Raw genomic sequence first — 144,179 nt, 5'->3', positions numbered from 1 at the left:
ATCCCACTAAGCGCATTTCAAAGGGCCGGGTGCAAGGTTGCCAGTGTGGTGGCAGGCTCCTCCGTGTTGGGGGAGGAGTAGGAGTGAATGACAAGGAGGCGGCTCGCTTCTCCAGTGATATATGAAGAACAACGGGGCAGAAGTCTTATGATAGGGATTTATTTTCTCTGAGAAAGAACTGATGCCTTGGCTTTTCCAGCAACATACATCAGGGCCTGACGTTTATTGGACGTTCTCTCATCAGATATTCATGAACAGATACCCTGAGCTGGGCCCTGGACGTGGACTAGCATGGCCAGCATGATGGATGAGGCCCCTCCCTCCGGACAGCTTGCCGGCTCCTGGGTGGTGCCCAAGGGAAAGAAGCAGTGACACAGGGTACGGTGGCGGCCATCGTGAGGGTAAACACAGATGCCTGGCATACCTAGGAGGGACACTTAGGGGGTCAGGAAGGGTATCTTGGAAGAAGAGGCAATTGGCTCAGGTAAAATGTGAACTAGCAAGGAAGACATGTATTGGTCTCTGCCTCCAGTTCTTGGCACAGAGAGAGGGCCTAAAACTCTTGTTGATTTCCTCATGGTCAGAACAACAGGAGCATCTTTTGTTTTAACAGTTGCTCTTTGACCCTGGTTCCTGGTGCCCTTGGAATTCCCTGGGTGACTGGAGTGTCTTGTGTCTTAATGACATGATTCTGAGCAGGCTCCTGGATGACTCAGGATGGGGACTGGTCATCAAGAAGATCAAGTCTTGATTAGAAGCTGGGAACTTTCAGTCCCATTGCTATCCTCCAGGAAAAGGTAGAGGGGCTGGAAATTGAGTTAAGGGTCAATAATGAAGCTTCCATACCAAAAGCTCAGTGTTCAGAGAACTTCTGGGCTGGTGAACACATCTGCATGTTGGGGTGGTACACCCCAACTCCACAGGGGGGAAGCCTCTACCACCAGGACCCTTCCAAATCTTGCCCTGTTCTCCCTCTGCTGACCATCTGTAGCCTCTATCACATCCTTTATTATATAATAAAGTGGTAAACGGGTGCTTACCTGAGTCCTGGGAGCTGTTCTAGCAAATAACTGAAGCCAAGGGGGAGTCCTGGGCTCACCAATTTGCAGCCAGGTCAGACAGAAATTGGTGGGTAAGCCCCTAAATTCAACTGACATCTGAAATGGGGGGCATGCTGTGGGGCTGAGCCCTTCAACTGTGGGGTTTAATTCCAGTCAGCGTGAGACTTGAATTGTAGGACACGGAGCCGGCGCTGCAGAGAATTGCTTGGTGTGAGAGGAAACCCACTCACTGACGTCAGAAGTGCCGTGAAGCTGCCCCAAGTGCGAGAGTAACGGAGAGGGCGGGATGAGTACAGCTTTTTCTTTACTCAAAACAAAGGGCAGAGGCCCAGGTGGAGAAAGCTGGGTGGGCAAGTCCAGCAGCAAAAGAGAACCGAGGCCCAGAGAACCTGGCCTTCCCAAGAGCACAGTTTTCCTTTCTCGAATGCCATTCTGCTGAGTTTTGGCCTTTCTGCCCTTCAGAAGCAATCCAGCCATGGCATACCTCAGCCGCCTACAGCAGATGCCCCACACAGGCAGCCCAGAGCCCCCCAGATGCTGCACCCCCATGCCCAGCACCATCCCTGGCTCAGGCCTGGTCTCCAGCTGGGCTACTACTACTACTATTACTACTACTACTACTACTACTACTACTATGCAAAGCAAAGCTCTGCTAGCTCCTCTCACTCCAGCTCCCCCTTCACTCTCTCAATGAAGAAGAATGTGAGGGACAAGTAAATTGAAAGAGAGTAGATGAAATGGAATCCGTGAATGGCTGAACCTAGCAACAAAAACAAACAAAGCTTAAAAAAAAATCCTTAAATTAAAATGAGTCCCTCACAGAGAAGCTGGAATGCAATTCCCTCTGGCCTTACACCACCTCAGGCCCTTAGGGTGAGACCAAGGAGCTGATAGAAAAGGAGAAAATTCAATCTGACAACTAATTTTTCTACATGCTGTCAAATGTCCCGTTTGAATGCATTTCATTAGATTGTCCAAACATTTTTGTTTTCCATTATAGATCCGTGGACACCTGATATGTTCCACAGAACCCTAATAGGCTTCCATAATGGGTTTATACCACACTATCTCTTTATCCCCACAGTGGCCAGTGTACTCAATAGATTACTTTCCAGTGAATGAATGACTTAAATTGTCCTAGGGTGAATTTGCAAGGCAAAACCAAGAAAAGAGAACCCTCGCATCTAGGCAAGGTTAATGTACTTTGTAGAACTCACAAACGGCTCCGGTTGCTCAGGAGATGGAAGAAGGGTGAGCTGCAACTTCTCTAACTCACGGCTAATCAGATCAATACCCCGCTGCTCCTGATGAACAGAATGCAGCCAAATAATATCAGCAAAGCAAACTCTGCCCAAAGGTATTTCATCTGTTTAAACTTTGCAAGGTCTTGTTTATATGTCAGAAAACAGAACTGTGGGAGAGGACAAGAAAAATATTTTCAGGAGCAAATGTCTCAGCTAACAATGTTGAATCATCTCAAGGCTCACTCTTGGGACATGCCCCCCCTTTCTCTGCCTCCTAAGAGGCCCATCACTTTCTGTAGCCCAATCTGCTAGATCCTCCTACAGCCTGATTCCCCATAATATGCATTTAATGGAATTTAGATCTGGGACCTCATTCGAAATCATTACCAGAAGGACCGGCACCATCCCTCAGAGCTGTCGCACCCGTAGTCAAAGCCCATGATTTCTAGTGTTTCTCATCTGAGAAGTCTCTTCTGTTTGGAGCTGGGGGTGAAAGGATATACTTGTTTGGTTTCTTGTTTTTTCCTTTCCATGCTTTTTACAGAGAAACAATGCAAAAAACTTGTGTGTTGTGAGATTCTTGGGAATCGCCCCCATTCACAATCTCCCCTCAGAAGCCCAGCAAGGAGAGCACAATGAAGCAGGCCCATGACATGGAGGTGGGGTGACCAGGGGTCTCATACCCACCAGGGCCTTGGGGACCTTTGTTTTCACACTCGGCAAAATGGCAAGCTCTACAGGCAATGGGTTTGGGGGGAAATAAGCCAATCAACCCCGCAATATGTTAATTCTGTGGCTGCCGACGCTGCCATAAAGTAACCTCAGAGATCTAGGTACTTCACAACTGAAAACAACTTCACATCCTTTTCCCTGATGATAGTGGATGGAGACTGAGAAAAACATCTTGACAAGTCTGAAAGGAGCAAAGGTCTTTCACTGCATGAACAGTCACAGAAAAAGACCAAACCATCAGGGAGAGACATACCAGGCACATTCTGTCTTTTCCTGAATTTTCTGAGGAAAACTAAAGATACCCAGGAAGGGACAGGGCACCACACACCACTACAGATGCAGCACCCACCAGAAGTGCCTGTCACCTTGGCTGGAAACAGCTATTGGAGGTGCTTTCTGACCGGAGGCGACAGCTGAGTACAGCATGAGAAGAAAGTAATAAACCAATGTTACATCAGTAAAAATAAATAAATGGATGGGGTGGAGAGATGAATGGATGGATAGACAGACAGACAGATATAGACAGACAAGCAAAAGAACAAATAAATGAGTTCAATGTGAAGAGATCGGCACTGGAGAGCAACTGCCATTTCATCACCATATGTCCTTTTATTCCCAGAAATTCTCAATATTGACGATGCCAAATATCACCTGATGCTGTAAATGAGGTAAGAACTGAGGGGTGTGGGGCCTCTCTGGTGGTGCACGGGTTAAAGACAAAGCTATCAAGCTATCACCAACCACTGCAGCATGAATTTGATCCCCAGCCAGGGAGCTACCCACATGGTGCAGCAGACCTCTCCTGTCCCACCTGCTGCTCCCCTCAGCAATGTATTTCAGTAGATCTGCCTGTTCTGCTCCCCAACTCTGTCTCTGGTGAATCCTCTCACCCCCTGCACCTCTGGCCTGTACCCCAGATCTTATATGCATAAATAAATAAATCTTTAAAAAAAAAAGAATTGAGGGGTGTGGAAAGAAGGAAGAAATGTGGCTCCTTTTGAGCTTGTCATCAAGGTCCCACCATACAGGCCCCTAAGAGCCTGTCTCCTCCAGGGCCTGAGATGTTCCCACCAACATGGCCTGTTGGCATCTCACCAGAACACTGTCTCCTCAAAGGACCCTTTGTGTCCCTCACAGAACAGGGCTCAGGTGAACTGGCATCTGGATCAATTCACCCTGGGCCTGGGCAAGCCGGGAACCCTCCAGGCCCTGTGCAAGGTGAAGGTCAGGCCAGCTTCCAAGAAGCCAGCATCCTGGCTACGAGGAGACAGCGCAGATGTGTCTTCTGCACAGCTCCCTCCTCAGCTCACGAGCAGCACTTCTCACAGACACCAACTTCAGCAGAGGCGGCGTCTCCCCAGCTCTGAACCCAGAGGGAGTCACTCATCCGCTAGTGGCCCCTGGACTCTGCCCCCGAACTTGTAAATAAGAATCACTCTAGGGGCAGCGCCTGTCCTTGCCACCCTGTGCCTGGAGCTGGATCTGTCTTCAGAAGTGGCCAGTGCTCTCCAGGGGCTGCTGCTAAGCAATCTAGAATCCAGCCCCCGGCCTCCACCTCAGCTGCTGTCCAATCTCCTGAGACCATCTCTCCCGTCCCTTTTTTATTTGTGTATTAAATATTTAGGGATCTAGGGCCACACATTCCTACTTTTCTTCCTGAGTGGGGGAGAACAATGCAATGACCCCCTGTTCCCCTGACCACGTGTAAGTTGAGGTCCCAGGGGCCATCAGCTTCAAATGTGTCCATGGTGCCCCGTGTCGTGCTGGGGCAAGGTGCCTGCAGAGCTTTTCTAAGAGGGGGTTTTCTTCTCACCCCTGTGCCAGCTCACATCCCAGGGAGCTGTGACCAGCGTGAGGGCCAGCACCATCGCGGGAAGGAGAACAAAGAAACGGGGCAGTAAAAGAAAACTAAGGAAGAAAGACACTTATGATGGAACTGTGCACAAGTGTGTGTGGAGTTTTCATGTACGCAGATGCAAGACCAAAAGGCAAGCAGTCTGTTTGGCACATTCATTCCTTTCTTCAATGATATTTATTGAGACTCATTATGCGTCAGACCCAGCGCTGATTGTCCCTGATGCCAAAGGTGGAGGCCAGGGCTCCGTGGGCATCTGCAGGACACTTGTGGGGATTGTGGGTCCCGGAGCAACCACCCACCCCTGCCCTAAGACCTTCAGAGGAGAGAGCACCCTGGGACCCCACGCAGAGACTTAGTGTCGCCAGCCAAGGACATGCTGGTCACGACCGGACAGTAGCGGGACTAGGGCCCGACCAGAGGACAAGTCACGAAAGTGCCCTCGGTCCATCCCGGCTCTGGGTCACCTGCTCACACCTCATTATGGCTCAGCAGAACCCTCAGCACCCGTAAGGTCAGAGACCAAGAATTTGCTCCAAGATACAGCCTTTAGAAGAGGGAAACGTACCATGGTGTTGGGAAGACAGTTGAGGTATGTGAGATGCTCTGTAAATGAAAACGAAAGAATTTCATCATTTAATAACATTTTCGGCTATGTGAAGGTATTTTTATGCAGCAGTCAGTACTGTAAGCTGTAAAATACATTAGCTGATTTTATAGATATTTGAAAAGTATGTGTAAAACAACCATTAACTACCATTTTCTTTTATTAACAAAAATAAGCTTGTGTGTGCAGTGCATTCTGCTTTCAAGGCTGCACCGGCCTCTGTGGTTGCGGACCAGCCCACGTAGCTACACAGACCTCACAGCTCGACCTCACAGGTGTTCCCTAGGGTGATCTCAGGCAGAAGACACCTTTAGCAAAGAGGGTGAGGGTGAGGATGGTGGCAGAAGTGGTGATGGTGGGGACAGTAGTGGTGGGAGGTGATGATGGAGGTGGTGGAAGCAGTGGTGGTTGGGATGGTGTAACGGAAGGCAGGAGGGTAGGTCACATTCAACAACTGGCTGTTTTAATACTTTAAATATCCTAGAGATCATTTTAAGCATTCAGTGAAAGATTCAATTTCACTAGCTGGCCTCTGCCCTTCCAAGTTTTTCTCTCTGCTGTACCTAAAGGAAATCCAGTCTCTCAAAGGTCACATCATAAATGTGAATTATTTTATATCTCCAGGTGCCAGAGTCATTTCAGAATTTAAACTAAAACTCACTCTGCTCCAGGCAGTGGAGATGGGTCCCTTGTTCTGGGAGGTTTCTCCAAGGAAATCAACTTCTAGCTTAATCATAAGCCTCCTTTATACTTGTTAAAGACGTTGTCTTAATGATCCTTACATTTGTCCTCTCTCTTCTGGCCTCCAAGATACTAAGTCACCAAGACCCAAAGCAAGCCAACTCAATGCAAAAGGGGAAGTCAAAGAATTGTATCTTTGTTCCTTTGTGCTTTTGATAAGAGAGCTCCACAACATTCTTTTATTCATTCACTCATTCATCCACGAAGTTTTTACTCTCAGCACCATAGGTGGGTCATGGGGAAAAAATGGAAAACCAAAGATTCCCATCTTCCCCACAGGAACTTAGACCCCAGCAGACATACCAAGAGAACATTGCAATCTGAAATAACATTGAGGTGTGGAAAGATTTCAACGCAGTCTGGAATATGACTTTCTGAATGCCCTGTGGCAATCTTTTAAAGATCCTTCTTGAGGACTCCAGGAGTTCATAGCAACTAAGAGGCTAGAAAGAGGTTTCGCAGTGTCAGCCCATGGACTCGTGGCATTACAACCACTGAGCCCTTGCTAACCTCACCATGCTTGCTAACCTCCCCCTGCAGACCTACTAAATGATAACTTCCGGGGGCGGGGTCAGGGAGCCCGCTCTAAGAACACACCCCATCGTGATTCTGAAACAAGCAACATAGAAGGAAAAGGACTGAAAATTGAAGACTAGGATTGATTTTTTTATGGATACAGTATGAGAATGACAATGCCATGGAACATTTGAATGGAGATTGCTTTTGAATAGCAGAGCATTCGACTCTTTGGACTGGTAGCCAAGAGACCATGTTTCCAGCTAAATAGTTTCACCATTTCATTTCTTTCCCTCTAGGACTCAGCTCCTTCATCTGAAAGCTGAAGGGCATGGTTTAGATCCGCACTTTCCAGTAAAGCAGCCACTGGCCACTTGAGAGCCAGGAGCCTTGAAAAGTGACCCTTCTGAACTAGAAGCCAGCAAGCATGAAAGGCACAAGTTTGAAAAACACGCTGTGAGATAAAGAATGAAATGCCCCAATATTTTTCATATTGACTGCATGCTGAAATGATCATTTGGATCTATTGGATTAAGTCCAATTAAGTCAAATTAAAATTGTACTTTTCAGGGCCTCCCCGGTGGCGCAGCGGTTGAGCGCTGGGTTGCGAAGCTACCCGCAGCCTCTGCAGCGCCGGTTCGATCCCCGGCTGCTCCCTGGCCACCGGAGGAGGGTCCCACATGGCGCGCAGACCTCTCCTGCCGCCCGCTGCTCCCCTCAGCAGTGTGCTTCGGTCCTTCTGCCTGCTCTGCTCCCCGCTCTGGCTCTGGTGATTCTCTCACCCTCCCGTGATTCTGACTGTACCCAGTGCATGTATAAAGAAAACAAACAAACAAACCAATAAATAAATAAATAAAACATGCCTCTAAAAAAAAAAAAGATTAAAAAAAAAGATTAAAATTGTACTTTTCAAACTTTTTTTAAATGGGGCTTCTAGAAAAGTTAGATTGCATAGGTGACTTCTGTATGTGGATATTCAGAAATGATCGATGCTGAGATGCTGGATGGTGCTGGTGAGAGGATCTCTAATCTGGCATTGATACTGAGCAGTTTTTAGGTAAAATATGAAGAAGTGGCAGGAGGAGCCACCTGAATTGGCCCTGGTGACGTCAGGGCATTGGTCCTTTGCAAGCCAGACAACTTCTGGGACTCAGAAGAAGAGCAAGCTCAGACAAACAAAGTAAGTGCTGAATAACTGGGCCATTACATGGCCTCAGACACTTTCTAGAACAAATTTTCGCAATGATCAGTTATATTTCAGCCTTCTCTGGAGCTTCCGCCATATCTCCTCTCCTCTCTGGCCAGCACATGTGAACAGAAGGCTTTCTGGGCGATTCTACATTTCTGGAATGATCCTTTTAAAATGAGTTTTCACTTCTCTGGGCAGGCTTTATCTTGGAGACCATATTGAATATTAGGACTTGTCTTCTTATTTGCCAATAATGAAAATAAATTTTACTTTCTTCCTCTTTTGCCTGTCTGGCTAAGTCCTCCTGTTCTTTAAGACTAGGGTCTGCTTTGTCATTCCTCTTGCTTCCTGTCCCAGGCCCCTAAACAGAAGGTGTATCTCTGCCCTGCCCTCTTTATTTAAAAAATGAAACGTTTTAAAGCTCAACTCTATCTTTTCTAATTGTATCGTGCTAACTGTGCCGAAACGAGTGGGTCAGCTTCCTGGAAAGTTCTCAAACACTCCTAAGTCTCTGTGTTTTGCCTTTTATTTACTATACCGACACTTATGAAGGCCCTTCTTCTACATCTTGGCTTCTCTCTCCTCCTGCTAGTCCCTGGTCAGTACCAGGCTCAGTTCTGCCACCTCGGTTGCTGCTCCTTCTCAGTCTCCTTTGTTGGGTCCTCACTCCCTCTATACCCCACCACTGGAGGAATGCCCTGAGGCTCAGGACAGGCCAAGAAGAGCTCCTGGTCGTCCCCACTATCTGCTCTCCCAGAGTCCTCCTTTTCCCAGTCCATAGCTCCACCCTCCCCTCGCTCAAGCCCAAATCCCTGAAGTCATCTTCGACTCCTTTCTCTCACACACACTATCTCCTGCTCACAAGCAAAGCCTACACGCTGTCCCTCCAAAATAGACCACGAGTCCCCGCTGCCCTGCCTCCACAGCTCCATCCTGGCATAAGAGGCCTCCTCTCACACCTGGAGGCAGTAGACTCCTGATTCCAGCCTTGCCCCTTACCAGCTGTGCCAGCATGAGCCTTTCCACCTGTGACAACTGCCACTCTCCCACTCACTGGCAAATGCCTTCCAGTGACCCAAGACGCCACAAGGAATCTGATCTCCGGCCTGGCTATATTATCCTTCAAAAAAAAAATCAAAATTAGATCAAGTATTTATTGTCTGTGTCTTCCCACTAGAATATGTTTCTTTTCTTCTTATTATTATTATTTATGCATACTATTTATTATGTATTGTATGTTATTACATACAGTACATATATATTATATGTGTTATATATAATATATATATTGCTTTTTGTCTTCTATTTCTTTTTTTATTTTATATATTTCTTATATCATTTTCCGTTTTTGCACAATGTGTGCATTTTCATCTTGGTTATATTCCCCATACAATTGCACTACATTGAGATACCATCTTATACCAGTGAGAATGGCACATATTAAAAAAACTAGCAACAACAAATGTTGGCGAGGATGTGGAGAAAAAGGAACTCTCCTGCACTGGTGGTGGGAGTGCAAACTGGTCCAACCACTCTGGAGAGCTGTGTGGAGATTTCTTGACCTACTAAAGATAGAGCTTCTATATGATGCAGCAATTCCACTCCTAGGTATTTACCCAAAGGACACAGAATATAAGGTTCTTGAAGGCAGGGGCTTTGTTCTGTTCAGGCTGAATTGTCAGCAAATGACATACTGAAGATAGTTTTAAATCAGTGAATGAGAAGAAGGTGTATAAAGTGAATAAAAAGATGAATCAAAAAGTGAATCAAAGGATGAGCAAATGATGAAATTAGCACGTGAGTGCTTAGGAACCCAGAACGTAACCTCTGCTTGGGATAATACAGAGAGGAAGGCACATTTATGGAAATACAGTGTAATAACTCTCCTCCTTTTCTCCCATAAAAAAAATTCCACGTTTTACTCTGTTGGGAACATCCACCAGTGCCCCTCCAGGGTCCCTCAAGAGGCTGGAGCCAGCGGAACATGCCCCTTCACCTTGAAGACCCCTGTGGGGCAAAACAAGGGTGAGCCCCAGGAAAAGTTCATAGACTAAGCCCTGGTTGGGGTTTTTACTTGCAAAGAGAAGGAGCATGAGGTAACAGCCTCCATGTCTGTGCCCCACATCTATGGGGTACTTTTAGGATAAGAAATTCAAATAACCATGGGTCCAGACAGCTTCCCAAACACAGATAACTCTGGCTAAATTAGTTCTGTAAGATCAAAGGATTACTTTGAAGTTATATACATTTTGTCTCCTTTATCAATTAAGTTTGTTAGAAACCAATTGCCTTTAGTTAACTGAAATTGTTAGAAATTAACTAAATGTCTTTGTTCTTTTGTTGAGAAAAAATAATTCTGTATTGTTCCCTCTGCCTGTATAACGCAGCCTACGTGAGCCAAGGCCAAAACCCTAAGGGCAATCTGATACCTACTGGATTTCTGAGCCCAGTCCTCACTGTGATTCTGAATAACCTCCTTTATAAATTCCTCTTTAACTAAACTTTAAATTTGCTTCCAGGGGTGATTATTTCCACCGAGGCTCTCATGTCATCAGGCATTCACTCAACTGGCAACTGGCACATCGATGTGGCTGATGTCTCGCTACACCTGAGTTCATACTTATGGTCTTCTAAGGCTGCTGCTTACCCAGGAGACAAGCAAGCACATGACCTTGGAAATGAGGTAGGGGGTGAAATACAGTGTTTCTGAGGAGCATCGACCACCGACCCCCTACACACACACACACGGGAGACCAGAGCAGGCCAGGGATGTCTTCTCCACAGGAGGCAACTGAGCCAAGTTTTGAAGGAGAAAGAGGAATTCTTCACATGGACACAGAGCAAAGATAGAAGCATCCCGGGTAATGACTCACAGTAACAAAAGACAGGAGACAGAAGAGCACTTTCAAGGGACTACAAGCCATCAAGGGCACCCAGAGAGCAGACCAGTTCTGAGATGGAAAGCAAGAGAGGTCGCAAGAGCATATCATAAAGGGCTGGTTTGCATGCTCAGACTTCATTCATGAGACCATGGACAGCTTGGCAAGTGGAAGATTCACACAAGGCAAGAAAACAGTAAAACAACATAGCCCAAGAGTGCAAAATTTCAGCTACGGCTATGGGTGTTCGGGGCAGGCAGGAGCAGAGTCACATCTGCTATTTAGGGGGCCGGGGCACAGCCCAAAGGGACCGTGGGACAGCTCCCCGAGAACAGGGCGGCATGAGCATGGAGGCAGGAAGGATGAGGGCTTTCCTAGGAGAGGAACAGGAGGGATGAGGCCAGGCCATGAGAGCACAGGGCATGGCCTAATGCCCACACCATTACCCACTCCGCCTGAAACCTAAAAGGGTTGCCTGAATCCTTTTATAGTTCACGTATTGCTTAATCCTCCTCCTTGATCTCCATCGTAAAACCAGAGCAACATAATCCTAAAGAGCTGGAAGGCATCTTAGAACACATCTAACCCAGGGCTGCTCAGCCTTCCCCCCACTCCCACCCCAGTACCCTAAATAAAGAACATGAACCAATTTTTTTGACATCGCCTATTACATCTTTTTTAAGTGTAAATTTCACATTCTGAACCAAAATACCTGCATTTGTTTAAAGATAAAAATAACATTTTTCCCTCAAAAATCGAATACAGTTGACTCTCCTTCATAGCAAGTGGCATCATCTTTATTCTCAGGCCCCCTCCCCACCACACGCCCCGACTTGGACGAAGCCTCATTCACTGATGAGGAGACAGGGTCTGCCCTCTGTCTAAGGTCGCACAGCTGGTCGGGTGCAGAGTGGAGCCTGGAGCCAGCTCCTGAGCTCCCCAAGACCTGCGTTTCTCACAACCCTACACTTGACAGTAAGACTCCCCTGACCCTTCCTCTTCCCCTGTTACACTGACTACACCTTCTTTGTCCCACCCTGGGCCTTCTTCTAACCTACTTAGGGTTCCAGAGGGCTCAGAGAGGAGGGGAGAAGAGCCCCCACCTTCCTCAGGGGAAGCAGTCACAGAAAAAGGCCGTAAGCTGTCCCGGCTGCCCCACGAAAGCCACAGCACCCATCCTCCAGGAGCGAGGCTGATGTGGGCTCTTTGTGCTGTTCTTGATTAATTATACCTTTGCTTCCTGGAGGCACTTGGGACATACTTCTGAGGATGAGGCCACAGGAGGGAAGCTGGCTTTGCCATTGCCCATCCCAGAAAACCTCGGGCCAATATTCTCGCTTGTATTGAAGGTTTAAGATCATCTCCAGCAGAGCCTCTCCAGGGGGCCGTGCCCAGACTTCCCTCCCACAAAGATGAAGAGTTGCATTTTAAAAAGAGCCAGTCACACCGCAATCCCCTGAGCCACCAGCACCGGAGGAAAAGCCAGGAAGCTTTGCTTTCTTTCCACAATACACATCAGAGCTGGTTGCTCCCTCTGCCTAAATGTCAGCAGCTCCTCTTGTTCCCAAGACCTAGGACACCTCCCTAGGTCCGGCCTGTCAGGGCCTGAGTTTGTCCCCTCCTGTTGTTGCAGAGCTCTGCTGCCATGCCTCTCCTTCCTCACTCTGCTCCAGCCACACTGCTGTTCTTTACCTCTACGCCATGTCCCTCTCCCTTCCACAAAGCCTGGCTACTTCCTCTGCTCTTTCACCCAGTCTGTGCCTCGTTTGCTGCTCATCACCCTTTAGCTCTCAATTAAAATTTCCTTCCTCTGCCTACTCTGATCTCCCACCATCAAGCCTTTCATTGCAGGTTCTCAGTGTGCCAGGGGCCTTTCTTCACAGCACTTAACACAATCACAAACTCACATTTATGTGTGTGATTCGTTTCTTGGTTGCTATTTGTTTTCCTACCAGACCATATGATCCTCCAAGGTAGAGTCCACGGAAGTATTTGTTCATATTGATATCCTGATCATCTAACGTTATGTCTAACACATAGTAGGTGCTTCAAAAAGCTATTTAAATAACAAAATAAATAATGAATAAGTAAATGAGTAGTAGATTTAGGTAAGTTCAAAAATTGAATTGGTGAATGAATACCAAAAATAGTTTATGAAGGTTTGGGGGGCCCAGGATTTAATTTTTGGACATGCATGTCTATGGGGGGCATTTATTGTGGTTACAACGCTGTCCCCCATTGCCTCCCACTGTGACATCTCTAAGGGTCTTTTATGGGCCTATTTTGGGGGAGTGCTCAGAAATCCTGCCAAATCCATTCCAAGGTATTTCAATTTCCACCAGACACAGAAGAACTGAGAGTTTATCACCAACAACCAATTATGAAAGGAACTTTAAAAGATATACGTTTGGAAGAAAGAAAATTGTCACTGAGGGAAGATCTAAAATGTTAGAGGAAATGTAAGCCAAGTATAGGCAAACATGCAAATAAATCCAAATGATAATTACCGTGTGGAGCTACAATAACAATGCACAATTTAGAACTTTCAAAAAAGCGGTCAATAATGCACAAGATGTGAGAGAGTGGTCAGATTCAAATGCACTAAAAGTTTTTAGAAAATGTAAGAGATTTTAAGAAACAGGCTTTGTTAAGTACAGTTAAACTTTTAAGAGTAACCCTTGAAAAATAAAGTTCATGTTTTCCAAAAGGTAATGGGAAAAATGCTTTCTGAAAAAAATTCAATCAAAAAAGCACAAAATAAAGGGGAAAAATATTCTAAAAATCAATTAAATAATATAAGATGGCATAAATAAGTTTAAATATATCAACAATTATAATAAATGTAAATGAGCTAAAGTTGCCAATTAAAGATAAAGATTGCCAAATAATATTTTTAATATTGAGCTATATGCTATTTATAAAGGATATATCTAAAATACAAGGGATGGAAAGGTTGAAAATAACTTATTCAAAAAAGATTATTATATAAATATTACCCAAAAGAAATCATAGTTATATTAATAAGATAAAGTGGATTTAAAGGCTTTAAATATTAGTCACTTCATAATGATAAAATGTTAACACAGATCAACTCTTCTAATCACGTTTGATAGAATTGCAAGGCAAGTTTGCCAAATCCACAAGCATAGTGGGAGATTCTAGCATACATCCTTCTGAAATCGAGATAGCAAACAGATAAAAAATTAATAAAGATATAAAGATTTTCCAACACAATTAACAGCTTGGCTTAATGGACATATAGAAAACTCTGGATTGAAAATTGGAAAACATGTATGAAATTTATGTTAGAAGATGTGTGGAATGGTACGTGTATAAAACTGACTTCATAACAGAGGTCAACCTATTCCAAAGAAGCTGTATATATTTGCAGACCATATTTATATCTAAATGCAATTAAAAATAAATCAAAAGATTATCATTTTAGGCATTCATTTTAAAATTAAAAATTTATCTCTAGGTTATTTGTGTATAAAAAAATGAAATAATAAAGAAACCATGATAAAATCATTAGGAGTTATAATGATTCTACTACATGTTAAAACTTATTGAACGTGGACGGTGCTACTTAGAGGGACTTTTGTAGCCTCGGGGCTCATTGAAGCTTTCCTTCATTTCTCCAATTACACACTTCATTGATTTACATATTCACTCAATAAATGCCTAATCTGGCACCATGGAAGTCATAGGGATGGAGACTGTGGAGCCCTCTGTGCCTGTGAATAGCGGTCGTTAATATGAATGGCTTCAAAATGGAAATCTCAAGCTAGCCTGGTCCCTTCCCCACCATTGATCAGCAAGCACTGCCTGGAACTTAGATTTTCTTGTGATGGGAATGTCACAGGCTATAAATTTCTCATACTGTTCTGCTAATAGCAAGAAGCATTAGTCTTATGCTCAGAGGGACAACAGCTACTGGAATTCTTCAACTTTCCAAAAGGCAACATGGGGCACCCTGGGATAATTTCCTGTCTTCTTCCTCCTTTCTACTCATGTCTCTGTCTCCTGCTCTCTTTTGATGGGCAAGGTTGCACCATATTACCTCCACTCCCAAGTGAAAAGTCTGACAGGGTGAAAGGATGTGTATTTTTTCCTTGTCTGGGACCTATTTCAAAGATTGTGTAGCCCGAAGAGGAGACCAAAAACATCTATAGATTTCCAGGAAAAATTTTCAAGTAAAAATGTAAAGACAACGGCCCCCAAAGTTTCCTCAGAATTCCAGTCACAGATCAATGTGATACATTTAGCAAGGCCTCGAAGTAAGCGCTAAGGAACCAAGCAGTCCAGTTTTTACTGTTGCTACATCATTATCTTCTTAGAAACCATTATCAGATTCACAGTAGAACCAGGCTAGGCTCAATCTCCACTCCATTTCTTTGCACTACTTGGGGTTGTCAGTTACCAGTTCTTGTCAAGTCAATTGTGTTCTGTATTTCTCACCATCCATTGTCTAAATCCCACATTGCTGCGAAGGTTCTCCCTAATCTTGTTTTCTCTCATATCAAAGACTGTGACTCATTTCTGAACTGTAGGAACAAGTTTGGGGGAGATGCAGTAGTAGCTGGAGGTTAAGGCTACCTGCATCTCAGCATTTGTTTGTTCTGAAACATAATGCTTGCTGGACTTTATTTATTAGGTTTCCTCATTACATAAGACATTTTAATTACAGCGCCATCATAGGGTACACTAGCTAGAGCTCCTCTTCTTATGGTTAAAAATAGTGTGTACAGCACAGCTGACTTTCTAGCTGCTGTATCTATCTGGGTGGAGAACTCTGAGTGTGTCACTGTAAATGCAAACTAGGCAAGATAAATACCCTGCTAATCATTGGAGCCCGCTGTGCGGCTATTATAGCTTGACTGTTCAAGTTAAAACAGTGCCTATGACTCAGACTATTTCTCCCTTAGGCTTTTGAAAATTCGTGTCTTTAACCAACATGGATTTACACAAGCGGTTGTGCATGCCAAGCTTTCTCCAAATTCTTATCTGAGACCAAGTTCCAAGATAGGGTGTGGAAAACAGGAGGGTCTAGCAGAAAGCAGGGACTTCAAGTTCTGCTCCTTGAGAACCAACTCTCCATCAAGGTTTTCTGCTGTTTATTTAAAGCTGAGAATTCGCAGGTTGAGTCCATCCCTAGGCAAACTTGATAGATGATTGGCCTCGAGCAAGGCACAATTTATGAATATGGAAAACACAAGTGCTGCCTGCACATGTAGGTCCTTTATAGATGGGCTTTCGGGCAAGTTCAAGATGCCTGGATAATGTATAAACCAGCCTTTAATAAATCTCTGCAGAGCAGACACCACCTACCTCTTCTTTTTGAGATTAAATTAAAAGCAACCTATTAAATGCCTACTTGAAAGACCACGATTGCACACTTTATACTTTCCCTTTGGTTGTCTTTAATAGCTGATGCCCTGAGCTAGTCTTTAATATCAGCTTCAGACACAAAGTTCCAACTGGAAGAAACCAAATGTACCATTCTTGGAAATAGCATTTTGCCAGAAAAGTAAGAAATGTGTATTGCAGAAATTTTGTTAAAAGCAGAAAAGCAGGAAGGGGGAAATTCACCCAGGATATTGATAAATTCCTACATCCTTTCAGTCTTTTTCTCCTAGGAGTACAAAATTTTATAAGATTATTATATATATCACATCGGACAATAGACTCTGTTTTCATTCACTATATCATAACAATTTTTATATAAAGTATTGTCCTAAAATAAACTTCTTGATGGCTATATGGTAGTATAGCATATGAATATTCCATAAGAGATTGTTTGCAATTATGCCACATTGCAAAAAATCCTTGTACTTAAGAACCATCTTTGCATTCTTGGCTATGTGAATTAATTATTTAATATAGCAGTAAATTAAATTTTTCCCCACTATTTTATTTATAGGTTTTACATCTATTTATGGGCTGTTGCTAGAACCTGTGAGAAATGCACACACAAAAAAATCACCATGTCTCATGTTTCTGAGAGAATTGTTTGGAAGGGGGTCAGCACCAGCGGCAGCTGAGGCTGTATTGAAGAGCTCAGGGCTCTAGCACTGTATTTGCTGCAGGTCCTCTGAAGAATGCAAAGCCAAAGTTATTCAATTGGCATTAGAATTAGAGCAACTGTTCTATTATTGTGTGCAAACTCCTGCTATAAATAACCTGACAGTATCCATCTGCAGGGGACACAGAAAAACAAGAAACATGCAAAGTAAAAACCAAAATAGACCTGGGGTCCATCTGGTTTGCCCTCTCCATGGGGGCCCCAACAGATGGTGCAGATTCCCAAGATATACCTGCCCCAATGGCATTGTCCTGGCTCATGGGCTGGGGGATTCCTTCCAGCAAATGGCCCAGCCAAAGAGGAAAGGGCAATGAGTGTCTGAGATTCAGTCTCTTCAACAAATAATTCTCTCAGCACCTCACACATTCTAAGATTGTTGTGGACCCTCGGAAATGACAATGAGCAAGAGAGACAGTCCCTGAGCTCATGGTCTGGCCATCAGCACTGTTTCCCAGCTCCATTTTGCCAGCTTTCCCCTCTCCTACCTGGCCTTCCTCTGTTCTCCCAGTAAGGTTATCTGGGCCGAGGGTCTCACTGAAGGTTTTCTATAGACCAGTTTGCAACAGCTGCTACAAGTCCAGTAATAGCTATGTCTGCAGCTTGATTTCTCATCTACCAGATTTCTTGGGGGGTCTTGGAGGTCAGAGGCTATCACTGCTCATCGTTGAACCTCTGACCTAGCACAGTGCTTGGTACCTAAATAATGCTCAATAAGTAATGAGCTTTGGAAGATTTTAACCTTTCAAAAGAGACCCACCATCTCTAAAGAAGCCCTCCAGAAAATGGCATTGTCTCCTCTTCCTGACCTCTTCTCAGAGGAATAGGAAAGATAGTCATTCTCTCCTGGGGACAGGTGGTGGACAATAGAATATATGCCATTTCAGGTATACACTGAAGATATTTGCTGTACTTTACATTTGGAGGGACTCTATCTTTATGGGTCTCACCAGCATTTGTCAACTTGGAGCATAAAGGTGAAGCTATATATGGACAGACTGGTAGATATATATAGACAGACCAGTAGACAGAGCTAGATGGATGATATAGGAAGTGGAAACTGGCAGGAAACAACATGTGTCACAGGCAGGAAAGAGATGAAACATGAAAAGGAAGACTGATTATAGTCCAACGCACCAAAGCCCCGGGAGATCTACAAAGAGGTGGGAATCATCAGGAGACTCAGGAATTAGCCCTTCCAGTCGACAGCGGCATGGCTTGAACGGTTTCTAAAAATCTAGGGCTCCTCTCTTTTACTGCTCCTCTATTTTACTGCTTGCAGCTAAAGAAGAAAGGAGGACCTGTGTGCACACCTTCAGCAAAGGGAAATGAAGATGTGAACCCTAGTACCTGGGGCTTGGGGTCACGTGTACTAAAAAGTGACAGTTTGATTTCAGGAAATGCTCCTTACAGCAAAGATGCCTCCGTTCCTGCAAAAGAAGGAGAAAATGTGGGGTCCTTCTGGAGGCTGGGACCTGAGGATCCCTCTGTCAGTAAGGACTGGAGCATGATGACTTTGAAAGCAGGGGGCTCTGCCCTTACTTAGCCACTGTCTGAGCCCTGCATAGTTTTCCACTAAGAGCCCTGCAATGGAGGGCGGGGAGGAAAATGTGCTCCCAATGGGGGCAATGTTCCTGCTATGGCTTCCTCTTAGGTAAGCTGATGGGATCAGAAGGCAGACCCCAAGTCCTTGCACTCTGCCTGGCATCTCAGTGCCTCCTGGCAAGGCAATGACTCAGGAGAAATCAGACCAAGAGACTGAAGGTGGGCTCAAGTCTGAGTGTGTTCAGCATCCAGCCTGACCATCAAGCCAAGGGGAATGAAATCAAGCAGCACAACTTCCCACCTGCCCCCTACCCTCCCACCCCCAGAAATATTAAACCACCGGCCGTAGGACAGGTCTAGCTAGCTTGCCCTTAAGAAAAGGCTGGGCCTGAGCGTGGCCTAGACCATCCTCCATTTTCAAAGTCTACCTCAGACTTTGCTGGGGGATTGGGGCCAGGGAAATATGGCATTCAATCCATTTCAAAAGCCTTTCTGTTCCTAGCAAACTCTCTGACCTACCCCTGGGTGCTCAAAAACTCGAGCCAAGGGGAAAACACCCTTGGAGACTGAGTTCCCCCTAACTCCCTCCTCACTCTCCTGAGATTAATAGGAGCATGTCCTGATATCAAGAAGTGAAGAACCCCTAAGAACCCCCAGAGGCACAGGCACAGGACGGTTATGAAATGGGACCCCCCCCCTTCTCCTGCCAGGACGCCAGAACCATTCCCCATCACCCTTCACGCGCTCTCAACAGCCTTATTGGGGGGAATCACCGCAAGTGTCAATCCTGCTAGTTCACCCTGCCGTTAACAAGGTTTCCTGGAGGCTACCTCCCCTCACCTGTCAAAACCGTAACTCCCCTGAACACGAGCCAAGAGGGGGGCCGTGGAGGATGCGCTTTCGCTGGGGTGGGGGTGCTGGGGGTAGATTTTCCTAAGCCAGACCAGGCCCTTCTCTCCCAGCAGGCCGGATCTGCTGTCAAGTCTAAATATATCGTTTTAAGAAAACAGCTTAGTCCTTTCCCTGCAAGTGGGTGCTGGCCTATATTTTTACTCCATGCGGGGGTGTGTAGAGGATATTCGAGCCATCGTTTTCTCGCTCAAGGAGGAAGCTGCTCGCGGTGTGAAGAGCCCGCCCGCCTCTTGGTGCGGCCCGCAGGGGCTTGCTGAGCTGGTGGGCTCTGGGCGCAGGTGGCCCCTCTCTGGACTCCCTGGCTCCAATTAACAACCTGCAGTAGCTCAGCTGCTTGTGGGGGGTGGGGGGCATCGTGTCATTGCTGTGGGGTTAAAGCAGCATGGCTTCCCTGATGGGGAGTCCTGTCCTGCAGCACTCCTGACTGTGGCTAAAGACTTGGGGACGGTGTCTGAGCCGGATGCACGCACAGCAGCTCAGATAAGGCCTGAACAGTTGCCCGTGAGGTGGGGCTTCGCCATCTCTGTCCTCATAGTGGGAAAATGCAAGCTGGGAGAGGCTCGGAGTCCCCAGAGGCTGGGTGGCACCGCTGGGACGTAAACCGAGGATTCTGGGACCCCGGCCCCGTCCTCACCACCACTGCCAGGCTCCGGCAGCAGGGGCTGGAGGACAAGAGCTGGGCAGTGGGGAGTGAAACGCGGCCCCCCACTGAGGACAGACTGGGTCCCCACAATTCCAAAATAGTTGACACAAAGCCCAGGGTGGGAGGTGGCTCTCCGTGAATAGGGGAGTCCGGGTCACCTGCCATGGGGTACAGGGGGGTTCTGTCCTTTGAACACAAGGGATAGCAGAAGCCGGGGCAGCCGTGGGGAACGCAGGCTCGGGAACGAGGCCAGGGGCTGCGTCTCCGTCCTGGGCTGGGCCACACTGGCTCAGCTCCCCACGGAAGGTGGAGGGAAGACAAGACGCCATGAATTAAGCCCCAGGGTCCTGCGCATCCTTTCCCAGCCTTACCCAGTGCGGCAGTTGCACCTAAAGTTGCAGCCGACAACAGTGTCAGCTCCAGAGCCTGCTCTCCCCACACCCCCGGAGCATCTCCCGGGCTGCTGCCCGCATCGTCCTCCTGGAGCGACACCCCAGCAGCTTCCTCAGGCGCCTTTGACTCAGAACCCACTGATCTCCCCTCTTCTGCTTTTGGACCTTAGATTCCGGGCCGACTTCTTGTTCTGCTACAACCGCTGACCGACCTCAGTCTCCTGCTGCGACATCCACTTTGAGCCAGAGTCGTCGGGAGCCACAGAGAGAGCCATTTTATGGTCAATGTGTGGCTCCCACGATGTAAGACAACATCCGACTCAAGAAGAAGCCAAGTGCTTCCTCATGCACTAACAGCAGGGCTGAAGCTACGGAAAGTGTGAGGACAAAGCGGTCCCGGGAGAGCAATGGTACTGCTTTTAGACAGGGAAGCTTGTGTATCTTCAAGACCCCTTAAACTGTGCTAGGTGGGGTGCCTTGACCTCGCGGAGGTGAGGACCAAGTCACTGCGGCCCAAGTGAATCAGCAGCGACACACTCGCGTTCACCTGTGCTGCGGAGGGCAGGTGTGGTGAGCCAGTGAGGCTGGGGAAGGGGTGGGGCCGGGTCTCTTGCTCCTGTGAGGAAGCACGGGGTCCCCCAGGAGAGAGGGCAGAGGAGGGAGACCAAGGAACTTAAAAGAGGGGATTTCGTGGAAAAGGAGGTATCGGTGAGAGGCGGCTGGGCTGGGAAGGAATAGCACTTCTCCTAGGACGCTGGTCTGGCCCTTCCCTTCTGTGGATCAAGATAGTGAAGCTTCCACCCCAGGGCCCCACACAGGAGTCAGAACTCCCTGACAGCTCAGGAAGGACTGCTTCTCCCTCCCTGCTGCTCCTGCCTGTCTGGCCTGGGCATGGGGCAGCAGGGGACCCAAGGTGGCATGGGCTTCCCCTGCAGCCCTGTCTCTGAGGAGCAAAAGGCAGACTCAACGCTGGGATTAGACACGCACTCAGACTGCGCCGTGCGTTACTTGGCGCCCTCCTTTGAGACAGAGAATGAGGGGCCGGGCCATATTTGTTACATGAGTCATAAACATGTTAGAAAAGTAAAAGGCAGACTGCAGGAGCAAGCCTCCAAATCACCTGGAGAAGTGGCCAAGGCCAGCCATAGGTCTGGGGAACAATCCAGCACACATTCTATTGTGTGTAGGGACCCAACTCTCTGGCCTCCTGGGACTATATGGGAAACATGCCTACCAACCCCTCCTCTGCAGAAGGTGGCCAGCCCAAATCAGTTCTCTCTCCTGCTAATACTCTATGACAGAAAGGTTTGGAACTAACACATATTATTCATTTCTTTGAATCCTTACAATAGGGTTAATAATATAAATATTGATGGCCCCTGTTTTACCAATGAAGAAACAGGTTCAAAGAGATAATAGCAGATAGTATTCACTTGCCAACCCAAGACACATTCATCCCTTGTCCCCTTTCTACCAGGACCCTGGCTTTACTTAGGTTTCTAGATTTCTCTGCATGGCCATACACTTCAGGGGTTCCATCACCAGCCCGGGAGGGAAGAGGAAGAGACTGGTTTATCTGAGCCAGTCATGATGATTCCATTCCTTGGGCCATGATTGTTTTAGAAATGGGCACATGACACACTTCTGGCCAATAGGGTAGCTCCTGGAGAGCTTCCAGAAGGTGCTTTCATGCTGATAAGAGGCAGTGGCTCTCCAGCTGCACCTTGTTGGGAGTGCTGGAGCTAAGCAGCCGTCTTGTAATCAGAGGGCAAGGTTAGCAGACCAGGCCAATCCACGGAGGATGACAGAGGAAAATGGCCTCTTCATTTACTCTGCTCAGTGACCGCATTCAACATCCCTGGAGTTACCTTCAATCAGAACTCCCTATTATAGGATGGAAAACACTTTCTTAATTACTCAGCCACTGGACTGTGGGGTAGGATTTTTCTTAAATGCAGCTGGAAGCAGCCTGACAGGTATGAAAGGTGAGTGACTTGCTTGAGGTCGCACAGCTACTAAACCACAGATCTTAGATAAAAGCCTGGGTCCGTGGAGTTACAAATAGCATATTCTTTGCACTCTGCTGGGATGAACAACAAAGTGAAGAGTAATTTCACAGGATTCATTAGAATCCTTCCTCACAGAAGGATCTCTGGGTTAGTCAAGCATCTGTCAACTATCTTGGACTAAAAAAAGACTCTATGAAAATGAATTTTTCTTAAATACAAAACAAATCTCTCTCCTCACAGTGTTTTTTCTCTCCGAAGCATCACAAATGCTTCTTATTCTGCTCCTAATGTCAAGATAACAGGATTTAATTACCGAATTTATACCCCACCAGCATAGCATAAATGCATTGGCCTGGACAAAAATAAATGCAGTTATTAAAAAAAGAAAAGAAATGCTGCATCACTGGGGTGACAGCAGACGCAGAGACGACAGTTTTATTTACTTTATCTCCTTGCAGGAAGCAGTTAAGCCATTTCAAAGAGATTATTGGGTTTTAATGATCCAGGACGTTAAAAGACATTTCTCCCAGCGACACTGACAATGTACCGCAGGTGAAGGAGGCTATAAATTCAAGACGTAATGGCCTCTTGTTGACAGCCCCTCCCTGCTTGTTCATGATGGACCCTCCATGACCATCGCCCAGTTAGTGCCCATCACCGGTTGAAAATGTCATTGAAGAATGTGGTTTAGTCTCCCCTGAAGGCCTTCTGCTTAGACCTCAGTCTCTCCAGATTAAGATTTAGCAACAGCTTGTAGGCCCCACAATGAAAACCACAAGGAGTACCCAGCTGGGCCTACCCAATGCCAGCGGGAGAAAGAAAAGAAGAATGGGTAACGGAGAGGCAAGAAGAAAGCAAAGAGAGACACCAAAGTTGGTGCCACAGATGTCTACCAGCCACACCCTCCTGCTGCCTCACCTCTCCCGCCATGGTGGCCTCACCCTGCACCACACCCACAGGCCAAGCACCGGAGCCTCTGCCTCCCGATCCAGATGTCAGAGAGGGAGTGGCTCCCCATGCCCCTGCCAGAGATGCTGGGCTTTGGGGGACCATCCCCAGAGTTTGGCCAAAGCAACTTCTCTTTATTGATCTACTTTGAACTGCCGCGAAAGATTTTTTTTTTAAGAGATGAGAATATGATTTAAAATGCTCAGGAACCAAGGATCTGACCATTCTCTATTTTGCAGAGATAGAGGGCCAGAGAGGGAAGTTCAAATCGGGAGGCAGCTGAGGAGCAACTGGAGCCAGGACCTGGGCCTCACCATCCCCTGGTGCTCCAGGGCTCCTCCCCTGGCCCAGCACATGCTGCAAGGGGTGAATTTCGAAACTCTAACCTCCCCAACAATAGCACCCACATAGCTATGTCCTGTGCAGATACATAAGAAAATGGATAAGTGACCTCCTCTTCCCAGGGGCTCCTGCTTGGATTTACGAAGGATTCCATCGTATCCCCAGAGTATTCCCCCAGTCCCACCTCTGCAGCACGAGTTTGCAGCCTCTGCAGAATGAGTTCAATCCCCGGCTGGCCAAGGAGCAACCCACATGGTGCAGCAGACCTCTCCTGTCTCACCCACTGCTCCCCTCAGCAGTGTATTTCAGTCAGTCTGCCTGTTCTGTTCCCCGCTCTGTCTCTGGTGAATCCCCTCACCCCCCCACACCTCTGGCCTGTACCACAGCTCTTGTATGCATAAATAAAGAAATCTTTAAAAAAAATAAATAAAGCCATTGCTCACTACATACCTAAATGTGCTTCTAACACAGCGTGGAGGCGAGCAGGTCCTGGGGCTCATAAGTCGCGCCATCCTGCCTATTACAGAAGAAACAGTGATGAGAAAAATACATTCAGAGAAGTTTCCAGCAGCAGATGGTAGTCAGTGGCTTCAGCCAGTCTGTCTGGGCCCAGCCAGTCTCCCAGCATAAAAAGCAAGTCATTGGGGCAAATTCCTTAGCATCCCTCAGCCTCAGCGCCCACCACTGTGAAATGAGGGATGATAACATCACTTCCCTCGAGCACCGAGGAGTGAGAGGGAGCCTGTATTTAAAGCGCTTAGCACAGTGTGGCTCTTGCAGGAGTGGGCATGCCAGGAGGCCTCTGTAGACCAGATCCACAGAGAACCCCAAAGGAGGGGGCCTCCCTGGTGGTGCAAGGGGTTAAGCACTGCACTATGAAGCAATCCACAGCCTCTGCGGCATGAGTTCGATCCCTGGCCGGCCAGGGAGCTACCCACATGGCAAGAAGACCTCTCCTGTCTCGCCCGCTGCTCTCCTCAGCAGTGTATTTCAGTAGATCTGCCTGTTCTGTTCTCTGCTCTGTCTCTGGTGAATCCTCTCACCCCCTGCACCTCCGGCTTGCACCCCAGTTCTTAAAAAATACAAAAACAACCCCAAAGGGGAGCTTTCCACCTTGGTGGCTAAGGAGACCCCTCTGGAGGCCCCACCCTGCTGTGGGGCAGGAGTGAGGTGCCTGGTACAGGCATCTTGGGAAGAGCAGGCACAGGAGGGGAGACATCAGAAGGCCCTGTGGGTCCTCAGAGTGAAGAAGCTGCGGGACCCCAGAGGCCTTGTGGCGGGAGCTGGGGGCAGCCCACAAAGCCCGCTCTGCTGCCACAGCCCTTGGGAACTCAGGTGGGCCTGGGCAAGCTCCGGCTCCTCCCAGACCCTCTCAAGTGTTATCACGCTGTGCCCTTGCCTTGGGACCTGGTGAGTATGGGGCAGGGTAACCCCAATGGATATGCCTCACCCTGCCCCACCCAAGCCTGGGACCGGGTAGCCCAGAGCCAGAGTGTGAATATCTCCTCCTCACCACACCAGCAGGAGGCGGGCAGGGCGGGTAAGTGGGTTTTACAGAAGAGGACACTGAGGCATGCAGGAGGTAAGTCACCTGCCCCAGGTGGTAGTGGGTAGCGTACAGAGCGGGGACCAAATCCAGGCAGAGTCGGCCTCAGAGCTGTGAGCTCCCCTGCTCGGTGTGTGCCTGGCCAGGCAGGGGTCCTTTCCTGTCCTCGCATTGCTAGTCCGGCAGCCTCTGGTGACAGGAGGGTGGGAGCACACAGATCTGGGGAGCAGATGGGCCAGGCAGACTGTTGCTGGCATCACCCCTCTGTCCTGGGATGGGGTGGTGGCCACAGCTCCCCACTTCACTCTATGAGAGAGGATCCTGATTGGGTTCCAGAGGATTCTAGAAAATTTCTCTAGCCGTGCTGGCTGGTTCCTTACTTTATATGCCAATCACTTTCCTTATGCAATAAATATACTGATCCCCCACACCTGCCAGCTCCCCCTCTGTGTTTTCCTCCCTGCACACCCAGCCCTGCAGCCACCCCTCACCTGGTGGAGGTGTGCGCCTGTGATTGGGGGCTGCTCTTTGCCCTCCCCTGGCAGCTCCCTTCCCTCCCATCCACTCAGAGTCATTGACAGCGAGTGGGTGAGAGTAACAGAGAAAGCAGAATCAAGAAATAAAAACCCTAAGGGCAGCAACAATTAATATTTAACTTGAAAATTGCCTGGGAACAGAAAGCGCAGGCCATTCATGTGCAAATCAGATGCAAATCAGATGCAAACAGTCTCCACATCAGCCCAGGTAATTATTCCATACACCTGCCTGGCCAACTCTAAGGGGCACCTGGAGGACCTCATCCAAATCAGGTCAAGATTGGTGCCCGGGTGCCTCCCCACTGGGCACACCAGCCTGCCTGGAACTCCTCAGGTCAAAGCCACCCCTCCAGGGAGAGTTCAGCTCTGTCCTCTGGTCTCCTCACCAACCCCCAAAGGTGGAGCCCCAGGCTCCCTGATAGGAAATTGCCACCCCAAGACTGCATCCTCCTGGTCACAGCTGGCTCCTCTGCCACACTGTCCCTCCTCTCTGACTGCCCTTTTCTGACCCTGTGGGTGCAGGTACGGCCAAGCAGGCCCATAGGTATGGGCTAGAAGGAGGGTGGGTCCCTTCTAAAAAGGTGAGAAGACCCAGCCTGGCCTTCTGAGTGCTCTGCACATAGTAGGACAACCATTCAGCCCCCTCCCTCTCCCCAGGACCAGCGAGCTAGAGTAGCTGCAGGGCTGGGTGACCTGAGCCTTCCAGGTCTGAGACCCCAGGCCGAAGCGCGGTGGAGTGAGAAAACGGGAAAGGAGAGGCTCGGACAAAGGCCCAGGGCCCACGGCAGGGTCGGCAGGTGGGAGGGGGCTCCACTTTCACTCGCTGCCCCTGCCTCCCTGTGCCTGGTCTGGAAGGACATGAGGCTGGAGTGGAGATGCCGCCACCTGGCCCGTGCCAGCGCCTCACCAGTGGGGCCCGCCCACCACAGTGAGTGTCCTCGTGCCCACTGGATTCCCAGAGGCTGCTCTGGGCCACCATCACCCCATCATACACGCCCAGACATGATGGGAAAGGCTGGTGGTGAGGCAAGGAGCCTCCAGCCCGTGTGCCCTGGGGGCCCCGGAGAAAAGGCATGCTACTGCTCCAAGGGAACCCGTGGTCCAGTGGGCGAGGTGCCCACGACTGACCGCCGCTGAGGGCGACAGGCCAGGGGTGAGGTGGTGGTGAGGTGGATGCTTTGAAGCGTCGATTCTCTAAGGAAAGCTTCAGGGCAGGGAGAGCAGGAGCAAAGACTCAAAGTTGGAGCGGTTGGGACGTGAGGTTCTCGGGCTGGAAGGTCCCAGCTCCAGCAAACCCCAGCTCTTAGCCGTCACGGTGTGAGAGACTGTCGGGCTGCAGAGCTGGACTGTGGGAGCTGACGCCTGGGCCCAGTTCTCACCTACAGATCAGAGACACCCAAGGCAGACCGGCCTCTGAGCACCCAGCACCGTCCAACCCTAAAACAGACCCCGCTTCTCCCCGCGTGGGGAGTGTCCTCTCTAATGAAAGATGGTGGTGAGAAGACCAAGTCCTGATGGGCCGACAGCTTTGAGAGGAAAGGATGGAAGCTTTGCCACCTCAGACTTAAATAATGAGGTAAAGATGAGCTAAAAAGTGCATCCCGGGCCTCCCCGGTGGCTCAGCGGTTGAGCGCTGGGTTTCGAAGCTGCCCGCGGCCTCTGCGGCGCCAGTTCGATCCCCGGCTGCTCCCCGGCCACCGGAGGAGGGTCCCACATGGCGCGCAGACCTCTCCTGCCGCCCGCTGCTCCCCTCAGCAGTGTACTTCGGTCCTTCTGCCTGCTCTGCTCCCCGCTCTGGCTCTGGTGGATTCTCTCACCCTCCCGTGCTTCTGACTGTGCCCAGTGCTTGTATAAACAAAACAAACAAACAAACAAATAAATAAATAAATAAATAACATGCCTCTATTAAAAAAAAAAAAGTGCATCCCATTTTCAGAAATATGAATGAGCGCCTGAGGTCTGGAGAGCTGCTACAACAACACAGTAACAGCAGCGACGGATAGTCGTGTGTGGTGCAGGATAATAGCAAAAGGCATTTTATTTTCATTACAACCCACCTGGTGGCAGGAAGGGCACCTCGGTCACAGCGGCTCAGAGAGGCGAACACGGGACGTTTGGCCTCACTCAGCAGCTATTGCGCCTCTGTGGCCCCGGGGCCGCTGGGGACGGGCCTGCGGGAGTCTGGGGCGTCCGCGCTGCAGAAGAGCCTTCTCTGCTTCTGCCCACCACACGCCTCTCTCTAAGGACGCGTCCGCCCCACTTCCTCGGGGTCTCTGCATGGGTGGGCCGGGCTCCATGGCCACCACGACTGTTGGGCCCTTATAGCCAGTTCCCAGGTGTAAATCCCAAATTCCTGGTGTGAACATGAATATATAGAAACCCACTTTAGATGAGACGGAGGGGCTAGAAAGAAGAGGTCCAGCTCCAGCAAACCCCAGGACACAACAGGTGCCGGGTACCCACAGGAGGTGCCCCTTGTGGGAACGGAGAGAGACGTTCTCCAAGGCTCAGCGCGTTTGTCAGTCCAGGGAAGCACCTGGGCTCACCATGCACGCACTTTCCAATCACCCCCTTTCTGTTCCTTTCCAATTAAATTCTTCCTGTGGTTGGGATAACTGATGGCTTCTGTTTGGGGTCAGCACTGGGAAAGAACTCTGATGGTCTGGGTGCCCATCACCAGGTTTCACCCAGGCAGTAAGAAGACCCCAAACCCCAGTTGGCTGAAATCAGGGCACTTGATTCTGTCCTGAAAGCCTGTCCTCTGCAAAGCCAGGGGGACTGGGCTCCTGCCCTTCATGGCTCTGTCACCCGAGGGCACCAATCTGGCCCGGTGTCCAAGGAGGCTCACCATCACAGCCCCACGTCAGACAGGGTGAAGAGAAGGCAGGCCCCGAAACTGTATCACCTCCACCCCTAGGGCCAGATTTTTTTGACATGACTAAGTGTGGCTTCTCGGGAACCCTTCACTAGGCCTTACCCCGGGGCAAGCGACAGGTCACTTAGAGCCGGGAGGGGTCCAGGAAGGAAATCTGGGTCTCCCGGGAGCAGATACCAGTGAGGAAGGCTGGGGGTCTGCACCCACCCAGCACAGCTGCACAAGCTGAATCGTGCTCCACCCTCCATCCCCCACCGAACCCCAACCCCTGCGAACAGCTGTGCAGCCAGACCTCTTGCTGGGAAAAGCATCGAGGGCAAACATTTCTTGAAGGGGCGTAGGAGAGAGGGCACCCACGGGTGAGCTGTGTGGCAGAGTCTTGGGAGCCTGACCTCAGAGCAAACTGCTTTTCCTGTCGGCCAAGGGAAGTGTATCAGGAGAGAAGAGAGCAGCAGAGAGAGCAGAGTGGGACAGGGAACCTTTGCAGTGGTCGTGTTCCTTTGAGCTGCAGTTCACTGAGTATGGAACTCCAAGAAAGTTCCAGTAAATTCTCTTGCTTGGTAAGTACTCTTACTCCTAGGAGGGTGATAGAGGATTATTTGAGATGACAGACGTGACCTGCCCAGGACAGTCTCTCCTGCAGGCCGCTGTGCTCGCTGGAGTTCAGGGAGCCGAGCGCCCGGTTCAAGTGCTGCGCCCCTTGAGACACTACTCCACCCAGCCTCTCTCTCTTCCCCTTCCCAGCTTTTGGGAAGTGGTTCTCCAGTTCTAGGGTGCACAGAATGACCTCTCACACCCAGAGATTCTGATTTTGACAGACCCAGGAATTTCATTTTCATGCCAGGAACTTGGGGTGCCATCTCTCAGGCTGGCTTTGTCTATGGACACACTCAAATTCTTACACAATGATCCACGCTGTGCTCCAGGGTGTTCCTTGGGCTGGGGGATGGGGTGGGGGTTGTGAGAGAGACATCGAGGTGGGGGCTCACTTGGCTGTAAAAGCTTATGTGGAATAGCCACAAGCCTAATAAAGGCCCCTCAAACACACACCTCCACCTCCCATCAGGAATGGAACACCCACATGGAGACCACGGTGGGCATGTCCAGGGCCAGAATGAGCAGACCCATTGGAGACACCGGGCACTATGAATAGCAGGGCTGGGTGAGGCCAAGCGCAGCAGAGAGCATGAAATGCTTCTTCAGGGAGCTGACAAATCCTTTGAAAGCCCAGGTTATCTCAGACTTGAACTTAGTCATCTTGGCAGACACCTCAAAAGTGGCCTCTGGTGCCCCAAGAGAGGTGGGGACTTGGCCACAGATGACCCCAGGATGTTCCTTCCTGTTAAGTCCCTGGACATGGAGGAGGTGTCTGTTTCTGGGCATGTAACATCTATTAACTTTTCTTTTTTTAATTTATTTTTAAATTTTTAAATTTATTTTTTACATCCTTGTTCATTTTTAAACAATATTTGCTTCCCCCCTCTCCCAGGTGTAGTTCTTCTGATTATGTTATGGAAAAAATATATAAGCATCATAAAAATATATAATCATATTTTTGAAGATATAGAAATGCATAAAAGAAAATTAATAGCCACCTGTAATGCTACCATCCAGAAATAACAATTAACATTTTTGAGTAACACACTACTAGTTTTTCCTATGCATATGTTTGCATAAAAATTTCATGTATCAAATTTGGATTTTACCAAATCCCCTGCTCTGTCACCTGCTTGCTTCACTTAACAATATGTAACAATTTCTCACATCCTCAAATGCTCTCCGACCATCTCGGTTTTAATAACTCATCATAGTGCAGCATTTGGATGTAGTACAATTTAGACATTTAGGTTATTTCTGCTTGGGGTGGGGGTTGCTATATAAATCATAGGACATGTCATTTAAGGTTTTTCTTAGGACTGATTATGAGAAACTGAATTCCTATATCAAAGTTTTTTTTTTTTAACATTTTAGCTATCATGACCACTTTGTAGATATTCTATAGCTTAAAGCAGACTTGATGAAGATCAGGTACCTACTCGAGCTTCAGGCCGTGGAGAAGGCAGTGTAGACTGAGCACTGACTAACCACAAAGTTTGGACATTGGTCACGCTTGCAATGTCTGGAGGACCCTCCCCAGCTGAACCCTGCTCCCCTCCCCCCAGGCCTACAGAAGAGTCCTCTTCTGTGACGATATTCAACCCATTTCAGGGATTGTGTGCAAATCTCTATCTGGCCTAGAGCAATTATTTCTCAAAACCAGACTTTTGACAGAAGTACATTTTAACTTTTTTAAAAATAGCATTTTTAGTGCATGCTATTATCATTGTTACTTACTCGAACGTGTTGATGGAGGAGTAGGTGGAAGGGTGATGTTTGCATTGGCATGGCAACCAGTGACTAATTGAATTTCCTTCACAGCCCATGATGGCTTCTTTGACTTACAGGACCAGAAATGGATTATTTTCCCTCCGTGTGTCATGGGCTCATGGTAGAAAAAAGGTTACCCACTCATGATCTAACCCTTTTCTTTTCTATTTATATTTTCTGTTTTGTGCCTTCTTTGGGGCTGGTAAGTGTAGGGAGCTTATTCCCACCCTGTGAAGTTAGCTTTCTTCTGATCTGCAGTTGCGCCTTCTCGCAGCACAGCCTGCTCCCTAATTACTTTAATAGCGAATATTTATTGACTCCTGACTAAGGCACCAGGAGCTCTACAGGCTGCTTTATATCTGTAATTTCTTTTAATCCTTAAGGAGACCCTGTGATGTGGGTACTCTCATTACCATCTTTTCTTAAACAGATGAGGAAACTAAGGAGGAGTTGAAATGGCTGGCCGAGGGCACAGCGTTCCCAAGGTGAGGATTTGAATCTGACAGTTGGATCTAGAGACAGTGGGTCTGGCCACTCCCCCTCTCCCATACCCTCAAGGGTGCCACTGTTGTGGGCATCTGGGGTTCAGTGAGCCAGGCCAGAGTCAAGCCCAGGCTTCCATTCCATGTGATGCTCCTTGAACACATCCTTTCTCAGAACTTCCGGACTGGAAAGTGTGAGGACTTCAGTCTGTCCTGTTTAGAAGTTCATTCCTGGTTTAACAAGTCCTGGAAAGTAAACAAGATTCTCCCCTCCTACCTCTCAGTCATACCAGTAGTACCTGAACTTCATCGGCTCCCATCAGTCCCCAGCTCCTCCAGCTGGAAGATGTAAAATCTAAAAGCTGGCTCACATGAGGACTATGATGATGACACAGAAAGACCCCAGGAAAAGCCCAGACCACAGGGCCTAGCACACAGTAGGTGCTCGACAAAGCTTACTGCCCTCCCTGTTGGGCTTCCAATGGCGTCCTGTACCTGTTGGTGAGCCTCTGGACTGCGGTCCTCTGCGGCACCTCCGCGCCCCTCCTCATGGTGGATCTGACACTGCTGTTTTGAGGACTCCCACCAGGTCCCAGGGCGGAGGGAAGGTCTGGTTCTCGGTGAGTCACGGTGCCAGAAGGTGCAGGGGAGGGAAGGGAGCTCAGGGCCAGGGGCAGTGGAAGAGAGACACGCCCTGCATGGTTCGCCCTGGGGTGCTTTGAAAGAGCAACTCCCTCCCTCCCTCACAGGTAAGGGTCTTTAGTTACTTGCTGCTTTTTTTCAGGGTGAAAACAAAGAAGCTTTGTGAGAGCGCCTGGTCCGAATCCAAGATAGGAAATAGCCAGGGAGAACAGTCATGACGAAAGGGAAGCAAGAGGCCTGAAGGAAGCACAGCTGAGCGTGGGCTGCTACTGTGGGGTTCGGACAAACCCGGGGCCCCGGAGAACAGGAAGGTTGTCCCACATTTCACAGGATCCTCCTTTGGGTGGCTCACTAATGCACGGGGGTTTGTTTTTGTGTTTGAAAACAAAATTTTCTACAATAAACGTTTACTTATCTTGTCATCAGAACAATACCAAGTATAGTTTTTAGAGGTGCTGGGATTACATGGCTAGAAAGACCATCATTCCACTTGAGCTGACTGATTAGGTTTCGTCGAGGATGCGGGTCATATTCAACAGAATCTCCAAGTGTGCCAGTCTCTGCTGGAGGCTGTGGTAGGAGGGAGAGGAACAAGTTGGGGAGGGTCAAGGGCAGCTCCCAGGTCAACGCAAGGTCCTCAGTCAAGCAACTGACAACATCAGCATGACCTGTTAAAAATGCAAACTCTCCCATTCACCTTCCAGGTGTTGTTCATGATGCTTGATGCTCCAGGCGCCAAGGGATTTGACCATGGAACTAGATATCTCCTTTCTGCTATCCTATCCAGTATGGTGCACACATCTCTGTCCATTGTTCTGCTGAGGTAAAAAATATGCTATATTTTTTAGCATTTCTTGATAAACACCGCAGTGAACTTGTCTGAAATGTTAATGGAATAAATTTGGAACAACCTGTGTTTGTTAGTGGACTTGACTATTGTTTTCAATTGTATCATTTTCTCACAAGCCTCATCCATAAGTTTCCTGGTTGTTATCTCTAAGACGTTTATCTTTTAACCTTTTGAAAATGGGGGACAAAGGGCCTCCCTGGTGGCGCAGTAGGTTGAGTGCAGCCCTGTGAAGCTGCCCTTAGCCTCTGCTGCATGGGTTTGATTCCCGGCCAGCCAGGAAGATTCCCACATGGTGGGGCAGACCTCTCCTGCCTCGCCCGCTGCTCCCCTCAGCAGTGTCTTCGGTCTGTCTGCCTGTTCTTCTCCCCGCTCTGTCTCTGGTGAATCCTCTCACCCTCCCACACATCTGGCCTGTACCCCAGTTCTTGTATAAATAAATAAATCTTAAAATAATAACAACAATAAGAAAAAGAAAAAGAAAAGGAAAATGGGGGACATCTGTCAATCTCTAGACTTCCAGATATATTTTTCCATTTCTGACTTCTCAACTATAAAAAAAAAAAAAAAAACACATAAATTCTCCCATCCCAGAAGTAGTGAAGCAGCATCACTGGGACAGGGCTCAGAAATCTGTGTTTTAAGGAGCTCCCCAGATGATTCGGGAGCAAGCTTCAGAGTCTAGGAAGCACTAACGAGGTTCTGCTGCAGTAACAAATAACCCGCAACTCTCCATGGTTTGCAATGACAACGATTGCTTTCTTGCTCACATGACATGTCTGCCACGGGCTGGCTGTGTTCTCTCCAAGACCCAGGCTGACGCAACCAGCCCCTTCCATCAGTAACATTGACAGTCACCAAGGCAAGGAAATGAGAACATGACCTTCAAGTTTCCACTCATATGAGCCACGTCATTGCTCAATTTCATTGGCCAAACCAAGTCATGGAACCAAGTCAGCCACCAGTGGAGTTGGGAAATGACTTTTTTCCAGGAAAGAACAACCTATTTCTTTAAAAAGATTTTTATTTTGAGTTAGTTGTAACATCACATGCATTGTGAGAAATCTATACACCTTTCACTCAATTTCCCCTAACGGTCACACTGCACAACCATAGAAGAACAGCTCAGCCAGGAAACCAACACAGAATAACTCTCCATCCTTATTCAGATGTCAGTGGTTTTGTTATAGGACAGGGAGAGGGGCAGCCCAAGCCCCGCAAACCTGCCTATTCTAAATGGGTTCTGCCATCCGCCGCATCAACACAAAACACATGAGACTTTAATGGGAAGGAACTTTAATAAAACTAGGAAACAATACAGGTAAGGCAAAGAGTCTAGTTTCTAAGTGAAGCACCCAAAGTTACCCGTCCCCTCGTGGGTAAAAGTCCATCCATATGGGATTGGCCCAGAACAAGGCCCCAAAGCCTGCCACAAGTCTAAAGCATCTTCCAGTGGGGACCCACAGAAAAGGGTCAGAAACAACCAGACAAGCCCGGAAGGAAAAGAGCAAAATCAACATCAAGATAAAAACTGCCATGGTCACCTCCCCACGGGTCTCACCCACATCTGTGTCACCCAGTCCACGACCACAAGACAAGCGCAGTTTCTTCACGTGTCTCTAGGCTCCATGCGCCTCCTCCAGGTCTCCTGGCTCCATCCTGCTTCCTTCCTCAGTCTCTTCTGCAGCTTCCCCTCTTCCTGCTCAGCTCCACCCTCCCTTGGGTGGGGCAGGGAACCTCCCCCTTTCCTGGGGACCACCCTGTTGCAGTTTCATATGAGCTCCTCCGTGTATATGTGTGTGCTTATTTCTATGCAATTTTACTGCACAGCAAATATTTTTGAATAATAATCAGCCAACTCCACAGGTGAGGACAGTTTCACTGGGGAGGAAAAACTGACAGTGTCTCCTCTTAATTGAATCACTGTCTTTGAAAAATTCATTTTTAGAGAATAATGGGACTAAACCAGAGAAAACATGAATAGTCTTTAAGTTTGTCTTGCGGTGTCTATGAATGTAGCAGGTATTTTGCTTTGGGAAACCTCCTCCCCCAACTCTTAAGCCCGGTGTGCAGATGGGATCAGTCCCCCCCTGGTCTTGCCTCATATTCTAACCCCCTAGCAAAACACAGACTAAACTGGCCCCAGATGTTACACTAAGTCTATTGATAAAAAACTCTCTCTTCTCACTGGGTTGGACAAGCAGATAAGTTACAAGCTTGGATCTGGTGGAGGCCACAGGATCCAGTGAGTCTTACTGAGAATGAAATCAACACTAAAGAAGACCAGGCCTTCCTGACACTGTAGGAACCCTGGATCTAGCACGCCTGAAAAGTCGCCACTCTTAGATTCTCCAGCTAAATGAATTGAAGAATCCTAACTTCACCTTTTTATTATCGCCTAAGCTGGTTTGATTTGGGCTTCCTGGCTCTTATTCCTAAGTGTCTGGAGTCCGAACTTACCCAATCAGGGAATTTCCAATGCCAGACAGGCTAAGCCTAGGAGAGCAGAGCTAGTTCTTCTCTTCCAACAGTTTAAATGAATATAACTATGTAGAGAGGCCTACGTGTGTGTGTGTGTGTGTGTGTACATGGATATTTTTCTTCACCCATCTAAACCCTATTAAGAAACTGTCCACCTAAAAAAGTCAGGAGCCAAAACAGAACATGGACTTAATTCTCTCCTTGACTTTGTCATTAGTTGGGTTTTCCCACAGTACGAGAGAACTTTCAGACCTGAAAAAACGGTTTGAGTAGCGAGACCCTTCATTGTTGAATGCTTGTGGCTGTCTGAATTTTCTGGGTAAATTTGAAGCAAAGTAGCTACAAAGCCCATAGCGAAATCCATAAAGTGAGCACTATTCTCGGGCTTAGGAGCGTTATTTTGCCTCCCAGGGGTTTCCAAAGTGGTGTAAGTGTTCACATCGTTGTGCAGGTAAGTGCTGACAGATTGATGCATTTGCCTCCTTGAAATAATACTGTGTGGGAGGGAGGCAAGGGAGGAAATCAATAAAATATGCAAATGAAGCCTCAAACTTCGGAGGATGTAAATGTGGGTATTTTAATTTCTCCTGATACGGACAAATGCAGCCATAAGAAGTTTCTTTGGGAGTTTTGTCATCTGCCATTTGCAAAGAATAGGAAGTTATACAGCAATTAGCCAAGGAGGGGGAGCAGGATCCACCAGCCAGGAAGACCTCTCTGCAGTTCAGGGAGGCCATAAAGTACTCGAACATGTTAGCACCAGCCACCCCCAAAATGCATAGATTCTCCCTGGAAGCTACTTAGAAAGTGTAAAAAGTGAGGGCTAGATTGTGAAATTGCACTTTGTTCTTCTGCTTGCTCTAAAGAGCTGCCATTTGGCCACTATTGTGTTTTTGAAACTCGCTGTAAGGGAGGTTTATGCCACTGGAAACTTAATTGTGGTCCATTCTGGAAACTTATCCTCTCGTGGGGAATTACTGTTGAGCTTTCTGAGGCCTCAGCAGGCCCAGTCCCCTAAGCCGAGCCGAGGGGACGAAGGAGGCCACACCATCTTCCTAGCAGCAGGTGTCCAGGAGCCCCAATGTCCTCTGCACCTGCCCCGACAGCCGTGTAGTCACAGACGCTCATCTTATTTGAGCCTTGGCTTCCTTATGTGTGAAATGTGCTACTGGTAGTTATTTAGTAGGTAAAATACAATATTCACACCTAATCAAGATTAAAATAGACAGTAGATCATGATCCCTTTATAAATAAAAACGCATCATTGACCACAAGATACTGTTATTACACATCCCAGATCCCTAAAGGTCATATTTCAGAAGCCACACAGCAGGTATTCACACACACCATAAGCCCAGCCATATGTGGGAGAATGTGACTTTCTATTATGAAACAAGTTTAGTTAAAATATAATGGTAGACTTTTGATTTTGGAGGTTAGCCATGGATAACTCCCATTGGGAAGTAGGATCTGAATGCAAAAGATTTTGTGTCCCTTAAAATGCTGGAAAGGACAAGAGGAACTTTCTGGAAGTTACCCTTGTATCTCTTGATTTGGGGCAACTGGAGTAATAGTGACTGCAAAATGTTCGGAGCCAAAACAACAAGCATTACACCCTCACCTACATGGCAGCCACACCCCGCTCTCTGCTTCTGAGCAGATTTCTCATCCATGACATTGGGATTAGAAACATATACCAGAGACATTCGTGTGAGAGTTAAATAAGACAATGCAGGGAAAGCTTTTTGCCCAGTACCTGGCAAGCTGTAAATGCCTAGAATGGCCATTATTTCAGGAAATCTGGATTCTGGGAAAGTTCAAGAAAATTATGATTTTTCAAGGCAGTGGAGAAAATAGAGACACATACAGACCATTCAAGCTTTGTCAGCAGATTAGACTGTGCCTTTCCTGCTCTCAAGCTACTATTTTCTCTCTCCTTCATTGTCACTCCAATGGCATGCTGCTCTGGTTTCCTATCAACCCTGAATCCCAACAGGGAAACCCTGTGGAAACGAAGCACATTGTGATATTTCTGACTTTCACAAAGATCTCAGTAAGGGCAGCTCGCTCTGGGTGAGGCTTTGCATTAAACTGACGGATGGCGAGTCTATTCCCAGCATTGAGTCCATTAGAGGAAAAATTTGAACAGAGGGGCAGGCTCGGGAAACTGGATGGAGTCCCAGATCCACCCAAGGCAAGGCTTTCCAGTTCTGCTTCATCATGTTATTTGAAATCAATTCCCAGAACATAAGATTCTGCCACATTTGGGGGGAAAATGTTCCAGAGCCCCAGCTAACTGTTATTTGACTGACCAGTTCCTTTAAGACTGTCAGTGCTGTTTTCCTCACTATCAATATGAGTAATCAAGTGTTGACACTGGTTTCTAAAAGGAATATTCTAGAAATACCATAAAATACCATAAATTCTATTGTTAGCATTTGAGCAGATCTGATCTTAGAATAGCCAAAGGCCATATCACTTGCTTGCTATCTCACCCCACAGAAGGCCTACAAATCATACCGATAGAATAAAATGATGGGAACAATAGGTCCCTGGCCAGAAGATGAGGGACAGGAGAAGCAGAAGCTGCCCTTAAGTTCATATTACAGTCCTCAATAACCAAGACGTGTACTCAACCTAAGTGCTCATCAATAGACAACTGGATTAAGAAGTTGTGGTATGTGTGTTCGATGGAATACTACTTGGCTATTAAAAATGATGAAATCTTGCCTTTTGTGACAACATGAATGGAACAGAGGTGATCATACTAAGTGAAATAAGTCAGAAAGTGAATGACAATTACTGGATAGTTTCATATGAGAACTAAAAATAACCAAAGAAAACAAACTGGCAAAGTACCACAAAAATAACTCTTCGACTCTATGCAAATGAAGGTGATCACCAGAGGCGGGGCTGGGAGGAAAGAACAGGCATCAATTTGACAGTGTGATGGCTCTAGAACTCCGTGAGTGGCTATGCACTGAGGCGTAAAGCTGTGCTCCCGAGATTATGTAGTCTTGTAAACAAATGGTGACTCAGCAAAAGTAGGCTTAAAAAAAGATGATGTGGGAACAGGGCCTGTTTTGGTAACGGCAGAGGACGGTAAATACCTGCTAAGGGCAGCAGTGAGAGAACCCTTCCCCCTCAGGAGCTGTGCTGGACTCTTCCATCCCCTGAAGTCTGGTGCAGTCTCTGTGAGGCCACCCACGTAGCTGCGCCTTGCCAGCACCAGGAGGAGCGCGCCATTTTGGTTCCAAGTTGGAACCTTCCCCAGCCATCCAGGGGGCGGTTTCCCAGTCTGTTCCCTGCATCAGCTAGTCCTGAAGGGTCTGAGACTGGACCTGACCAACATGAAGGGGTGAAGACATTTTTCTGAAAATGCAAAGGAGACCAGAGTGAAGCACCAGTTGATAAGTTACACTTGGTTTAACGCTGCTGAGTTGATGTCTATGTATTTCCTTCTTACCCCAGTTCCCCATCAGGTTTATTGTCCTGCTTTGCTAACACAGAGCAGAATAACATGTGCTGCTATCACCGCCCTCCTCCTACCTCCTGGACCCCCCTGGCTGCCTTCCCAGAGCTGAAGTTTGAGTCCATGAGAGAGCTGGGGTCATCAGCAGGGCGGGAATCAGGAGTCTTTTATAATTGTAAAGGAACCTACTTGATATTCAGAACAATGTAGTGCTTCTTTCTGCCCTCAGCATGTTCTAAAATGCTAGACACATAGCTGGCGTTCGTAACTGCACATTGATAATGTTTAAACTCAAAAGACAGTTCAAATAAAAGTTGTTGCATCTGTGTGGATGCATCCAGTTGCATCTGGAGTGAGGCTGGAAGAAGACACCCTGGGTGACCGACCTAAGACTGCGGCCTCATCCTCTTCCAGGACCGCGCTCCTGAGCAGAGCCAGGTAACCGACCCGGCCCGCTGTCGTCACCAGGCCTCCGTCCCTCTGCCCGGCTCCCTAGAAGAGGGCGGGCGGGTCCTGGCTAATGTCGGTTGGGCTGCATGAGGAAGAGCCCCAGAGGCAAGAGAGAGCCAGGCCAAGAGGTAATCCCACAGGACTTAGAGGATGTGGAGAATCCACCGCAGCTGGGATGGGTCGTTTTTCCTTTCACTTCTGCATTTATTTGTTCGTTCACTCATTCATCAATTCGTTTGCCCAACAAAGATTGATTGAGAGTGAAGGGGACACACAAAGATTTCACCTCTGCTGTCAGGTTGTCACAAAGTAGGGAGTCAGGGCATGGGGCCATCTAAGAAGGTGATAGCAGGTGACCCAGAGGATGCAGGGTGGAGGGGGGAGAGTATGAAGGATGAGCCTCCACCCCACCCCTTACTGCCCCACTGGCCAGTGCTTGTGTGGGTCTCAGCTCTGGCCCACAGGAGCAGGTTGGAGGGAGGTGACTGCAAACAGCAACAGCAGGAGCAGCAGCAACAACAACTAGAAGTTTCCAGTAATCCCAGGAAAAATGTAGGCGGTCTGCTATTGTCATGACAATTATCAGCTGACAGCTGTCTTTTTTTTTTTTTTTTTAGATTTATTTATTTATTTATATAAGCACTGGGTACAGTCAGAAGCGCGGGAGGATGAGAGAATTCACCAGAGCCAGAGCAGGGAGCAGAACAGGCAGAGTGACGAAGTACACTGCTGAGGGGAGCAGTGGGCAGCAGGAGAGGTCTGTACGCCTTGTGGGACCCTCACCCGTGGCCGGGGATCGATCTGGCACTGGAGAGGCTGTGGGCAGCTTCGCAAGCGAGCGCTCAACCACTGCGCCACCAGGGAGGCCCTGACAGCTGCCTTTTATTGAACACTTACTATGTGCTAGGCTCTGGGCCAAGGACTCTTTTTGCTTTTCTCATTTAATCCTCACAACCACCCAGTGAGGGCTTTTCCAGCAGGGACACTGAGCTGCCTGAGCTGAGGGTAGTTAAGTCACAGGCAGTGTCACCCCCACAGGATCCCCTGCTCCCCCCACCCCACCCCTACTCCTAGGCCTCGGGGCTCCCAGGGTCCTGTTTACATCTATATACTGAGGCATGGAAAAACACAGCTGTTTCTGATCCCCATTTGCTTGGGTGGGAATAACAACTCCATTGAACATTTGTTTTCACAGAATATGGAATCAAGCGCAGCCACTGCACAAGATGTACTGGATGTTCTGGGGTTGAACTAAATTCAGTGGCTTGACACAAAACAGGAGTGAGGCAGAGGCTAGGCCAGAGAAGGCCGTTCTAGAGTCCAGTGATTCAGAGGTTGCATTTCCACAGTTAATTCCTGAAATAAAAGATACAATTGTCAGAGAAGGCTGGGGAAATAGGGATGAACTTTGCTGAATGGTCAAGGGGTAGAAAATTAAACAACTCATTTAAGAAGCAACCTGTACTGGTGGCAAAAGGAAGGAAGGGAGGGCCTCCCTGGTGGCACAGGGGGTTAAGCCCCGCACCATTAAGCGGTCCGAGGCCTCTGCACACGAGCTCGAGCCCCGGCCCACCAGGGAGCAACCCACATGGCACAGCAGACCTCTCCTGACTCGCCTGCTGCTCCCCTCAGCAGTGTATTTCGTCAGTCTGCCTGTTCTGTTCCCTGCTCTGTCTCTGGAGAATCTTCTCACCCCCCGGTACCTCTGGCCTGTACCTCTTGTATGCATAAGTGAATAAATCTTTAAAAAAAAAAAAGGAAGGGATAATAGGTTTTGAGAACCAGCGAACTAATTTTGTAGATGCAATTGATTTCACCTTTAGCAGTTCCCATCTTCATTGAGTCTCGGTTCTTTCCTCCTAATATTCTGTTCCATGGAGATATTTTATTGAATGACCAGTGTGAAGGGATAGGCTCATTTAAATAAAATTGAACATTAATGTGATCATCAATCTTTAAACTGGAAACCAAGGGGCCAATTTATCTTGGTTGATCATGTCACCATTTAGATCCTGATTTATTTCTGTGGCTTCCATTCCCCTTCCCCCCAAAACCCCCCTACTCCAGCCCATCCTGCTTTGCTAGGATTTCTTGCTCATTGCTTCTGTGTTTGAGGCCTGCTGGTGGGTTCCTTCCTCCAGAATAGGGCAGTTGTGGGAGTGGCCAAGGTGATCCCACCCAGATCTTGCTTTCCTAATGCCCCCAGGGCTTCCAGGTCTTGGATTTGTGCAGCCAAGGCAGGGAGCCTTCCCACTGGGGAGAATCAGGGCAGGCTTCCTGGAGGGAGTAGCTGGCTGTGAAAAGGAGGCATTTTAAGTCATGAAGGAATTATCCAGGGGCAAAAAAAAAAAAAAAAAAGAAAATGCAAGGGTGGGAAGAGAGGGATGGGGACAAGGGTGGAGAAATAGGAGAGAGGGAAACAGGAATAAGACTGGGGAGGAAGAGTCAATTTGACAAAGTGGATCCTAGCAAAACTGCCCCTCGCTCTGACCATTTTGTGCACGTGGGTCCCTGGGAATGGAGCTGTAAGCAAAGACTTTCCCTCCAGCCTTCCCAAATGCAGCCCCACCAAATCCCAGGAAAAGACTATAATGACCTAAAAATCAAAATCCAACAAGCAACTATAAACCAGAAACACACTACTGGGGGCGGGGGGAGTAGGATCAAAACAAGGGGGGGTGGGAATTGTATGGGGACTATAACCAAGATGAAAGTGCACACATCGTGCAAAAATGAAAAATTAAAATGATGTAAAAAATATATAAAATATAAAAATGCTCAAAAAAAAATGCTTTTTGCCTCCAGACTCACTCCCAGCTCCTGGTGGGTGTTCTTGGCTCCTGGTGAGTGTTCAAAGTTCCTTGGGTCTAGGGGAAAGCCATGATTCACATTTTTTTTAATCAGTTTTATTGATTTGTCCATTGTTTACATAACTATATAATTTGGGGAGTCCATCTTCACCCCTTCATATGTGCATTCCTCACTCACCCTGCAGCGGAGGGCCTGTGCCAATGCCGATCCTACCCCCTTCCCCAGCCTCTCCTCCCTCTTCCTGCATCCCTGTGGGGATGAGGTAAGAAATATTTTTGTTGTATTTTGCCAGTTTGTTTTCTTTGCTTATTTCTATTCTGCCCATGAGTGAAACCATCCAGTAATTGTCTTCGCTTTCTTATTTCACTTAGTATTATCACTTCAAGGTCCAACAACTTTATCCCAAAAGGTATTCTCTCATCTTTTTAACTGCTGAGTAGTACTCCACTGAATATATGTCCCCCCCGTTTCTTTAGCCACTCATCTGTTGATAGACAAGTCTGTTGGTTCCATGACTCGGCAGTTGTGAGCTGCTGCAAGCACAGCCCACTCGTCTTCCATCGTAGTGTTTCCATAGTCCTTGGGCAAATACCCACCAGTGGCATTGCTGGATCCTACGGGATCTCCATTTTCCCATGACCCATGTTTCTGACAAGTTGATGCCGCTCATCTGAGGCCACATTTTGATAACCACTGCTCTAACGTAGTCTTCCAGCAAACTAGAGTGCCACAAAGCATCTGAGTAAGAAGCATCTCCTTTTTTGTTAAGATAAGCTTATTCATCTTTTGAAAGAAATCTTATCGAATTAGATGAGCCAACTCCAGGTCCAGGCCCCCAAATTCTTAATTCCAAACAAGTGAGCCCCGAAGTTCATCCTACTGCCAGGAAGTGCCTGCTGCAGGGACTCTTGAGCCGCGTGGGAGTGGGGTATCCTGGTCCGCAGCACAGTGTCAGCTGCCACTCTGCCCAGGACACCCCATCCTGAGGACACTGTCAGGAAATCTCATGCTGAAATACCTCCTGCACCAGCTGGCAGGGGCACCATAGATATTAGGAGAACCACGCACACTGGGCTCTGTAGAGAGGCCTGCTCTGGGGTCCGGATGGAGGGTGGCCTCTGGAGCCAGACGGGAAACCTAGAGATACCCCTGGCCTCGGGCCCAGCTGTCTGCTCCTGTTTGCATCTCGCCTTCCAGCAATCACCCCGCCTCTGGGACAGCCCAGCCAGGGCTTACTTTCCATTTGTGACTGCAGAAGAAAAGAAAGAAAGAATCCCTTTCATAATAACCTCCTGAAAGCTGAGGAAGCGGGGGCCACCTGGCAGGTCATATTTGTACAAAAGAAAATCTTTGAGCTGCGTGCGAAGGTGGTAATTTCCTTCGTGTTTATCAGAGAGAATTTCTGAGGCGTAATACTGCGCTGTCCTCCAGTGAGCTCATGGGCTGGTGGGACGCGTCTCACTTGGAGCAAATGGGGAGAGGAGGGGCTGCGAGAAGGCGCCTTTAGAAATCGCATTTTGAAAAGATTACATATTTATCTCTGCCAAGGAAAGCTACTCGATAGATAGACTATCATGTTATTAGTCGTCATCCCTGCTAGTCGAATTAGGTGCGGTTGTTATTTGTTCTTAGCTCCCGTGTGTATTTTGTGTTGAGGAGAAAAGGAAGCAGGTGTTCTGAAAATCAGCCTTCGGCACCACAGCCTCTGGGCCTGGGGCTCACACAGGAGCCCAGTGCTGTCTGCGGAGGGCGAGAGGGGGCAGAGAGGGCCTGAGGGCCTGGGGCAGCGATGTCCAGGAGGGGCGGGCACGGCTGTGGGGTTAGTTCAACTCAGATGGGAAATGTGTGTAATTTTGCTTCTGAAATGAAAACTGGCCTTGAATCTCAGAGGGGAAAAAAGAGGCAGGCCTGGAGTTATGTTTGGGGGAGGCAAGGTGCCACCAATTGGAGGCGCCCTCTGTTTCCGAGGACTCCCCAAGCGTCCTCCACGCTGGCCAGACAGGGTGGCCCCTCATTCCAGGACACCCCTCGAGTGGACAGAAGAGCCTCACCCGCTGGCTCTGCGTAGACTGAGACACAGCCTGGCAGGCCCTGCTCTGGAGGAAGCCTGAATTCTTTTCCTTTCTCTCTCTCTCTCCCTTTTCTTCTTTCCTCCCAGCCTCTACCTAGAAGGAGGGTGATGTGACACCTGACGCTGATGGAGGCCGTGAAGTCTCCCCATGCCCTGTGGCCTCTCTTTGCTCCGGTCCCCGCCTGGCTTCAGACCTGGGGAAACAGCGCACCCTCACTGGCCTCTACTCTCTGCACTCCCGGGTCCTCCCTGCCACCCCCAACCCCTCCACATTCATTCTCAGCCCTTTTTGTGCCCTTTTCCTAGATTCTGGGACCAGAAGGCACCTAGACCTCCCACCTGGCAGAGATTTTTAAATTGTGAAGTGATTCCTCGGACGCCCAGGCTAACGTTGCGTTCTGTGGCAGGTCTCGAGTCCCGGTTGAGGTGGGGCCCAGCAGCTCCCCTCCTGGTCTTTAATCCCAAGGAAACAACCTGGGATGGTCATGAAGGGTGATGCACAAGTGTTCAGCAAAGTATTATTTATATGATTTTTAAAAGGAACAAAAAAGGGGGTGCCTCAGTCAGAGGATACAAATGTCTACGGGGGAGCACAATGCAGCAATGATAATCATGCTGCAGAAGCACACTGGGTGACCAAGGGAGTTGTGCTAAACGGTCACATAAAATACCAAAGAGCCAGTCCCGCCTGCCCGGCCTCGCGCTCTCCTGGGCTCTGCTGAGCCGCAGCCACACACCTGGTGACAGATCACACCTCCTCCTGTCCCCACAGCCTGGCCCAGAGATCTGTGTGCTAAGAGAATAAGACAAAAATCAGCTTTCCCAAAGCTAGTTTTTTAAAAAAATGTTAAGTGAAAGGGAACCCAAACCAAACAGTCATAGGAAAAGGGGGTGTCTCATCGGCTAATAACCCAAAAGCAGAGCTGGATTCATCTAGGGGTTCAACAAAGTCACCAAGGGCTGGGTCTCTTCTGGGGATGTCATTCACGTCTCCCCACGTTTCTCCTTATGAATGGCCTCTGGATAGGTCATTGCCCAAGATAATTGTCCTCACTAGAGGCGCTGGAGTGGGCCTGGTGTCATTAGCCCCTCGGATGGAGCTGGCTACTGAGCGTTTCTTCTCTGCTCTCCAGGGAGCTCATGGCATATTTGGGCTCATTTTCATTTTTTCGCTGCAATAATTCCATCTTTAGCTCCCATCTTCCAAAGAGGGAGAGAGAAAATGTTTGGCAGTTTTTGCACAAGTTCTGGGACCAATTCTCTCCCTAATTCTAGCGCCTGACCATGGCAGACCCAATCCCTAAATTCAAGGGGAGCGGAGGGGGTACGCTTGTTGGCTACAGCTGGGTGGGGAGAAGTAAGAGAAGGAATTCACGCTGGAAGGAACCCCCAAGTGCAGGTTACATAAAGAAAAGAGGGTTGGATAAATATGGAAAATGTTAAATTAAATAAAGTTACTCAGATTTCCTCTCAACCTTTAATATGCTAATGTGCTCTCACCCATCAAGAAGGAGGCGGGAAGGCTAGAATATGTGGTGTTTCGCACATTTTACACCGAGCGCGTTTGTGAAAAGCTCAGGTGAATCTGAGGAAGATCAGCAGAGGGTGATCTGCTGCGGTCTGGAGGGTGCCCTGACAGCACCGTCTGTCCGGGGCAGTCTGGGCTATACCTGCTACCCCAGCTTGATTATCATTAGCCCTCACTTCACTCTCAAAAGGGTCCCAATTCAAATGACAAATTACACAATCACCTCCAGTGACCTGAACTGAGGCCTCCACGTTGGTTGTGAATCACCGATTGAATCTTCTCTTGGAGGCACCACCCAGCTCGGGGGGTCCATCCCGTGGGTGGGTGTCGGGGTGAGACACTGACGAACTGGAGTGTGCAAAGGACAAGTGCTGATATCCTTGTGACAAGAAAGGGAGACTGTGAAACCAGCGTTTCCAAAGAAACTTCCTCTTAGAGGGGCCAGTGAGGTAAAGTTGCACAGTGCCCCTGAGGGCGGGAGGCATTTCCAGGAGGGCCTTTGTTCTGGCTTCTTCTGGCCTGATCTTTGACCTGGGAGGTCTGCAGCGAGCTTACCACAGGGAAAACGGAGGTCTGGCATCTACGGAGTCTCCTCTCACATCTCTTCTTTATGGGCCAGAAGCTAATGGGCAAGCTACTCCTCTCCCACACTTCTGAGGGGACAAGGCTCAGCCAACCCCAGGGGCCATTCCCTGCCCATTATTTGGAATTCTGCACCGCCTTGCCTCTTCTTCCCCATTTATTTAATTATTCAATCATTTTCTATGTCAACACGGATGAATGAATATTTATTTTGTACTTTCAGTGATAACCTAGAATCACTTTGCTCAAAATGCTCCAACTTGGGCCATTGGGGGCTCTTTGAGTTGGCTTGCGTCCATAATTGTGAAGTTTTGTTCTGTTTTGCTGAATCCTTCCTTTCTTTCTGGAAATACAAGATGCATTCTTGTGTTTTTTTATTATAAAAAAAATTCAACCCTCCAGGAAAGTAAATAGAATAGTATCATGAAGTCTCACGCCACCCTTTAGATTTAACAACTGTTAACATTTTTGACACCTCTGTCTCATCTGTTTTTTGTTTTTTCATGTCTAACAAAGATTTTTAAAAACGTATCACAATGTCGTTATCACACCCACCAAAATGAACACTAATGCCTGACTGGCACCTAATATAAGTCAGCGCTCAATTTCCCCTGTTTAAAAACAGCATTTTACAGTTGATTTCTTCAAATCAGATTTACAATGGATTTGGCAAATTACATCTCCACGGTGTTATTTAAGATGTTCATCTAGCTTCAATATTCTTATAGAGTAGCTCTAGAAGCTTGATTATAGTGCCCCCCAAATTAAAAACATTAATAAGGACACCTACCCCAGAATCAGACTTTTAATGTTGGAGGGACTCTCTCCAGCGGGTCTGGCTGGAACCACATTTAGAAGGTGGAAGTGAGAGCTGGGGTGGGCCTTAAGGTGGCAAAGAATTCACAGCGGGTGATGCCCAGTGCAAATACCAGGAGACACACAACCAGGCTCATATTTTATTAGCGTTGTGATTGCTTTTGCTACTGCTCTGGTTACTGAGTCCCACAGATATTTATGGACTGCACCAACTCTATGTTTCCCATAAGCCCAATTATTTTTTAGCATGTCAGTTTGTAGAACTCAGGGTTTTTAGCAATGTGTGTGGAAGTTAATGCAAAAATGCTGGTGCATCTTTATGAAAAAGAATAATCGGGAATCTGGACGGGCCTGGAAATCTCAGAACATTTGGTGTCTCCCTGTCCAAGGCGCCTCCTGTATCTGTTTCTATCTCCCTGGTTCCCAATGGTCCTCTTGAGGGGACTCCTGGGCCACTGGCTTCCCAGGTGTCCCCAGTGAGGGGGCCCATTGGACACCTACCTGGTCCTCTTGGGTGGCCCTGCCTCTGCTCAGCGTCTCCCTTGATCCTCCCGGTGCAGGTTCCTTCACTCCCACGGCCCCAGCTCGGCGCCAAGCCAGCAGGCCCTGTTTCCTTCACCAAACAGGATGATGCCCAGGCCAAGGACAGCAAGCTGAGTGCCCAGCCCTGCCGCGCCCCTGCAAACATGGCCTGATGATGCTGAGGCCAGGTGGTGACAGACACGGGCCAGGAAACAGCTCCAGCGCTGGGGCCGCTGCTCCCAGGCCAAGGGGCAAGGCCTGCTGCTTGGGGAGCTGTCTCCGTGAGTCTCTTGTGCAGGGACTTCTCTTTTCGGTCCTGTTTCTCCATTTTCTCCCCACCCCCGCCACTCCCTCCCATCCCCCATCACTGTTTCAACAAGTGATCCCAAAGTTTTGGTGCAAGGATCTAAGAGTCACTGAGAAAACAGAATTTTAAAAGTGCACTTTATAAACAAACACATAAAAAAAACTTTTGGTGCTTTGAGGAAGGAGAGCATTAGGCAGACAGGTGTGAAAGCAAAGCGCTTTGAACTGATGGAAGGAACTGCTTTGTATGATGTGGCCCTAACATCCCACATCTCCAAGTGAGGGCCCCACCTCCCCCCTGGTCCAAAGGCCAGTGTGGCAACCTCCGTGGCCAACCTCCCAAGACTGGGCCTTAGGACTGTGCCCTCCCACTTTGAAGGGGGCATCTCTAGCCATTCTCAGGCCAGGGAAACCTCCCAGGCTCCGGGTGGGTGTCTATGGCCCGGCTGGAGGGCCCCCTCAGCCCCTACCTGGAAGGAATTCCCGCGTGGTCTGTGCCTGGCTGTGGTCCCACACTCAAGCCTCCAAGAAGTTTCTGAGATTCCTGACCCAGCAAGGTGGGGGGAAGTGAGAGCCTCACTCCTCACTGCCCAGAACTGGGGATCACAAACTGCTCCCATTCCTAAGACCCTTCTCTCTCCTTTTCATTCCTTCCTGTTTTCCCAAATCTCCACGTCCTCCATTTTTTCTGGACTTGCTACTCACCCCCTTAGAAATCATGTCCCAAGTTACTTCTTGTGTCTTATACATCTCCCTGTTTCCAGAACTTTCTGGAACTCGGTAGAGAGGAGGGCAGGCTTTAGTTTTCAAGGTGGAGGTGAATCTCTAGACTCCACCACCATTTGTTTGGGTGACTTTGGGCAAACAGTAGACATGAACTTGGCTCTGCTCAGCCATTGGAAAAACAGATAAAACTCACCCACCCATTTCTCAAACTCACTGGGAGGGGGCTATTACCACTGCCGTGATTTTAGTTTACCAGGGCCCTGGCCCACCCTGTAGATAAGAGAACTGTGGTCTCAGCCACAGCCCGCCTGCCTGGGCTTGCTGGTCTACCAATACCTTCCAGCTCCAAGGAAGGTGTTTCCTGAGCTCTTTCCAAGCTCATCCCAACTTTCAACGCCACGCTGTCTGGGGGGGGAATCCCTCATGGGGCAGGTGTGGAGCCAGGCATGAGACAATTCTATAAACTCAAACATGGCTCCCTGAGGGTTTCTAGTTCAGCTGCCTGAAAATAAATTTTTACAGGGTAGGGTAAGGGAGTACTGGGCCTTTCATTTCTGATAAGCTCCTCCTGGAGCTGCAGGGTTGGTGCTATAAAGTCTGATGAGATTTATCTTCCTCTGGGAGTTAATTTCTTTGTTTCCCAAAAGTTGGGCCTGGATCATAAGCTGGGAAAGCAGCCCCGGGGGTGTCAGAAGTCCCTGAGAACCACATGGCTTCAGGCGGGCCAGACCTGGGGGACAGGGAGCCTCGTCTTCTCTCCAGATCAATTTTGCTGAAGGATGGTGCGCCCTCCCACCCGCTGAACTCCCAGGAAGCTTCTGGTGCGTCCAACAGCAATTCAGTGTCCACTTGGTAAAAATAGCCTTTTTATTTATTGGCTGGCAAAATACTCTGTTTATCAAACCATTCTGGGTTCTTCTAAAGATAAAATGGAGGTAAAACCCAAAAGGAAAATTAAAGCTTTAATGCAGTCTTGCAGACTTCGCTTCATTTCATTGTAAATTGAGTGCGATAAAACACAGCTTCGGCAGCCTGCATGAAGGAGCTGTATAATTTCCTTTTGTGCAAGGAACTAATTCAGAAGTGTAAGACTTCTCAGCTAAGAGAAGTCTAACCATGGTGGATGGCTCCTATCCACCAATTATGTCTTCCTTTATATCTTTGGCTTGAACTCTAATTTGCTTACAGTTTAATGAACATCAGCTCTCACTGTGAAATATCTAAGTACCTGGGAGGTTGAACACTTCGGCAGTCAAATGTGCTCCTTCCCAAGACTCATCGCAAACCCTCTGCATTCTAAACACACTTCCAAAGGAGACTGGCCCTTTCGGGGCTGGTGACTCGCTTTTGAGCAGTGCTTAAATGAAAGGTTGTGATCTGCCAGGCAGCGTGGGTTATGCTTTTTTAACACAAATATTTTTTGAAAGGCTTTCCTAATTTCAGAACTAGGCGTGACTTGCCAGCTTCCCTCGCTGCCTGGCACAAAAGCAGACGCTGGTTGGCTGTTTGTTGCCCTCACTGGTTTTCCCAGGAATTCTCCGCTGCTTTCTTCAGGTGTTTTCTCTCCATCTTTGGGAACCTGGAAAATGCAGAACAGTGGAGCGGGGGCGGTTCCCAACATGGGCCTGGCAGCTCAACTCCTCTGTCCCCTTTACGCCGGGAAACTTGTGCTGCTGCTGAGGTTTCTTTGCTGGCCGATGATCTCGGTTCATAAAATTACAACTAATTGTGACCTTGGCTTTGACTTTTCAAACTTCCATATTTGAGATGATGGAATGACCTGGAGGCTAAATAAGATTCTGAATCGGAGGGTCTGGGATGGCGCCTGAGGATCTGTGTGTCTGAGGACTTGCTTGGGAGGCTGCTCACCTGAGGATCACATGTGGAGTCTCTTTCCCTGGATTACCTGGTTTCACGTTCATTACAACCTGGAGAGTGCGCTTGTGGCCTGACCCCCTGCACTTCCCCGAGCCAAGGTGGCAGCCCCCTCAGGTACACAGAGGGAGGAGTAGCAAGGGGGGTGGGGGCGAAGGCATTTATGGCCTGTAGCTTGCTGATTCATGCGTGTGTGCACATGCAATCTCACCCTGGCTCATTCAGTGTTCACAGACACACACCTGGGGTAACCCGGGATATGCAGCAGAGCGCGAATTCGTACTTCACTTGCACGCTGCAGCCAGACACACCCATGCTCTTGTGAAACACGTTATCAATTGGACGCTTTGATCTGAATTTGAAAAATCCTATTGCGAGTCCCTGTTGGAGCCCATAAGCTAACTCTCGTCATCACTCCACTTCATCAGTCTGTGTTTGCTTCCCTCCAGCTTGGCTGCATCGCCATGAAGACAACCCATCTCAACCAGCACCCCTGGGTGTCTAGCCTTGGCCAGCCCAGAGCTCCTGGGCATCTCTGTAACACTTCCAGCATCAAGGAAAACATTCTCTTTGATTGCTTTGATCAGATTTATCAGAAGGGATTGTAGGCAGAAGGGGTACCTTGTGCCCCTGACTTGAAGATGTCAAGTTGCTTCTCTGTGTTGTTGAAATAACTCACTGCTCTCTAGCATGACATGCATATTCGGGACCCAAAATTGGGGGTTCAAGGAAGAAGCTGCAGCATCTGATAGTTAAATATGTAGGCTCTGCAGCCAGACCAGTGGGTTCAAATGTGGCTTAACTAGATGTTAGGTGCTTTGGCAATTAGCATAATTGGTCCATGCCTTTCCTCACATGCAAGGGGGAGAGGATGATAATGATAGTATCTACCTCACATGAGGAGCCTGCCCGGGGATAATTCCTCCAAAAATGTAAGCTGCCATTGTTACAGGGAGCTGCACAGGCTTGCAGAGAGGACCCCTGGCGATGTGGGTGATGCTGCCTTCTTTTCCTGTGCATACCCTTAAGTCCAAGTAGCTGGGTGTTGCTCATTCTTTGCAGTGGGGAGTAATGGGGAAAGACCTGCCACTCAGCACTCTCCAGTCTACAGCATCTGGAAAGAACTGACTCCAGGGGGTGTGGGGGAAAAAAAAAAAAAACTGACTCTATAAATACTCCAAGGTGGAGAGAGAAAAGTATGCACAGGTGGGTGTTAGCACTTGTAGGAACCACGCTTCTGTTTACATGTTGAGTCTGGAGGCCATTTAAATGAAGACCCTCTCCTTTGATTATAAGGGAGTAGATGGAGTAGATAGCTGATATTTGCTGAGCCTAGTTCCTGGGCTACCCAAGCAGGACTGAAATGCAAACATACTTGCCGGGTAGAAACACACTTTTATTTCCTAAGGGCCCGTAATCAAGGCAAGAAGCTATTACTTGATCGCATAATTAACCTTAGGAATAGAAGAGTAAACAGCACAATTCATGAATTTGTTAATTGGTCTTCCCTGCTACTGATATTAGCCCAAGTTGATCTGTTGTTCTCCTCTGCTGATTATCTTAAGTAGGAAGTTTCCTCATTTGGATTTCTCCAGTGTAAGGGAAAAGAGGGAAGTGCAAGATTTTAACAATTTGAGAATATTCCGTAAGTTTTTTCGTTTTTTTTTTTTTTATTAGAGGTGCACACAACTAAAAGAAGATACTCTGTCTTTGCAAAACTTGCCCTCTCCCCAGATTTTTCCTTCTGGGCACCAATTAGCCAGATTGCCAGGCACTGATGTGGGAGGCCACCCCCCCAAGCAGTGGAGACATAAAACACCCCGTAATGCTCCTCCGCAGTCATGCTCCCAGGACTTGGAGTCGCAGCCTAATTTAGTTCTAATTTATTCTCCCCATTGCGATGACGCCTCACCGACTGAGGAGACAGAACACTAGTTGTGTGTGGGCTCAGTCCTGAGGCTGGAGGAGAAGGGAGAGGCCGGGGGTGGGCTCTGGCTAGTCAGAAGCCTCTCCAGGAGTTTGAAAGAATGGCATTCACCAAAGCAGGAGACTTGGATTCCAAGAGGAGTCCATGTCACATTTGCAGGAGGCGCACTGCATGGGGATTCTGTCCTGAAGCAGCAAGTCAACACTTAAGAGATTTTTTCACTGGGGCTCTGGTTCCAAAGTTTGATTAAACTCAGCCCTAGGCCTCTGGCAACTAATTTAATCTTCAAAAATTCACTGAGGATGATGGTACTAGGCACATCTCTTCACACATACTTAAAATTTGAGGATATACAGTAGGAATAGTCACTGATGACTTAAAAAATTAACAAGTTAATTTCAATTGAACTTCAATGAACAGGTGATTTGGGCTGACAGGTTCAATAGCTCTCAAAATAGAAAAACTTGCTAGGAGTCTCTTCGTTGCTTTGAAACCTTCAGGAATCTGGCTAAGAGTCTAGGTTGCCAGCCAAAAAGCCACAGTGGGACATGCATGAATGAATAGCCTGTAGCTATGGGCCCCAAAGACCACAACCCGCCAAGCACAAAAACGAAATGTCTGTGGCTGGGGGCTTTTTGGCAATCTAGGATGTGTTCAAAGAATCAGGGGGCCGCATTCTCTCATTTAACACTGGTTTTTTTTGTTTGTTTGTTTTGTTTTTAAATACAAGGCTTTATTTATTAATTTATTTATACAAGCACTGGGTACAGTCAGAAGCGCGGGAGGGTGAGAGAATTCACCAGAGCCAGAGTGGGGGTCAGAACAGGCAGACGAAGTACACTGCTGAGGGGAGCAGCGGGCGGCAGGAGAGGTCTGCGCCCCATGTGGGACCCTCGCCCAGCCGCCGGGTATCGAACCAGCGCTGCAGAGGCTGCGGGCAGCTTCGCAACCCAGCGCTCAACCGCTGTGCCACCGGGGAGGCCCGCATTCTGTCATTTAGACTGAGGACTCAGCTATGCAAACTGGCTCTACAGAAATTTAGAGCATCCTCAATGTGAAAGGCTCTGGGAAGCAGGGACTCTAATGTCTTGTTGATTGCATTTAGCAGTCTTAATGGGTTTCATCAATATGAATCTTGAAAAGTCTTGCAAGTAACCTTCCCTTTTTTGGGGTGTGCTGATTTGATGTCTCTTTTATAATCTATGAAACTCCTCAAAAAAGTAAATTGGGGATTTTTTTTTTTGTGGTTTATGATCAGTATATTTGAACCTCTGATTTGCTTAATATAACAATTGTTTTTTTGCAGAGTATGACTGCTGAAAACAAAACTGAAAAGTAAGTAGCCTTTATAGGTTTTGCCATGGATATTTCAAAGCAAAGAATGAAACATCAGAATGTCCACTCAGTGGTTCCTTGTCCTTAAGAATCCTGGGGCAAATCAGATCATCTGAAATAGAAACTCGGCTATTTTTACACTCAATGGCAAATTGGGAAGTCGCCAGGCTTTTCGTCGGAGCAATCAGTCTTCCTGAGAAGCGGATCCAGTATTTATACTTTATACTTTGGGGAAAGGTGCATTTTGAGCTTTTGATTCTTCCCCTTTCCCTGAAGAACCTTTGAAATCACCTTTACTTGGTCTCTTCCACCTAGAGAGAGAGGGCGAGAGAACAGCGATGTTGGCAAGAACCTCACTCATTTGGGCCTCACTAGTATTAATCGAGTGGGTAACGAGACAAGCTGGCCAGTGAACAATGCTGTGCTGTTTGTTTGCAATTCAAATCAGTGCCTATGCACTCCAGTAAGAGCTTGTGCAGCCTCTTTGGATCTAACTTAAGATCCATCTCCTGGGCAGTTGAAAATGCCAAAATCAAATATTTCACAACAACTTTTCAAGTCTCCATATGGTTGCTTCGTTTTAGGATTTCAGAAACATTGTATGTACACACACAAACCCAGCACCCTCTTCAGAGAGGTGAGTCTTCCGTTGTGGAAGACTTAGAAGTCTCCTCGTGGTCACTACCACCTTCCCTTCCTATGGCTCAATTTATCTTTCATGGAAAAAGAGGGCAGAGGCTTAAGGGACATGATGTTCTAACTAACTAAACAAAAGCAGCTTAACCTCAGTTTCCAATGGATTCCTGTGTAAGTGCGTGCGTACACACACACACACACACACACGTTAAAATGCAGTAAGCTAGGGAACACTAAAGCAACCTGCGTCAGAGGCATTTATTCCAATTCATTCATCAGCAACATTCAACCACTTTTAGTATCAGTAGAATTGCAAATGGCTCTACAAAACAGGAGGTTCTCCTGGAATTGCTGAGGGAGAGCATGGCTGAATCCTCTGTTGGCTGATGAATCTGCTGGAGTCAGGCTTACCAAGCTGATTTTTATGGGGGGGGTGGGAGATGACTAAGAAGGAAAATGCACAAAGCTGTAGCTGGGGGAAGGAATCAGCAAGAATGGAATGCGAACCCACTCCTGCTAGGCCAGGAAGCTTGTTTCCTGTTTGAGGGAGTTGGGGGTGGAATGGAAGGAGACACAGGAGCTGGGAGGGGGTGGGCAGGCTCCTTGGAGGCATCCTTCCTCCCCCAACTCAGCACCATTTCCTACAAGCAAGGGCACATCACAGAAGGGGGCGCAGGATGCACACCCTCTGCCCTGTTCACTTCAGGGAAGACAAGTACAGGGTCTTCTTTTATTCTTTGACTGTGGCCTCTAACCAATTCAGAGACTTTGGAACAGACTAGCTCAAGAGTTGTTGACAAAACGGCTTACAAATAGTTAATACAAATAAATACCAATTACTCTTTGAAATCAAACAAATAGGTGCGTTGGAACACATAACCATTTGGTATGTGCTGGCTGCCACAAATTACGAAACAGCTGTGGTTATTGAAATCTCAGTGAGGGAGTTGCAAAGTGTCAAAATTATAAGCAATTCCAATTTTTAAAAATGGGAGAGTAAATCCCCTTTGCTCAATTCAACAAGTATTTACTCCACACCTGCTATGGGATTTGATGGGGTACTCTTGTCTTACTGCTTAGTTTCAGGCAATGTTTGATCTTTGGGGAATCTGTAACATGGGGACTGCCTGTATACCTGTGTGAAGATTTGAAATTTTAGGGGCCTCCCTGGTGGCGCAAGGGGTTAAGTCACAGCACAAGTTCCATCCTCTATCAGATCCTCATTCCCTGGCCAGGGAGGTGACCCACATGGAGCAGCAGACCTCTCCTGTCTTGCCCTGCTCCCCTCAGCAGTGTATTTCAGTCCTGCCTTTTCTGTTACCCACTCTGTCTCTGGTGAATCCTCTCACCCCGCTCCTCTGGCCTGCACCCCAGTTCTTGTATGCATAAGTAAATAAATCTTAAAAAAAAAAACAGCTTTAAAAATTTAGGTGGAGAGTTTCTTCGTTAAAGGGGTCACAACACAGTGCCCCTTTTGTGACCCTTCTTTAGCGACATTTTAATTCCTTTAAAGAGACATTAACATTTGCTCTCTCAGGAACAGATCCACTGTAATAAGATTATTTACTTATTTATAAAGGAGTATTTAATAAGCATCTAAGTATATAAGAAACCATTGATAGACTCTATGCCAATCTCACAAAGTTTCTGTAAGACTCAAGCGGGAATCTATGATTCCACTGTAAAAATGTAAATTGCTATATATAGAGAAATGCTATTATTATTACGTACCTGAATGAGTCACAAACATAGTCAATTGTTTCCAAATATAGAAAGTTACAATTATCTGGGTCTATTTTCTTTAAGTTCTAATAATAAGTTACCATTTTACCTTTTATTGAGCTCTAAGTGCTTTGTGCTTTATAATTTTGTTGAATTCCCACACCTTAGGATGTGAGCAGTCTCTACAAACTAGGGGATGAGGAAACATGAGGTGAAGAATCTGATGAAGGTCTCCTAACTACAGGACTTTGTCTGCACAGGCATGAACTCATGCTATTCCATTATGTAAACTGATTTCTAAAAATAATATTTTTCTTCAGTCATAGTGGAGCCACATTTACATTATTGAAAACCAAACCGTTTCAAGACTACCATGCAGAATTACAACTTTTTCTTGGTGGTTCACAGCCCTCAGTGAGAACCACAGCGGTGGTGGCAGCCAGGTCTGGGTCAGCGTAAGGCCAGCAGTGGTGCGGGCCTCCACTTCATGGCCTAGTACAACTTCTGCCTGGGGGTTAACCATGTCGCTTTTCTGACCTTTCCATTAACCGTAATGCTCTGGTGCCTGTAAGGGGCTGTGGACTCAGAATGAAACAACCAAATGTACTAGAACAGTATCTGAGGCAGCAACTCTCAACTTACCTGGTGATTTAGGTAAGATTCTTGGGACCTACTCCCAGATGTTCTGATTTAGCAGCTTTGGGAGAGTGAGGCCTGATGAATAAAGAACACACTCTTTATGACTAAGAAATTTATTACCTAAGTAGCGTCCATTTTCACAAACTTTCAAATTTTCATCCATGGCCTAGAATCTTGAGCTTTCTCTGCCCTGCCCCCATCTATATGTATATGTATATGTGGTCTGCAAATAGTGAGCCTATTTAAGAGGCTACATGAATTTGAATAACTAAACTTCATTTTTTTTCACTTACACTAGATTTACTGACAAAATAGTGGCAGAAGAGTCTAATAGCACCTCAAAATTGACTTTTTTCCCCAAAACCTTGCTTTAGTCTTTTAAAATTCAAAGATTCTTTCTTCTTACCGGGGATGAGTTTGAATTCTGAAACTCTGTTCACTTCTGACAAATCAGCTTAATCAGTCTGAGCTACGGTTCTGTTCTCCTCTTCAAAACAGAGATCCAACCAGCATTACCTCAATAATTAAACAATAGTAACATAAACTGGAGAGAATACCACCTACTTCTCAGGAACTGCTGGCACTTCAGAGAAAGTGCAGAGAAAATGCCTGGCGAATGAGTACTCAATATGTGGTCATATTTTAAAAAAGAACTTTCTATAGGAGCTCTAGTTGTAACTATCCCCAATGTTTTGTAACTCTTCGAGGGATCCACATCTGAGATTTGTACACCCCAATATTACAGAGGCAAGAACAATGTCCATGTCCTTGGTTGTCTAAGGATACAGATGTGCACTTGCGGCACAGAAGAGGAGTCCGGAAGGGCTGACTCCCACGTCACGTGAAGGGAATGCAAAGAAACCGAGTTTGATGTTTTAAATATTGGAGACAACCCCTAATATTTATAATGAAGTATCATTATCTCTGTGGAAGAAACAGGCATACTAACATGAAAAAACACATTTTATTGCACTTAAGTTATAAGAAAATAAAATTTCTAAGTGAATCAAACCATAGACACAATCCCTTTAAAGGTTGTTTTCCTCCATCATGTCAGGTTGTTACATAACTAAAATTAACCAACTTGAATCTGATTGCTTAAATCAGACTATAAATAAAACAAACAAAAAAATAAACAGGAGGAGGAAAAAAAGATCGCCTAGGATACAGTGTTAAACCACTTTCACAGTTCAGCTTGAGTTGTGGCTCTTGGAGAATGAGGCAAACCATTTGACTTTTTCATTCATTTCGTGTGTTTGCATGTGACGCCTTTACTACAAAAACTGTCGTTTCTGCTTTGTCAGTTACTCAGAGCAATAAAACTGTAACAGTTGTTTTCCCAAATACTGTAAAACACTAAGACTGACCAGCAACTTCATTTAAATTTTGTGTTTTATATATTTTTTAAAATATTTTGTCAGTTTCATTATGTACTTTCATCCATTCACCACAGCCCTCAAAAAGAAAAGTTTCTCCACAGAACAGGCAACAAGAGCTCTGTTCCAAGGAATGTGTTTTAATTTTTGCCCAGATAAAAGAAAATAAGCTTTGCACACACTCTCGATTCTTTACTTGCAGGCAAACTTCACTCTTTATTATCTGAAACTCTCCATTCTCAGCCTCTTAGAGGCACAGATGGTTCAAGTTTCAGTGGCAAAAAGTCTTTTTTCCGTAACCAAACTAGAGCAAATTTGGAATTCAGTCTGGGACTAAAACGTCACAGCAGAAAAAAAATAAAAAAAAATAATTTGCTTTTTTTCTTTCTTTCATTTAGCAGCATAAATAAGTTTGGCCACTGGGAGTACAGTACAGGGGCGGGACACGATCCCGTATTTGAAGACCTACTTCTAGCACCAGCATCAAGAATTAAATCCATCTCAGGACTCACAGAACCCAGGACAACTTGCCACCTTTGAGCAACATATGCATTGAAGAGTGTATGTGGAAGCGACAGGAAATAGATTAACAGAGGCTAATACTGTGATTGATTGACATTGGCAATGGTTGGCAAAAATAAAAAAAAAAAAAGCTTTTCATGATAACTGTACAAAAACAATTCACAGTAATAATTTTTTTTTTTTTAGCTTTTCCACTCCAGAAAAATGACTTTTTGTTGCAGAGCTCTCTAATTAGAAAGTCAACCAGTACTTGTTTGGATGTTATTGCAGCTCCTTTTTAGGTCTCAGTGGTTAAAGAACAGGCTAGCGGAATCTGTAACGACGTTTCAGCAAGAACACTGTCCAATGACCACTGGAGAAGAAAATAAAGAAATAATTGCACCTGGTTTGATTTAGAAAGTCTCATTTTGCAAAGCTGCCCTCAGTCAAAAGTGAAGCCTTTTATGTGATGAGACAGCAGACGCCTCTCTTGTCAGTTACGGTTTGTCATCTCTTCCTCTTTCTGTCTTAGTCTGTAGGTCTTTTCACTCTGTTGCCCCAAGCCAACATCCTGCACCACTGAGAACAAGGGATTTTTTTTCTTTTTCTTCTCTTTTTTCTTTTTTTTTTTTCTTTTTTTTCTTTTTTTTTGCAGGGGGAAGGGCAGGGAGTATATATCGTCTACACATTTGGACAAATTCATCTTTTCTGCTCTTCACTTCATGTCCACATCAAAGTCCAACACCAGCAGCTTGGTTTCTTCTGTCCCATTCCGACTCCCAACTGCACACACCAGCTTTGTGTTTGAGGCTCGGATCCGCCACACTACTCCCCCACTCCCCCCACTCTCCAATGTGACTAGATTGCGAATAAATTCACCCGTTTTCAAGTCCCATAGTTTTACGGTTCCATCATCTGAGCTGGTAATTACAAAGTTCTTGTTGAACTGTAAACAGGTCACAGCACTCTGATGCTTGTTAGGACCTAGGCAAGACCAAAGGAATTCCATCACTGGTTAGAAATCATGGCCATGGGTTAGTTACATTGTAATTTGCAGGCTTCTACATTCTACAATAAATGAAATATTTAAAATGCTGCATATTTAGAAACTGTGCTGAGTATCCTGGGATCCGCGGGGGATTTAAGAAAATCTGGGAGCTCTATGTAACTGAAACATTAACTTCCAAGAGTCCTGTCTTCCAGGAAGCTTGGTTAGGCTCCCAGCACACAGTCTGTCTCCTGGCTGTGTGAATGAGAGCGTGTCCTGGTGGTGATGCACACAGCCCAGCTTCCTGTTTTCTGCTCATGGACAAACGAACATGAAAGGTCTATTAGCCGAGCACTTTAAAGTGACCAAAGCTAGAAGGTGAATGGACACGATTCCAAACATCCCAAGGAAGAGACCAAACAATGAGTCAAAAGGGAGGAAAAAAACACTTCCTAAGGGTCCGACCAAGAAAAAGAGGTTAATCGTGACATGACATGCAACGTGCCACGCCTCATTTAATGTCAGTGGTTTCCACGTTCCTTCCTCGATTTTAGGAGCTGCTATTATTCCTCCCCATCCAAGTCAAGCAGATGATTAAGCGTCCTAGTCAAGGCAAAAGCAATTTTCTGTCAGATTAGAGATGCTTTTGTTTTTTTCAGTAACGTAGCTCTTCAATCCAATTTAAAATTGGATCACAAATTCAAAATACATGATCACTCCAAAAACAAAATGAATCTGCTACTTCTGTGCTATCATCTAGATCTTTCTTCACATTGCTCTTTATGGTCAGACAGAGCTAACATTGCATACAGAAGTGATTAAACAAATTTGTATCAAGACACAATTTAAAATACTTTATCAAGGGTAGCCTAGTTCTGTCAAGCAGAAATGAAAATGCTCATAAACTTACCTAAAATAAGCATTTTCAGTTTGTATGAAGCTTTCTAGTCTTTTTGTGAGGCAAAATTCTCTTTTGACTAAAGATCTCATTTTTAATGAAACAACTAAAACAGCAGACAATACTTACCTTGCAATGTTTGTAAACACTGTCCTGTTTTGATATCCCAGATTTTAACTGTCGAATCTGCATTCCCAGAGACAAGAATATTGTCTTTGAGTTCCATTCCACTTGTTAACGACTGGTGTCCGGTTAACGTGTGAATGCAGTTCCCTGTCTCCACATCCCAAACTCGTATTGATGTATCAAGAGATCCACTCACCACATGGATGCCGTCAAACTACGAAAAACATAGCTTGTTAGACAACAAGGACAGACACACTCGAATTAGCTGCTGACCTTACCCTAATGGGTGAGGGGAGGGCACAAGGAACTCATTTAATGCCAGGAGCACAATGAAGCCCCAGGGTGAAGTGCAGGTGATCAAGCACGTCTACAGTGTGTGTTCTCAGAAACGCTGACTGCTATGGTCAGTGGCTTCAGACAAGATGCAGAAACAATTAAAAAGAAAACAGAAAAAGCTAAAACACATTTTCAAATTGGCTGGTCACATTTAGTAACTACACAGCATGGGTGACTCAGTAAGCCTTGCCACTGGAGTTTTATTTCCCAATAGGAAGCTGAAACTATGACAAAGCTTGAGAGAAAGGGTGTGTTTATGAAAAGGCATGAAAGGTGCTAGAGATCACATTCAATGTTTAAAAGTAAATTCCATTAAAAATTGTTATGTAAAATAAAACTTCCATTTACAAGAACCTAAAGCTAATTAGGAAATGTGCCAGCAGATAATTATATCTGGAATTAGAAGACGTAGCACCATCTTCTAACAAAAACAAGAGAGGCCCTCTTCTCCAGCTTCCCGGCTCTGCCACAAGTCAATAAATAATCTATCAGTTCCCAGGAGATCTGTAAAAATGTTGCTACCTCTTTTCTCAACCTAATGATTTATTTAAATGAGAATATTATAACCATTAAGGTTCTGAGCATATCATAAAACATAAAAAGAACTGCAGCCAATTCTCTTCCAAATTCAAAACATTTTCTAATTTAACAAACACCCTTATTATGTGTCAGTATTTCATGACAATGACAGTATTCCATGAATTAAGAAACAACACTGTCAGCGTTGGGATTATGTACCAGCCTGCTGATCACTAATGGGCGGTAACTGTTAAAGAGAGTAGTAGGAAATATCTTTGAGTTAAAAATGCTGCCTTTCAGAATATAAGATAAGATCCCTTTTCAAAACCTGCTATTAATCTAGTTATTTATCTCAAAATATGGCCATTGAGTCAAGGATGTCAGTTTCAAAAATAAACCCCCCAGAATCAGTTTTGTCAGATTCACTTCTGTCAGTGAGTCCCACCTGGTGTCTGAGCAGCTTGAAGCAGAAAGGCTGCTCCCACTTTGGGAGGGGGTGGAATCACAATTACACCGTCCCTCAACTTGCAGCTATCAAGGCAAAGGGGCAGCTTTTGGCCAAATGAATCCTCTGCTAAAGAGTTTGTTAAAATCCAAGTAATTCTTGGGCCTCCCCGGTGGTGCAGCGGTTGAGCGCTGGGTTGCGAAGCTGCCGCGGCCTCTGCAGGACTGGTTCGATCCCCAGCTGCTCCCCGGCCACTGGAGGAGGGTCCCACATGGCGCGCAGACCTCTCCTGCCGCCCGCTGCTCCCCTCAGCAGTGTGCTTCGGTCCTTCTGCCTGTTCTGCTCCCCGCTCTGGCTCTGGTGAATTCTCTCACCCTCCCGCGCTTCTGACTGTACCCAGTGCTTGTATAAATAAATAAATAAAAATCGTTTAAAAAAAAAAAAATCCAAGTAATTCTTGTATGAGACTATCTACCCATTAATTAATACAGCAAAACTTAGTACTCCAAAGTCTCGAGATTTCAAGACAAATATTTGTATTTTAATGGGAAAATGGATTGAAACACATCATTTAAGTAATTTCAAAATTTATGATCTCTTTACGCCAATTTTAAAGTATACGTAAACAGTAGGATAATTTGATTCATCTTTTTTTGGACTGTACTGGATCAGCAATTTGACAGTGATAATCTGAGTAAAACAATCTTATGATTCACCAGCAGTGCATCTTCAGGATGGAAGAGCCGGGCTCTCTTACCTGTAATGAATAGACTCTGTTCGTGTGCCCCTGCAACGTGTGCAGGCAGGTTTCAGACTCCGGATCCCACACCTTCACCATAAAATCATAAGCTCCACTGACAACCCTCCTGCCGTCATACTGAACACAGCGGACCGCTGCGACGTGACCCATCAACACATGTAAACACTGGCCTGTCTCAATATCCCAAACCCTAAGAGTGGCATCTCGAGAACCGCTAACAACTCTGTGGGGGGAGGGGGGCAGAAAAAACATGTATTAGAATGTTTCACGACACGAGAAAACACGATCCATAAAATCAACAGCTATTAAACTTTTCTTGAAGAGATAAAATTGTTCACCAAAAAAAAAAAAAAAAAAAAATCCAGGCCTCCCTGGTGGCGCAGGGGTTAAGATGCAACCTATGAAGCAATCTGCAGCCACTGCAGCACCAGTTTGATTCCCGGCGGCCAGGCAGAACCCACATGGCAGGGACAGACCTCTCCTGTCTCGCCCACTGCTCCCCTCAGCAGTGTATTTCGTCAGTCTGCCTGTTCTGTTTCCTGCTTTCTCTGGTGAATCCTCTTATCCCCCGCATCTCTGACCTGTACCCCAATTCTTGTATAAAAATAAATAAATCTTTAAAAAAAAATCCTATGGAAAACCTTGACATATACACATGTAAAAGTTGAGCTGTACTCAACATTTGGGATGGGAAGTTGGAAGTCAAATTCCACCTGTTTTGTTTCCCTACCTGTGACAGCTTGAGTAGCAAGCACCATGGGGTTAGGCAGAACAGCTTGAGAACTGCTGTAGTATATTTAAGAAAGAAGTAGCAGCAGCCAGTTCTAAATATATACATTAAGATCTTGATTTTAGAAATAAAATGCTAATGTGGGCAACATGTATAAAATGTTAAAGGGGAATTCTGGGTGGTAGCATTAATTTAATTTAATTTAATTTAATTTAAATTAATTTAATTAATTCTTTCTGCCATTTCTCAAATTTTTAATTATAAACACACAGTCCTTTTGGAATTAGGGAAAAAAAATTCAACAGAGATTATTCAACAAATCAGAATTTGGAATTTAAACAGATCAAGAGATGTGCTTAACACCTTATAGTCTGGTAAAATTGACCAGCTTAGCTGTGTTCTCAGACAAAGCTTGCTCATGTTATATTTACAAATATCCTGTAGGTTATGGGGAAACTAATATCTAAAGATTTTAGAAGATACACATATAGAAGCAACAGAAATCCCTTTAAAAATTTGGCCCACATTATTAAAGTTATATTCTTCTGAGGACTGAAGTGATACAACTACTACAACCATCTTTGGATTACAAAGGAGAGATGAAAACTCGGGTATCTTTATGTCACTGCTGAGAGATAAAGGGAGGCTATAGTTTCCACATTTGGAAGAGCATAAGATGGAAGCACAGAGAGATTTAAGACAGAACATAATGGAGACTGAAATTGCAAGGTCTCCTGATACCAATCCTCCAAATTTTAATAGTAGAGCACACTGTTCAAAATAGATTCAAATTACAAATGAAAAGGTACTTTTCTTCACATATTACAAATCTAGTGTGAAATCAGCTTAATGTAGTGTCTCCTCATAAAGAACATGGTATGGACAGAATTAAAGGTAAGGACAGAGTATTCACTGTAAGAACCTTTTAGAGAGACCTTTTTTTGACAAGTGAAGTGGAAATCACCTTTGTTTAAAAGGGGTATCATGAAGACAAACCAACAAAAGGCAGAAAGGACTTTAATAGGGAGGCTTTTTGTAGAACGAGATAAAAGCAAGGGCAAAGGCACTGAGGAAGAAAGGCAAGCAGTCTGGTTTGGCTGAAGCCATTTTGAAAACTGGATTGAGGATTTCTTCCTTAATTCAGCAGGCGACAAAGGTCCCTGGAGGGCAGTGCCACCATTACTGCTAGGACAGGGTTTTCTGTCAGCTGTGTAAAAGGTGAGAAGACCAAGTTTGAAAGGTAGTTCAAGTGACAGGTAATGAGAGAATAAATTAAAACCCACAGGCCTCACCTTGTACTTAAAAATAAAGAATATGATGGAGTGAGGGGGAGGGGGAGATAAGGTGGATGAGTAATTAAAGATCATCATTTTGAAGCCTGAATGACCGAATTTGTCCCTCTAACACAAGTGTAAAAACAATAACAATAAAAAAGAGAGAACCATATTTTTGAGGAGGATGATGAGTCATCGAAGATGTAGAATAAAGGTGTCATTCAAGATTACATAGTGTAAAGTTTCAAGAAGGAAGCAACATTACTACATGAGAAAGGAAATTCAAAGGCAAACCTCCAATTTTAAGGCAATACGTAATTGCCTTCTTAGTGTAGAAACATCTGAAGTGTAATAATTAAAGAATAATTGAAGAGCACATTATTGCTATTAGACACTTAAGTATTATATAAGCTTAATTCTACACAGAAGGTCCCAAATTCGCAAGTAACAGAGGGAGAATTCCCCTGCACTAAGACGTCCCCTCACCTTTTTTCATGGAGATGCATACAGCGCACAGTGGAGGTGTGTCCGTACAAGGTGTGTATACATTCTCCCGTCTCTGCGTTCCACACTTTGAGAGTCCGATCTGTAGATCCACTAATGATGATGTTGTCTCTCATCTGCGATGACCATACACCACCTGTGTGTCCCACTAATGTCCTTAGACACTGGAAAAACAAGATGATTACTTTTGGGTGGAAAGAAAAATGATTTAAATAACATTTCAGTTGCTCATTAAAATTTGGAATGAAAGTATTTACTCAATCAGATTGTTTGGCAGATCAGAAAATGATTTTTCACATCAATTTAACATGATCCTATCACTATTTACTGCTTTCTTTGTTCAGTTGTATTATACATTATAAAGGCACACACGATTGAGGAACAAGTATGCAGAAAGCAAATACTTCACAGTAAATTAGAACAGCTTTAGCCTGGCTCTATGATGAAATAATACTAGAGTTACCACTTGGTTTCCTCCATGGGAATGGATTCAGTGAAAGAAAACCAGTGTTGGGTGTGGCTACATACCACGATTCATCTGAATCTGCCCCAAGGCAGTAATTAGAAGCCAGGCCAAAGTACTTCTCGACAAGTAAAGACAGACATTAAAACCCTGAAATAAATCCAAAACTAATACTATAGTATGGAAATATAAAGTTGCTTTAAAATTTTTTTAACATCTGACTTGGAATATTTAGAAGATCGTTGCCCCAAGAGTTAACAAGCTATAAGACATTTTAAAAGACATAGATCTTTTTCCCACACACTTTCTTCTGATGTTTTTTTAGGTGATCAATCACTTAATTCATGAAAATATTCTTCACTGGATAGATGAAAAAAAAAAAAAAAGCAATCATTAGAGAACCATTACAGTATAATGTCGTATACAGTCAAGCTGATTGCCTGGACTGCTCTTTTTCTTCAAACTCCTATATAAATACCTGGTCTGCTTAACTCCCAGGGTTTAAGATGTCTAAATCAAAATGGATTTATTTAACCACTAAGCTATAAGTAGGCTATCAATCAAGGAGTTTAAGAAGAAAAAAACAAATATTCCTGAAAAAGATTCAAAGGGGAGGAGTTATAACATAGGCGGCTAATAAAGGTAGAAAAATTAAGCCAGGAAAAAGAGAAAGCACATCTATCTGCACAATCTCAATACACCTAAGTCAAAAATACAGACAAGCTATTTAAATGAAAAAACTAATGACATTCCTGTCATAAGAAACACATTATCATATCAAGGAAAACACTAAATTAGAAGCTCTGATATTTCTGCTATCAAAATAAGTTAGGGTCAAAAAGCAATCACTAGATGATCCTTCCAATGATGTACAGGTTTCCCCACATATTCAATTCTAAACATTCCTATGTGTATGATATGGTAGGTAATTTTTTGGGTCTGGTAATAGCCTTCCAGACCCAAAAAATAACCCAATGATTCATATCAAGAAAGTACACTCTATTTTCAGATGGGGGGGAAACCTGCACACAAAACGGTGACTTGGTGAAGTGAAGAAGAAGTACTTACTTTGCCTGTGACTGCTGACCAAACTTTTAAAGTGTTATCATCAGAACCACTAACTATTCGGTTGCCACAAAACTGTAAGCATGTGATCACATGATCATCATGTCCTTTCAGCACCTATAAGACAGATGTGCAGATATCTTCTTAAATTATGTTTTTAGAAATACTGATGGAAAGAAAAATGAAGTCATAACTAGGAACAGCAATTTGCAGCCTATTTTTAGAATCAAAATTTACATAAATACGAAGTATCATTTTTCTTAGCTGGTGAATCAAGCACTAAACATTTTATTGTCTCTATATTTTTATTTACACTAGAGACACCAACTATTAAAATTTTATTACCTCAGGACCTCAAAGATAGTTCAAACACAAATGAATTTTAAATAATCTATTTTTATCTGTTCAAACCAAAAGAATTTTTGCAACTTTGATACATAAAAACAAAAACACTTACTAGGAAGAATAACAACAATTATTAACTTTTTCAGCTTAAAACAAAAACCATGTCATAATATTACATACATATTGTTATATACATATACACATATTACATATATGTCAAATTAATACAACAGTATCTCCCCAATTTACTTCTTTCCGTTGTAAAAGCATCGATAATTTCCATCTATTTTGTTACTCTTTATACACTTGAAAAGTTGTAAGGCAAAAAAATCAGAATTATGCTTAAATTTATAAAAATAAAAACACAACAAAAATCACCAGAAAATCTAAACATGCCCTCTCCTCAAAAAAATCATGTTCAGGGCCTCCCTGGTGGTGCAAGGGGTTAAGCACCGCACTGTGGAGCAATCTACAGCCTCTGCAGCACGAGTTCAATCCCTGGCCAGCCAGAGAGAAACCCACATGGCGAAGCAGACCTTTCCTGTCTCGCCTGCTGCTCCCCTCAGCAGTGTATTTCAGTCAGTCTGCCTGTTCTGTTCCCCACTCTGTCTCTGGTGAATCTTCTCACACCAGCATCTCTGGCCTATACCCCAGCTCTTGTATGCATAAACAAATAAATCTTAAAAAAAAAACAAAAAAAAAAAAAACATGTTCAGTCTATGATGACAGAGAGGGAGCAAATCCTTAGGAAGAATGTATAAGACACAAAATTCAACATGATATTCAGAAATTTTTACTTATATAAGATAGAACAACATGTAAAGCAACTCATCTTTTTACGCAAGTATAATTAGCTGCCAGACTAGAGAAATTAGCAATAGAGGAATACTGTCAGTTGCACTTTCAATTATTTTAAAATATATTGTCTGCTTCCTACAGGAGACAGGTACCAAGTTATACTGCTTGCCAAGAAGTAAGAGAATACATCAGATCCTAACACTAAGTAACGGCTTCTGGAACATCAGCAAGAGTTCAGTTACCTTAGGAGATTTGAGTTCTCCTCGCCTCCAGTTAGTATCAATTCTGTGCTGTCTGATGTATGCACTTTTCCATGGACTGTGTATGAAACCTGGTTTAATTACTTTTCTTCTCTTGATGTGCAATGGTTCATCAATACCTAAGTTTTAAGGATTAAAGAGCATAATTGCCTTCCCCAGTAATACAAATTACATACTTTATATTTCATTTCCCCCTTGCTCAAAACCATCAAAAGGCATGGCACTGTCCAATTTCTAACACTGCTATTATGAAACAACATAAAATTTGCATTCTGTGTGGCATGTTTTTATATTTATATATTTTTTATACATGTATATGTTTTTTAAAAATGGTTCTTTGAAATGTTGGTGAGGATGTGCAGAAATTGGAATGTTTGTGGGAATACTAAATAGCATAACTGCTATGGAAAATAGTATGGTGCCCCCTCAAAAAAATAAAACATAGAATCAGCCTATGGTCCAGCTATTCCACTGATGGAATATACAGTCCAAAGAATTGAAAGAAGGGATTCAAGCAGTTATTTATACACAGAGATACCACTGACAGCATTATGTGCAATAGCCAAAAGGTGGAAGAAACCCAAGTGTCCACTAATGGATGAGCGGATAAACAAAACGTGGTGTATACATATAGTGGGCTATTATTCATCCTTAAAAAAAAAAAAAGGAGATTCTGACATGCTACCACAGAGATGAACCCTGAAAACAGTAAGCTAACAGAACCCTGAAATAAGCCAGTCAAAAAAATCCATGATTCCACTTATATGAGACCCCTAGAAAATCAAATTGCGAGGACAGACAACAGAATGGGGGCTACCAAGGGTGTAGGGAGGAGAACAAGAATTGTTATTCAGTGGATTAGAGTCTCATCTGGTTAAGATGAAAACTTTCTGGAGATGGGTGGTGGTGATGTTTGTGCAGCAATGTGAGTACATATAAAGTCACTTAGCTATCTACTTAAAAATGGTTAAAATAATAAATTGTATGTTACATCTGTTAACATAATGCTTTAAGAAATCATTAAAATAATGTTTCTATAAGAGAAGGTATTGCCGGAGGGGATTAATCCCCTTTTGTGTATATGGACCTGGGAGAAGGGATGATTTCACTGATTCATCCAAGACAGGGCATGAGAATTAAAAACCAGAATCCTGGACCTTCGCCAACAAGCTCTGTGATCTCCCGGTTCAACTATTAACTCCATGAAGGGAAGATAACTGATACAGAGAGAATCTGTTTCATGAACCCTGATTCTCAAAATGCTGCTTATTAGAGGCAAATCATACTTTTACAAATTTTTCAAAAAAAAAAACATTATTTTTCTAGATGGCCACTGGAAAAGAGTCTTTTCTTTCATTAATATGGATCTATTTATTTACTAAGAAAATAAGATTTAAGATCCACGATGGGAAGAAAAGGAGTTTACTGCTAAATTCCCAGCATTATTCCCAGCATGTAGAATGCCTGGTGTTTAATACACATGGTGGAAGAAATTTGAGTATGTAATTGCTAACAAAATTTTTTGGTTTCCTTTAAATCATCTTCTCATCTTGACTTTTTCACTATTTACTAAATCTACTAAAGACTGGGAAGCAAGTCTGATACACTCACTAGCAGTTACAGCGCTCACTGAAGGGGTTGGATGTAAGATTTGGTTCATTTGAAAATGAGGAATAACATGGATTTTACCTAAGCAGGTGAATGTAAGTGAAGATACAGTATTGATTTTTTAATAAGCTGCCAAATTTCTCCTCTCTCATTTATTCACTACTTTATTCCGCTTGCACGTGAAATTAGTTAATTTTTATCTACTTGTTTTCAAAATCACTTTGCTTCTTCCAAGTACAAACATTTTCTCTATGTGATTTTGAACCTTACCTTCTTCTTTGCATTTCTCTCTCCAGAGAAGGTTGTCCTCTGCCAAAATCCTCCAGTAGCGACATGTCTGAGCTGCCTGTAGCAGATCTTTGGGTTCCAGGAATGAAAGCACATAAAGTGCCAGCTATGAAAAAGAAGCAGCATAGTATTTTTTAATTATAAAAATAAAAGGTTAATTATTCTTTACAGGATGAAGTATTTATAGATAACGGTAATATAATGCTACATACTAATCTCTAAAATGAAAAACAGTACCTTCTAATGCTTGACAAATATACATCAGATGTTAAAGACCCAAATACACTATTGGTTTTCATAATTTTCACTCCACTATCTCTTACCTCTTTTTTAAAAATATTTATTTATTTATGCATACAAGAACTGGGGTACAGGCCAGAGGTGTGGGGGGTGAGAGAATTCACCAGAGACAGAGTGGGAAACAGAACAGGCAGATCTACTGAAATACACTGCTGAGGGGAGCAGTGGGGAGATAGGAGAGGTCTGCTAGGCCATGTGGGCAGCTCTCTGGCCGGGGATCAAACTGGTGTTGCAGAGGCTGCAGACAGCTTCATAGGTTGTATCTTAAACCCTTGTGCAACCAGGGAGGCCCTCTCTCTTACCTCTTTAAGGAATACTTGTTACCTTTGCTCTGTGAGCCTCAACTCAAGAATCTACTATCCATTTATCTTAATATAATTGTTTTCTCTCCCTACTGCAATATAAATTCACTGAAGAAAAGACTTAGATAGATTTCTATACTCTATATTGCTGATTTCAGATCACTTTTGATAGATAATAGTTTTTTAATCACATCTGTGTTTATTATAATACTGATAAACTTTTCAAACATTAATACATTTCATTGTAAATGACAAAAAGGGGTAATCAGTAAATCGTTCCATACACATATAAAAGTAATTGGATCCTAATTACTTTATATTGCTTATTGGGATTTTCTTGATAGGTCAGAGAGAGTTGTATATTTTAGTTAGCAATGATATGAAAATTCTGTTCCCTTTGTAGTAAAGCCAACTCAAATAAATAAAGGAAGAAGAAAGAGAAGAGAAAGGGAGAGTGACAATTTCTGGGTATGCTTATTCAATTACCAAGTACTTCAACAAGCCCACATTTAATGTTACTACTATTGGAAAATGACAGTGAAAAAAATTTTGTCGAATAATTATTTTTGGTCTGTCAGAGACAACCATTCAACACCATATACAGACTGTGAGTCATCTGAAATAAAAGCATAACTTTGTTAACACTTATTATCAATGATCATTTGATATGTATATCCACATACAGACACATCGACACTGTACGTTTAAATGGATACTCCATAAACCACTTACTTTGAAACTATCAAAGACAGCAAGTTTGCTTAGTATCAGCATAACATGATGTTTTATACCACATCAGTAATCTTCTATGTGAAACTAATACTTAAAACAGAATTCATCAGGCACAAAGTTAAAGTTGTATTTGTGGAAAAGAGATGCTACTGCATGCTTAACATATTTAAATGATCATAAGGAAAAGTCTATGCTTTAGTTATCTAGCTGAAGTAGTTAACAGAAACATTCAACAGCTCTTAAATGTGAAACAAATTCAGAGCACCTTAGATCTCAAAGATATATTCTAAAATCAACAGCTAAAATTTCCTTCATCACTGGTGATAAAGAGATCATCTAGTCCAGTGTCTGCAAGCATTAAAGAGAAATGTAAAGAAATATTCAGTGCCAAAGAAAGTTGACATGCCAATTCCATAGATAACCGGCACACTTTAACATGACAAAGTTCCTAACTCAGCCATGAACGTCAACTTAGTAAACAATTGTCTATTTACATCTAGCCAGCTCCAACAAAACATCTAGGTATTATAGAAAATACACAAAGCAGAACAGAAATATATGCATAAGAAAGTCAGAAGCAGTAAAAATGCATTCAGAAAAGGAGTAGATTAAATCAGGGAAAAAGCAGATTACAAATACGCTGGCAACAACACCTTGCATGGTTTTTGACTTTAAAATGCCAAACAAAAAGGGTACAGCAATTCATTACATAATTCTTAGCGTACATTAAAGAGAAGTTATACCAGTTCCTTAAAGAAAGCCTGGGTTTGCCACATCGGGCTCCTTGTAGGGGACAGAGAGTGGGCGCGGTCCTAAGTTGCATCTCTACAGCACCATAGTAGGGTATATAGTTTTCTTATAATCATGTCAAATGGCATAGCTAATGCAGTTTTCTCTTCACTTGTCTTAAAAGTAAAATGTAGATTAGGGGCCTCCCCTGGTGGTGCAGCGGTTGAGGGCTGGGCTTCGAGGCCGCAGCCTCTGCAGCGCCGGTTCATTCCCCAGCCACCAGCAAGGGTCCCACCAAAAAAAAAAAAAAAAAAAAAATTGTAGATTGGTAAATTCTTCCTAGGGACCACTTCTACCAGATAGGAGCTCTTAAACTTGAAAATTACCTTTTCTCTGCTCAAACTTATAACACTGAGAGTTGTTATTTTTTGTTTCTCTATAAGATACACAAAAAACTACCATATTATACTCAATAGGCAGCCAATACTCCCTCAGAATTACTATATATCAGTGGACAGAACTAGTGAAAGAAAGGAAAGGAAAAAGAATACAATGTTGGCTGATTCTACATCAAGAATTTAGGTTTTGTTCTAGATCATCTACTGTATCACTATGGTTGTCTTGGTATTTACTTACAAAATAAGGACAATGCTGTTTATCACAAGTCTCCTATGAGAGACTAGTGAGATTTTTGTCAAGGTTTTGATATAAATAGGTAAATGTTCGTAAAGAGCATTGAAATCTGTTGAAAGGAATTATAAGAAAATTAAGATAAATTCATTTCCTGACATGAAGGAAATAGTGCTTTAAATAGTACATAATCTCTGATGTTAGTTTCCATAAGGAACTTAGATCTATACCAATATTTCTCCACATACAAAATATTTTTCAAAATAGAACTTTTTTTTCCAGCAGTGGAAAAAGGGGGAAACTTATTAGATGATACGCTAATCCAGGGCTGGCTCTCATTCTCCTATCTAGCATCACTTTTTTCCTCAGGCAATCTTTAAAGAATCCTTAATCCTATAAAATCTTACTGCATTTACTCTGGTTATCAATAATTTGTGCTTAGTTCTTAGACTATTAGAGATATTTTCATAGTATCCTTCTGATTTTAAATAAATCTTTAAAAAAAAAAAAGAGGACTTCCATTAGGATGCTCTCTTTTAAAAATAAAAAATATAAAAAATAAAAAATCACTCCAAAGAAGAAACATTTCAGAAAAAAAGATTTTTTTCCACTTTTCTTTTTCTTGGTGTAATGCTTGATTTCATACATAAAATACGATAAAACTGTTATTCATATCCAATGTGAAATTAAGGGAATAATTATCCCTTAGGCTATTTAGGATAGTTATCTGAAAAAAATCAACTCTCTTCTCTTCAAATTTGAAGCTACAGGATCATTTTCAATGGTATATCATTTAGCATCTTATATTGTCTTCTTAGCTGATACATAATTAATGGCATATACTAATTTGTAAACATATAAATCTCGGTGACATTGATTATTTAATGTTCTATTATTTCTGTTTGCTGACAGAAATGAAACTCTGAAGCCTATAATATCAATAAAACTCTGCCTCATTTTTACACTCGACAATGCTCAAATGATCATAATCAATCTAAGATCAAAGTGTCAGATTATGTAAAAGTATAAAAGCAAATGGGCATAAATAATTCCAAAGGAAATGCTCTAAAAATGCAATTGGTATGGAAAATCTGTGATTATGAGGGTGTGTGTAAAGGGGTCTAAACGGGGACAGACAATCATTGAAAAAGACATAGATATTCAATTGCACATATTTCAAAATAACTACACAGTGTAAGTAATAGAGAACTACAATAGAATCATAAAACTATTAATTTCAAAGGATTAAGGATAAACAAAATTAGAAAACGTATTACTATTTGAATAAAATTAGAAGATTTAAAATATTTACAACTACAATGAACATACCAAGACAATGTAAGGATTGGTTTCAAATAATTTTGGGGAAAAGTATCTTAGTAAAGAAACAATCAGCTTAATGAAAATCAATAGCTTGCCCTTACATATAACTTATTCCAATGGTGGAAGGAAGTCATTTAATCCATAGGCAAACTTTAAGAATTATATTATTAAGGCAGGGCAGTTTATCATTTACAGCCCTCTTTAACACTAATTAAGAGTGTTAAACTGACAATACTGAATACCATAAATAGCATGGCAATGTTTAAAGGGAGCAGCTGTGCAGTTTTATTTTCAAATAGCACCCAGTGAAAAATATAATTGATAATTCTTACCTCTTTAGGGAGCAATGAAATGAAGTCTCTTTGAAACTGGGGTTCTATCACTTGCATCATATGTTTTACTTGGGTTGGTTCACAACTATCAATAAGTTCATCTAAAGCAAGCAATTTCTCTGGTCCACTCCAGCTCTATCAAGAGGAATTAGAAATTTTTATTATTTTAACAGAGGTCACAAATTATAAACTCATAAAGGAAATCCATGTCTACCAAAAAGATAAGAAGTGACTGTTTCTAGTGACATTTTCTCCAGACGGCACTGAAGTAGTAATCACTTACTCTTACCAAGTTTACCAGCTACCTCAATAAGCTTAAAAAAAGTATGATTTTGACAAAAAAATATTTTTTGTATTACACTAGTATACCTGCTGTATGTTCTTCTACCATCAAGATACTGGTTAAAAAACCAGACTTTTACTTAGAAACATCAATTTAGATTTGCGTTAATAGGAATTTTGACAGATAATTTTCCTTTCTTTTCTTCTTTCCAGAGGGCACCATAAAGCCCGATGGTTTCAATAAGGCACTCATCTGAGAGTTAAGAGATTGGCAACAATATTTAGAAAAAAAATTAATATCTGGTTATGCTGCACATCTGACAAGTGTCTTCCACAAATTGAAAGGGCTCTAATTCGTTATGTGAAAATTATTTCAGATAAAAAACAGAAAGGCAATAGAAAATAGTAGCTGACTTATTAGCAAAATTAGAGTATGACAAAAAATAAAAGATGATAAGAAATAAAAGTACTACATTACAGAAAGCCAAAATACATTATTACACTTCAAAAATATGGTCATGTATTTCCTTCTAGTGAGGAACACCTGACTCACAAGGAAAAACTAAATTGCTGTGTGAATTAATTTAAAATGTTAGAGTTTTCCTTCATAATAATCAGGTAAAACATTTACATCACCTAGCAGTAACTGAAAGAATACCCTTGAGCAAGCTGATCGAAACACCTTTGTGAATTACTATGTCCACTTTGGAAGTGAGTCAAGAGAAAACAGTAGGTGAGATTTGGAGCTAGGAAGATCTAGAATTTATCATTTCATTTCATGTTCAAACTAGGAAGCTGGATTTTGTAAAATATGGAATAGATAATAGTTGAAAACTGAGATATGAGGAATTAGGAAACCTTATTTGAGCACTTCCTAAAAAGTATTTTACTCCTTTAGAATATAAAATAAACATAATTTCTTCTTTTCTGTCATGAAGTTTAGATTATGGTAACGCTATCACACATGTCAGTAATACTTCCAAATCACTTGTCACAAACACTCCTTTGTTTAATCACAAAACCCTGGGGGATATCCCGCCATTGCTACCGTGAGGACACACAGGCCCTAGTTCCCTTTTGCGTCTATTGTACACACACCAGACTATCCCGAGTACTCACCTCCTACCTCTTACCCCTTTTGGTCAGGGTGAGAATTGATAGCTAGAAATTTACAATACTCATATACATGTTTGTGCACACACAACGCCAATTAAAGGCAGTTAAGCTGAAGTTTGATTATTTCCTCCCTCACACAGCCTTAAATCCTGGTTCAGAATTTACCTTGACAAAACTTAACACTGATTAATCTCCTCTCATCTCTGATCATCTAGTATCAGTACTATAAACTCTGATTTATTGATTTACATTCCTCAAAAAGATCTCAGAGTTTTTATAACATGCTGCTCTTCTCCACTCTACATTATAAGGATTCATGGGCAGTAGTTTAAGGAAATTCCTATTGTGGGTGATGGATAATTATGCTGACCTGGTAATTAAATCACTTGATAGCAGAATAATTTTAATGTAAATCTCTTCATTTCATTTGCTATTTGAATGTCTGCTTTGAAAATTTTTTGGAAGTGTTATGGTTTGATATAAAAATAAAAATACCCTATGTAATCCATAGTAAAAAGGCAGTTAAAAAAAAAGTTCAACATATTATTATTCTATATACTTTACATATATTAATTATATTTATAATTGCTATGAATATGGACTTAAATACTATACATGCTTAATGTTTTGTCTTTTTAATGTATTTTTTAAAAGAGAATAAAAACCACTATCACCACTGCCAAAAGAGGGAAAAAATATGTTTTATCAAGGATTTTAGGGGATGAGATGCGGAATGAAAGAAGCCAGAATAGAAGATAAATAACTAATCTAGATCTCAGGTAAATGTCAGAAACTGCTAGAAATTTCTATATATTTAAGATAAAGTCTATGACAAAAATTATGCCTATACAGCAAAATGCATCTGACTTTAAACAATATTTTCACTGTTTTAAACATTTAACAAGTCAAATAAAATTTAAATTATATTTTGATTTGATTATATATACATTTAGCAGATGTTACTTTGTGATATTTTACTGAAAAGTACACCACTGACAAAGATTAGTAAAGTAAGCTATAATCCTCATAGTAAATGAGACTGTTCCCACTGGTCGTATACAGCCAGCCCAGTTAGTCTAATCATTTAAATCACATCCCTTAGAAGGTTCCACCAATGGAACCTTTTTTTTAGCCTGAATTTCCTCCCTGAACTCCAGACCTTCATATAAAATTGCTTACTCAACATGTATTCTTGGATATGTAATAGAAATATAACATATTCATGACTTTTCTCCAAATATGTACATCCATAGTTCTCCTTACTTCAGTAAAATGTAACTCAACTCTATTAGCTGCTCAGGCAAAAACATTGGAGTCCCCAACTCCCTGCCACCCTCATGTCAGTTGGTTCAGGTTCATCAGTGAATTCTAGGGACTCTCACCATTACTACATATAAATATAGTCAGACTCTCACCATTACATGGTCTAAGTTATTACCTCTTCCTTGGCTGCCCAGCTTCCTGCTTTGCCCTCCTCATGCTGTGCTCCACAAAGTAGTCAGAGTTAATACTGCTGAAACCCTCCAGTGGCTTCCCATTTTACTCAAAGTAAATACCAAAGTCTTTAGTTGGCCTGCCTGCAAGGTTTTTCCCCCTCATTCTTCTGTGCCAGCCTATGCCTCAAACATAGCACGCCTGCTCTGCTTCAGGGCCTTTTCCCTTGCTATTTTCTGAAACCTCTCCGAGATACCCATCGGGCTACTTCCTTCTCTGTGACCATCCTGGACAACCTTTCTAAATTACAAACCAGTTCCCATCCCACCAACCCCATTACCTTCTAGACTGGAATGTAAGTTCTACAAAAACAGTTTATCTGTTTTATTCATGATTGTACCCCAGATCCAAAGTAGGGTCTACCAGTTTATAACACCAATTATATGCCCATAAATGAATGAATTGACAAAGCACCAGAAACTAATGTGCCAATGCCATCTCAAAACTCTCTAGAATGTTTGTATTTTGCATTTTCACAGTATCGCTAGGACTTCCATGCTTTGCCTAATTTAATATACATGCAGAATCTAGCAATAAGGGAAGTGTGCATTAACTTGAAAAGCTGTAGTTAATGACTATATTAAAACAAAACAATCCATACTAACATTTAATGAGGAAAAGTAGAAAGAGCACTGAATGGGGGACAGAAAATCCAACTTTTGGAGGAGATACTGCCACTAATTAGCTTACAATATAACCTTTGTAGGCTTTAGTTTACAAAATGTTGGATAATTCTGATTAATAATGATTTCTATTCTTTGTTGTTGTTGTTTTTTTTTGTTTTTGTAATGTTCTATGGGAATATATTGAAGGAGACAGGAAAACGTTACAAGTTCAGAAGGATGAAGAGAAACAAAATCTAATTTGTGGACAAAACAGAAAGTTGAAAATTCCCCATGGATCTTGTATTTTATTTCAGGTAATTAGAAAATACAGGTAGTAATGAAGAGTAGGAGCACCAAACTGTGTAATAAGGGACGTAGGTTTTACCAGTAAACTCACTTGGAACTGCATGGAAGTCCCCTAATTAGTCTGAGTCTGAGACCCCACCTATATAATGAGGGGCTTGGTGGTTCCCAAAGGCAGGCTGAGGAATGCATGAGTCTCAGAGGCCTGCAACTTAACATAGAGTCTGATTCAGTGATGAAGGTGAGGTTGAAAACATTTTATGTTTAGATAAATAGCCAGTATTGAGGGGGACGAATAATGAACTGGCAGTGGTTACTAGATGATACTGACCATCCCATTTAGATGTCTATTTTATGACTGCGCAATACTGTACCTGCATTTCATGTGGTAAATAACTCACTTCTCTAGTGCCTCCAGACTGTTCATGCCCAGTTTGTTTGAACAGGCCTAGGACTGGAGTATTTGACCATCCTTCACTCCACGGTGGGTGAATTCTAACTGTTATGGTCAATTTACATCAAAATATGACTCAAACAAATGAAACTGGTTTTGCTTTCTGAAGAAATCAAAAATCAGCTTGATTCTACTTTTTTCAACTCTTCCATACACAAGGTTTCTTGATCATTCTTTTTCAAATACAATAGCAATGTAATGCCGAGTTCACTTTTTTTTGGCACTATCCTGCTTTAATATTTTGTTGACTAGCAAATAAGATCTCAATATAATAAGCTAGACAACATGTACAATTAAAGTGTTACCAAGAGACTAGTTCGAATTCTTTAATAGGGCAGGTTTTACTCCTCTTTTAACTTAAAATTTCAAAACAAATATATTCTATTTCATCATTTAAAATATTTTGAGTATAAGATATTTTCAAAGTATATTCAGTTAATGAAATACAAATATGCTTTGATTAAAATAATACTGTTAAGCTAAAAACATTTGTATGAAGCTAGTGTTTATAGCACTGTTTTAGGCCTGAACAAACTGAGGTTCACAAAGGCTATTTCTTGATCAAGAAAGGAAACTAACATTTATTTGCATTAGATTATATGTCCAAGAACAACTTTAAGCAATTTGCATGTCTTCTCCCTTCTGACAACTTTTTAGTAATATCTATTTTAGATATAACTTGTATCTACTTTACTGAGCATGATACTGAAGGCAAGAATGGTTACATAATATCAACAGAATTACCCAATTATTAAGAGGCAGGGCCAGAATTTGTACTAAGAGATTTTCCTTTAAGTCACAAGTGCTTCTCATTAAATCAAGATACCTCTGAACATAAATCCAAGGTAAGAGAATATTAGGTTATTGCTGTATTTACCTAGTCTAAAATTTTTAAGTGGAAAAAACCATATATTAGTACCCAAATACAAAATATAAACAAAAAACCAATGGATCCTCTCTCACAAAATTAACAATTTGAAGTATCAACCTGACTGCCCAAAAAACTCAGAAACAGCAACTAATGAAAATCCGAGTAGTATCAGTTGCTGGGTTTTTTGTTTTGTTTTGTTTTTTTTTTTTGGCTTTGCTTTTAATTTGCACTTCTATTTTGCAGTGGCATTCTGTTTCAATTTCCCTTTATCCAAAATGCTGTATCATTTGTTTTCATTCAATTTATAAATTGAGTACAGAGCACATCGTCAGAATAGATGGAGCTGGACCAAAACAATGCTATATCACTGCCTTAGGAGCAATAGCACAACAGTAAGGAGACCAGCTCTCCCACTTTGCTTGTTATGTAACCGAAAAGTCATCATTAAAGGCCCCCACAGTAGAGCTGCAGAAATCATGCCAGTTTAATTATTCCGCAACTATACCACGTAGGTTAACTCATGACTCCCCCACTTTACTATGAAATTATATCTCTCTACAAGTTAGGCATTAAAGCATTGCAAGCCTTTAGGCAAGTGATTCATTTCTAGTTATTTTAGCACCAGCCATGAAAATAATGGGCAGTATACAGCAAAGAGGGTGTGTCAGAGACAAACATGGCATTCAAAGGATTAAGGTCCTGATCTACCTGCCTAGTTGACCTTTTGCTGCTAGTAGATTTCTTTGCTACAGCGTATTTATCTGAAAAAATATATATAATACTACCCCCTGCATGGATAATTCTGTAACTCCTATCAAGTAAAAACAAGTTTTCTTCACTGTATCTACTTCTCATATGAAAAGCAATCAAGTGGATCTTTCCCAGACAAAAGCTAACGTAGCATTCTTTAGTTTATTCGATCTCATTAATTTTAAGAAACAGTTGCTTTTACAACTAGCATTTCTAAAGTTGGGATGCAGCTCAGATTCAATGAAATACAATCTGTGGTAACATGCACATTTCATCAAGAAAGGTCTGAGCTAGCTAAACAAGCAATGTTGTACAAAGGGCTCCCTTAAACACCCGTGAGAAAAAAAGTACAAATGCCCCCACCTACAGACCAAAGTTTGAGAGTTCTCTTAAAATTGGGGCAATAGCTCAACCGTGAGCAAAGAATACTTTGTTAAGCACAAAGCACTGTAAAAAAATGGACCCATAAAACATACAAAATAAGCTTACTTTGGTCTGCCTTCTGATAAGAAATAGAGCTTTTCCTACACAATGAACGTTTTGGAGGCAGTCTACAATGATGACAAAATTATTCTAACAGTGTGAATTTTTTTTAATCATGCTGCTATTTTCTTATAAAAATAACAGGGAGTCGGCATCTCCTGTTCTTGAGTCTGTGCAACTCATGTCACCTGCGTGCAAGCATGCAGCAGACCGAGTCCCACTTCTTGGCTTCACTAGAGATGATAAAAATCTTTAAATTAGTTCTTTGCAACTGTATCAATGTCTGAATTTTATTTTCATGTTAATGATGGATACATTTCTTTTTAAAAGGTAAGAAAAAAAATTCAATTCTGATGGCATGCATAGGAAAAAATAAGTTAACTCGTAAGTCTCAGGTAGAAGACCCGAGAAGGTGGAACAATCCTTAGGGAAAGCTAAGTTTAATTAACAAATGACTATGAAAATGGAAAAAACATTCTTTGCAATTGTGGTGGTTCATAACACTATAAGAAGAAAATATGACTTTCATTCCTCTAATCCAGAGATTCTCAATCCCAGCATTTACTGTTGTTGGGGGCTTTTATATTGCCTCTACCCACTAGATGCCAGGAGTGTCCTGCCCTCCTACCCCCTAAGCTAAAACCACCAAAAAAGTTGCAACCAAGGGAAAATCCACCCCCTGTGGAGAACCACGGCTCTAGCCTTTCTGTTTTCAACTGGAAAAAGGCTATCCTAATTTCTTAGAAATTACCAGAAGAGCAGGAAACAATTTTTAAAACCTATTTAAAACTATTATTGCTTCAAGTGAGTTTTCTAGCTACAGAAGGAAAAATCTGGGGCATTTATTTGGTTTTTGTCCAGGTATTTATTAGGACTTAACATAAATGGATATCTTAGAAACGTGAAATATTCACGAAGTCAGTAAAATATCTTCCTTTTCCCACCATTATTCCCATATGCATTCATATAATACCACCATGTAAGCATCCAGAGGTAAGGAAATGCAGTTCATATTAGTATGGTGGCTATTATCAGTGATACCATCACTTTACATAATTTATATTATTTGTTATTTGCAAAGAATAAGTGAATATTTAATTCATGCCAACTATTTTGCTAAATACTTGATTTATATGCATTATTTCACTGGAAGAAGAGATTAATCAATTTAATACCACTATCATGACTTATAAAATTCATAACATTCAAAGTTTGGTTGTAGCCAGTCTCCTCAGGATACGTTCAAAGACTTTAAATGCTAATAAAACATAGTAATAGGTATTTGAGCAGAATAGGTCATACACACACAAAGCACTGATGAAAAGATGATGCAGTGACTGTTAAAAGGCTACTAGGGTAATGGTAATGGTTAAGTTACCACCAGTGACTAATAGGCAGAGTTCTTCTATTACCCTGAAATGCTTAGCTTCCAAAAGAAATGTAGTTTAGAACCAAGTATTCAGTATCCCCAGAAATCCAAACACAAAGGAGAAAAGGAAGGTCTTATTACCTAAAAAGCAATAAAAAATGTGAATGCTCATTGATATAAGCATTAGACTGACTCTCTTGATTAATACACCTAAAAATTAAAATGAGTTCCCTTTCTTTTAATAGTATTTTTTATTGAGATATACTTCATATAACATAAAAGGCACCATTTTAAGTGTTTACTTCAATGGTTCCCAAGCCACCCTATCCAATTCCAGGGCATTGCCATCATTCCAAAAAGAAACCCTATACTTATTAGCAATCAGTCCCAATCTCCCCTCCCCTCATCGCCTAGCAATCAGCAATCTACTTTCTGCCTGTGGATTTCCCTGTTCTGGGCAGTTCATTTCATGGTATACACCTGGCTTCGTTCCCTTAGCATGACGTTGTGAAGGTTCATCCACAGAGTAGCATGTAACAGTACTTTATTAATTCTCATGCTGAATAACCCCTTATTTTTTGCAACAATTAAGTGAAGCATCTCAAGTACTGTGTTTAGACATGTCACCTGAAACATTTTCAGCCATTCCTGGAGGCCTGTAGGTGGTTGGACAGATGTAATTCTGCGCCGCTGCTGCCCTTGGCCATTGGCTGCCCTCAGGTCTCCGAAAGTTGTTGGTGTTGCTGAACATGGTACAAGCCCAGTAGTACTACAAAAAGACAAGAATGAAAGCAAAGAGAGATATTTATTAAGGATTAGTGAACTCTAATAAGAATGATAATTTGGTATATTTCAAAATCTATTTTTTTTTTAATTTGCTTATTCTCAGAGAACAAGGATACACAAAACCTATTCTGCTATTCTTAGAGTAAGTTTCCTCCCGCCTACATAACCACCTGTTACTGTCCCAGCAATGCTCACTGCTTGCGAATGACAGAATCTCTATGGCAAAACTCTAAGTTGCTGATACAAATAAATAATGTTAAAATTTTCTGTTGAAGACACAGGTCCAAATTCTCTTATTACTTATTACTGGTCTTCAATGGCATAATTAAATACAAGATTAAATTTCCTTTATAAAAAGGCACATGAGACTTATTAATGTTTTTAAATATTCACATGTAGCAGTAATATGTTCAAATGTTTTAGACATTTCACTAGTCACAGTGTTCCTTAAGTTCACCCCAGATGCCTTCTAAATTATTTACAATAGTCATCTACTTCTCTCCAATTTTCTATTATTATTTATAAAGCTTAGTCTAAATAATATAACAAAAAAGTAAGCCTTGATTAGAAATGTATTTACTCAAAATAGGTAAGTATTAAGAACTCATTATATACATAATTAAATCATCTGAACACTTGTATCCAATAATTGAAACTAAGACAGTTTAAAAAAAAAAAACCTGAAAATTCGATTCTGTCACTGGTGAGGAAGCAAGTTAGATGATCTAGCTCTAATACCATCTGACGCTTCTAAAAATATCTGGTTAATAGCTGATATGTGTAGTTATAACTATATCATCAATATAGTAAGCTTTACTTTCTAATTTTAATACCTAATTAAATTATTTAAGTTTAGAGATATTTGCAAAAAAAAGAACAGGAAGATTCAGTTAAAAATAGCTGTGATAGTGTTTTAAATCCAAAGAACAGACAAATTGTACCCTAGTAGTTTAATATCAAACTTTGATCAAATAACTAATAAAACAACTCCTACAATTCTTTTCTATCTATTTTCTATCTGATTATATTGCTAAAAAGTATTGAAATTACCTTATTTTGCAGAAAAAAATCTCATCTACCACTGCTTAAATCTTCTATACATAACATTCAATACTCAAATCTATTTTTCCTTCTCTGAAATTATCAAAGGTAAGCGCTATTTTCTCCTTCCCCAAAATGAAACAATTGATGGAAATAAAATTCCAAGATAAAATGAAGGGGGAATTATCATAGTTTCAGCTCATTAGAAAATGTAAAAAAAAAAATTCAAAATATCAAATATGAAAAGTCTCCCAAAAAGACATGAAAATCAATATGCTGTTTGGTTTGCTTTAGTAATATTATGTATTAAAATGCTAAATGTAAACTTTTGCCTTTTTCAAGTGCTTACTCAATATAAAAAGTGATTGCATAAGGACAAATTTTTATAAAAATACGTTCTGTAGTAAAAATTCAGTGTTCATCTGTAAGCTGCCTTAAAAACTATTGAACAACTTAATATTTTTATCCTAGTATCAGTCATATTAATTAATAGAAGGCCAAAATTTTAAAAAGTCACATTTTTAACAGTGAAGCTCAACTTTCTCATCCAAGAAATACTTTATCAAGACTAGCAGAAAAAAGCAAAAACAAAATGAACATTTTGACTGTCTCTCTATCACTCCACACCCTCTGGTGGAAGTGCTGAAACACTGTGAAATTGTCAAAAGGCAATGGGTTAAAAAGGAAGGTGGACAGTTAACATGGGTAAATCATACAAAAAGCATTTTTTGAATAACTGAAAGATAACTTCATCTTTCACTGCATCATCTTTAAGTTTTGTATATAAAGTCATTCTGATTATTAAGATTTCTAAATTTCACAGGAGAGCATTTACAAGAAATATTTTCAACAACTAAATGAAACAAAAACATAAACTGTTTTCCTGAAAGGGAAAAAAAAAGATATTATCTGTAATAATGTTCAATCAAAAAAACTTATGTCTGAACAATGTCAATTTTAATGCGGCTTATAGAATAAAATTAACTAAATCAAAATATTTGTGGGGAAGAACAAATATCATGAAGTTCTTATGGTTTCTATAGCTAATGTTCAATCAGGTTATTTGAAGAAATGACAATCATGCAAAAAAGATCAAAAAGCTTTTAAGATACTTTTGTCATTTAAATTTTAAAATAACCACATTCCAAATGACATCCAAAGCCATTTTTAATTGGCTGGGTAATAGATAGTGTGCTTACATTAGCCTAATTAGCATGATAGTGAGAAAAGTTTTAGACTGATGCAAAATCCAAAAATGATGGAATGAATCAGGAAACAAGACTACAATTGTATTTAGTTGTTATGGAAACTATTCTACGAGTGTAGAAATGTATGTGCTAAAAACATAAGACCTACCAAGGGGGGGGAAAAAAAAAAAAAAGAAGAGGATTTCTAACATAGTAATTTCATGAAATAAGATTTAGTTAGTAACTGAGAGGCTTATTTCACTGATAATAAATGTTATCTTCACTTTTGCATATATTAATAGCCATCCTAGAACAGCTGTTGCTATAGTAACAAGATACATTTGCTCATATTTTAGGATTTACTTTTGAGAGTTCCTTAAAAATTGTGATTTACAAATTTTGTTCGTAAGAAAACTTCTATTTGTGTCTTACTTCAATGTTAACAACAGAAATTAAAGCTATTGGGGTAGTCCTCCTTCTCTTATTTAGAACGATGGACTTCCCAATTTTCAGTGCTCTCAAAATGGGTTAAACAGTAAACAGTGCCAGTGACATTATAATTCTGAGAATAAACTGAAGGGAATGCTTTCAGAATCATCGCTTCTATAAAGAAACATGAGAATCACGAGAGAATCAATTATTATACATAAAATTACCTTGTATATTCTGAGACTTTGCATGGTTTCTTTCCCAAAGAAAAAGAGCGGACCTCAGAACCATGGTCCAACTTTCTTTTCATCTATAAGGTAAAACAAATAAGATATGTTTGTTTTCTTAAATCACCTGTCCAACTATCAAATCTTAACATTAGCATTTTAATATTTGAAAACTCAAGTTTTCACATGCCTATAATGTTAATTGGGCATAGTCCATTAATACAGCAAACAAATGTTCTATAGTTTCTTCTATTAGTTCCACTTTGTTTTACCCCGAACAGGATTGGAAAGGTGAATTTCCCCACCTAATATTTTATCAAGAAGAACAGTGTGCAGTGATTCAAATATTGATATCTATTGAATATATTCCTTGAGGGTAAGACACTTTACCCATTTTCCAGTTTAAGAACCATCACAAGGGGAAGAGTAATGTTAATCCACACAGAAAAAAACCCCATAATTAACAGGTTTTTCTTACTGATTTTCACTTTCCTTAAAAACATATTTTAAGATAAACAACAAATTTCAAAATCAGAACGGAAGTAACAGAGGTAACATTAACTGATTTTTAAAAACACACTATTACAAAAGGGTAAAGAAGAGAATATAAATAAAATTATCTTGAAAAGTAATCCTAGTAAAGCATAAACCAATGAATATGGGCCAAGAGGATATTAAAAAAGTAAATCCATTAATAAGAGAGAAATCTGGAGATAATGTAATAAAGGTTGGGGGGGGTGGTTTGAGAAGCCATCAATTGATATTACACAGTATCTAACTTTACTGACAGATGCTCTGGAAAAAATACTCTTACTTACAAAGCAACAACCACCATCAAATGATTTTAAAACAATGAGTTATGAATATTTGTAAGGAATACCCAACTTCTATAGTTTTAAAGAATTTCATTGTTATATGTTACACTGTAAATATATTCAGAGTTGCATTTTGTCAACGTCAATATGGAATTTTTTTTTTTTTAGTATTTTACTATCAGTTAATTGAGGACACTGAATTATAAAACCAGATAATAAGATATGGTAATATTAAACTTTTTCTATTTCAACAATCCTTCTCAGATTTGTGTCTCATAATTAACGGCTGTCTTGCCGAAAATTCCTGGGGGAATCACATAGTGAGACATAGCTATGCTCATGTTTATCAGGTGAAAACCCTTACTTTGCAAGCAGCTTTTTTAAATCTTACCAGGTGCCTCACATGGGAATATCATAGCATACAGTGTTATTCTATTACTACTAAAGACAAAACAAAATATTCTAAAAACCTATTTAACCCTCACTGTGGATAATAAAGATGGTTTTTATTATTATGAAGAAAGTCTTCCATTATAGGGATGATCCTCTAAGACATTAGGGGCTAAGGGTCAGGGAACAAGCTCATCCACAATTTCTACCTTAGTTCATGAAACACCTACTGGAAAGAAGCAGAACTGGTCTTATTTCAAACCTTCAGAAGTTTCTGTACTCATCACATTGTTTTAAAGTCATTCCTCTCAAAAACCATTGTTTTCCCTCTCCAAATAATTAAAAAAAATAAATAAATATAAAAGCTGTAATACACAGGTAGCCACGTGCTTGCATGTGGCTGTAATATAAATTACACACACACACGTAACACATAATACACAAATGTACCCATCAGGAAGGTCAGTCAGTACAGAATACCTAACAAATCTAGTTTTTTAGTAACTTCCACAGATTCTTATTTTTGAAATTATTATGAGAAACTTCAATATCCATTCTAATTGAGTTTATAATACTGGCTTTCAGAACTTCCCTGGATACCTTGTAAATACACTGGTGCAAATGCCATTTGCCACTAAAAGCAAACTTTATTTCTATCTTAGAAACCTTTCAATGAATAAAAATGCCCAAAATACATAAAGGACACTACTGAGAAAAGATTTTTTCATTAGACCATTTTATAAAATAAAGCACTTTCTGTATGACTATACAAGTCTTTCAAAAATTATATTTTTTACGGAAAATACTGACTTTAGAAGCAAAATTTAATCCTGCATTTTTTTAGGGGCGCAGAAAGTAAATATGACCTCTTTAAATATACATGCTAAACGTCTCAGCAATTCTACACTTCATGAGCATCAACTACAGGAAAAAGAAAATATAGATATATATAAAAAATATATGGAAAAATTAAAGCAAAATGTTCCCTAAAAGCCAACTAAGGGTAGAGTATTTCCAGGTCAGCGTTTAACGGAGCCACATTTCTAAAGTCTGAATATATTTTTAGTGAAAAATTCTCAGATTAAAATAGCCACTTTGTTTCAAATTTATAGCTTTTTACAGCTCACCCTGTCTTTCCATTATTTGCTTACATTCGCGATATAAAACAGAATACCAGACATTCAGCCACCCACCAAAATTAGAGGATACTGCAGCCATCTCTGATGATACAGATTTTCCTCCTCAGGCAGGCACACACACACACACACAATCATACAACACGGGAAGAAAACAGATTACTTACTTTGTAAAAAATCATTTTTAGTGTGCCGTAGAAACCCATATTTTCTGTATTTTTCCCCTTCAGTGATTCTGTGCCCCCGTGTGTCCGGCTGCTTGGCAGTCGCTGACAATATAAACCTTTTTCAGGTAGGTATGTCACAGATTCTAATGTGGACATGCTCAGGCACGTCAGAAAAGGAAGATTAGGGAGCAGAACCGGCAACAAAACTCCACAGTAAAGGCAAATGCAGCTCAGTATCAAACCGCTCCTCGGGACGCACATACATACATGCAGCTTGGCTGAGGAGAACTCGAGGGAATAATGAGAGAGAAGGGAGAAGATTATTGGAGGAGACTCTGCCCTGTCAAAGCCTTGACTGAACAGATTCCTCCCTCAGCAGCAGAGGGATCAGATTACATCTTCCCTTGAACACAGAATGGTGCAGTCCAGGATTCAGCAATGCAGACTGCACATCAATTATATGGTGATCCGCTCCGGGGAGCCCGTAAGCACACCACGCACCGAGCAGAGGGAGGGTGTGGGCGCAGAGAGACCGCCCCCACAAGACAGCCCCCTCGCCCCTTTCAAACTTTCAGGGGATGATTTTTGCATTTTGTAAAACCTGCATTTTGAAGAGTTTTACATGGCAAGCATCACTTCCACAAATAAGTCCTTGCAGAAACATTTCGAAAATGGGACTATATTTCCATTCTGTCTTCCCAAGCAAAGCAGGCTATTTTCACCGTAACCCTATTGCAGTCCTGGCACAGACTGATCAGGTTTGTCAAGTAGCTTGGATGGCACAAAATGGGCAATCCCAAAGGGAGAAATTTAATATTCTTTGGGGCGGATTTACACTAAAGTAAACTAGTCTGGGGCATACAGCATTTGTAGAAATTATATAATAAATTATATTTCAATGTGGATATTTCTTACATTAAGATTAAATAAAAACATTCCCTAAGCATTCCCTTTCAGTCTGAAACATAGTTTTCAAGAAAATTTCCAAATACTTCATTAATCCTTGGCAATTATGAGGCTATCTTTGATAAATTAGCAAACTAGTACCACCTAAGCGTGTAAAGTTTGGCCAGAAGATCCTTTCTCCACAGGGAGCAAAACTGCTCACTGGAGTCCTTAGCCTTATCTATTAATTTCATCTGCGGTGAACAGGAGGCACTGGAATTCTATCAAAAATTATTTTGACAATGTCATTGCTTATCATTAAAAAGGCATTTGACATAATAGTAAAGCACCAAAGTTTGCCTGAAGGCAACCTTTTTCTTAGAATAACTACTATACAAATCTGGTTATTTCATCTTGCAACTTGCTACAACAACTAGCTTTGGAGGCAATTATAAGATTCCTTGGACTAGAAAGGCCCATTATTAAGGATCTAGTTAATTAACTCCTACCCTCCCCATTAACATTCTTATTACAAGTAAACTGTGTGCCTATAGTTAAAGTACTTAGAAAGTTTCTTCAGAAAAAAAGAAACACTATTTGGACTTAAATACATTTTAATACTCTGCTATGGTAATAAATGACTTTCATTAGGAAAAAATAATTTGAAATATTACACAAAGTAGTATCATAGTTTAAAAAAAGTATATCTTTGTAACTGACATTGTCAGTATACAGAATTTCAAAACAAATGAAATAATACAATCTAAAATTTTATGAACATGTACAAGTTGGGTTTTCGCCTGGAAATTATATTCTAGTCTATTATCTTTAAAAAAAAAAAAAAAAAAAAAAAAAAAAAAAAAAAAAACCTGCCTCGGAATCTAGAAAACTTAAATAAGGGATCAGGAAAAAGAATAACTATAAGAAAGTGAAAATCAAAATCAACAAAAAACTATGAACCAGAGACACTTTTTGGGGGGTGGGGGCCGGGAGGGGAGGGATTGAGGTCAGAATGGGGCATGTGCAGTTGTATGGGGGAATATAAAAATAAAATTTATTATTTAATAATAAAAAAAACCTGCCTCTTAAATTAATTTGTACTCTCAGAAACCATATGTACATGTTTCCTAAATAAGTAACTGACTTATTTCAAAGGAAAGTTCCTTTTCAATATCTCTACTCTTACCCCAAAAAAATTTAAAAAAATCAAACTGTTAGGAATGGACCATAAATCATTTTATTAGAGGTTTGGAGAAAGAAGAATTATTTAATAAAAAAGGTGCTCCTATCCCTATTTCTGGGCTGTTTAAATAAACTAATTAATTAATTTTAAAATACTTGAAATTTTCTCTTTGGTTTGTCAGTGTCAACTGGCTTGACAAGGGACACAAGGCCCACCTGTGCTCCCACTGCCAGCACATCCTGGCCCTCACTCTCATTGGATTAACATTTTCAAATTAACTCTACTTAGTTGAGGACCAATTTTATTTAATAAACCAGGGGCACTATCTCAAAACCTAGGATATCTAAAGAAAAAAAATCAGTTTTGCATATTCAAAGGAACATTCTTGTGGTAAGTTCCTACATATGGCCATGAAATTACTTACATACAGAAAAATGTGACCCCCCACAAAGGCATGTTTCTATGTAGGTAGAAGTATTGTTTTACTTTTAAATAGGCAAAAAAATGGTTGAAAAATCAAAATGATATACAGAAAATATACATTGAGAAGACTTTCTTCCACCCCCTGCCGCCTACCTACCAGGTTTCCCACTTGGTAATGATTTTCATTAGTTTGTCCCTTAAGTGAGAATGTATAAGTACTCATGACTACTTTATTTTTCCAAATATTTAAACATTTCTCCCTAATCTTATTTGTAATATTAATTGAACTATGAAGAATTTGCCAAGCAAACCTAGTCAACCACGTCTCTAACTAGATTTCAAATTAATCAAATAAAAGCGAACAATATGCAAAAGTCCCAGAAGTACTATTAATCAAAACTAGGATCTACTAATTACTTTTACCATAATCTATATACAAACAAGGCAAACAAAACCATCCTCACATTCCTATTTCTGGGACTCTTTGCTAAAATATGGAATGTTTAAAATTCAGGGACTTGAGTTTTCCAGTAGCATGATATGAAGTCTTTTTGAGTATCTCTACATCTACCTACCTGTCTTATCTCTGTGGTGGATCGATTTTACACCTGTGATCTGTCCACAACGTATGTTATTTTACAAAACAAAACAAAAAAACCCAACCATCTTAAGCTTTATGCTAGAATGTCAACTAGCAAGTTAGCTGAAAAGAAGGCTAGCAACACTTTATAGCAAAAAAGTAAGTGTATCACCCAAATTTTTAGAATATGTCAACGTGTTAAAGATATGTTTACCATAGGAAACGAAATCTGCATGTAATTTCAACTCTGCAATAAACTTTCCCAATCTACAGAAAAATTATCTCTTGTGCAGACTGACAACCTGTAAGTCTTAAAGAAAATCTGTGAGGAAGTGGAGGCCTAGCAACGAGATCCTGGAATATGACCTGTTAACTCAGAGCCCATCCTCATTTCATCACGGGGCCACTGAGTAGGTGCGTGAGAAGAATGGATGAGGAGAAAAATAGCTCTTTTTGAGTAACTGGTAAGGATAACTAGTTTTTAGAAAGGCAAGTTGTGGGTTATGAGCCGAAACAACTCATCTACATATAAACAGTGAGCAAATAAAAAACAGTGAAACAGACTTCAATGACTCATGTAACTTCAGGTGGGTATGCACCATTTACACGTGTCACCAGAGGATGGCAAAATTAATAAGAGTATTTTCCTCACCATGAAACGCACTTCATTATTTTTAAATATAGTTCTTCTATTATTACACTTATCACACCTCACTGCATTATTTTTACACAACTCCCCCTCCCCACTATCGATTCCTAAAGGTAGAAAAATACATAATAATAATTTTTAACTGGTCATACAAGCAAATAGTAGCAATCAAGGTGTCATTTTTCTAAAGCATAAGTACATATTATATATAGCGCTAAAAAGTCACTCATTATAATTAGTTGATACAATGAATACTATTGGCTTTTTTCACTATCTTGCTAAGATTTCAAAATTATTTCCATTGTTTAATAGTAGAGAATGTATTTACATTCTTATGTCATTGCTTTTCTTTATTATTATCATGACAGCTTTCCTTACTCCTGGTATAACACTAGGAAGACCACCTACCAGTTAGCTATCTTGCCCTGAGCACAGAATTTAGATGAGAGACATTTCAAAATTTCAACATCAAAGAGAGGAATGCCAAGCATGCTGAGGCAGAAACAAACTTTTTGAAATCTCAATAACCCACTGTCACAGCTTTCTGGAAGTAATTTGGAAGCTGCTGCCCAATCAGGTATTACCAACTAAAGTAGGATGTATGCTCAACATCTATGTTTTCCCTAATCCAAACAGGTAATAGTATTGCTCAATAAACCTTTTCCCACTATAAAAAATAAGGTTGATTTCAAGAAAAATATAATAGCAAATATGACCCATGGGAGAAAAAACTTACTATGAAGAAAGAATGAAATCAATTTTCCCTCAACATAGTTCCTGAAACTCTGTTCACTCTTCTACTTTCTTCACCCAATGTCATAATTACTGTTGTTCTGTTTGTGATGTTCAAATATATTTCCTTGACTTGAGAAAATTCTTTATAGATGTGGCTTATCAATCTTGTAGCATTAAAATAACCTCTCACTTCAAGAAATATTTAAAATTCTGTAATTAATTTCTCAAATTATGACCAATAATTTTTGAGAAAAGAGCTAAAGACCAAGAAGTAAAAAAAATCCTAAAAAATTAATAGCAGGAAGCCTGAAGTTTAGCACTAAAAGTCTTGGAAGACATTTAATCTAATTGCACTTGGCTTGTGTGATGAACATGAGGTTTAGAATTGGAGAAACCTGAGTTTAAACAACAGCTTTGTCATTATTAGAGCGTCACTTCAGTAGGGTTACTTGACCTTTGTAAGTTTCAGTTTCCTCTGATTTTGTATGAATGTAATGTTAATAATGTCCACCTTACCAACTTAATCCCTGCAGTCTCGTTGTGAGCACACAGTAGATGGTCAGCACTTAACAGAGATCTTGTAAATACCCTATAAATGTAACTATTATTAACAAACAAGAGAGGCTAGATGGTGAAATTAAGTGTCCCATCCAGGGTGATACAATTATATTAGAACTGTAGACTCTGGTCCACAAGTTACTACTTTTAACTCACTTCTATTTGATATATTATGGTTCACACTGAGCTAACAAAAACAAGACATTGCTGAAGAAGAAAATAAGTGTTATATTCTGCAAGTAGCAATTAAGTATGCAAACCACAGGACAATCTTGACTGTTCAGTTTATGGAATGATTACCTGGGTGTATATAACTATGTTTCTGCTACATGTGAGAAATCTGAGGGGTGGATATAGTGACTTGATAAAATAGTTTCAAAAACCAGTGAACAAAAATAAATACAGTAAGGTCTCTGAGGTTAAGAAAAGGGGATGGACAAGAAAATAATAAAAAAGAAAAACAAAGTCAAGACAGTGGACAGTGGGGGTTGGGGGGAACCAACAAGGTGATTGGGAGAAAAATGACAGAAATCGTAAGATTTAGGTTAAAAAGAAATAAGTCAATCAAGAAATAATCACACACTATATCCCAATATCTGCAAAATGCTACTGAGGACAAATAACAGCTTTATAATAACCCTCCTCTCTTAAAGCACTTAAAATCCTACTGGCAAGACAATGAAGTAATAAAGAACCCTATCTGACTAGCTATCAAGTGCCAAACTGGGTAGCACAGGTGGCCAGAAAATGGAGAAATCATTTAAAAAGCCTGAGAAGATTCCATGAAAGACATGATCTTATTTCTAAGTTTAAACTAGACAGAAGCTTGGTAAATGTTGAGAAAAAGGGAAATGATCATCTGTGAAGCTCAGATATATGTGGAAATACCACTATGCTTAATACGCAAGACTGACACCTACAAGACTTCTCGTAGCCACGGGTCTTAGCAAGGTTCATTAGGGGATATCCAGCTTAGAGCTATACCTCCTAACTCAAACATTTAATACCATAGTTTAGTATTCTTTAACTTACTAGCAATGGTTTCTTCAAAAGTACTTCCTGCCATGACTCATTCTTCCATTTGAGGGCTAAGATGTGCCTTTCTGTACAAGAACAACTTTACGAAGTGGGTGTGAAGACTGTTGACTTTTTATTTTAGTTATAAACACTGACTAATAAGGGGTCCTTCTGTTTCAATAGGCACTCACACCAGAAAGCATACATACAAGCAGGTGCACTCTTGAATACGGGGAGTAGGGGTGTTGTAAAGAAAGGAGATCTTAAACAAACATTTGTTCAGATCTTACACTCCCTAAAAGTTTTGAAGACAATAAAAAATGTAACTCAAAGCTACAGGTGGTTACAAGATTAATTCTCACCACCCATGACCAGAATGACCTCGTACTCAAAAGTGCAGGACCTGCTTAGGATCTGCTTTGTCTCCTTCCACTTCCAGCCCCTAGACTTAAAGCCTCCTTGTAAAGAACAGACTTCACTAAAGCACATTTTGAAGGCACAGAAACTGTGCATCGTGATCAGAGCTAGGGGAAGAACTGCCTGTAAAGTAGAAGGCATGTGAGGTTAAAAAACCTGACATAAGGTATAGTCCTTTTGAAAGTATATACGTATACATTTAGGGGTGTGTGTGCACATAGACACAGACCTACATAAATGCATAAAAATGTTCACAGGGATCATCTAAGTGACTTGATAAGCGATATTCCCACTTTTGTCTTATCTGTCAATAAACAAGTATTCTAGCATAATCCTTTGTGCCCCTACTACTAACAGCTGGGCTAACAACTGTTCTAGGCTATAGGTATAAGACAGTAAACAATGCAGATGAGCTCGCTACTCTCCTGTAGTTTATATTCTGGGGGAGGGAGAAGATATAATAAGTAAACTAATAAATGAACAAGATAATTTCATATAATGCTAAATTCTAAGAGGACTAAAACAGGTGTATGAAAGAAGTAAGTCATCAGGGTGGTAGAGAAGTGCGGCTAATTTCAAATGGCATCATCCAGGAACAACTTTTAAGTCAAATGATAGGGTAGAGTCAGGAATCAGCAAGAACAAGGCCAGTCTGGTGAGGGTGAAGTAACTATGATGTCAAAGGTAATCAAGGGTCAGATCATGTAGAATCTTTTAGGCCAAGGTCAAGAGTTTGGATTAAGTTCTAAGTTCAGTGTGAAGTCATGAGAAGATTTCTAGAATGGGGTAATTTAACATGACTTCTGTACTACATCTCTGTACTATTTTTTTTTGGATTTTCAAAACCATGTAAAATTGAAGACTGTTCACAAAGTAATTCTCACTTGCTGAAACTAGAGTTACTGAAGAAAGATACATAACTGTATTTGAACTCCTTTCAACTCTTTCATGTAGCAATTACTCTTTCATTTTCTTCATCACTTGTCACCTCATACTAACTCTCAAACTCAGTACCGATCCCAAAAGATTCCTAAACTTGAAAAGGAAGATTAATACTCTGTCCCATGTGTCAAACACTATTCTAAACTCTCTGCATGTAGTAACTCAATTCTGTAAGAAGGAAGGGGTACAGATCATATCTCTACTTCCTTGCTCTTCAATTTTGTTTTCTAATTTTACCTTCCATTTGATGATTTTCTCTTTTCAAGAGAAATTGGGCTCATTTCTTTGTAGACTGTCAACAAATCTGCCTGCCGTATTTTAGCAGAATTTCTACAATGGTAAAAACATGATTACTTTAGTTATTAGAGGTGAAAGGATTTTTACCTAAGGTATACTTATAAAAATGCTTCTCTGTGATCATAAAGGAATTCAGAACATACTTGTAGAATCTCACGGTTGGAAAAATCCTTCAACAAAGTTAAGTACAGCCTTAGGTGCAACCCTTAGTTCTCCCCTCCTAGCAGGCACTCATCCAGGGCCTATGCAGTCTAAAATATTATTATTCTCAGTTCTGAGATTTCTAGTAGTTGGTTTATCAATTTTGATAACTATGTCCAAGATAAATTTTGACTAACAAACACATGAAATACAGATGCAAACTTACTATACTTTAAAAAATATTACATCTCTTCTCATCTCAAGCATCCAACAATTTTCCAGAAGAATTCAAAATGAGAAGGGAAAACATTAACCAATCTTTTAAAACTTTATACATTGGAGTGTGTGGATTTGTACTTATTCCATTTATTGACAATTTTTTTATTAACTACCTATTCTATACCAGTGGTGGGTCCATAAGAAATATAAATCACACCAAGTCTCTCCTGTATAAGGGATGCCTCATAGAGCTCTTGAATCAATTCTTTACTTATTTTAGAGTAGCTTTCCTGCTCTTTAAGTATTCAAGTGTTTGATGTAGCTGTCAAGTGCGTAAGGAAGAACCTAGTAATCATACCCCCACTACATTTAAAAAGGAGGATTCTAAATATTCATTTTAGAAACATCAATTTACATTTTAAAGCAATTACTGTATATATAATTTAACAAACTGCATTCTTTGCTCGAATCAAGACTTAGATGACTAGCAGAATGCCTACATGATCCCCTCGTTTTTCAGGAGATTCCAAAAGACTGTGAAGATTAAGTAATGATATCTGAGTACAAAGAAATATTGCTAGAAATAGATGGGTCATGAGGGGTTTTTTGATATAATTTTGCCTGTCATGGAAACATTTTCAAAATAACTACTAATTTGAAAAGGAGCCTGATCTAGCAGTCTTTTATTTGCAGTGAACTGTAAGTCATGGTTCAGAGCACTCTGCAATCTTAGTTCATGGTTGCAGTGCTCTGGCATCTTGGCAAAACCACTGTGATAGAAATACTTCACCTGTAAGTTCATTTTCTTTATTAAAAAGTTCTTTAAAAAATACCAGATGGTCTCACTCATAGCAGGAATTTAGAAAAACTAAATAAGGACCAGGAAAAAGACTAATTAATACAAAGTAAAAATCAAAATCAACAAGCAACTATAAACCAGAGACACACTATGGGGCCGGGGGTTGGGGGGGGAGAGGGAAGGGGAGAGGAAGGACTAGGGTCAAAATAAGGGGGGGGGTGCAATTGTATGGGGAATATAACCAAATGATAATGCATACATTGTGCAAAAAATGAAAAATGATGTAAGAATTATATAAAATATTAATTAAAAATTTCTTTATTATTTTAGCACATAATTTTAAAATATTTATCTATAAATACTTAAGGTCTCCAAATATTTAAAAATTAACTGAAAGTCTGTCACACTTGATACTTAATTCTAAACAGTTCCTTCTGTATAAGTGATAGCATGAGATTCTCACCAAATGCATCTTCCTGTTACATGTTATATAATGATGGCATGGTGACTACTCACCAAATGTCCATTACAATTAAGAACTTTATGAATACAGTTGGTCTGTTGAGAACTGCTGCACAGTGATTTGGGAACACTTTAAAAAATTAAGTCTTAAGTATTTTTTATTATATAAATGCATGTTCAAACTTCCACAACATGGGGGAGAAATCACAAGAAGGAAGCTTAAATCTACCAAAAACTATGAAGTCAGCAATAGCAAAAAGATGTTGAACTAAATAATTCTTAAAACTGTAATAATTTGTTAGTCCTTGGGATAAAGACAGACACACACACCCTCCCTGTTTTAAGCCTTTTCTTAATGTTCTATCAAAAGATAAAATAGCAGATTAGGAATTAAAATATTTTTCAAGAGATATTACATGAAGACATGTTAAGCATCATGATCACAATGTAAATAGCAAAGTTGAAAAATTAAATAGCATTTTCTAAACTAGCTTTTATTAAACAATTGCAAAACCAGACATTTTCAGGCCAAGATGCAATTCACCCTCCCCATTTCATATATTCCGAAGAGTTTAAGTTGGCAAAATTCACTATATTTGTTCATGCACAGGTAGCACACAAGGAGGATATTACTATGAGAATAATTTATGGTGTGCTTCTAACTTCAAAGTCCATTAAATATTATCAATCTCATCTAAATGAATTTTCTAAGTCATATAATGGTTCTCTATTTTCTAAATAATGAAACATGATGGGAAGAAAACTAAACATTTTATTTAATAGATCAAATCTACTACCTTCAAGAAACATTTAGCCAGAGTTACTGAAAGCCAGACACTAAGCAAAAAGAACATAAAAGTGAGCAAGAACTATCCTGGGAAGGACAGACAAGTCAATAAAAAATGCCAAACAACTGATAAATGAAATAGCTCAATTTACATGGCAATACACAGAGCTAGAAAGAAGAGATAAATATTTTCAAGAAACACATATGGTATGATTTTAAATAGAAAAAAATAGCAGAAAACTGAACTAGATTTTTTTTTCTGACTGGAGTGCTCCTTCAGTGCCTATTATCAGATATTGTAAACCATTCAAATTTGAATAAACAATTCTTTTTTTAAAAAAAGATGTTCTCTTAAGAAAATGAAATATACAGGGAAGAGAACTTACTTTATGCCAGGCACTCTTCTAAGTGCTGTAAGTCACTCAAACTGTACAACCACCCTATCAAGTAGATAGTCACTGGCAGATCTTGGTCTCCAGTCTACAGAAAATGAAACAGGGCTCTCTACATGCACAGTAAGAAGTACGTGTACTTAAGAAATTTTGGGATGTTTCCTGAGCTATCTCATAATACAATTATGTGACCTGTGGATGAAATTTATAATACTAGTTTATAGTACAACTAGGTATTCCAACACCCTTTACTTCTGAGTAGTTAGCAAAGGCGGCTTGACAAAGCCTTAATATACTTCTGCCAATGCTTCCTTGAAGAACTGTTCCTTTATCTCTGAGATCATACTGCAGCCTGTCACCAGTAGGCACAGAGGGAGAAAGTGTGATGAAAGGTACTCATTAACACAAAATCCTTAAGACCACCTATATCCTACCCTTATTCCTTCATGTCCTAGGCTTTATTTCCCCTAAAATATGAAATAATGAAAAGGAACAGAGAACAGAATACATCAAAGAATTTCCACTGGAATGTCCTTTGGAATGTACTAGGTCTGACACCCTTGCCAAAATGGTCTGAATGCTATGGAAAACTGACAAGAGTTATAGAACATATACTGAAGAAACTGTTCCAAATGTTCCCTATTGGTTACCCTAACCCACACAGACTTAACAGGGAATGATGATTTCTATTTCATTTTCAATTTTGTGGTTTGAAAGACATCCTAAACATCCATCCATCCATCCATCCATCCATCCAACCATTGAAAGGCCCAGGGGGCACTTTTCCATCTGAGTACATATAGAACATGTTCCTTAAGATGTGGCTATCACTTTGGCACCTTTTTCTTAATTTCACATTTCACATACAACCTTTTTTCTAAGAGTCAATCCATCTTTAATGTCAACTTGATCCATCTGTGGTTATCACTTTCTAGCAGTAAACATCTGTGTGGATATATTCATATAACTGTCATTCTATCCTATTACACTATTGTTTCAGCTATTTCCATTTATTCTACTTTGAATAATTACAACAAATATTAATACAAAGATTATTTTAATCCACATTCATTCATTCAGTGACACTCATTTGAGTACATATTATACACAAGCTAAACTAAATATGGTCTCAGCTTCATGGCTGAAGTTTATAGTATGATAGAGAAAGAAGTCAAAACAACTAAAATCAAACAAAACTAAATTGCGGTAAATGCCACAGAGTGCTAGAAAAGTGCATAAAGTTAAGGTTGTAACCTAGTCAGCACTTTACCGTAGTAGAGCAATGAAAAAGATAACTGGAGGTTCAAGGGAAGGACATGATCAGATACACCACTTGAAAAATCATCCTGAATATAATGTTGCAAACATAATGAAAGTGAGACTATATGTAGAGAAACCATGTGAGGACTGGGCAAGAGATAATGCTGGCTTGGACTAGCTAGAAGAAATAAGAGATGGCTAAGACATTTAGAACATAAAATTTACAGGAGTTGGTGACATGGGTCATGGGGACTAGAGGAGTTATCAAAGATGACAAGGTGTTTTACTTATGCAACTGAACAGAAGATGACAGGGGATACTGAGTAAGAGTCAACGTTTGTCCTTTTTTTCTGGAGAAGGGAGGATCACCAGTTCCATTCAGTCATATTTGGTTTGGAGCATCACATATACTCCACCTGGAGTGGGGATAGCACACTTCAACTCACTCTGCACAGATCATCTCCAGTCTCCTTCAGTCATCTACACCCCATTCTAAAGCTGTCAGTCTCAGAGCTCACACGCGACACCTTGCCACCTGTGGGTATGTTGGCTCTTTGTCTGTCTTCCCCATTAGGCTGTGAGTTCCATGAGAGCAGTGACCTCTTCTAATTTGATCCTTGTTGTACCTCAGCTCCTCACATAGTTCCCGCACATGTCAGAGTATCACTGAATTATATTTATACGAGATAATTAGCAACATAAGACACACTATAATCAACAATGACATAACTACAGAAATAACTAAAATATCCATTTCCAGCATAATTTGAAAAAATTCCCAGTTTCCAAAAAAGGAAAAGTAACATAGGTAAGCAATACATTTATCAATCACTTATGGAGCACTAAATTTTATGTAGTATCATTTACAATTTTATATATATGCATTGATATTTCCTCTCCTCAGAATAAAGTATATACTTTTCTAAATACTTATGCATTATACAATTCAAGTAATTTGAAGGAAATACATAGTTTGATATGCAATGAAAATGCAATGATCTCTGTTATTTAAAGTCAACCTGGCTTAGGATTCCCTGTACCTTTAAAAATGCCCAACATGATGTAAAGTGTTCTTACTAAGATATACAGTTCTAACGATGTTTGTTCACATACATCATTTCCCTAGATTTCACTTAAATTATTTTATTTATTCATAGGTATTATTCTATCAGGTAACATTTTTGTTCCTCCAATTTACTAAGAAGAAATTTGAAGCTTAAAAGGATTTTGAGAGTTACCAAGAGAATGATAACTAAAATAAGCTTTTATAAAAACCCTTTAGATATATTAATGTCTATGAACAAAATAACAGGCTGAATTCCATTAAATCGGATATTGCACATTGTACATATAATTGCCTAGTTTTATTTTGCTTTAGCTGTTTTTTTAATCACCACCTTCACTGAGACAGGATGTACCAAGAAACACTACACATAATGAAAAGGGTCAAAAGGACTACACTCCCACAGGAATATCTTTTTTACTTAAATGATTAGTAGTTATTTCAATAACTACTTTCATTTTGGTTTTGTGAATACAAAAAATATGCAAGTAATAATTTAACAATAGATTGGGGTACAACATTCACTTCTAAGTTGGAATGCAGACAGAACATACCTCATGTGAAGCTTCAATGTAGTCAATATTATACATATGGATTTCTAAATCTTTGGTTTTCATCTTCTAATAAATATTCTTACATATCAAAACTGAATAAGATCGTTACATTATTGAAAATATATATACCTTTGTATATAAATATAATCTGGGAATTTTAACAAATACATTGAAGACTACAAAATGCAGTGCAAAATGGTAAGATACTAGCTAGCGGTATTTCTCTTAAGTTATATTAAGGAGAAACAAAATAGACTAAAATAAAAAGGGGAAACTGATTTTTGGAAGAGGTTGTGTGGCCATTTTTGACATTTTTGTAGTAATTAATATTCTAAAAAAGATGTACAAAAAAGCTGAACAACCTCTCAAGCTCTGAATACATGGCACTGACCTTAGATTTTCTCAGAATGATTTTTAATGCACTCTGTTATTAGTAAAACCTGTTCAAACACATGCCCCATCTGCCAGCACCCCATCTGCAAGAGGGCTTCTTATTCTTGCCGACAGTACAACTTCTGCTTGCTTCCTTCTCTTCTCTACATACCAGCTGTATGGTAATGAGCATGAGCAGCTGAAAATACTGCATGGTAACAAAGCTCATATGAAAACGGGAGAACAACACTTCCCCTCAATGAAGTAGCTGCAGCATGAACACAGCAGATAAGCTATTAAACAGTGGTGAGGGTGTGGGGGCTGGGGATGCACTTGTATGTGTGTGTGCACCCGCTAAACATGGGGTTTCCACATAATGGAAGAGTAGAATGAACACAGAGCAGCACAGAATAGTAAAGATCAATCTAAATTTCTAAGTACTTTGTTAAGACTTGTGAATCAATTCATTAAATGTTTCAAGTCTCAATTCTTACATGGTAATGACATATCATATACCATTTTGATAAGTTAGTTTTCAAAGATATTAGCAAATATGGACATATTTCTTAATTACCACATTTTGAGGCCTGTAGGTAAAGAAAATGGAGTTAGAACTTAGTCATAATGGAAATGATGTGCTAGATATTTTAGCCCCAAACATAATATTTGGATTAATAAATCATGTTTTTCATTCTTATATAGCAATTTAAATTTTAATTCAACAGCATCTGAAGGCAACAAATTCTGGACATTTAAGAAACTTCTAACAATATATTAGGATGGCACATGTTACTTTCTTAATTGAGGAAGACATAATGGGATTAATTTTTACATAGATGGTAATCACACTGAATGTATCTACATAATATAAATAGAAACAAATTACATTAATATTTTCTGTATGCTTTCCATTTAGAGAAAATTAATATGAAACTGCCTAAGAATAAAATGACTATTCAAAATTAGTGCTGGTGCATTTTCCTTTACAATTTAAAGAAACTAAAAATGAAAAAAAAATGTTTAAACTATTAACCATAAGTAAAAGAAACAAGTATACTTATAAGGAGAATTAATTATAATTTTCACCAATACATCTAAAAATGTTTAATGTGGGCTTCTTAATAGTTATTAAGTTCTTATTACACACTATATTTTCCATAGGTTCTTTCACTTTACCATTACAATGACCCTATCAAGGAAGTTTTAATAATGTCTTCTTATTAAGTGGTAGAGTTGAGAACTTAGCCCCATATCTGGATTCTGTCACCATGCTCGGAAGCACACTGCTATTCTGGTATAAACTCCACAAGGGTAAGTGTTTGGGTCTGTTTCATGCACTGTTGTATTCTAAATGCCTAAAGTGGTCTTTGACTCATGACAGAATATTAAAGAGATTGAATGACTAGATGGAATATGCAGGAAAAATAGCTACTTACATGTTTTCTTTTAAGTATAAATCACTTTTCGTAAAGTGAAAAGATAGTATAAATTTTGTAATAACCCCAACTGATCTGACACTAAAAAAATGTTTATAACTTAAAAAATCTTAAAACTGTTTAGCGAGCCTCCCTGGTGGCGCAGCAGGTTGAGCGCAGCACTGGTTGAAGCTGTCCGCAGCCTCTGCAGCACTGGTTTGATTCCCGGCCGGCCAGGGAGATTCCCACATGGAGCAGCAGACCTCTCCTGTCCCACTCCTGTCCCACTGCTCTACTCAGCAGTGTATTTCGGTCATTCTGCCTCGTCTGCTCCCTGTTCTGTCTCTGGTGAATTTTCTCACCCTTCCGTGCCTCTGGCCTCTACTCTTGTGCTTGTGCAAATAAATAAATCTTAAAAAAAAAAAAAAAAAAACTGTTTAGCAATCTATGTTTTGTTTACTTGTCAGGTTGAAAATTAAGACTTCATTTTTAAAAACTTAACATTAAACATTCGTTATAAAAGTTTGATTACAGAATAAACAAAATTGTACCGACTTTAATAACCTGCATATTTTTCCTGAATCACTTATCATATTTATTGTCTAACTATAAAAATGCATTTTCTTGCTTAACATATTCCTTTATTTTAAATACAAATCAAGGCCATAAGCTTCCATAAGATAAAAGCTTTTGTATCATATCTATTGAAGAACAATGGCAACTTTATGAAAATAGAGTTCCATTCTCTCAGAAAATTTTTAACAACACAGTTTTTTAGAAATCCACAAATTCAGACAAGATTTACAAAAACAGTACTGTACTGCCCCTACATGTTCAAACTAGTAGTAGCAATGACATTTTAAAATCTAAAGTGATAATGCAGAGATTTCTGGGGATTATTGAAAAGCTGCTTATGCGTAAATTATTCCCCAGTGAAATATATGAAATCACTCACATATAAAAACGTAATTAAATATAGGAATAGCCCACAGGTTTCCATTTTCTTTTTCAATACTAGCAAGGAGAAGAAATTCAAGAAAATTTCATCCCACATATACTTTTTTTTCTCACAAAAGGTATTTCCCCATCATTAAGTAAGATATCCTAATTTAACCTTAAACAAATGGCTCTAGCCATGTGCTTTTGGAGTCAATATTAATGCATTGATGTTTGAGGAAAAACTGCTGATGGCTTCCATCTTAAAACCTAAATGTCAATTAAGTTTATAAATATATATAAGCACTTATATAAAGACACAAGAGAAAGTCACAAAAGCAAACATTATTAATCTAATACCATGCTTACTTAATAAGTAGATTCTAATTATTCTACCTTTTACATTTAGGAACAAAACACTACCTATCCAAGTAAAATAAGGGCTGTACCAATAGGTAATGTCTCTCAGAGACATAAAGGCATCCATGGCCTCCTTAAGGAAAGATACTCTGCTTTAACACTAGCAATGCGTACAGGAATTATACAAAAAACCTATCAGAAGAATTAAAATTAATCTAGCAGTGTTTCTTTTCAGTGAAAGTAACTGGGATAAGTAAAAAAGTGGTTAGTGTTCTCATTCCTTATTTAAAATGTCTGCTAGCAAGCGTTGCATGTAATCACTGAAGAAAAACAACACATAAGCTCCAAACTCATATTCTATGGAGGTTACTCTTTTTTATTGTCATCAAAATATTAGCATTAACACAGTTACTTTTCTGTCCCCATAAAGTAAAATCTAAGCTCCACGGCGACATGGCCTTCGTCTATCTAGTTCACTGTTATATCCACAGGTTCGAGAAAAGTTTCCAACTCTGTTCTAAGTGTTTAATACACGTTTTTGACTGACACTAATATTAATAAATTTCATGTCATAATATAAGGGAGTAATTACAGCCATATAATTAATGTGAAGAAAAACAAGATGTGAGCCCAGTCAATAAAACAAATTCCCCTGATCATCGCTTCTCAATCATTTATGTAGCAAACATCCTTTGTTTTTAATTCAAAGTCACTGAGATGCCTTCCTGAGCCTTTGTGTTGAGTCCAGGTGGCCAGCTCTTGCTCACACAGTACACTGTACATGGGGCCACTGAAGCAACGATCCTTTTTTATTGAAAGGGTTTGTCTGAGGTTTCACCACTCTGCTATAAGATGCTAAGAGGACTGTGATATTTCATTTTTGCATATCCACAGGCAAATGGGATGAAGAATCATCATTATTAAATTTATAGCCAGTTCTTTGCACAGTATAGAAAATACTATCACAAGAAAACTTAAAATTTATATTCTTTGTAGTCATGTTTATGCATGATGAATGAAACTCTCTTAAGAAAAAAGACTGACAGAACCTAAAATAATAAGGTGGTATGACATGTGGTAAGTTATTTCTTTATTGATAAAATAAGTGGTGACAAAAAAGGATATCAGATGATCTGAAAAACACCAATTTTTTTCCCAACTTGCCATGAGAGTATATATGGAAAAAGAAACCTCAAGAAGGAATACTTTAGGTTACTCACTCAAGAAAAAAAAAAAAAAAAAATCTGACAACCTATTAAAATCACTCTCCAAACTTGCTCATACCACCACCCCCCGTTCTTCCTTTCTCCAAATAGTGTAATTTTTCTTTATTTCACCATTTTCTGACATTTTAGACTATTGTGGAATCTCAAAAATACCATCTAATTGATTATACCCTAAGTTTGCTTCTGTTTTCAAAATTGGTAAGTAGTAATTACTTTTAAAATTAAGTGTCAAACTGTATGTGAGTTTAGTTAAATTTAGAAAATGAAATATTCAAAATCACAGCTGCACAGTCATTCTGAAACATTTAGTAAACAAAAACATGCCATATTCTTACAGTACAAAAACGCCTTAAAGATTGTTCCAAGTTTAACATATATTTTCACCAATAAGTCATACAAATGTTTACACTAACTTTCTCCTGCCTATCACTGGGAGAATAAAAAGATATTAAATACAATCTCTGAATTCTAAGAGATTTTAGCTAAAAGCTAAAAGCTATGTTGAGGAGACAACTATATAAAACTGTTAAATGACACCACTGCACAATATACACGTGCCTAAGAACCACAGGTAATGGCAATAATTACAACACATTCCACCAATGGGGGAGGAAAACAGTGGATGCAATGACCGCCATGGAAAGGATGTGGCCAGACCGAGGTACAAAGGTAAACTGGTGGACACTAAATGACTAGTACGGGGAGGGAAGCAGGATGCTGAGTTTTTAAAGGTTTTGTATTTATCTTAAGGATATATCCATCTCCTTCTACTTGGCCAGGTTTGATGAAACAGATGCTGAATTTCATGAAATGCCTTTTAGCCATCAAGACATTTTAGAAGAGCAGACTTGCTACAACTACTTAGATTGAGTTAATCATGGATATACTAGAACTTTTTTTTAATGGTAAACCTGGATTAAGGCTAAAGGCAAAGCTATGATTGCAATGTAAGGCTAAGTAGCAATGTTATAGGAAATGGGTAGTATTTCTAGCAGCTGGTCTTGCTAGCATGAGCACTCCTGTAGTAAGATTATTAATAGCAATACACTTTAGGAGAGGTTGTCACTTAACCTATACTAATACCACAGTAAAATTTAGAAATATGAAAGCTTAAACAAAGGTCACAAAAGAAAACTGAGATAGCCATAAGAAGATGTACAGTAAAAATAGTAAATCAATAAAAAAAAATTATAAAACTAAACATGTTAATCATCTATTTGTATAAAAACACAGATAAGTCTTAAAAAATATGAGGGATGGAGAAGAAAACTCTAGTTGAAAATAGTATAGGTAACAGCTCTATGGCAAATATTAACTTCCAGAAAGAATAAAAATAAAATCACCATGAGCAACAAATACTTTCTTGATCTATTTATATATTTTCCTCATGAAACTAACTGTAAACATGTTATTTTCTCAAAATGAAAAATAATTCCTTTGGTAGAAACCTACAATAAATATGGAAACAGTGATACAGTATAACTCAGTAAAATCTACAGAAGTTTGCCATCACAGTAATACATTTGCTTAGAATAAGATTTCTTTCTCTTTAAACAACATTAGAAGTCCCTCAAGGTGGTTTTTAATTTGCATAATCTTTCTGGAAAATAATTCAGAAGTTACTTATCAAGATTCTAAAAAATCCCATACTCCTTGACACACTATTTCTACTTCTGGAAATCTGTGTATAGAGATGTTGAAGATTCATGTATATAAATGTTTGAAGCAGGTTACTGTCCAATCAACCACAGTACATTCATAAGACAGATTATACAATTTTGAATAATTTCAGTCAAGAGGAAACACTAGCAATATATATATTAAAAACAGATTAACAATTGTGTATAAAAGTTATTTACTTATTAGCCATTTTTGAGCAGAAATACAGATTATTAAGAAAACTGTAAAAAGTATTTTTTCTTTGAAGTTTACATAATGACCATGTCTTATTTTATAAAGCGACATAATAATATTAACTACTGGAAGAAAATCAAAATTCCATATATCAGTACTCAACTCAGAATTTGGGGGGTTCTTAAATTACTTAGTTCAGGAGGGTAATAACTCACAAATTTTCTTTGCCAACATAGATGAGAAGATGGTATACTTTCTGGGTACATATAAAATCTTCAAGCAGTCAAAAATTTTATTCTAAATAACTAGGGATTTTGTTTTTTGAAACCAGAGTAATAAATAAAACTGGCAGACTTGAGCTGAAAGGTACTGAGGGACTAACTGGTCAATAGTATATTAAGGGAGCACAGTCCATTAAAATACACAATTTGAGCTAACTGAAGATTATACATATAAAAACAAATTCAATTATGTCTAAATGAAATTAAATTTTTGAATACAGATCTGGCTATTACCATCATCATCAATAACTGAATAATGAAAAAAAAAAATTTGAATTCCAAAACAGCACTAAAACTAAGAGTCTGAAGAGGCTGTTTTAAACTGTCAAAAAGTATTAATTGAGCAAACAGATGAGAATGATGACATACTCAGTTCAAAGATGATTAATCTTTTAGACATCCTGTTCTCACTTGTTGACTGCCAAACACAGACTCTGAAGTATAAAAAATGTTTCTTCCTTGATCACATTCTAGTCAGGCTCCTCTGAGTCTCTTTGCTAAGTAGGCCTAGCCCTTGGGCACGTACTCGAGTCAACTTTTAGCAAGAACCCTAAGTCAGTTTAGCACGAATCCCCCACACTTAATCTGTGATACCCCTCCATATCCACTAGGTCCCTCAGCCTCCACCAGCCCCTAGGTGAGGTCCACCACCTACATTAGGTGGGTTTAGGCAGAATCCCTCCAGAGGTGAGCCTTTCTTCCCTAACACAAAACCCTAGATCTATCTCAACTGTCGCTGAAAAAAAAATCTATCTTACTGTTTCAATTAGGTATCAATCCCCAGCTTACGGAAAGTCAACAAATTAACACGCTTACTTTGCAGAGTATTTTCATTATTTTATGACTGATTATCGGGTAATCTGTGGAAAAACTCAGAAAAATATTTTATTTTAATTTTAGTTCTATTTTTACTTTAAAGAAAAAGTGATTTTAAACATGGTATTTTCATTAGAACCTGAGATAGAATATACTGACTAAAAAATTGTTTTTGAATATTAGAAATCCCAGTCACGGATTCATAACCACCTAAGTTCCTGGGTTTCTGGTGAACAAGTCCTTGTCCTGCCCCTACCGCCCCTCCCCAACACACTCAACCAGCAGCTCTACCCTATTTCTTTAATCAGTTGCATTGCCAATGCTTATACTACACCATCAGTGTGGGGTTCAAATCCAAGAATATACAAGACACTCTAAAAGCATTATTTGTCTATAAACCAGCACAACCAGTGTGCTGATTTTTTTCCTTTTAGAAGGAAAAAATGGCCTATAAAATACAGACGTCTATCTGCTTTGTGTACTTTGTCAGTGTATAACAACCTGCTTGAAAATTAAACATACCTAATGCAAAAGATATACTAAATGTTAGCTCCAAAATGTGATTTTTACATATGACACCAAAAGCCTGTTTCTAATCTTTGATAGGGAAAACATTTCAAAAATGTTTTTTATTAACTTTGCCCAAAAAAAGTAAAATAAATCACAAAGAGTATGTGAATCAATTCAAATCTACCTAAATTGACTAGTTGCAAATTATGCTATCCCTCTAATATTTCTAGTAGTCAGAGTTAATGAGTTATGCAATAGTGAAATACTGGGAAGAAGGCACTCTAAACCTGAATGTTTTAATTTTGTTTTTAAAACTATCTTTCAAAAATTTTCTAGTATGAATTTCATTTTTCAAATTAACCTCCTTTGTTACTACAAATATAAGGGCTATAATTTAACATAACACAGTGACCTAGAAAAGTCAAACTGGATAGTAGTCCTAAGAAGCCCTCAGGGAAAGGTCTTAAAGTTCTCCATTAATCTTTTCTATAAAGTCTTCTCCAGAGCATTTTAAATTTAATGTCCATGTTAGAAGGTAAAGGTAGGAAACAAACATAATAAAGTAATCTACCATATACTGTACTTACATTTATTAAAAATATTCAACAAAGAAAATGATCTTGTTAGTATCTTAACACTTTAATTAAAAAACAACCCGTACTTCCTTTCCTCAATTTAAAATTCTACTGGTACTGGTATTTTCTTTTACAGAAGTATTAAAATAATAAATCAGTTTATTAATTACTTTAGAGCTAGCAGAGGCCTCTGTGTGTAAATGCTTAAATCAGAGCAGTGACCTCATTCTGAAGTCATAAAAGTGACAAACTGTAAGTAGACAAAATAAAAGATGTTCTAAAAATATAGTAAAGAAGAAAATCAAATATTTATTTTCAGGTTACAATGTTTAAAAACTGCATTATCTTTAAACCTCACTCATAATGCTTTTTCAGCATAGCTACCACTTGTCTGGAGTAGTGGAAATTATTCAAAAGGAACAAAGATAATTAGAAAACATAGTTTTACAAGGGCTAAATTCCAGCAAATAGAAAAGTCTATTAAGGAGCAAAATATTTTTCAGGTGCTTTAGGTTAACTTATTTAATAAAACGTTTCCCTTTTAGTTAAAAAAAGTAAGTAACGGCAAACTCAAACACAAATAGCATGGATACACATGCAAACACTCAATTAACTTGGGTTTTTTGTTGTGGTTTAATGTGTTAAGGATCATGAACATTTTAGATCTAAAAATATATCACTCTAATAATTCAAAATGGCAATACCAGTTAACTCAGAAAACACAAAACTTCTAAAAGGTCTAAAACAAAACTTCTAAAAGGTCTAAAACAAAACTTCAAAAACTTGGCAGGGAAGGCAAAGGCCAATCGCCAACTACACAGGAGATCATAACTTGATTACACCTGAGCACAAGTTCTACAAAATGTCCGTTAGTTCAGGATTATCTATGTATAAACTGTCTCGTAACTGCCACACAACAGCATGCTATTTTTATTTTATATAACAGTAAAAAAGTAACATCTCTATTACAACTGAGCTTGAATTTAAGAAACAGCAACTTTAAAATAATATAGCTTAAAGGTTCAGATAACCTGTGATCCTGGAATACTCTTTTTAAAAACAGTTTGTTGCTTTTCTCACAAAACAAAAACTACACATTTTGGGTTTAGTATTTGCTAACATATTTCAAAATATACCTTTTTACATATACCAATTTTTAGTAAGTTTAAAGGACTCTAATAACATGAAATATAAATGAGGCAAAAGATGGACTGGGTAACCTTGCCTTCCAGGCTCTCTAGCATATTAAAAAACTGTATGTAAGTTTTTACTACATAATGCACTGATAAGCTATGAATATCCATTGAAATTTAAAGCATTTCTTCACTAAAGGAGGCAAAGGTACCTCATTTCAATAAATATACCTATTTTTCAAATGTTCTAGACTTACCCGTCTTCGACAAAAAGGCAGGCCTTGGGCAATGATGCTAATGCTAAATATCTTCATCACAGTTTGATGAGGTAGAGGCTCTTTTGCACTTTTAAGATCAACAGGAACCAAGCCATGGTTTAGAGTAGCTTTTCCCGGTTTTGACATTTTAAACTCCTCTTGGTTGATGAATACTCTCTACATGTAATACAGGCACATTACTAAAAACTCTAACCACCAAATTAAAATATTAATTTCTAATTAAAACAAAAACTAGGCTGAGAACCCAAGGCCTGCTGCTTTTTGTCTTTCAACCTTCTCCTACCAAACGTCCTGACCTGTCTGAGGCTTGGTGAAGTGCAAACTATCCTAGAATAGCCAGGAATTATAAACTACTGAAGTGAAAGCTCCTGCTCCTGCCAGTCAAACAGCTGGTGAGCCTCCCATACAAAGTCAGTACTGCAAATGCAACCAAAGCAGGGATAGCAGTGGGGTCCCTTTTAAAACTTCTCCAACTCCTAACTTAGGTCTTCCCTAGAAAGGAAGAGTTTTCTTCACAAAAAATCCAGAAAAATAAACATTGTATTTTCTCTTGAATGTCTCATTAAATCTCTCTAGCCCAAATATCAGCATTAATATTTTTTAGGAATGGATTCAATTGCAGTTAAAATTCAAGGAGCGTCTTTATTATGCATGTTTAAAAAATATGCACACATTCACGTGTTCGATCTGATTTCAGAATGAGCATATTTTCACGTGTTTGGGTTAAGGGTGTTCTTTTCCCTTTTCACACATACCATTCCTTAGCTCGTACTCACTAAGACATGCTGACTCCAGCTCTTTCTAGCTGATCATCTACACTTCAGATTAATCTTATCAGTGGAATTTTTGTAAATTTCAGTTCAATCTCTGTACTTCTAAAAAACTCAATAATTCCACTTGAAAATATAGTAGTAATGAGACTGAAATTTTTGAAAAAAGTATTTGTAACTGTAAATGTGATGGAAAGGAACCATTGTAAATAACCAACAAGTTACCGCAAATCTTTAGTGCTTAATTTCTCCAACATATCATGGTCAGATAAATCTTAAAACAGGGTGGAAATGTTGTGTACAAACCACTCTGAAAGAGCTTTCAATGATTCACCAATTCCTAAAATAAAGCTTGAAGATGAAGACTCTCTTCAAAGTAATCCTAATTTTTCCAGCATTATTTTAAATTTTTCCCTAAATTAACCACTTATGCCAGTGTCACTCTTCATGCTACATTTCATATTCAAGTCTATAGACTGGACTGTTATAAAGGGGGGAAAGCTCAGTGTAAGAATTAACAGTTTTAATAGATGGTAGATAATAGATGGGAAGTATCCATTCACAGAGCTCAGTTAAGTAGTCTGTTCTCGCCTTTCATTTCTTCCAACAGGTAGTCATCTCCCTTCTTATCCCTTCTTCCAAAGGCTTTAATGAATCTTTACAGTGGAAATTTAGAATGTGATCCAGAAAGAATTAGAAGGAGAATGTCAGAAACAGTGATTTCTTTTTTCAGTTTGTGAGTGACGGGTGAGATACCTTGCTAAATATAAAGTGGACTACCGGAAGTCAATCCATACACAAGAAATACTCCTAGTCCTACTTTCTTAAAGTATACCATTCTCTTATACCACAATTTAAAATGCAGTTAAAAATGCAAAATCATTAGTAGAAATGACATTTTTAGTTACACAAAGGAAGACAACTGAATTTCTCCCAAAAAAGATATATACAAATGACATGTAAATTTGCTCAATAATCTTAAAAATTAGGGAAATGCAAATCAAAAGCAGCATGAAGCACCACTACACATCCTTTAGAATAGCTATTATTTAAAACACAGAAACACACACACACAAACACACACACAGAAAATAACAGGAACTAGCAAGGATGTGGAGAAAATGAAACCTTTGTGCATGGTAGGAACTTAATTGGTCGTAGATACTATTGAAAATAGTATAGCAGTTCCTCAAAAAATTGCTGCATGATCCAGCAGTTCCACTTTTGGATACATACCCAAAAGAATTGAAAGAAAGGATTCAAACAGGTGTTTACAAGTTCATAGCAGCATAATTCACAACATCCAAGAGTTAGAAGCAACCCAAATGATCACTAATGACAGATGGATAAGCAAAATGTGGTTCATACATACGATGGAATATTATTATGCCCTAAAAAGTAAATTCTGACATGGATGAAGCTCAGACATGATAAGTAAAATGTCAGTCAAGAAAGAATAAATACTGTATGACTTCCCTTACATGAGATACCTGAGGTAGGTAAATTCACAGACAGTAAAATGGTGATTGTCTGGGGTAAGGAGGAGAGAGGAATGGGAGATAATATTCCATGAGTACAGAATTTCAATTGGAAAAAATTTTAAAAGTTCTGGAGATGGATGAAGGTGATGGCTGCACATCATCGTGAGTGTACTTAATGGCCCTGAATTGTACATTTAAACAGACTTAAAATGGTAGATTTTACATTATGGACATTTAACCACAAATAAAAAAATGTTTTAAAAGTAAATGACTAAAAATAGAATTATTATCACCCCAAAGCCCAGCAGAGATCAGGGTATTAGAAATCTGTAAACAGATATGGTAGAAAAAAAGATGAGGCTGAATCTTAAACCATATCTGCAAACCCACTACTTACACCACCCCGCAGAATGGTGGTCTCCAGCCTCACTCTCTGGCCTCAGCACCTCCTCTCATGTTCACTTTATTTTATTTCTTAAAACAGACTATAAACTTTTCTCTTTTTGTATAAAGTAATCTTCTGTCATATCTTTCTTTCCTTATTAGAAAATCCCTTTACTGAAGTAGCTTCCATGGCATGCTTCCTCTCTCTCCAAGTTATTATCAGTTCCTACTTTGTAAATATGACATACAGTTTCACGCAGAATGATTCTTTATTCTCAAAAAAGATGCTATGCTATCTTTGAAATCAACGGTTAATGAGGTTCTCAAAATCTTTCTCTGAACCACATGGAAGATATAACTTAAATTGTGTTACTTCAATGAAGAAAAAGTATAAAAGTGCACCACATTCCATAAGTTTAACACATTCATTCTGCCCTTAGAAAAATGAATCAAACAGATTAACTCACAATCTAACCTTTACTTAATGCATTGGTCAAAAAGATAACATACTGAAAATTATAATTTTCACTACTATATTTAAAAACATTCAAAGAACTTTATAATAATATATTTACATGCAAATAGTTTAAAGATAAGATCTCTAACCCCCTTGGAGTCTGTGCTAACAGAAAAAGGGATTTGAAATGAAAAAGAATTTAAACTGGGAAAAAAAAGAAAAAACAAGTGTCCATTCTCTTACTAACATGACAGTAAAAATCATAAAGTAATAAAAACTAGTCTATTATTTTTAAGAAACTAGTTATGATGGCATTAGAAGTTAAAACTAAGGCTATTTTCATAGCAAATGCTGTGTTTTACTCTAGATAGCAAGTTTTGGTAAACACACAGTGATCAAATTCTATTTCAACTCATTTTTTAAAATCAGTAAATAAGCGCCCTCATCTGGTTAGTACTGAGTATTGCATGTATAACAAATAATACTGAACCTACTAATTTGTGTCCACAACATATTTTTGTTAAAAAGACTATTGGTAATTGAGCGAAGTGAATACTAATTTCCAAATATATGTATTATAAGTTTCATCCTCCGTGAAGGACTTAAGTTAACAGTTTTAAAGTAATGTTCTCATCAGCATGAAGTACTCAAAATACTAAATCTTCCAATGCACAGGAAAAACCTAGTCAATTAAGGAAATCACAGACCATGCAAAGGAGATTCCTTAATTGTTAATACTTCAAATGCAGCTAGTCCCATGTTTTCAAGTAAAAATTAACCCTCTGTCTAAACTGAGTCACTTCAAAATAGAGAAGCTCTTTTTAAGCTAATACTAACACAAATATAAAGGACACAAGTATATAATAGTGTTGGTACGAGCATTGATACTGGAGCCAAACTGCCCTAGTCCAAAGCCTGGTTCTATCACTGATTAAGTAGTTAACCTTAAATTAATGTCTCTGTGCTTCAATTTCATTTATATAGAACCTACCTCACAGGATTGTTAGGAGGATCAAAATTCAATTAATGTAAGTGAATAATGGTTTCATGTCTAAGGTGCTCAATATCCTTAGCTGCCAGTGCTGCTGCTATTGGTGCTACTACTATGGGAATCAAACAACTACAATAATGACGATGTCAACGATCAAAAATTGTGGAGATTTGGAGCTTTCATTTCAATTTTTTAAATCATTCAAAAGCCAAGCAGAGATTCTGTAATAAGTTTAGAGTTGAATATTTTAAAAAATAATCACCTGTAAGTTTTAGACTTTTACAATTCCTTTTTACCTAAAAAAGAAGTTGCTTAGCTATAGTGTCTTGGCATTTTAAGTTTCTAGATAGCACTAATGGTAACTTACCCTGCACTTAATCACTGTCTAAATTTCTTCTAAAATTGGTCAAACATGATTATATGTAAATGCTACACGTAACACATGACACCAATATAATATTTCTGAAATGTATTACAGTCTTATACACTCCAATTCCCTTATAACAATAGTTTACCCTGAATTTCAACATTTTCTTTTATTCACTATTATACAAAAGGCTAGGATTTGACTGCTCTTGACTAAAGGTCACAGCATATGAGCAGCACAAAGATGATTTTTTTTTTCCATAAACACCTTGAGTTATTTAAAACAAATCATTTGGAAGATAAAAATATACCTGTAAGTACGAATGATTTCATACAAAGAATTTTAAAAGTTTCACATGAAAACTCTTTGATAAGGAGATTATCAGCATAAGCGATTTAACTCAGTATTATTCATCACTACTGTGTATTTAAGCAATGTATCCCTTTATGGAAACAGATGCTAAAAATTATACCACAACTAAAGTGAGACAAATTAGGATTAAAATCCTTTTGAGATGAGAATGTAGTACTATAAAACATGTATATCTAATATTTGTTGTTTTCCTTAACACATTAAATATTAGTTAAGTACCTCCTAGCCCAAACAAGTAACGGTACAAAAATAGAGCAACTGAAACATGGAGGAAACGATAAATCAAGAAATTTAGTTCTTTGCTTAATGGTAAATGAACTGTCATGGTTGTATTCGTAAAACTGTAAAAAAAAAAATTCATGACTTCAATTGCAGAAACAAAAATATAATTAGATTTAACATGAAAAATTAAATATATCCCATTCCTTTTACAGTTTTATTATTCATAATAGGCATAAGTCAAGTAAGTAGAAATGCTTTATAAAAATCAAAATAATACCTTAAAGTCATAAAAAAACATTCGAACATTCATAGTGTCCACTAAGATTATAACTTCCAATTATAATATATTTGATATACTCATGTAAACACCTGGTAGGTTAAAATATATTATTGCACTTCCCCATACATTTTCTTTGGCACCAAAGACTAGTAGTCCCTAACAAGAGAAATTAGTTTGGATACTGAAACAACACATACAGTTTATATGAGTATTATGAAAATACGACATGGTCACGGAACAAAGCAGTACAGAACGAAGCGTTACATATATACATGTATATGCAACATTTTCAAATAAAAATGCTACAATACTGGGTTACATAAAGTATTTTAACTGTTTTGATTTATATCAATATTATCAAAAGGTCTGATTGCTGGGCATTTAGGTTGTTTCTGAATTCTGCTGGAAATTTTCAGTTATTTCTAAATAATTGACTAAAGTTACTTACATGTTAAAAACTAAAATATAGAAAAAGCACCCAAATAAGTTGTTTTAAATGATGACAAAACTACCCATATATACTAGAAATGCTATGATTCAAAAAACCCAACTATTTATTTATAACTAAATTATTCATTTTTTTAAAGATTTTTTTTTTTTATTTTTGCATAGAAGAACTGGGGTATAGGCGGTGAGAAGATTCACCAGAGACAGAGTGGGGAGCAGAACAGGTGGATACACTGAAATACACTGCTGAGAGGAGCAGTGGGCAAGACAGGAGAGGTCTGCTGTGCGATGTGTGGGTCAGCTCCCTGGCCAGGGATCAAACTCAGGCAGTTACAGTGAAGATGCTGAGACTTAACCCCTAGGCCACCAGGGAGGCCCCAACAACTAAATTATTCTTAAAGAGTTAATAATCCAGGTAAATTTATCCCAAAAAAAAAAAAAAAAAAAAAAAAAGGATGAATTTGAAGTTCTAGTTTCACCTCTATTACTAACCTGTGACCTTAGGTAAATCTCTTAATTTGCCACTGATTTCATATTTTTAGAATGAGGAGACTGGATGTAATGACTGACAATGAACTCCCTTACAGCATTAACAGCAGATTATATATAGTTCTGGTAGCACGAAGTATAGGGCCATCCTATAACGTGTTGGGCTTTCAATTTGGTGTTTATTATTGTTTAGTGAATAGTACAGTTACAGTTTTACAAAATATAGCTAAGTAAAATCCCCTGCTTAGACTCATTTGTGAGTACTGTTTAACAACAGGTATCTATCCCTGTGTTCTAAGTATAGTGTTATATAATAAGAAAACATTTTCATTTGGAAAAAAGAAAAATAATCTCAGAATTTTTCTAATTCCATATTATACCACTTTAGTTGCTAACATTAATAAGGCATTTCCTCATTCTTTAAGCATTTAAAGAAATATTTGAGATAAAACAAAATCCAATTACCAGATTGAATTTGTAAGTATTTCAGCAATGTCCACTATGAAGTCCTTAATGACTATAACATAACATAACCTGCCTCATAATTAAGTTTAATTCTTAAAGTCTGTGCTGGGTTACCCCAGCTGTTAAATTTTACACAGCTGCTCACCAAGAATTTAGTAGATGGTTATTATAGTTATACCTTTAATTCAACTATGACAAAAATGACATAGTAATTATAGGTATTTCAGTCATGCAAAAGCCTCATGTGATGACAGAGTGATTTAAAGTAACTTAAAATTTTCTGCAATTCTCAAAATAAAATGTAAGTGTAAGAAAGACAAAAGCCCCTTTAATATCAGTTATTAAGGGTCCATGATTTAAGTTACTTTTAAGAACAAGTTTAGTTATTAAATGTTCATTAATTTTTTTTATTAAACTAGACATTACTTATCAAACATTTATTTTATCCATTAAAATTCTAAAGAGTGTTGCAGGACACTAAAATAAGGATATAATAATTCTTTTAAAGCACAATAAGAAATACAGGTGATTTCTCTATATAGCTCTAAGCTATAATGCAGAAAGTTCACCAAAATGATAGTTTAAACAATACAGAGATCTGTCCAATGAAAAGACCAAAGCTGAAACTATGGAAATATAAGATAGTTAACTGAGTGTTGACAATTTAAGAAAGTAAAATAGTAACAACTATACTGTTAAGTACAATTATAAATAAAAACCATTTATTTTGAGTGAGAAGAATAAAGTTCCACAATTTCATCTATATAATTCTCAGTAACATGCAATGAACGCATGTGAGACTTACTGAATATATTCACTGAATATTAATAATTCTTTAATATTGATTTATCAATATTAACTTCAGCATCAAATTTAAGTGTAGAAACGTAAGTATAGAACTGAGTAATCAAAATATATATTTAGGGTCTCATTCTTGGATGAGCTGACAAATTGATTCCTCTGGCTTTTTATGTTGTCAAAACCATATGTTAACAAAATACATGTCTGAAAAACATCAATATTAACTATAGCTAAATTTAAATTAAACCGACAGTCTAAATTTTCAATCTTTTCAATAAGTAAAACATTAATGGGTTAGCAAGAAAAATTAAAAACAAAGAAGCAAACTCATTCCATGTAATTATTATGACTATGCTTGAAACAGGCCTTGAGAGGAGAGTCCAAGGAAGTGGGAGACTCAGAGATCAATAGGAAAAATAAAGAAAATTTGCAGCTACAGACTTAGAAAATGTAAATTTATTATTTCAGATTGGTACAGTGATGTTGGGAAAGGATTCAACATTGTCAGAGTTCTTAGCAGATCATGCTTTCCTTCACTTAAATGTGACAAGAATGGGAAGTATCATTATCCTACAATTTGTAGGGTAAGAAAATTGAAGCTCAGAAAGGTTTAAAAAGTTGCCCAAAGTGACATATCTGCCTAATAGTGGAGATGAGATTTTTACCCGACTATGCCTACTTCCTAAACTCTCGCTTTATGACAGAATATATACTCTATTCTACAGAATGCTAAGCTTAACCTACGTGTATTATTGTCTAATCTGTTTGGAGATTTACTTTATTAGATATGTTAATATGTCAGATAATTGAGTTCTAGAAAACTGAACTAAAATATTATAAAAGACATTATAGGGCCTCCCCGGTGGCGCAGCAGTAGAGCGCTGGGTTGCGAAGCTGCCCGCGGCCTCTGCGGCGCCGGTTCAATCCCCGGCTGCTCCCCGGCCACCGGAGGAGGGTCCCACATGGCGCGCAGACCTCTCCTGCCGCCCGCTGCTCCCCTCAGCAGTGTCCTTCGGTCCTTCTGCCTGCTCTGCTCCCCGCTCTGGCTCTGGTGAATTCTCTCACCCTCCCGCGCTTCTGACTGTACCCAGTGCATGTGTGGACAAAACAAACAGACAGACAAACAAACAAACAAATAAATAAAAACATGCCTCTTAAAAGACATTATATATAGAATCTCTTTTAATGACTCTTATTTTTGTGAACTCTAAATATAAAAATAAGAGCAAAGATATTATGTAAGAACAAAGATATTACTTGTAAGAGCAAAGATATTATGACCTCCTATTCTCAAAGATGTTCATAACAATACCCCCCATCTCACATGTTTCTCTACAATGTTCTTCTGACATTCTTTCCATTGAGGTGCAGAATCTGTTTCAACCAATAGAGAACGTGAAAATTACATTATGTGACTTTCTAAGTTAAGTCAAAGGAGACTCAGACTCCTTTTTGCTTGCTGGAAACTTAAGTGTTAGACCTAATTTGCTGTTCAAGTAGTTTGACTGCCCTGAGGACACCATGCTGAGGAGAAGCTTAAACAAGCTCAGATAAAAAAGATGGTAAGTGGAGAAGTCCTGAGACTGTATGGAAAGAAAAGATCCTTGGCCAACAACCCAGATGGTCTAGACTCCTGCTATTTCACCTCCAGCCACCATTTGACTGCAATCCTGAGTCAGCAATGCCCAAGTAAGCCCTTGTCCAATTCATAATCTACAAGATGAGTAAGAACTAAGAAAACTGTAACTGTGAGTGATATACAACACAGATGTATCTCAGTATATTTTAAATTTTCACTTATTAGACCCTAAAACAGATGGCAGCATATTGGTAAGTATAAACAATTTGTTCTAGAATGAATTAAATTTATAATGTAAACAAATAAAACCAGCATCTGTAGTTAAGCAAGTGAATAGCTCTTAGTTCTTAATTCTTAAATCCAATACTTTCCTTTTCTAGCTTGCATCTGATTTCAATAACCAGAAATTACCAATCAGAAAGACAGAAAATTAAAACACTTTCACTTTGAAAATAAAGCATCTTTTAAAAGCAATTGTTATTTTTAAAGCAGAGCAGCTACCTTTAATAAATGCACCAGCAAAAACCAACTGAACACAAGGACATGGTACATCTGACCAAAGTAAATCTATTTCTAGAAAAAATATGAAAAAACTTGTAAGTTATTTTTAGCCCTGGTGATTGATGAAAACAATCATCTTTTTTGATTTACATTTCATATAATTAGAGGTTAAAGTTTACATGCAAAATGCTACCTGACAATAATTACAACTAAGAGGAATCTTTATCCCACACAGCTAATAGCTATGCCTATAGTTACAAAATGGTTCACTAAAAGGCATCCTAAATAGAGATAATTTCCATCTGAGTGAAACTACTCCTCCAAGTATGATTGCTTTTAATTGTTTATAATTCTCCCTTCACTGTGAAAAATTTACTATTTCCTCAAGCAGTAATTCTAGAATTCCCACAGATGTATCAAGGAGAATCTTCCCTTGCATTTATTCTAGTTCCAACTATTAAGTTCATGAACACCTACCAACCATTACTGAATAGAAAGATCATTTCTGTGTCTTTGGAATATTTTCACAGGAATATTCAAAGCCCTAACACTACTTAAATTTCTTTCAGGTTTTCTTTCAAATTCTTTCTAGATCCAGAATTAACAACCAATTTGGGATGTGGGGGAATACCTGCCTGAGATCAAGAGGGCTTCATAGTTAATTAACACTAACAATATTTACAACGTCCAACAGCGCAATTCTATGTAAAAAGTCACAATAATTTTAGGTAAAAATCAGTGGAACAGATTCATCTCACCAAAGAGAGTAGGTATTTTTGGAACTAAAACTATTTTACATAGCATGTTCTCTACACTGACTAATTAAAACATGGACTAATCATAAAACATTATAATAATAAATCTTATAAACAGATGACTATAAGAGAGGTTAAGCTTGCTCAAGGTCAAACAGCCAAAAGTGACAGAGCTGGTATTTGAAAACTCCAGTCTGGTTTCAGAGATCACACTTTCTACTTCCCGCTATTTATAGCATTGATGCATTTATTATGGATCTGCTATTAAAGGCACAGTCTACTGAATCACTCATGAAGCCCCATGTGAGAAATTGCCTTTATATAATATTAGGGAAAAGGGGTTTTGTGTGTGAGTGGCATATTCTTTCTTCCTAAGAAAATTTAGAACATCTTCCTAATTTTATCACAAGGAAGCAGAGAGAACTAATAGGCCAATGTTTTACAAATTTTAATCTACATCAGAATCATGTGGGAACTTGTTAAAAATGCATATACCAGGGCCTCCCTGGTGGTGCAGCGGTTGAGCGCTGGGTTGCGAAGCCACCCGCGGCCTCTGCGGCGCCGGTTCGATCCCCGGCTGCTCCCCGGCCACCAGAGGAGGGTCCCACATGGCGTGCAGACCTCTCTTGCTGCCGCTGCTCCCCTCAGCAGTGTACTTCGGTCCTTCTGCCTGCTCTGCTCCCCGCTCTGGCTCTGGTGAATTCTCTCACCCTCCCGCACTTCTGACTGTACCCAGTGCATGTATAAACAAAACAAACGAATAAATAAATAAATAAAACATGCCTCTATAAAAATAAATAAATAATTTTAAAAAAATGCATATACCAACCCAGGAGATTTGGTTAAATAGATCTGGAGTGTAAACCAGCAAACTGCATTTTTAATAAGCATTCCAGGTGTTTCTGATGTACCTGGAGTAGGGTCAATCTTTGAAGAATACTATTGTAGGCCGATGAGTAGCCAGACTGTACCTTATTAACAGCTTACTCCAACTCATACTTGATTCTTTATCTCTGCCCATGGCCTTGTTTTCATAGTTTACTCCAGCATTTCCCCTGCTTCTGAGTTTCATGTGCACATAATCATTTTATTATATGTGTTTCTCCTATGTACAGGCCACCTCATATTTCTTGTGGAAGTGAGGATACAGGTCTCTTTTAAATGCAGACAGTTCAGTTTAACACCTAAAACCAGTATTTGAAATTCATTAAGAAAAAGCTCTTAGGTCACTGACTAAAGCACTTAATGTGCTATGTATATGCTGCACTTCCACTCCAAAGAATCAATGCCTTTCATAGTTTTCCACTGGCTACAAACTATTTTAATTTTGCAATAGTTTCCATGCAACTATTTTAATTTTGCATGGAAAAAAGCGTATTTTTTCCATCATGATGTCTAGCAAAAATGAGTGATCCATAGGTCAAACCAACCCATAGAAATGCTTTTGAAATGTGTATGCCAACATATAAAATAATGAGAAACTACATTCTAAAAATTTGGATCCTAGTACTTTTGGAAAATTAGTAATACGGCAATATAAGAACCACAATCTTGACAGTCACCAGTTTCAGAGAAGCTATGGTTGTCTGGTATCTGGTCCGTTCACTCATTTAAATTACTTTTATGGCCCTATCATCTTTTGAATTTGTGCCTGCTATAAATAGTGATATAGGGAATGGAGATTAAGGTTTTCTGATTAAAAATCACTTCAATATAGACAAGAAATCACTGATGGAAATTAGTTATAATACAGGTGTACGGTATTTTAGAAATACCTCAAGTACTCAAACTAAGCTACTTTCCCCAAACTTTTGAGGGAATCAAAGTGATCTGCAAAATACCACAAACCCTCAACTCTGTACTCATTGTCCTTTCCCCATTAACTTTTTTGTAATGTTCTTACAGTGGAGGTAAGCATTTAGCACATAGTATGCCCAACACCAGCCTTCCTCCACTTCCATAAAAAAAAAAAAAATACCGGATGGTCTCACTCATAGCAGAAATTTAGAAAACCTAAACAAGGGACCAGGAAAGAGACTAATTAATACAAAGTAAAAATCAAAATCAACAAGCAACTATAAACCAGAGACACACTATTGGGGGGGGGGGGGCACGGGAGAAGGATCAAAACAAGGGTGGTGGGAATTGTATGGGGACTATAACCAAGATGAAAATGCATACATTGTGCAAAAATGATGTAAAAAATATATACAATAAAAAAATTATAAAAAAATAAGCTGGTACCACATTGTGGCACAACCTAGAAGAAAAAAACTGCAATTCTTTTGGTGTGCAATAATATTGCTAAAGTAAACCAAAAGCAAGCTAACATCTTCTCCAGATACAGGTTACAAAGACAACATTTTTATGTTTTTAATTCATCATTAGCATCCAATCTCTCTAGATCTCAAAAAGGAATAGCAGCTCAGGTGTTTCTCGTCATATCCAGACAATTATCTCTTTTTCTTTTTTTTACTTAACACTCTTGATCACATAGCATTCACCAGATTATGCCATATCAACTAATTTCATTACCTGAGAAAAAAATGTCAGAATTCACTTTCACTGTTTTATCACTTAAACTCACTTAAAGTCTGCCAAAATATAACAAAAAAATGTATTTTTCCTAAAATGGTAACACAAAAACCCAGCACAGTAACTCTAAATTGAAAAGAAATCCAAGAGGACTATCTTGGTAAAGTTCAGAACTAAAGATCAAAATTTTGTCACTTCAATACAGTAACTGAAGGGAAATTTTGAGATATTAAAATTAACAAATATAAGGAAAAGAAACTCAGAAGTTTAGGGTCTTTTAGGTCCTTTAATGTATTACTGGCCCTTGTTTCTGTGCATTCATATGCTCCTGGAAGCAGAAACAATGTGTTTGCCTGAGTTCATCCTGATCTCCCTTCACAAAAAGGGAAGTGCAAATAAGTTAAAGAGACTGTCCTTATCCATTCCCCAAACATAATAAACATAATTTAGAAATTAGTAAGAAGTGCTCCCTAAAGTACATCTAAGGGAGAAATAAAAATTTAACTCTGACTCTACTTAAAAGAGTCAACTTTTTCTTTATACATTATCAAAGATGAACAGCAGTCCATAGGTCAGATGTAGCTCACAGTCAGTTTTTCTTAGTATGCACAATGTTTTCCATTTTCTTTTAAACTGTTAACATCTTTCACAGAAGGCAAATGCCCTGTTGTTCATTAGAGTCTAAACAATCTCAATCCTAACTAACTGATTCACACTATCAATTTGGGCCCTGCAGATTATACTTCTCATTTTTTCACCCCAAGGAACTAAACCAATTTGAGGAATAAGAATTAACTGTTCAAATATTCTTTAGTTCAAGATGACCAGATGGTAACATCCTACAATATTACTTTGTATGCTAACAAGGAAATGTGAACTGGAAACATAGTTTCTACTGAGGATTCATTCTTGTCTCATGTATAAAATGAAGACAGCCGAGACAAGACTTTTGTTTTTTATGCATTTATGTGCAAATACCTGGGAAATTTTTAAGGAGCATACTTAAATTCCCAAAGCACAGTAAGTCTGTGTGTATGTGTACTCTTATCCCAATACTCTCTTCTCAATTTTTGTTGTCATTGTTATTTTTAAACAGCAAAATGAAGATACAGTTAAGAAAAAAAGGGAACCCTAGGTAGCCCACATATTATAGTAATGCATATACCTACTCCAAATTCTAAGCAAGAAATAGGGGACAAGCACTATATATTTAAAATATTAAAAGCAGTTCTATCAAGAGAAATAAGGTACTACATGGCCCTCTAGTGTTCATGAAGAAATAAATTTTTAAGTGATTAGTATACATGACATTCCATAGTGGAAAACAATATTCTGATTTACTAAGCAAGCTACAAATGCTAGTGTATAATTTTTATATAATCTAAGTATATTGCATCTTCTGTAACTTTACTTTTCTGTGTCTTCTTTTGAACTACTTACCCATATTTCAAATATCCACTGAAAGAAAAGTTTCCCCTAAAAAAAAACATTCCAATATTGAACCAAAAACCCCAGCATTTTTCAATTAAAACTAAAAAGTATTAAACTTAAGGCATATTTTCTTTTTTTCTGTGTTCTACTTCTAGAATTCAACCAACTGGGTTTTTCTCTTCATCACAATTATAGACACAGGGATTCATTATGTCAATCAAAGCATCACATACATGAAATTATGTTCCCCAAAAAGGGGTCAGTCAAAGATGGATTTGAGATTTTAGGACAACTGTCAAAGTAAAAAATACTCCTTTTTTCCACAAGCAAAAATACTTGTTTAAAAGATTCTTAAGATCATAGCCAAAAGAAAAAAAATAAAAATTGATATTGCTATCTAAATTAAAACTTGAGACATATTTTAAAATGGATGTAAGATTTTTTTTACAGATTTGAAAAATATGTATAATTATATTTATTGTTTATATATTGAGATTGGGAGTGGGGGCTGACATATGAGCAAGATCTAAATTATTCACTTCCTTTGTCTTCAGCAAATAATTCTTCCAAGTCAAAACCTTGGAAACTACAGGAAGATTTTGGGAAAGTCCTGTAGGTGGCATCAAGATCAATCCTTCAAATATAAACGGAAGGTAAGAAGTTGCCTATGGTGTGGAAACTTATCAAATGACCCTCTTCTATGTGCCACTTAGCCATTAAGAAACATGATATAAACAAAGAAAATTAAACAAATTTGCCCCAACATAAATTATACAGGTAGTTTTAATATATTCAAATATACACTTAGGGACGCTCTGTACTCATTTCTAAAAATCCTTCCACTAACGTTTTGACTCCATACTTTGATATCTTTATAGTTTTTACTATCTCCTTCCTACCTGTACAATAGATCTCAACCTAGTGTTCATTGTCTCATGGAAGACATCACTGATTTAACTATTTGGATGTGAATACAAGTGTGCATTGAGAACTCCAAAACTAGAAGAGTGAAAACAATAGAAGACAGAATCTTGGTATTAAATAATCTTTGTAAAGAGGAGTTTGGGGTAAAGAAGCAGCAACAGGAAATGGGTAAGGATGGTGACACATTAAGAGAATCTAATAGGGAGAAATTTAAGAGTCTCGTATTCAGATTCAAAAACCTGTGAAAGTTCATATTAAACAAAAAAAAAAGAATTAAATTAGACCTTGTTTATAAAAATTCATAAAGATTTTATTTTCTGAAAGTTCAATTCCATTTTAAGCATATTCTGTATGCAAAAAATAAAATCTTCTAAGACACAGTAAAATTTTAGAGAATCAGGTCTGCTAATGATTTAAAGAAGACACTAAAAGAAGAGGAAAGCTTAAGAAAAGGTATCCTTCAAACTAGTCTGAATTCCTCTATGTTCAGAAAAATACCAAATAAACCCCCATTTCCTCAGGAATAAAGAGTAGAAAGGAAACAAGCTGAGAGAAATTAGAGGATTTTTTAGTTTTGTATATGTTATACATACAATTATTTTAAAAGAACAAAAGATAGAAAAGCTCTCAGCAAACAAGGAAATGAGAATCTCCTCAACTTGATAAAGAACATCTAAAAAACTCAATCATCTAACTGTAAGAAACTTTGCCACCAAGGTCAGGAACAAAGCCAGGATGCCCTCTCTCTCACTAATGCTTTTCAATATTGTACTAGACGTCCCAGCCAATGGAGGTAAGACCAAAAAAAGAAAGGAAATAAAAGGTAGGCAGACTAGGAAGAAATAAAGTTGTTTTTATTAATATTTGACAGTTATCTGTGTAGGAAAATAAAGTTAACAACGAAAAAAACCTCCTAGAACTAGTAAGGCAACTTGTAGGATACCAAGTTAATAAACAAAAGTCAATCACATTCCTATATGCCAGCAATGATCAAGTAAATTTGAAATTAGAAATACATTATTTACATAAGCATTACAAAATGAAATACTTAAGTATATCTGATAAAATATGTATAAGATCTATATAAAGAAAATTATAAAATTCCAATGGAAGTTATCAAAGAACTAAATGGAAAACTCGATGGTCCACATTCTTGGGTAGTAAGACTCAATATTGTCAAGATGTCATTTCTCCCAAACTTAATCTATAGATTCAATGTAATCCCAGCCAAAATCCCAGTAAATGGTGAATATTAACAAGCTGATTCTAAAGTTTATGCGGAGAAACAAAAGACCCAGAAGGGCCAATTCAATATTGAAAGAGAAAGAAATCAGAGGGCTAATACCACCTGATTTCAAGACTTACTATAAAGGTATAGTAATCAAGAATAGTGTGACACTGACAAAAGAACAGACAAATAGATCAAAGGAACAAAACAGAGTCCAGAAATAGGCTTAATGAAAATATAGTTAACAGATCTTTGACAAAGAAGCAAAGACAATAAAATGGGCAAAGATAATCTAATGAACAAATGGCACATGCAATAATTAATTCAAAACAGATCATAAACTTAAATATAAAAGGCAAAACTATAGAATTCCTAGAAGAAAACCTAGAATAACACTGGTTCTGGGAATGACTTTTTTAGACACAACACAAAAGGTAAAATCTATGAAAAAAAAATTATAATCTGGAATTTCACTAAAATTAAGAACTAGTTCTGTGAAAGATTGTGTTAAAAGAAAAGACAAGCTACTGACTGGGAGAAAATATGCACAAGATAGAATATAATAGAGGCCTATTATCCAAAATATATAAAGAACTCTTAAAATTTAACAATAAGAAAACAAACAATTCAGTATAAATGCAGATGAAAGATCTGAACAGACATCTCACTAAGTAAGAAACAGATGGGCAAGCAAGCATATGAAATAATGATTAATATCATTTGTCATTAGGAAAATTCAAATTAAAACAATGAGATACCACTACACACCCATTAGAAAGTCAAATGAAAAACAGTGACAATACCAAATGTGGGAACTGTCATACGTTGCTGATGGGAACGCAACATGGTACAGCCACTCTGAAAAGACAGTTTAGCTGTTTCTTACAAAATTAAGCATAGTCTTACCATATGCTCTAGCAATTGCACACACTGGTTGTTACCCCAAGGATGTGAAAACTTATGCCTATACAAAAACCTGCACATGGATGTTGCAAGCAGCAGGATGCAAAATAATATATATATATACTGATCATAGAAATAGCTATGCAAAAATGTTTTCAGTGGTCATGGACTGGCAAGTAAAATGTAAAAATGTATTCACTAATTATATGTTGGCAGATTATTAGATATCAGTTGCTTTATACATGGTAAGTATAATTAGGTAAGATGAATAAATCAAAAGGTTTGCATAGGAAGGGGAAAGAAAAATAATTTCAATACAATACAACAGATGTCATAATAAACATTACGGCTGCAGAAATTAAAGTTGGGGCCTTTGGGGGCAGATGTTTTCGTGGTGACTTTATGGGTTATTCCCACTGCCACTTTGCTCCCAAAATTACTAATATTGCTTCATTTAATTTTCAAACTTTAAGAAAAGTTTAACTTGGTCCAAAGTAACTTCATTACTTACTAGCTGACTGACCACTGATGAATTACTTAACTTCTCTTGTGTTCCTCATCACTGATATGGGGATAAAAACTGGAACCTTCATACAGGACTGAGAAGATTAAATGAGGTTATATACATAAAGTATTTAGCACAGTGTCCCAGCACATAGTAAACAGTGCTCAATACATGGTTTGTCGACATCATACTGTTTTCCAATGTACTGATGAGGTTCAGGACTAAGAACAGGTGACTAAGAACAGGTCTACTGCACCTCAGCAGCACCACGTTGATTATAGGACACAATGGTTCAGTCTGTCTAAAGAAGAGCAACCAGGATGGTGACCCTGGAAAACACGTTAAAGGTGTTTAGTTTGGGGAAGAGATCACGAGGGAATATGTCAGCAGTCTTCCTCCATGAGGGCCCCCTCACTGTTCTAGATAGAACAAGAAGAACCAAAGAAAAGTAATAGATGCTGACACAAATAATTGTCTAAAAATATACTACTACTTCCCACTGTAGTATTCTTTAGTGATGACTTCATTTTCAAGCGCAATTCTATTGATTAAAGGCTCTGCCCCTAGGCACAGGTCTGGACTTGATTTCAAAGGTCCCTTCCAAATCAGGTTCTAGCTCCAGAGATTTAAAATCTGGATTGAGGCCTCGGCAGTTCAAATACATGAAGGAGTCTGATGATAAGAGGGAGGGGAATAGAGGAAGGTAAAGAAAGTACTGGGTGCTTCAGAATCACGATTTAAAAGACAGACTCTGAAATTGCTTAGAGAAAGATTTTTAAATCAAAGATATTCATGTTTCCTGGAGAGTCAAAACTGCTGTCAAGACTACTCTCTCTAAAGAAACCACATATTAATTCAAAATGGATTAAGGACTTAGATGTAAGACCTGAAATGATTAAAATACACAGACGAAAACATAGGCAAAACATTCCGACACTGGCTTCAGTGATACCTTTGAGGATTCAACTGGAACAGCAAAGGAAACAAAAGCAGAAATAAACAAATGAACCATATCAAAGTAAAAAAAAAACTTGTGCACAGTAAAAGAAACTATCATTAAAATGAAAAGACAACCTACCGAATGGAAGAAAATATTTGCACATCATGTACATGACAAGGGGCTGATATCCAAGATCTACAAAGAACTCATACAACTCAACAAGAAAACATAACCCCAATCAAAAAATGGAAAGAAGAGTTAAACAGACACTTCTCCAAAGAAGACAAACAGATGGCCAACAGGCACATGAAAGAATGCTCATCATCACTTATCATTAGAGAAATGCAAATCAAAACCACAATGAGATAACATCTCATACCTGTGAGAATGGCCCATGTCAAAAAGACCAGAAACAACAAGTGTTGGCGAGGGTGTGGAGAAAAAGGAACCCTGGTACAGTTGGTGGGAATGTAGACTGGTCCAGCCCCTATGGAAAACAGTATAGAGGTTTCTCAAAATATTAAAAATAGCTCTACCATAAGACCCAGCAATTTCACTCACAGACAGCTATCTGAAGAACACAAAAACACTAATTTGAAGGCATATATGCATTTCTATGTTCACTGCAGAATTATTTACAACAGTTAAGTTATGGAAACAACCTAAGTGCCCAAGGACAGATGGATGGATTAAGAAAATATGTGGGGTGTGTACATATGTGTGGGTGCATGTAAAAACTACTATAAGAAACATGAAATCTTGCCATTTGTGACAATATGGATGAAAGTGGAGGAGACTATGCTAAGCGAAATAAGTCAGAAGGAGAAAGGCAAACACTGGGCAACTTCGTAACATATAAAGAAACAAAGGAACAAGCAAAACTAAACTAAAACCCAAGAAATCTGACTGTATAATTCTGGCTATGGTTGGGGTGGTGGCGTGAAAAGCAAAGAGGGGAGGAGGCCCCACAGACTGTGGGGTAGGATTATGGGTGCTTTAGTGAGTGTGAAATATTGTTGTAAACTATTGTTTACAAACTATTGAAATAGTGTTATAAACTATTGTTATCTAAGTAGAAAATGAAATAATTTTAAAAAGTGATTTACAATGACATTTTAAATAACTATCTTAAAAACAAGAAAAGATACTGCCATGCCATAACTCTTGTAATAATGTGATGATTTGATCTTAGAGAATTGCTATGGTGGCACCTGAGTCCTACAGATAAAATACCGATACTACAAAGAACACTTAAAGAGCCCAGTGCTTTTCCCACTGTATTCATGGACATGAAAAGATGGCTATATAACACCCTTTGTTGTAAGCAATACGTTTTTATGTAATCCTCCATGACAGTTTTATACATTATGGAAGTTTTCAAAAAAGACTAAGTGGAATAATAATTGGTTTCCAGCTACTGGGTTTTTCCCTAATAAATAATAGCAATATATGCTTGTTAAAGCAAATCTTGGAAACTGTGAAGAGTATATAAGGAAAAAAGAAAAATAAATTCAACCACAGCCAGAGATAATTCCTAACATGTAGTTTAACTCTATCATACAATCTTTTCCCATACAGTTTAATGTATCTCTGCTTCAATTAGATTTACTTATATACATAGTTTTGAATTCTAACATTTTAGTTAACACTATTATTTGTAAGTATTTTTCTATTATTAAATTCTCTTTAAAAATATTATTTTTAATGGCTGTATGAGTTGCCTGAATTGATTTCTACATCTGAGCAAGATGGTCCCTAAATTAGGATTTTAACTTTTCTTCTAGGGAGTCTTTATTATTTTTTTTAAAGATTTATTTATTTATGCATACAAGAACTGGGGTACAGGCCAGAGGTGTGGGGGGGTGAGAGGATTCACCAGAGACAGAGTGGGGAACAGAACAGGCAGAATGACTGAAATACACTGCTGAGTGGAGCAGCAGGCAAATCAGGAGAGGTCTGCTGAGCCATGTGGGTAGCTCCCTGGCCAGGGATCGAACTTGCGCTGCAGTGGCTATGGATAGCTTCATAGATTGCATCTTAACCCCTTGCACCACCAGGGAGGCCCGGGAATCTTACTTTAGTACTACTAATCATATTATATATAATATTCCTCAGTGAATATTTCAGTTTTAAACAAAACTTAAATGGTATGCCTATTTGTAATTTATAGTTAAGATGGGTACATCATAAGAGATGAAATGAGATTTCTTCACATTACAATTTGTGAACGTTCAACTCTCAGCTTGAATCAACACTAAAGACAAACATATCATCATAACTCTACCATTCAATGAAAGAACAAAAGGAATTAAATGCCAACCCAAGACAAATCTTACCCCTAAGTCACAAGGTAATACCAAATTAACTGCACAATAAAAAGAACCAAAAATGGGCTCAAAGAATGGAATTTTCTAATTCTAGGAAGAGGTGAGGGATAATTTAGCCTGGGTTTAGTTGTGGGGGAGCAGGGATCATTCAAAGCAAAGGAAAAGCATGGAGGTGATATTAGAGACTATGCTAAGATATGAAATTTACATATCCACTTAGGGATTTAAGCCTTATGAGTGGGAAACAGGACAGCGGGTATTTTGATTAGTTGCTTATCTATACAGAGCTAAATCTTTATTTTTTAAACAGTCATCAATTAATGGTCAAGGGCATGGCATAACAGTCTAGTACAAACAGTAACCTAAGCAAAGACACTCTTAGCATTTTTAAATACCAGCTCTCCAATTTTTATCTGACAAACACCTGGTGGTAACAAAGAGGAAAACCAAGCAAGAGGTCTGTGAGACTCTACAGCAGACCCAAAGCCTTAGATGACAAGAAAAAGTCAAAGTCAAACCATTTTTCCACAGAATAAACAGAAGACTGGGATATTAACAGGGATAGGAAAACATGGAGAGGAAAAATTAAAGTTGGTATGAATAAAAGTTAGTAGTTTTAGTTTCCTGTGAACCATTCAGGTGACAATACAACCAGAAATTCAAAACTGGGGGTTGAGTGAATAAATGGGCACTTGAGACACAATTGTGGAGTTACTTATCAAACTAAAAACAACCTATCTGATATACTCTTTTATCATCTTCATAATATCTTCCTTCCATGACCAACAAAAACATTCATAAAGTCAGGTTCACTGTAATTACATACATACAAAATAATCTGCCTCAGGAACTGAGGTTCAGTTATTCTGAGTAGAACTGTATGTGGTATTTGTGGATATTTGTGAGAAGTTTATCATCTGTTTGCATAGAACACAAACCAATAGAATTCTATTAAAATTTCATTTAATTCTCCATTCTGTGGGAAGACCATTTCTTTGGTCCAAAATGGAAACCCATAATTAAAATAATATTTAACTACTTACACTAAATTAGAGATTTAAACATGACCAAGAGTAAGAGTTATTATGGTTTAAATTAACATGAACAAACATTTTTGAAACTATACTAACTACAATTAGAATGGACTATAAACTAAAATTCATTTTGACACCCAATCATTAGAATCACAAACTATTTAAATATATAGTTTTAGATAAGGAAAGTTTAGAGAAACTGACATATTCTAATGAAAGAAAATGGATCATGTCTATCACCTGGGAAGAACTATAAATGCTACCCCCTTGGAAATTTATGCCATACTATAATTTTTACTAGAGACAGGCATGGCTTATTATATTATGTTCCCAATCCTCCTATGTACCCTTTTTTTTTTTTAAAGATTTATTTATTTATACAAGCACTGGGTACAGTCAGAAGCGCGGGAGGGTGAGAGAATTCACCAGAGCCAGAGCAGGGAGCAGAGCAGGCAGAGGGACCGAAGTACACTGCTGAGGGGAGCAGCGGGTGGCAGGAGAGATCTATGCGCCATCTGGGACCCTCCTCCCATGGCTGGGGAGCAGCAGGGGATAGAAACGGTGCTGTAGAGGCTGAGGGCAGCTTCGCAACCCAGCGTTCAACTGCTGCGCCATCGGGGAGGCCCCGATATGTACCCTTTTTAACTGATCTATTTATATTTTCCCCATTAGAGGATGAGATAATAACTGAACTCTAAGGTTATTAAAAATACATACTGTTATCTGCTGTGAAGACTGAAGTGCATGCTGTGAAATGTGGGGTGAGGAAAGAAGACAAAACAGATGAGGTTGCAGGGCTCCATCTGTAAATGAGTATCCACATTACTTGCTTTACATGTTATTTTATATAATAATAAAAATGCTGAGAAGTAAGTATGCTAGCCTTTATTTTACATATAATGAAACAGGTTCAATGAGTTCACATGTGTATCAAATGAGTGGCACAGTTAGAATTCAAGCGTAGATCGACAGGCTCTTACCACTATTAGGGGAAAAGCCACTCCTCGAGTGTACCCCCTTCCCTCCACTTCAATTCTCCTTCCCACATGTTCAAAAATGGGTTAAACTAGCTCAGGGGAAGTTTCCAGTTTGTCCTCCTTCACAAAAGTAGGAGGGATGGATGGCTCTTCATTGGGCTCTATTACTTGTGGATGCTGATACAAATGACTGACCTTTACAGCACATTTGGTCTGTGGACCTGTCTACACCTGACAATTTGAATTCAAGTTCTTTGTCTTACAAGGAGACAAGGCCAGGGACTTTCTGGAAGGCCATCCCATACTAGAATAGCATAGAATTTAGAGCCTTGTTACGATTTCAGATGGTAGTCACAAAGTTTTCCCAGCATCTCTGGTTTGAAAGAGTGGCTAACGGGTGGTAGACTTTAAATAAAACTATCAGTATGACCCGTGACTGATGAGAGACTGGTGTGCTTAATTATTGTATTATTCAGAACCTAGAGACAAGAGTTGTAGACTGCCTGGACACTAGACATATTGCTTCTTTGAATATTTGCTTTATATGTTTGTTTATAAATATGTAAATATTTACTGCTTATTTGAGGCAAAAACATTAGGAAAAGGTGCAGTTAGCAGAAGAATTCTAACAATGATGGGGGAAAATGAACTTACTTGAAATAACGGATGAAGTGAAGTGAAAATAGACAGAAATCATACAGACAGACATGGAGGAAGCAGAAATTAATGCTCAAACATGCTTCTCTTCGTGAAAAGACCATCAGATTAGGAGAGCTGGTTTGAAGGTAATCTCATTTCCTAGTCACCTAGTAGAACATAAACTTATACTCTTCATGAAACCTGTGAAAGGTGTCTTTAGTATGGATTAGACATCTCTTCGGAAAACACATATTCTTTTCATATGATAAGGCTGTTGACACAGTTAAAACTGAAGAGATGTGTATTCCTATATGGGGAAACATTTTAGAATTTACAGGTATACTAACTAGTCAGATTAACAGAAACAGCCAGCACATAACCCCTAGTTAAGAAGCACTTAACTGGACTATAAAGTCACTCTAGAGAAAATATCTATTATTCAGTCTCAAATTTCACTGTCTTTTGTCCTGTTAAAACTTTAAACTTGACTCTTATCTTCAATAATATATGGTAAACACCACAAAGAAAAGCACATCACTGAAATCTCTGTACTTCTACTGAGTAGCTCTGATGGTTTTTAAAGTGCGAAATGGTATTAGAAAGACTTCATCTTCCTGAGCTTAGAACCTAAACAGACTTGCATTTCTGCTGAAAATCTTGTTTGTAATGTTTGTCAAATTCTACCATAGGGGGCAGCATAGTACATAGAAAGAAAATGGGTTTTTTGAAATTAGGCAGATCACTTAGAGTGTGATATTTGGGTGAATCACTTGGCCTCCCTGTAATCTCTGCTTACTTCTCTGTTAAAGGAACTTGTAAAGAGTATGAACTTCTTATTAACACCAATTCTTGACTGCCACGGTCTTTGACTTTTAACATTAGGACAATCTTGGGATTTCTAATGTCTGTTATAACCCATCAGCTCCCATAAGAACCAATCTTTGGTGACGAGTATTAAGGGGGGGTGGAGGATTTTCCTACGAGTTTTGATAATTTCCAGTACGCTTCCAAGGAAAACAGTGATGCCGCAAGGAAAGATGATTTTTCCTCATTAATATCCTATTTGTATATACAGTGTGTTCAGGGATGAATTAGTAAGTCTAGCTGCCCAAAGAGTATGTTGAGGAAACTGCCAAAAAATAACATTTGAGAGGTATTCCTGGTAGAACTGTAGATTAATCTCACAGAAACACCAGAAAATGAGTTTCATTTGAAATAGTGAGAGCTCTTCCCTATTTACCACATTAAAACATTTATACACAGGGGTGACCGGCATTTTCTTTTCAAGCCACACAGTAATAGACGGCATTTTTTAAATGTTGAAAAAAGAAAGTATTCCGGGGATGGTCCTAAAAGAACGATTCAGGGATAATCAAAAAAGGAAAACAGGCCAATTTCAGATTAAAATTCTACTTTGAGAAGGGCAGCACAGTCTTGGCCATCAAATAGTTTACATATCCATCACAGCAAATGACCTCAAAACAAACCATGTGTCAAAACCATGTATACAGCATCCACATCTATACATAAGTGCATTCACACATCTAGTCCTGCTGTTAATAGTTCTCACTTCACCCCTGTGGCCTTGTATGGACAGCACAATAATTTATATTCATGACTCAAGAGTCACTAGGGGAAAACTGACTTAAATTCCATACACGCAGTGGTTAAGGATGTAACAATAGACGGCATATCAAAAAGTTCTGTCTACAGTTTCATCTTGAAGGGAAAGAAAAGATAAAGCACCTGTCAAACCTGTGTACTGAAAATTTTCCTACAGAACATTATGACTTCTCCTCTCAAAAATATTATGCTTTGTCTAACTGGCTTTCTTAATTTTAAACTTAAAACGCAGTGGAAATCACTGACAGCTTTGCATTGCTCATCAAAACTTAGTTTTGCTTAAACATCTTTCTTAAATAAGGCAATGCAATTAAAGACCGCCATTCCTCCAAATGAGCCCCCAGAAAAAAAATAGCAAAGATTTAAATGCCTTCTTTTGATATAGTAATCTTAAGGGAGAAAGATGAGGAAATGGGGGACAAAGGTGGGTAAAATGCACCCTAAAACATATGGGCCTTTCTTATAACAAGGCTGGGCTGAACCCTTCAGTGGTAAAGTCATTTGACTGAGATTCAAAGTCTTCACATCTCGAGACAGAGTTGCGTAAGGGATGGAAACTACTCTCTGAAGGCCCTTTTTCTTACATCAAACCAACTAAATAAAATATAAATATGCAGACTAGGGGTATTAAAAATAAACATGTTTTATAAATAGTTTAAGTTTCACAAGCTAAAATAAAAGGATACAGCAATTCAGGTACAAAACCAAGTGTTTAAGACATTTCATTCCCGTAAAGTTAAAGGAGATAATGTCAAATTTGTTTATATGTTATTTATGGGCTAAATCAATAATCCACTGTAAAATTAAAAAATAAGCAAGCAGAAGTAATAACATAAGACTTCTACAAAATATTATTTATTTTAATGTCTAATAAACAAGCTACTATTCAAGTTAAAATGTTTCTTTTCAGCACACAGTTTGACTCCTAAGTCTACTTCACACGAATACTCACGAGTTCTATCTAATTTTCAATGATAAAGAACCAGAAAACATAAAAAAAAGATCTATGAGCTTAGACGTCTGCAGGGGGACAGAGAGACAGATGTGCTACAGACCTCGTTCATTTTGAGTGTAATTCGTTTTACTTTCTCTCCTCTTTGAATGGATCATTAGATAGCAATACTGTCAAAAATATTTATTAAAATGAATTCTAACTCCAGCAAAAAGTACATATTGCATTGAATCTACAGTAATATGAACAGCACCAAATACAGAGAGAATAAAATTCAGTGTTAAAAAGAAGTCTGCACTTACTTAGGAGCTAGTCAACAAGATCAAGGTAGGTAAAGAAAATGCCTTATTTCCTATTTCTAACTTTGATAAGGATCTTGAAGTGTATTTGTATATCTGTGAGTGTGATCATATTATTTTAACTTAAGTACCTACAGAAACTAATATCCATAAATTCCCCTGTCACTTCAACAATTAGCAAGTCATGGTCAATCTATACCTTCCCTAACTTTTCTCCCCATCAATATTATTTTGAGGAAAGCTCAGACACTGTATCATTACATTTAGAAAATAATCTGACAGGAGGTGGGGGGGAAAATGAAAGAGATTAGATAGTGACAGAAATAAATAATGCTGCTTCTTTCTCTCCACAATCCCCATCTCTTGTGACCACAACTTTAAGTGAGATAATATTCAGGAACAATTTGAGGAAAGATGCCCACTCTAAAGAAGAGGATGTGGGAACTCCACATTTACTGCAGGTGTCCAGTCACTTACTTCCTCCTTCGGCAGACAGACTTTAAAGTTTTAGCAGCTCCCAGTCTACCCAGTAGCAAAGAGAATCCTGAAAAGTGGTGTTAGAATGGCTAGTGTATTCTGGCCCCTATTCTCTGGTGCAGCCCCACAGGAACTGTATACAAAGCAAATGCTTCTCACAGTGCTAAATTAATCACCAGTCCCTGAGTTGATAAGATTCCCCCAGTTTAGAAAGGAAACCAACTATCCACCTTTAAAAACACGACTATGGCTAACTCCATGGGCCATCTACCACTAGCTAAATGAGATAAGGAGGCAAAAACAGGAGAGATATTTCCCAGGAATTGGAAGGGAAATAGAATTGTTGGGAAGGGAAATATTGGGAAAACCTGACAGACAGTTGGGACTATAAGTGAATTTCCAGGGCAAGTATCACTCTGAATGGTTTAGTTACCCTATAGCAAATGTTCAAATCCCTTTGAGAAATAAACGGAGTATTCCACTGCAATGGAGTCAAAAAAGAAAAACCAATTATTCTGGTGCTTCTGAGTATTTTAATTTTAACAAATAACCTAGAGGAAAGCAAGCAGTGAAGACAGCACCGTGCTATGCTGTTGTTTTATAATGGAGGACAACAGTTTAATCATTTTAAATGTCAGTGTCCAGTACTTTTAAAAATACCAACCAACTTTTAAAAATACCAACTCAGATTTCCCCAACAACCAAGTGTTAATATTCAGGCTGTTTTTGTCATCTTATTTTAGTACATAATAAAGAAAGGACTGTTTACAAAAGATAAATTTTAATCATCATAATAAGAAAAATTCATTTGCGACAACTCCCAGTAATTTGTGCCTTGGAGTAATACACAGTCCACCCACAAGTTGTATTTTGTAAATAAGATTCTTCACTCCTGATTTATACAAATCACCCTCCACCCCCCCCCACCTTTCCCACAATAAACAATCTATTAATTCTGTGTCCCAGAGACAATATTTATAATAAAATCTTATATTAGCAATATTTCATAGTAATAGGATTAATTCCATCCCTCCACCTTTAGTCAAAATGTCCCATTATCTGCATATCTATTTCTAATACTTTGCAGTAACTTTGGTAAAATAGGCATTATTTCATTTTCATATATCAGAAACTAATTTCACAGTAATACAAAGGCTGTGAGGCGAACATCATTACAATGAATATAGCTATGTAAAATTTCTCAGGTGAACAGTAGAATAAATATACTCACTTTTGTTGTCTTTGTATAGAAGGGGGAGGAGAGCTGGTGAATAGGCAGGTCCACAATACTACTGGGGTTTGTGACACTGTTACTATGTGTATGTTCATCTTCCCTGCTACTGTCATCAGACTGGTCAAAATCATCACTCTCCTGGTCCATTTCCTCTTCCTCCTCATCCTCCTCATCTTGCTCACCAGCATGTTCTTCATCTTCCTCTTGTTCTTCTTGGTTTCCTGAGGAGTCCTCATCTACAGAAATAAATCGGTTATTGTTTTCTTCCAATTGTCCTGGCTGGGAATCATTTTGGTCTCCAAGTCTAGGTTCTGCTCCAATGACTTCACCATTCCTTGCGGTGTGCTCCTCCTCTTGTCGTAACTGCTGCTGCTGTTCCTCCTCTACCACACGATTCATCTGTTCCTCATCTGCCTGGCTTGAGGAAGGGTTACCTCTCAGAGAGCCTCCAGTTCGTCGTCTTTTGCTGCCCACAGAGAGCAGATCCTGATTCATTTCCAAAAGCCAGCTTGCTACTTCTTGCACCTTGGCTAGACTATCAGAAGACGCAAAAGTTTTCACATTCTGTAGAGGAAGATGGGGAAAAAGGAGGTTACATGTCTAGATTTCAAATTTCATCAAAGATTATAAAAAGTATTTGATAACACTGTGAGATTAGATACTCCAGTAATCAATACAGTAAAACTGCAGAAAGGATGAGACTTTATAAAGACATACACAAAAATCATAGTAAATAACTATTTTACTTTAAAAATAATTTTATAAAGAAGTGTTATAGTTGGTTTGGACCTATAATACATAATCTAACCAATAAAATAATTTTAAATTCTAGATCTAGAGTCATGAGCTATATACCTTTGTAAAACTTCCACAAAAGGTTAAGAAGTATATCACAAAAAGAAAAAAAAAACACTATTCATTGCTTAGTTCAGAAAATGGTTAAGGTAAACCATGTTAAAAAGACTTTTTACACTGGGACTTTCCCAAACTTCTCTGATCACAGAATCTTACCTGTAGACAACTGCCTGACAGGTACAAAATATAATCATCATGATTTTCAATTTTCACAATGAATACAAATCAATTGGACAGCACATTAAACAATGAAAAATTTAAAGGAATAAAGTTTGTAAGTTCATACCCTCTGACCCAGTAACTCCACTTCTGGCAATCTATCCTAAGGAAGTAATCCTAAAATAGAAAAAAAAATTATGCAAAGGATGCTCACTGTAGCTTTATTCACAAAAGCGGAAAAAAAAAAAAGTAAAAATAATCAAAACCCAAATGTTCAAGATAGGAATTCATGAAATGGAATATAGACACTGTCATCCCTAAACATAATGTTAGGAAATCTGTAAAAACATCAATTATTGTGTTATATTACATTATATTTTGCTAAGAAAAAAATACAGGAAATTACTGAGTACAGCAAGGTTTTTAACTGCACAAAGACCAGCAGCTATTTCAAAGTATAAGTTACATTCAGTTATATAAGTGCTTTAAATTTATTTTGACTAGATTTTTCAAATTTTACAAAATCAAGCATGGTTTCTTTTATTTTTAACATAGGCTACAAAGTTGATCTAATATAATCTTTTCGTGATTTTTAAAAATTTCATCTTTTGCATATAACTATGTATATTTCATAATCTAATGCCAACTCACTATACAAGTTCATATAAAATACCTTTTAAAAATATCTTAAAGGCTTATTAGATACAAAAAACACAATATCCATTTTCTCTCAAACACAAGAATAACAACATTGTATCATAATGATCTTTAGATAAAAAAGTCTTAATTTGCTTTTCTAACCCTATGGAAAATGTCCCACAAATGTCCACAGTTGCTACTGCAAACTTTGAAATCAGGTCAAGAAAGTCCAAGATACTTTGAAAATTGCAAAATTTCAATGTCTTTTCTATGAAGAAAAGTATGTGTTTGAGCAGGGAAGACAGGGACATTCTTTAATTCTAAAATAAGTGTACGTGTAGAAAGATTAAGCCCTGAGGCACTCCCACAGTCTGAAAAAAAAAAAAAGGAGTAACCAGCAAAAATGACTAAGAAGGAAAATCAAGAATGTCTGATATCCCTGAAGTCAAGTAAAGAAAGTATATTCAGGATGAAAGTCAATTATGGCAACTGTTTGTGAGGGACAAGCAGGAAGAACAGAGAGAAGAAACCCCTGGAATCAGTAATATGGAAGTCACCAGTAACAGGGGGCAGCTCTGCTTAAATTGGGAGGTGTGGGATGGCAACAGCGGTACAAGTTAGGACTTTGCAGGAAAAGGAAACAAAACAAAGGGAGTGGTAGCTGGTATAGAAAATGAGGTCTAGAGAAAATCTTTTTCATTAAGACTGAAGAACTGGCAGAAGTTACATTGTCAACTTCTGCACTGGACAAGAATGATCCAGTACAAATGACTGAGTGCACCACACACAGTGTGGTTTCCAAAAACTGTGTATTTGGAAGAATATGGGTGCTGTGGTGATATGCATCTGGGAAGGAGTGATTCTATATCCCTGGGAGAAAATTTCTTAGAACAGTCAAAATCTGATACAACTCAAATGTTCATCAACAGAGGAACGGATAAACAAACAAATATTAGTACAATGGACTAATACACAGAGATCACAAAAGGAAAAGAATATACTGCTGACACATTTAGCACTATGACTGAATTCTGATAAGGCCTTTGTAAGGAGATGCATGAATGAGAAAATTTTCTGGACATTACATGATAGAAACCAAGTAAAATAAATTTTATTCTAGCCTGGCTCATATACTGCCCACGAAAGTCCTTGACAGTTGATACTGAATGACTGAAAAAAAGAAAAAGCAAAAACCACCACCGCGAAAATCAAGAAAACCCAAAACATCTCAAACATTAACTTGAACGCCAAGAAATAATTACCATACACTTAAACCTATTCTTCTTTCTTTTTTTAGTAAAGACTGAGAGCTATTATTTTTTAATGGTAGAAAGTATCATGATTTCCTTACAAAGATCTTCTCTATTTTTTTTAGAAATAAAGCAACACTGTCATAATGATTAAATCAGTAAACTAAATCCCTTATGTAATGATTTGTCATTTTTCAGAGAAGAAATTTTTAAAATTTTTCAGGTTATAGAACAGTATTTCTGGACAAACCTAACAAGGCAGTAGTTGTAAAACACTCTAAAACTTTCAAACACCCTCAATTTCAGCATAAACAATGGTGTGTTGTACACTGGATCTAAAACTAAGAGGAAGCATTGTGGGTCGGTCACAACTCGAATTCCTTATCACAATGAGGACAGCCTAAGGAGTTTACCACTAAAACTGCCATTCGAGTAAGTGGGAAGACAACAGCAGTGGTCATCGCTCCCCAAAACTATTGATTTTCAGATTTGCTAGATGAATTTCTTAGATCGCTCAATTGTCTGGATTTGATTCCTTCATTCTGAAGTTATTTCGCTCACCTAAACAAGATTAAGATACCTAACTCAATAATAATTAAAAGCCATTAGAATGTCCTCTTTTTTTAATTTTATTTATTTATGCATACAAGAAATAGGGTAGAAGCCAGAGGCGTGGGGGTTGAGAGGAGTCACCAGTGACAGAGTGGGGAACAGAACAGGCAAACTGACTGAAATACACTGCGGAGGGGAGCAGTGTCAAGGCAGGAGAGGTCAGCAGCGCCATGTGGGTTAGCTCCCTGGCTAGGGATCAAGCTCAAGCTGCAGAGGCTGGGGATAGCTTCATAGTGCTGCAACTTAACCCCTGTGCTACCAGGGAGGTCCTGTCCTCTTTTTTCAATTGCAGCAATTCAAAGAAACCAAAATATTAGCTGGAAATCTTACATCTTACAGGTTAAAAAGCCTGTTTTGTCTTCATATAAGTAAAGGTGTTTCCACCGCATTCATGTAACCAGGATACATTTACAGACTGCCCACTAGAAACCAACACCATGTTAGGTACGGCAAATTCACTTAATCTAGAACCCTGAAATCATTACACTCATTTTACAAAATGGTGGACAAGCTCAGATTAAGGTCACTTAATAGCTGCCCAAAAATGTACTGTCAATAAGAGTTAGAACATATCTGAAATTCAGGATGTCTGAGCCTCAGTTTACTATGTTTAATGCACTAGGCCCATCTGTCTTCCAATAAAGCATAAGGATTTTGCAGCAGCAACAAAAACAAGGGTCCTGTGATAGCCACAAGACACCACTACAAGTCTACAGGTATCTCTTTCATAT

General features: G+C 39.8%; 1 protein-coding gene across 3 annotated transcripts; it reads right to left on the bottom strand.

Moving 5' to 3' along the window:
- Nucleotides 1-59,173: 59,173 nt before the first annotated feature.
- On the bottom strand, nt 59,174-140,443 carry FBXW7 (F-box and WD repeat domain containing 7; the record flags this gene model as incomplete). 3 transcript variants are annotated; one of them, XM_084244957.1, is made up of 11 exons in its annotated part: nt 59,174-59,749; nt 60,781-60,991; nt 62,835-63,060; nt 65,328-65,509; nt 66,877-66,990; nt 68,259-68,395; nt 70,155-70,278; nt 74,521-74,655; nt 82,875-83,016; nt 85,918-86,000; nt 139,931-140,443. In XM_084244957.1, 11 exons carry the CDS (start codon nt 140,426-140,428, stop codon nt 59,481-59,483), a joined length of 2,121 nt encoding a protein of 706 aa, XP_084101083.1. In that variant the 3' UTR covers nt 59,174-59,480. The 3 variants fall into 3 exon arrangements, with proteins under 3 accessions (XP_084101083.1, XP_084101085.1, XP_084101084.1); XM_084244959.1 differs by lacking the exon at nt 139,931-140,443 and adding an exon at nt 111,524-111,670; XM_084244958.1 differs by lacking the exon at nt 139,931-140,443 and adding an exon at nt 88,426-88,686.
- Between the last annotated feature and the right edge of the window lie 3,736 nt (nt 140,444-144,179).

Source organism: Talpa europaea (assembly GCF_964194135.1).
Source record: "Talpa europaea genome assembly, chromosome: 10".
NCBI lineage: Eukaryota > Metazoa > Chordata > Mammalia > Eulipotyphla > Talpidae > Talpa > Talpa europaea.
The sequence above is the reverse complement of the archived record's forward strand: the minus strand, read 5'-3'. Positions and strand labels throughout refer to the sequence as shown.